This window comes from Desmodus rotundus, chromosome 1, assembly GCF_022682495.2.
Source record: "Desmodus rotundus isolate HL8 chromosome 1, HLdesRot8A.1, whole genome shotgun sequence".
Lineage (NCBI taxonomy): Eukaryota > Metazoa > Chordata > Mammalia > Chiroptera > Phyllostomidae > Desmodus > Desmodus rotundus.
Genome location: NC_071387.1, coordinates 80,822,002 through 80,966,180, shown reverse-complemented (window position 1 = coordinate 80,966,180; position 144,179 = coordinate 80,822,002). Strand labels below are relative to the sequence as shown.

The window sequence follows — 144,179 nt, the reverse complement described above, 5'->3', positions numbered from 1 at the left end:
CTCAAAGCCTCAGACTGAAAACACCTGTGGGGGTTGAGGTGGCAACGGGAGAAACTCCAGCCTCATAGGAGATTTTGTTGGAGAGACCAACAGGGTCATCGAATGTACACAAACCCACCCACCTGGGGAAGCAGCCCAGAAGCAGCCCAATTTGATTGTGGGTAGCAGGGGAAGTGACTGAAAACTGGCAGTGAGCAGAGCAAGCAGCACTGTTTCCTCTTGGACCCCTCCCCCACATATAGTGTCGCACCGAAATGACACTATATGTCACTTATAGGTTGCCCTGCCCTGGTGAACACGTAAGGCTCTGCCCCTTACTACATAACAGGCCTGCCAAGACAAAAAAAGAAATGGCCCAAATGATCTGTTCTGATGAAAGAACAGATCAGAGCTCCAGAAAAAATACAACTAAGCGACAAAGAGATAGCCAACCTATCAGATGCACAGTTCAAAACGCTGTTAATCAGGATGCTCACAGAATTGGTTGAATAGGGTTGCAAACTAGGGGGGGAAATGAAGACTATGAACAGTGAAATAAAGAAAAATGTACAGGGAACCAACAATGATGGGGAGGAAACTGGGACTCAAATCAATGGTGTGGACCAGAGGAAGAAAGAAACAGCCAACCAGAACAGAATGAAGAAACAAGAATTCAAAAAAATGAGGAGAGGCTTAGGAACCTCCAGGACAACTTTAAACATTCCAACATTCAAATCATGGGTGCCAGAAGGTGAAGAGAAAGGATAAGAAACTGAAAACGCACTTGAAAAAATAATGTAGGAAAATTTCCCCAATCTGGCAAAGAAAATAGACTTCCTGGAAGTCCAGGAAGCTCTGAGAGTCCCAAAGAAGTTGGACCCAAGGAGGCACACACCAAAGCACACTATAATTAAATTACCATAGATTAAAGAGGAGAGAATCTTAAAAGCAGCAAGAGAAAAGGAGACAGTTACGTGCAAAGGAGTTTACATAAGGGTATCAGCTGATTTCTCAAAAGAAACCTTGCAGACAAGAAGGGACTGGAAAGAAATATTCAAAGTCATGAAAGGCAAGGACATACATCCAAGATCACTCTATCCAGCAAAGCTATCTATTATTTAGAATGGGAAGGCAGACAAAGAAAGTCCTTCCCAGATAAGATTAAGTTCAAGGAGTTCATCATTACCAAGCCCTTATTATATGGAATGTTAAAGGGACTTATCTAAGAAAAAGAAGATCAAAACTATGAACAGTAAAATGACAACAGACTCACAGCTATAACAACTGAACCTAAAAAACAAAAAACAAAAACAAACTAAGCAAACAACTAGAACAGGAACAGAACAACAGAAATGGAGATCACATGGAGGGTTATCAGCGGGGCAGTGGGAGGGAGAGAGAGGTGGGAAGGTACAGAGAATAAGTAGCATAAATAGTAGGTAGAAAATATACAGGGGGAGGTTAAGAATAATATAGGAAATGGAGAAGCCAAAGAACTTACATGTATGACCCATGGACATGAACTATAGGGGGGAATGTGGGTAGAAAGGGGTATGGAGGGCAGAGGGGAATGAAGGGAGGAAAATGGGACAACTGTAATACATAATCAAAAAAATACATTTGAAAATAATAAATTTAGTAATATACAAAATTTCTACTCCACAGCTGTACCCCTCATATTTATAAGATTGATGTTAAAAAGTACATCTTTGTATATCATGTACCCATTAATATAGATTTATAACTTTTTTCTTATTTTTCTTTTAAATAATATTAAATATAAAATATGGAGTTACATCAATACTGCTGTTCTCCATATATGTACCTTAAACATACAATTTTATATTTTTTTCTGGGTTTGAGTTTCTGTTTAACATTCCTTTTTTTTTTTAATTCTTACTCAATAGCATTTTTAAAAAAGATTTTATTTATTTATGTTTAGAGAAAGGGGAAGTGAGGGAGAAAGAGAGGGCAAATAACATCAATGTGTGGTTGTCTCTTACATGCCCCTTACTGGGGACCTGGCCTACACCCCAGGCACGTGCCCTGACTGTGAATCAAATTGGTGACCCTTTGGTTTGCAGGGCGGTGCTCAATCCACTGAGCCACAGCACCCAGGGCTCAAGGCGATTTTCTCGCTGTTTTTTTAGAGAGAGAGGAAAGGAGAGAAACATTAATATGAAAGAGAAGCAGAGGCCGACTGCCTCCCCCACACACCCAGACTGGTGATCGAACTCACAACCTTTTGGTTCTGGGATGATGTTCCAACCAACTGAGCCACACTGGCCAGGGCTATTTAACATTCTTTCATTTAACTTGAAGGACTCCCTTTATGCTTTTTGTAAGAAAGGTCTAGTGATAATGTGATATTGAAGTCCCTAAGTTTTAATTATTTTAGAATGCCTTAATTACTCCCTTATTTTGAAGTGCAGTATAGAATTCTCAGTTTATGAGCTTTTTCTTGCAGCAACTTAAACATATCCTTCTAGTACCTTCTAGTCTGAAAGATTTCTACTGAGAAATCTACTAATAATTTTATTTGGGATCACTCACACATGAAGAGTAACATCTGTTGCTGCTTTCAAGATTTTTTGATTTTGACTTTTGTCAGTTTGATTATAATGTGTCTCAGTGCAGGTTTCTTTGATTTTGCCCTGCTTATAGCTTGCTTAGCTTGCATTTTTTTATATCCATGTCTTTCACAAAGTTTAGGAAGTTTTTGTCCATTATTTCTTAAAATAACCTCTCTGCCCCTCTTTCTTGCTCTTTTCCTTGCTGGACTCCCACAATGCATACAGGATGGGGCAAAAGTAGGTTTACAGTTGTTTGTATGGAGAATAATAATCAATAAATAATAAAACAAGAATAAACTCTGTTCATGTAGTCACAACTGTAAACCTATTTTTCTCTACCCTGTATATTGGTTTTGTTGGTGGATTCCCATAATTCTCTTAGGCTCTGTTCACATTTCTTGATTCTTTTTGTTTTGAGAACTGATTAATTTTAAATGACTTGTCTTCAAGTTTGCTGATGCCTTCCTTTTTCTGCCTGTTTGATTCTGTTTTTGAACTCCACTTGTGAATCCTTCAATTAGTTACATTGTTTAGCTCCAGATTTTTTGTGGTTTTTATTTTAATAAATGCTCTTTGTGATATTCTCACCTGGTTCCTAATGTCATCTTTCTGATTTCCTTTAAATCATTATTTGTGTTCCCCTATTGCTCTATGAGCATATATAAGACAGCTCTTATAAAGTATTCATCTAGGAATTCTGAAACCTGTGTTTCTTTAGGGCCAATTTGGGAGATTTATGATGTTTTCTTGAATGGGCCATGTTAACTTGTTTTTTTTCTATGTTTTCTAAACTTTTGTCAAAAATTTCATGTTTGGAAAAAAAGCTACCTGACAGTCTTGCAGACTGGGTATATGTAGAGGAAGACTTTCATTAATCAGTCCAGAGTAAAGGTTCAGCCCTGCAGAGGTTGCGGTAAAAAAAAAAAAAAAATACAAGCATAGGTTGTGTGTATCCAAGAGAGACATTCATTACTAGTATGTGCTGAAATGCAAAAATAAATTTAAAACACTGCAAATTTTCATTTCTTATATAATAAAATACATGATTTTTAGTTTTTTTAGTTACAATCTAGAAATTTTTAAACAAAGAAATATAAAAACATAATACAAATTTTTCTTTTCAAATAATGGAAACATGGATATTGCTAAAAATACAACCAAAAAATGTCTTTCTCATTAATTAGAATCTTCAGTAGTTGGCTTTGCAAAACTTTCAAAACAGCCATCACAAACAGTATTGCCATGTTCAAGGCATAAATACCTTTCACAACACTTGCAAAAATATTTTGATAAATGATATCTCTCAGATACAATTTACTATTGAATATAACACACCCTTATAAACACATGTTATAACTGAACTGATAGCTTAAACGTTATGGCTTAACATTAGTCACATACAAATGTGCACCTAGTCATGACTTTGAACCTATACACCCAATATATGTTACAATATTTCAGAAAAGAGTTTGGTTGCACTTTTATATGCCAATAACAAACTAACAGAAAGGGAAACTAACAATCCCACTCACAATTACTTCAAAAATAATAAAATATCTAGGAATAAACCTAACCAAGGATATAAAAGACCTGCTCTCAGAAAATTATAAAACACTGAAGAATTAAAGAATATACAAGTGGAAGCACATACCATGTTCATGGATAGGAACAATTAACATCAAAATGTCCGTGCTACCCAAAGCAATCTATAGATTCAATACAATTCCTGTCAGGATTCCAATGACGTATTTCATAGAACTGGAACAAATATTTCAAAAATTTAAATGGAACCACTGAAGGCCCTGCATAGCAACAGTAATCCTGAGAAAGAAGAATAAAGTTGGAGGAATCATGCTAATCAAAACAACATAAAAACATGGTACTGGCATAAAAACAGACAATGGAATGGAATAGAGAGCCCAGAAATAAACCCACACCTTTAAGGTATTTTAATATTTGACAAAGGTGGCAAGAACATACAATAGGGTAAAGAAAGTCTATTAAATAAATGATGTTGGAAAATTGGACAGGTATGTGCAGAAAAGTGAAACTAGACCACTTTCTTACACCACACTTAGACCACTTTCTTGAATTCTTTGAATTCAAGAATGAATTCAAAATGGATGAAAGACTTAAATTTTAGACCTGAAACCATAAAAATCATAGAAGAAAACATAGGCAGCAAAATCTCAGACATTGCTCTAGCAATATTTTATCAGATATATCTCCTCAGACAAGGAAAACAAAATAAAAAAATAAACAAATGGGACTACATCAAACTAAAAAGATTTGCACAACAAAGAAACATCAACAAAATAAAAAGACAACTGACAGAATAGGAGAACATGTTTGCTAATATATCTGATAAGGGTTAATACCCAAAATTTATAAAGAACTTACAGAACTTAACACCAAAAAACAAACAACCCAATTAAAAAATGGGCAAAGGACCTGAATAGACACTTCTCCAAAAAGTCCAGTAGACACATGAAAACATTCTCAATGTCATTAACCATAAAAGAAATGCAAATTAAAACACAGTGAGATACCATCTCACACCAGTCAGAATGGCTATGATGAATAAATCAACAAACAAGTGTTGGCGAGGATGTGGAGAAAGGGGAGCCCTTTTGCATTGTTGGTGGGAATGCAAATTGGTGCAGCCACTGTGGAAAGCAGTATGGAGATACCTCAAAAAATTAAAAATTAGTCTGCCTTTTGACCCAGTGATCTCACTTCTGGGAATATATCTGAAGGAACCCAAATCAGGAATTCGAAAGAATATAAGCACCCCTATGTTCATTGCAGCGTTATTTACAATCACCAAGATATGGAAGCAGCCCAAATGTCTATCAACAGATGAGTGGATAAAACAACTATTGGGACATTTACACAATGGAATACTACTTGGCTGTAATAAAGAAGAAAATTTTACTTTTTGTGACAGTATGGATAGACCTGGAGAAAATAATGCTAAGTGAAATAAGCCAGTCAAAGACAAATACCATATAATTTCACTCATACGTAGAATTTAATGAACAAACTGAACTAACAAGCAAAATTGAGACAGACTCATAGAGAGCCGGATGACAGGTAAGGGGGGGAAGTTGGCAGGGGCAGGAATTGAGCAAAAAGGTAAAAGGACTCATGGATGTGGACAACAGTGTGGTGATTGCAGGGGAGGAAGGGGGCATAAGGGGACTAAATGGTAATGGAAAAAATTCAACTAAAAAAGAGTTGTTCATATCACTCAGATTAGCCGTGACCTCCATAGGGTTAAGGTCGTGACCTCCACAGGGTTAAGGTCTTTCAAGATCTTTTCTGAGGATGCATCTTGCCTGGGCCTTTGCATGGGCTCTCACAAACACAGCTACTTTTAAATGTCTTAATTTTCCTAAGATTCTTGCCCCCAGCTTCTTGAGCCTTAAATGTTCTGTTTTATTCCTCTGCCTGTAATCTCTGACCTACAGGTACATGAAAGTCTGCAGTTGCCATAAAGTTTTCACGTTCCATAGCATCCATTATTGCCTTCACAGTCACCAATCTGATATACAAAATATCCCACCATTACAATCTCAGCTCTGAATCATGTGAGACAGAAATCAGTCTCTCAGCCCCTGTCAAGCCAGATACTGCAATTCCGTTGCATTCCTTTTTACTTTTCTCTCAGTGGAGAACCAGTAATTGGATGGCTTTCACCCTGCTACATGATAGGGAGCCAGGAATGGGTTAGGACAAGAGTGAGCAAAAATGCCATGAAAGATCCTAAAATTTTGAATGTGGCTCTTTTTTATTGGGTATTCACTTGGTTACTTCAGATCACTGTTTCTAGAACTCCCACAAAGCAAAGGTATTTTTACTCTCCATTATTTCTTGACGTTTTCAAGACCTGAAGCTTCCTACTCTAACATCTCACATCACTCCTCTCTTCCATTTTTGAAAGATGGTTTTGCTGGATATAGAATTCTTGGTTAACAGTTCTTTTCATCACTTAAATGTATAATTCACCTGTCTTCTCTCTTGGTGCTTTCAAAACTCTCTATTTGTTTTTAGCTTTGATAACTTTTAATGTCTTCACATAGCTCTCATAAAATTTATCTTGCTAGAGTTCATTGAATTGCTTGGAATATATATATTCATATATTTCATAATATTTGAGGAGTTCTGGGCAAATATTTATTTAAATCTCTCCACCAACTTTCTGTCTACCCTTTCCCTCTGGAATCCCTATTATGTGTATATAGTCACATATCACATAATGATGTTTTTGTCAATGATAGACCACATAAATGATACAGTTGAGCTGAAAAATTCGAATCATGCAATGATGTCCTACCTGTCATAACATCATAGCTGTCATGACATCGTAGCCATCATAATGTCCTAGCGCAACACATTAGTCACAAGTTTGTGGTGATGTTGGTGTAAAACCTGCACTACCATTTGTATAGAAGTATGGCACATGCAATTGCAGTACTAGGTTTTACCATTTAGGTTTGTATAAGTACATTGTGTTATGTTCACCCAATAACAAAGTCACCTGTTTATGCATTTTTCAAAACATATCCCCATCATTAAGTGACACATGACTACATTGGCATACTTGGTGGTGTCCTTTAGGTCTCTTGGATTCTACTTATTCTTTACTCTCTTCTCGTTCTGTCCCTCACAGTGGATACTCTCAATCAGTTCTTCATGTTTGCCAGTTTTTTATTCTGCATGCTCAATTCTGCTTTTTAACCCGTCTAGTGACTTTTCCATTTCAGTTAGTGTACTTTTCAATGCTAGAATACATATTAGGTTTCATTTTGTAATTTGTCTATATTAATATTCTTCATTTTGGGAGAAACCATTCTTCTGATTTCCTTTAGGTTTTTTTTCTCCTTTAGTTCATTTAGTTCCATATGAATATTTAAGAGAGTGGTTTGAAGTCTTTGTAATGCCTGGGTTATCTCATAGATGCTATCTATTAACTTTTCCCCTGGTTTATTTCCATGCCTCATAACTTTTTATTGAAGCTCGTATGTTAAATAATATAAAGTAGAAATTCTGGATATTAGATTTTCTCCTTTCACCACGGTTTGCTGTTTGGTGTTGGTGTTGCTCCTGTTTTTTGACTCCAGCTTTCATTTGGAAAGATGTAATAGTTGTTACAGGTAGACAGGAAGTTTTCTGATAAGAACTCTATACTGCTTTTGTGATTTTATTTTAAATTTAAATTTAAAAAGCCAAACAGTATGGCTTTTCTGTATGTATTCTTCTGTTCTAGGTTACTAACATTTAACATTCAAACCTTTGACAAAGTATATTAAGCATGATCACCTTTCTTTTTGTATGTATTTGATTGAGAGTATTCAGTGGAGATATGACACCATGGACTGTTATTATCTTCTTAAACCACTGAAAATAGATTCTTTAGTGCTCTTGAATGCAATCAGACTAGTGAACCAAGTACAGAAACCCCAGAATCAATTCAGATCGACTTTTTGTTAAACTAAGGTACAAAAACAAGTTTGAGTGATTTCCTCCTAATTATACTGGATAAAGTAAAGGAAATAGAATCATGACCTCAAGGCTTCAAATTCCCAGCTAGAATTACACATAAATGACCTAAAGGAATCTATATCTACCCTGAAAGAAACCTTTATCTCCTGTTGTCACATAGCTGATTTTTGGAAAACAAAACTTAGAGACTCATTTATTAATTACAATGCAAGGTGAATTTTCTTTATTTAAAAATTTTATTTAGATAAGAAACCTGAGAGTGGGGAGGAAGGAAGATGGCAGAGGAGTGAATGGAAGTCCCACTGACCTCCTCCCTGGACCAATCTGGAATTACAACTCAGTTGTGGAGAAACCACCCAGAACAAACAACTGAGCAATACCTAGAGAGAAGCATATAACTTCAGATGTACAGAACCAGCTTCGGCACAACCGGTCTGGCAAGGAGTGTGGTAGATACTCGAGAGGGCTGACTCAGCACCCACAGATGGCAGTGCCAGCAAAATAATTAAGTGGCTAGTTGGATCCCCCAAAGGAGATTGGGGTCTAAACCCTAAGCTAGGATTCCCAGCCTAGAACACCAGAGTCCAAACAGTACACAGATAACAACCAGTGGAAAAGGTAGCAGGGTTGCTCTCTGCCAGAGACAGATGGTTGGAGACACAAGGGTGTTTAAAGGGCCAACACACAAATTTTCATTTGCAGCCACTTACCTGGGGCTCGGGCAAAGGCAGAGACAGATTGGGCTGGAGATGCCTGAGGAGAGATGGGGTGGAAGTCTTGAGGAGAGAACTCAGAAAGCAGCCACTGGGATCCCGGTACTGAGTCATCCCCCAGACGGCAGCAGCCTTTGTGCTCAGATAGACCACCCCTCTGAGGGACAGTAGCCTGAGGGGAAACAATAGCCCCAACCCTAAGAGGGTCTTTGCCCTGGCCCTTTGGTTCTTAAGCCAGTATGCTGAGTCCTAGTGACCAGATAAACAACTGAAGGAGACAGCCAGAGGCAGTAGATCATTGGCAAAGATGGGGCAGAGTGGCCTAGAGAAACTTGAAGAGAGAGACTGGGGACAGAGGCTTTGGGGAGAGAACTGAGAAAGTAGCTGCCGGGATCCATGCTAAGTCAACCCCCATACGCAGTTATCATCCTGCTCAGGCAGACCACTCCCCTCCAAGCAGCAGCTACCTGAGGGGAAACAATAGCCCCCACTGCAGGAGGGATTTGTCTTTGCCCTATGGTACTTAAATATGACTGCTCAGTGGAGAGTGACCATATTAACAATTGAAAAAGACAGCCAGTGACAGCAGATCGCTGGAAGTATCAAACCGGCTGCCTAAGGTCAGACAGGGTCAAGATCTGACATCATCAGAGACAGATCCAGAAAGAAAACTGGTAAATAAAAGAGGCTACCGATATGAAAGCCACTGTAGTCTTCTTCATGATTTGTGACATTTTCTTTCCTGCATAGCTTTATAACATTCATTTTTTGTCCAGAAAATTTGTATATATAATAGGTCACTAGATTTTAAACTATACTGTATTTCAATTCACATATTTTGCCCCTCCCTTCTCTTAGCCCATCTTACATTCCTCTTTCCTTGCAATATTCTCACTTCAAATTTGGTTTTCTCTCTAGCTACAACTTGTTTCCATTCCACACTCTTACTATGTCTTCCCTGCCCAGACACTCAAAACAAATTGTCTTGTCAAGGGTCATTTCACAACCCTTTGCCCAGCTATTAAAATACCCATGTTCTCTCTACACCTGTGACAAATTTTGCTAGTTGGTTGTGGGTAGGGTAGGTGTTGTTGCATTGGTTTTTCAAGGTTATCTCTAGAGCTTCACTAATTCTGTATTTCAAATACAAATTTTACTGGACCCCTCTCCTATATATATTTTTTGACTCAAACTTTAATTATGCTGTCTTAGCCTGTTTTTTTCTTTTTCTTTTTGACTTTCTTCTCTTTCTGTTTCATCCTGCCCTTTTATTTTACTTTATTCCCCCCCTTTTTTCTTTTCCTTTACATCCCAAATGTTAATTTTTCCTCACTAGGTCTAGTTTTTGTTCCTCACTCTTAGTATTCCCTCTCCCTCCATCATTTCAAAATCACTTTCCATTTCTCCAAACATCTCCTAGGCTCTTCTTTGTTTCTTTTCCCCCCCTCTTATCCCAATACCACCTATATTAATTTTAGCTTGTTTGTTGTGGATAGTACTCTGGTGGATCTTTCTTTCCAATTTGGATCCTATATATTTTTTAATTAATATTTTTCTTTCCTTTTTCTCTCTCTTTTTTATTTTATTTTATATTATTTTAATTTCTGTTTAAACCTAATATTATTATTTCCCTTCTCATACTTCATTCTACACTCGTCTTTCCTTTTTTTTAATCATGAGATAAACTTTACCTCTATCCTTCCATTGCTCCAACTCCAAACTTATTAGTTCTCCTCCCTGTATCCTCTCAAAATAATTTCTCTTTTAGTAGGTCGACTCATATCCACTCTCTTTTCTTATAATAGTCATAATCTCACTATACACTTACACCAGTTCATTTGCTATTGATAGTGGGATTGTGGGGGAGAGTTATATTTGCAGGTGTGGGTTTGTTTCTTGAGCTCCGTGGTTTTGTTCAGGAAGCACCTGAACAACAGACACAAGATGTAGTGGGAGAAGTGACCCTCAGTCAATCAGCAGCAGGGACGGACCCATGAAAAAATAACCCAACAACAATAAAAAACCAATTACATCCAGAAAATGAGCATAAAAGGCATAAAGGACACCCCAAGAACATCAAGTTCAGGTGATCAAGGAGACTGCACCACTGTATCTCACAGGCCTCCCACCATAGAACTTCACACCACAAAGTCAGAAAGTCAAAACAGATCAATTAAAGAAAGAGAAGCAAACAAGAAGGGCCCCACAAACAACAGGAACACAAAGAAACAACTCCCAATCTAAAGGAAAGGAGGAATCCTCAGACAGAATGCTAAATGAAATAGAGGCAAGTCAACTATCAGATATTGAGTTCAAAACAATGCTTATGAGGAAGATCAATGAACTCAGTGAGAACTACCAAAAACTACAGGAAAATTATGAGGAACTTACTGCAAAATACATCAGGATAAAAAAGGACATAGAAACCATCAACAAGGGCCAAGAGGAAATGAAGAATACAATTTCTGAATTAAAGAACACAGTAGAAGGAACCAAAAGCAGGCTAGATAAAGCAGAGAATCGAATCAGTCATCTGAAAGACAAAGTAGAAAAAACCTCCCAAAAGGAGTAAGAAAAAGGAAAAAGACTTAAAAAGAGTGAAGAGGGGTTAATAGAAATGCAGGACAACATGAAATGGAATATTATCCATATAATAGGCATATGGGAAGGAGAAGAAGAGGAGTAAGGAATAGAAAACCTGTCTGAAAAAATAATGATGGAAAATTTCAATAATATGATGAGAGAACAAGCCATACAAGTCCAGGAAGCAGAGAGGGTCCCATTAAGAGCAACCCAAAGAGGCCCACTTCAAGACACATCATAATTAAAATGTAAAAATTCCAAGACAAAGAGAGAATCTTAAAGGCAGCAAGGGAGAAATAGGAAGTAACATACAAGGGAGCCCTGATAAGGCTAACAGCTGAGTTCTCAACGGAAATGCTACAAGGCAGAAGGGAATGGCAAGAAATATTCCAAGTAAGGAAAACCAAGGGCCTGCAACTGAGACTACTCCATCCAGCAAGGCTCTCAATTAAAATGGAACACCAAAAAAGGGAGCTTCCTGGACAAAAGAAGGCAAAAAGAATACACCTCCTCCAAACCAGCCCTGCATGATGTGCTGCTAAAGGGACTGCTTTAAGAAGAGGAATAAAAACAGTGGGAGAGAAAGGAACAAAGGTACAAAGGGAGTAAAATGGCAATGAATAAGTGCCTATCAATAATAAACCTAAATGTAAATGGATTAAGTGCTCCAATTAAAACACATAGGGTAGCTGAATGGATAAGAAAACATGACGCACATATGCTGCTTACAAGAGACCACCTCAGAACAAAAGAACTACACACATGAAAATGAAGGGCTGGAGAAAAATATTCCATGCAAAAGACAGGAAAAAAAAAGCTGGGGTAGCAATTCTTATACCTGAAAAAATGGACTTCAATTCAAAAGCCATAAAAACAGACACGGAAGGACACTTCATAATACTCAAGGGAAGAATCCATCAAGAACACATAAACATTATAAAAATATATACACCCAACATAGGAGCACTGAAATACATACAGAAAATTTTGGAGGCCTTCAAGAAAGATATAGACAGGAACACACTTACGCTAGGGGATTTTAATACCCGACTGTCAAAAATGGATAGATCTTCCAAACAAAATTTCAACAAAGATATTGTGGCATTGGACAATGCCATATATAAATAGACTTAACTGATATATGTAGAACATTCCTTCCCAAAGAAGCAAAATGCACATTCTTTTCAATGTACATGAAACATTTTCAGATAGACCACATGACAGGACACAAAACAGGCGTCAACAAATTCAAGAAAATTGAAATCATAGAAAGAATCTTTTGAGACCACAAGGCCCTGAAACTAAAAACCAACCCCAAGGAAAAAACTCAAAAACACTCAAACTCATGGAGATTCAATAGCAGGCTATTAAATAATGAATGGGTTAAGAATGAGATCAAGGAAAAAATCAAAAAGTGTCTGCAAAAAAATTAAAATGAACTCACAAAAATCCAAAACTTATGGGACACAGAGAAGGCAATCCTGAGAGGGAAGTTCATAGCAATACAGGTCTAACTTAAAAAAGATAGAAACATTTCAAATAAACAACCTAAGCCTACATCTACAAGAATGGGAAGAACAATAACAAAGACAGTCCAGAGCAAGAAGGAAGGAAAAAACAAAGATCAGAGCAGAATTAAATGACATAGAGACTAAAAGCACAATTCTAAGGATCAATAAATCCAGAAGACAGTTCTTTGAAAAGATAAACAAAATCAACAAGCCCTTAAGCAGACTCATCATGGAGAAAAGACAGAGGACCCAAATAAACACAATCAGAAATGAGAGATGGAAATTACAACAAACACCACAGAAATACAAAAAATTGTAAGAAATTACTATGAAGAACTATATACCAAGAAATTTGAAAACCTAGGACAAATGGACAAAGTTCTAGAAAAATATACTCTTCCAAAATTGAATTCAGCTTGAAGCTGAAAAAATTAAAGCAGTAATTAAAAAACTCCCAGCACATAAAAGCCCTGGACCAGATGGTTTCACAGGAGAATTTTAGAAAACATTTAAGGAAGAGCTAACCCATATCTTTCACATACTTTTCCAAAAAATCCAAAAGAGGGAAGAATCCCAACCTCTTTTTATGAAGCCAACATCATCCTAACCCCAAAACCAGATAAAGACATAACAAAGAAAGAAAACTACAGTCCAATATCACTGATGAACATAGAAGCTAAAATCCTCAACAAAATACTGGCAAACTGCATCCAGCAACACATTAAAAAGATCATACACCATGATCAAGTGGCATTCATCCTAGGGTTGCAAGGATGGTACAGTATTTGCAAATCAATAAATGTAATACATCACATAAACAAAAGGAAAGACAAAAATCACATGATCATATCAATAGATGTAGAAAAGCAATTAATAAGGTGCAGCACCCATTTCTGATAAAAACACTAAGCAAAGTGGGAATACAGGGAGCATTCCTCAACATAATTAAGGCCATATACGAGAGACCTACAGCCAAAATCATACTCAATGGGCAAAGACTAAAAGCTTTCCCACTAAGATCAGGAACAAAACAAGGATGTCCGTTTCACCAATTCTATTCAACATAGTATTGGAATCCTAGCCACAGCAATCGGACAAGAGGAAGAAATAAAAGGCATCCAAATTGGAAACGAGGAAGTAAAACTGTCATTGTTTGCAGATGACATGGTAGTGTATATGGAAAACTCTACAGACTCCACCAAAAAGCTACTCGATCTAATAACTGAATTTGGCAAAACAACAGAATACAAATCAATATTCAAAAATCGAAGGCATTTTTGTACACCAACAATGAAATATCAGAAAGAGAAATCATGGAAAAAATCCCATTTGCCATAGCAACAAGAAAAACAAAATACCTTAGAATAAACCTACCAAGGAGACAAAAGACCTATACTCACAAAACTACACAACACTGAAGAAAGAAGTTAAGGAAGACACAAATAAATGGAAGCATGTACCATGTTCATGGATTGGAATAACTAACATTATCAAAATGTCTATACTACCAAAAGCAATTTATAGATTCAACTCAAACCCTAGTAAAATACCAATGACATATTTCACAGATATAGAACACTTCAAAAGTTTATATGTAACCATAAACGAGCCCAAATAGCTGCAGCAATTTTGAGAAAGAAGAACAAAGCTGGTGTGATCATCATACCTCACATCAAACTATATTACAAGACCACAGTAATCAGAAGAGCCTGGTACTGGCAGAAAACAGATACATAGATGATCAATGGAACAAAATACAGAGCCCATAAATAAACACACGTCTCTATGGTCAATTAATACTCAATAAAGGAGGCAGAAACAAAAAATGGAATCAAAACATCTTCAACAAATGGTGTTGGGAGATCTGGACAGCTACATGCAAAAAAATGAACTCGACCACCAACTTACATCATACACAAAAATAAACTCAAGATGGATAAAAGACTTAAATATAAGTCGTGATACCTTAAAAGTCCTAGAGGATAAGATACACAGGAAAATCTCAGATATTCCATGCAGCAATATTTTCACCAATGTGTCCTCTAGAGCAAGAGATATAAAGGAAAGAATAAATAAATGGGACTTCATCAAAATAAAAAAAACTCCTGCATGGCTAAAGAAAACATAAGCAAAATGAAAAGGAAACCAACTGTATGGGAAAATATATTTGCCAATGATATATCGGACAAGGGTTTGATCTCCAAAATATATAAAGAACTCATATGACTCAACACCAGGAAGACAAACAATCAAATTAAAGAATGGGCAAAGGACCTGAACAGAAACTTCTCTACGGAGGACATACACAGACCAAGAGACATATGAAAGGATGCTTAGTATCACTAGCCACCAGAGAGATGCAAATTAAAACCACAATGAGATACTACTTCACACTAGTCAGAGTGGCCATCATACACAAATCAACAAACAATAAGTGCTCGCAGGGTTGCGGAGAAAAGGGAAACCTAGTGTACTGCTGGTTGGAATGCAGACTGGTGCAGCCACTGTGGAAAACAGTATGGAATTTCCACTAGAAACTAAAAATGGAATTCCCCCCCCAGCCAGTCCTATAGACCCCTCTCCCCAGTATCCCTTCCCAACTGCCCTCTGGCTATTCTTACAATGTTTCTAATTTCAATGTCTCTGGTTATATTTTGTTTCCTTTTTTCTTTTGTTGATTATGTTCCAGTTAAAGGTGAGATCATATGGTATTTGTCCCTCACCGCCTGGCTTATTTCACTTAGCATAATGCTCTCCAGTACCATCCATGCTGTTGCAAAGGGTATAAGCTCCTTCTTTCTCTCTGCTGCATAGAATTCCATTGTGTAAATGTACCATAGTTTTGCATCCACTCGTTTGCTGGTGGGCACTTAGGTTGCTTCCAGCACTTGGCTATTGTAAATTGTGCTGCTATGAACATTGGGGTGCACAGGTTCTTTTGGATTGGTGTTTCAGGATTCTTAGGGTATAATCCCAGCAGCGGAATTGCTGGGTCAAAGGGCACTTCCATTTTTAGTTTTCTGAGGAAATTCCATACTGTTTTCCACAGTGGCTTCACCAATCTGCATTCCCACCAAAAGTGCACTAGGGTCCCCTTTTCTCCGCATCCTCTCCAACATTTCTTTGTGGATCTGTTTATGCTGGCCACTCTGACTGGTGTGAGATGGTACCTCATTGTGGTTTTAATTTGCATCTCTCTAATGCCTAGTGATGCTGAGCATCTTTCCATATGTCTCTGGGCCCTCTGTATGTCTTCCTTGGAGAAGTGTCTGTTCAAGTCCTTTGCCCATTTTTTTAATTGGGTTGTTTGTCTTCCTGGAGTGGAGTCGTGTGAGTTCTTTATATATTTTGGAGATCAGGCCCTTGTCTGAGGTATCATTGGCAAATATGTTTTCCCATACTGTTGGTTCTCTTTGTAATTTGGTGCTGTTTTCTTTAGCCATGCAGAAGCTTTTTATTTTGATGAGGTCCCATTTCTTTATTCTTTCCTTTATGTCCCTTGCTTTAGGGAACATGTCTGTGAGGATGTTGCTGTGTGAAATGTCTGAGATTTTCCTGCCAATGTTTTCCTCAAGGACTTTTATGGTGTTACGACTTATATTTAAGTCTTTTCTCCATCTTGAGTTTATTTTCGTGTATGGCGTAAGTTGGTGATCAAGTTTCAGTGTTTTGCACATTGCTGTCCAGATCTCCCAACACCATCTGTTGAAGAGGCTCTTTTTGCTCCATTTTATGCTCCTGCCTCCTTTGTCAAATATCAATTGACCGTAAAGACTTGAGTTTATTTCTGGGCTCTCTGTTCTGTTCCATTGTTCTATGTGCCTGTTTTTATACCAGTACCAGGCTGTTTTGATTACAATGGCCTTGTAATACAGTTTGATATCAGGTATTGTGATCCCTCCTGCTTTGTTCTTCTTTCTCAAAATTGCTGCAGCTATTCAGGGTCGTTTATGGTCCCATATGAATTTCTGCAATGTTTGTTCTATATCTGTGAAATATGTCATGGGTACTCTAATGGGGATTGCATTGAATCTATAAATTGCTTTGGGTATTATGGACATTTAAATGATGTTAATTCTTCCAATCCATGAGCATGATACATGCTTCCATTTGTTTGTGTCTTCCTTAATTTCTTTCTTCAGTGTTGTGTAGTTTTCCGAGTACAGGTCTTTTACCTCCTTGGTTAGGTTTATTCCTAGGTACTTTATTTTTCTTGTTGCTATATCAAATGGGATTTTTTTCCTGATTTCTGCTTCTGCAGTTTCGTTGTTGGTATACCGGAATGCCTTTGATTTCTTAGTATTGACTTTGTATCCAGCTGTTTTGCCAAATTCATTTACTAGGTCGAGTAGTTTTTTGGTGGAGTCTATAGGATTTTCCATGTACACTATCATGTTGTCTGCAAACAGTGACAGTTTCATTTCCTCCTTTCCAATTTGGATGCCTTTTATTGCTTTTTCTTGTCTGAAAGTTGTGGCTAGGACTTCCAACACTGTGTTGAATAGGAGTCGTGAGGGAAGGCATCCTTGTCTTGTTCTTGATCTTAGTGGGAAAGCTCTAAGTTCTTGTCCATTGAGTGTGATGTTGGCTGTAGGTCTCTCATATATGGCCTTTATTATGTTGAGGAATGCTCCCTTTATTCCCACTTTGCTGCGTGTTTTTATCAGAAATGGGTGCTGTATCTTATCAAATGCTTATTCCACATCTATTGATAGGATAATGTGATTTTTGTCTTTGCAGTTATTGATATAATGTATTATGTTTATTGATTTGCGAATATTGTACCATCCTTGCATCCCTGGGATGAATCCCACTTGGTCATGGTGGATGATCTTTTTAATGTATTGCTGGATGCTGTTTGCTAATATTTTGTTGAGAATTTTAGCGTCTATGTTCATCAGCGATATTGGCCTGAAGTTTTCTTTCTTCATTGTCTCTTTATCTGGTTTAGGGATTAGGATGGTGCTGGCTTCATAAAATGAGTTTGGGAGTCTTCCATGAGTTTGGATTTTTTCGAATAGTCTGTGAAGGATAGGGGTTAGCTCTTCCTTAAATGCTTTGTAGAATTCTCCTGTGAAACCATCTGGTCCAGGGGTTTTGTGTGTTGGGAGTTTTTTGATGACTGCTTCAATTTTGTCTGCTGTTATTGGTCTGTTCAGGTTTTGTGCTTCTTCTTCATTCAGTTTTGGAAGATTATATTTTTCTAGAAATGTGTCCATTTCACCTCGGTTTTCAAATTTCCTGGCATACAGTTCTTCGTAGTAATTTCTTACAATCCTTTGTATTTCTGTGGTATCAGTTGTAATCTCTCCTCTTTCATTTTTAATTGTGTTTATTTGGATCCTCTCTCTTTTCTTCTTGATGAGCCTATTTAAAGGCTTGTTGAGTTTCTTTATCTTTTCAAAGAACCAGCTCCTGGATTCATTGATCCTTAGAATTGTGCTTTTAGTCTCTATGTCATTTAACTCTGCTCTGATCTTGGTTATTTCCTTCCTTCTGCTTTCTCTGGGCTGTCTTTGTTGTTGTTCCTCCAGTTCTTGTAGGTGTAGGGTTAGGTTGTTTGTTTGAAATGTTTCTATCTTTTTAAGGTAGGCCTGTATTGCTATGAACTTCCCTCTCAGGACTGCCTTTGCTGTGTCCCATAGGTTTTGGGTTGTGGTGAGTTCATTTTCATTTTTTTCCAGAAAGTTTTTTATTTCTTCCCTAATCTCGTTCTTGACCCATTCATTGTTTAATAGCATGCTATTCAGTCTCCATGATTTTGGTTGTTTTGCGTTTTTTCCTTTGGGGTTGGTTTCTAGTTTCAGTCCCTTGTGGTCGGAGAAAATGCTTGATATGATTTCAATTTTCTTGAATTTGTTGAGGCTTGCTTTGTGTCCTATCATGTGGTCTATCTTTGAAAAAGTTCCATGGACACTTGAAAAGAATGTGTATTTTGCTTCTTTGGGATGAAAAACTCTACATATATCAGTTAAGTCCATTTCATCTAGGGTATTGTTAAATGACACAATATCCTTGTTGATATTTTGTTTGGAAGACCTGTCCATTTTTGATAGTGGGGTGTTAAAATCCCCTACTATAATTGTGTTGCTGTCAATATCTTTCTTGAAATCCTCCAAGATTTTCTTCATGTATTTGGGTGCTCCTATGTTGGGTGCATATATATTGAAAATGTTTATGTCTTAGTGGATTCTTCCTTTGAGCATTATGAAGTGACCTTCTTGGTCTCTCTTTATAGCCCTTCTTTTGAAGTCTATTTTGTCTGATATGAGTATTGCTACCCCTGCTTTTTTTTCCTGTCCATTTGCTTGGAATATTTGTTTCCAGCCCTTCACTTTCAGTCTCTGTAAGTCTTCTTTCCTGAGATGGGTCTCTTGTAGGCATCATATGTGTGGGTCATGTTTTCTTATCCATTCTGCTATTCTATGTCTTTTGATTGCAGCATTTAATCCATTTACGTTTAAGGTTATTATTGATAGGTAGTTATTCATTGCCATTTTTTCCTACCTGTGTTCCTCTGTCTTTCTCTTTGCCTTCCTTTCCTTAAAGCATCTTCCTTTCCTTTAGCATCTCTTGCAGAGGTGGTTTGGTGGAGCTGTATTCTTGTAGACTTCTTTTGTCTGGGAAACTCTTTATTTGGCCTTCTATCTTGATTGAGAGCCATGCTGGGTAAAGTAGTCTTGGTTGCAGGCCTCTGGTTCTCATTACTTGGAATATTTTTTGCCATTCTCTTCTGGCTTGGAGCGTTCCCATTGAGAAGTCAGTTGCTAACCTTATTGGGGCTCCCTTGTATGTTATTTCCTGTTTCTCCCTTGCTGCCTTTAAGATTCTCTGATTGTCTTGGAAATTTGCCATTTTAATTATGATGTGTCTTGCAGTGGGCCTCTTTGGGTTCCTCTTGCTTGGGACTCTGTGTTTCCTGGATTTGGGTGACTTTTTGTCTCCTCAGATTAGGGAAATTTTCCATCATTACTTTTTCAAACAGGTTTTCTATCCCTTGCTCTTCCTCTTCTCCTTCTGGTATTCCTATTATACAGATATTGTTACGTTTCATGTTGTCCTGAATTTCCCTTATTGCCTCTTCATTCTTTCTGAGCCTCTTTTCCTTTTCTTGCTCTTTCCGGGTGTTTTTTTCTACATTGTGCTCCAGCTCGCTGATCCGATCCTCTGTTTCATCAAGTCTGCTTTTCATTCCTACTACTGTGTTCTTCAATTCAGAAATTGTATTCTTCATTTCCTCTTGGCCCTTGTTGATAGTTTCTATTTCCTTTTTCATGTCGATATAGTTTGCAGTGAGTTCACTGTAGTTTCCCTGTAGTTTTTGGTCATTCTGTGTGAGGTCATTGAGCTTCCTTATAATCAATTCTTTGAACTCATTATCTGATAGTTGACTTGCCTCTTTTTCTTTTAGCATTGTTTCTGAGACGTCCCCCTTTCCTTTAATTTGGGGATTGTTTTGTTGTCTTCCCATTGTTTGTGAGACTCTTCCTGTTAGCCTCTGCTTCTTAAGTTGCTTTGTTCTGACCCCCTGGGTTTTTAGTGCAAACTTCTGTGATAGAATACTTGTGAGATTTAGTGGTACAGTCTCCTTGATCTCATGATCTTTCTGATCTTAGGCTGTGGTTTATGTTGGCTCTGTGTATGTCTTTGATTTTTGGTTCTTTTTGGGTGTTTCTTTGGTGGGTCTTTCCTAGCAGCTGGTTATCTGAGGGTCAGTCTGTCCCCCACCTCTTGTTTTCGGTTATGTAGGTGTGGGCAGGTTGTTGGAGCTGGTTCTTCCATGTGTACAAGTTTTTGAGGCTTTTCTCTTGTTCTTGTTCAGTTGTTTGTTCTTAGTAATTTCTTCACTATTTATTTGTGTTTTCAGATAGGTCCTGGGTTGACTTCGTGTGGCTTCCCCTCCCTCCTTCACCTTCCTCTTATCTGTTGGTGTTTTCTTTGTTGGTGGGTTTCCTCTTCCAGTAGGAATCCTGGTGTTCCCAGCTTCTACCCACTCTTTTTTATGGTAGGCCTTCTCAGGGCTATGGGTGTGCGTGCAGAGCCTTCCTTGATTCGCACTCTCCCTGGTGCGTGTAGTCTCAGCTCCCTCCGAGATGAAGTGCAGGCTCTCCCTGGCTGCTGGGCACACTCCCAGTCATTGGGCACCCTCCCCCGGGTGTTGCCTGTAGTCTCAGCTCCCCCTGAGATGAGGTGCAGACACTCCCTGGTGGATGGGTACACTCCCCTGTGGCTGGGCACACTCCCTGGTCACTGTACACACTCCCAGTTGCTGGGTACCCTCCTCTGGGTGGTGCCTGTAGTCTTAGCTCCCTCCGAGATGAGGTGTGGACACTCTCTGGTGGATGGGCACAATCTCAGGTCACTGGGTACACTCCCCAGTCGCTGGGCACACTCCCAGTGGCTGGGCACCCTGCCCTGGGTGGTGCCTGTAGTCTCAGCTCCCTCCGAGATAAGGTGCGCTCAGTCCCCCAATGGGTGGCGGGGTGGAGAGGAGACTGGAGCTGTTGCTGCAGGGGAATTCCCCAAGTGCCACAGAGGGTGTTTTTCTTTTTGGGAAAAATCCTCCTGCTCAATCCTGTGGCTCCCTCCCTACAAGGAAGGGCCTGACCTCTCACACAGCCCGCCTCTCCAGCTAGGCTGGGGGCTATCCGGGTCAGGATCACACACGGCCCAACTTTCAACTCTCCTCAGCCAGCGCCAGTGGTCTCCGTGGGTTTACCACTTCGTCCTTATTCCCCTCCCAGTGACTTCAGGCAACCAGGTCTCTCACAGTATTGCTAAGGCCTTGTTTGGCAAGGGAGGGGGCCATTAACCCCGTTCTCTCCCAGGAGTCCTGCGGCAGGCCTGGCAGGGGCGGGCCTGGGGCTGCAGCTGCCCTAGTCCCAGCGCTGGTCCCAGGGACCTTTTTGTCCTGAAGCAATCCCCTTACCTTCTGTTTTCTCAGAGTCCTCTGTTCTTTTTGGTCTCCTATGTTCATAAATACTGGGCTGCTTTTGGCTGTTCGCTTTCTTCCTCAGTAGAATGGGTAGGTGTTTCACCCAGGTGCAGAGGGAAGTTAACTCTGCTCCCACCTATCTCGCTGCCATCTTCTTTCTCCTAGTTTTTGTTTTCATTGTTTTTCGTTTCTTTTAGTTTCATTTGTTGATAATTGTGAGTTTGTTGTCATGTTACTTTCATATTTTTGATCTTCTTTTTCTTAGATAAGTCCCTTTAACTTTCATATAATAAGGGCTTGGTGATGATGAACTCCTTGAACTTGACCTTATCTAGGAAGCACTTTGTCTGCCCTTCCTTTCTAAATGATAGCTTTACTGGATTGAGTCTTCTTGGATGTAGGTCCTTGCCTTTCATGACTTCAAATACTTTTTTCCAGCCCTTTCTTGCCTGCAAGGTTTCTTTTGAGAAATCAGCTGATAGCCTTATGGGAACTCCTTTGTAGGTAACTCTCTCCTTTCCTCTTGCTTCTTTTAGGATTATCTCTTTATATTTAATCTTGGGTAATTTAATGATGATGTGTCTTGGTGTGTTCCTCTTTGGGTCCAACTTCTTTGGGACCATCTGGGCATCCTGGACTTCCTGGAAGTCTATTTCCTTTGCCAGATTGGGGAAGTTTTCCTTCATTATTTGTTCAAATAAGTTTTCAATTTCTTGCTGTTATTCCCTTTTCTGGAACCCCTATAATTTGGATATTGGAACGTTTCAGGTTGTCCCAGAGGTTTGTAGGAGTCTCCTCACTTTTTTGAATTCTTGTTTCTTCATTTTGTTTCGGTTGGATGTTTATTTTTTTTCCTTTTGTTCCAAATTGTTGCTTTGATTCCTGGCTTCCTTCCTGTCACTGTTGGTTCCCTGAATATTTTGCTTTATTTCACTTTGGGAATCCATCACTTGTTTTTTCATTTTTTGACCAAACTCAATCAGTTCTGTGAATATTTTGATTATCAGGGCTTTAAATTCTCCATCAGATAGGTTGGCAATCTCCTCATCACTTAGTTCTGAGGTTTTGCTCTGTTCTTTCATTTGGGCCATATTTCTTTGTCTTGGTGCAGCTGGTAAATTGTAAGGGGGCAGGGCCAGAGAGGGAACAGTGCAGCTTGTCTGCCTGCTCTTCTCTAGCACACTTTCCAAGGGACTCTTGTGTGAGACTGGGAGTTTCTTCCACCACCACAACCACTGTAGTCCACAGCCACCTCTGAGTCTCAGTTTTCCCTTTACGTCAGCTCCTCCCACTCAGCCTGCTGAGCTCAGTAGCCACCCCAACCCCACAGTTCACTGCCTTGCTGCAGTTTTTCTGAGTCGGCCATGTGGTCTGCTGCCTTACAGGTCTGGTTGTTCCTGGTTGATTTTTTCTTTAATTCCTTGGTTGTTGGAGTTCCAGGCAGTTTGATTTTCTGGCACTTTTGGGTGTTTATTGATTTTAGATTGGTTGTTATCCTCCTTTTAGTTGTGCAAGGAAGTAAAAGGTTTCCACTTACACCTCCATCTTGGCCAGAACCCAGTATGTAACATTTTCAAATCAGTAACTGTGATACCTCAAGATTTATTCTTTTAAAGATTGTTTTGACTATTTGGGGTTCTTTGTGGGTCCATATGTACTTTAGGATTGTTTGTTTTACTTCCGTGAAAATCTTTCTTTGGTATTTTTATAGAGATTGCAATAAATCTGTAGATCAATCTTGGTAGTATGGACACTTTAACAATACTAAGACCTGAAATCCATAAAACGGCATGTCTTTCCATATATCAGTGGAAATTTCCTTCATCAATCATTTTGTACTTTTAAGGGTACAGGTCTTTCACCTATGTGGTTGTGTCTTTTCCAGTAGTGTTAATGCAATTTAGTTCTTTCTATATTGATATTCTGTCTGGATGTTCTATTCATTATTAAAGGATGTCATTCTGACACTTCAAAAGTTGTAACAGGGACTTCTTGTTGATATTCTGCTGACCCACAATGAAACTAAAAATAGTTTTCCCTCTAGGTATTCTTTTTCTTTCAGGCACAATGCAAAGGGGCAGAATGACAGATGTTTTTCCCATTAATTACTTAGAATTTGCTCCCCCTTTTGTTACTGTTCTAAATATTGGCCACCAAATAGGTCCAGTTTGACACATCAGCAGAGTTTCTGGGAAAGTACTTGTTTTCTGATCCAGGCAGGGCTGCTTCCCACTTCTGTTGTCTTTTTCAGGTCAATCACGAATACACAAAAGCAAAAAAACACTTTCCAAATATGATGGGGCAGAATGATAAAATTAGCACTGCTTGTTTATCATGTAATTGAGCTGCTTTCTCTCCAATCCTGGATTTCTTGTTAGATGAGAATTAATTCTGATATGGTTAAGCCCCTGCTATAGTTTCCTGCATTCCTGATAAAGAATGACCCTCCTAGAAATGGAATTGCAAAATGCAGATTTTTTAAAAAGTTTTTATTGTTGTTCAATTACAGTTGTCCCCATTTTCCCCCATTGCTCTCCCCTGCCCTGCCTTTCCCCCCCATGCAATTCCCCCCTCCCATTGTCCTTGTCCATGTACCTTGACTTGTTATGTGTTCCTTGACTTGACCCTACCCCTTTTTTCCCTCATAACCGCCCCTCCCCTTCCCCCTCTGGTCATTGTCAGTTGTTCTTTATTTCCATGTCTCTGGTTGTATTTTGCTTTGCTTGCTTGTTTTCTTCATTAGGTTCCTCTTTTAGGTGATATCATATGGTATTTGTCTTTCACTGCTTGTTTATTTCACTTAGCATAGTTCCATCAAGTTCTGTTGCAAAAGGTAGGAATTCCTTCTTTCTTTCTGGTGCATAGTATTCCATTGTGTAAATGTACCACAGGTTTATGATCCACTTTTTTACTGAAAGGCAGTTAGGCTGTTTCCAGCACTTGGCTATTGTAGATAATGCTGCTATGACCATTGGGGTGCACAGGTTCTTTTGAATTGGTGATTCAGGATTCTTGAGGTATAATCCCAGCAGTGGAATTGCCAGGTCAAAAGGCAGTTCCATTTTGTTTTTTGAGGACATTCCACATGGTTTTCCACAGTGGCTGCACCAGTCTGCATTCCTACAAACAATGTAGTAGGGTCCCCTTTTCTCCACAACCTCTCCAGCACCTGTTGTTTGTTGATTTGTTTATGTTGGCCATTCTGACTAGTGTGAGGTGGTATATCATTGTGGTTTTAATTTGCATTTCTCTGAGGGCTAGTGATGTTGAGCATCGTTTTATGTCTATGGGCCCTCTGTATGTCCTCCTTGGAGAGCTGTCTGTTCAGGTCCTTTGCCCATTTGTTAACTGGATTGTTTGTCTTCCTGGAGTGGAGTCATGTGAGTTCTTTATATATTTTGGAGATCAAACCCTTGTCTGAGGTATCATTGGCAAATATATTTTACCATACAGTTGGTTCCCTTTTCCAAAATGCAGATTCTAGTATTTAAAATTGGCTGAATGAGGGAAGTATGAGAAAATATCCACTTATTGCAGGCAATAAAATTAGAGATCTTTATTACAAGGTGATGAAATGTGTGATCAAAAAGATGCCTACTTATCTTGGGACACAAAATATAGGCTAAAGAGAAATGGTAGGAAAACATCTAGAATGTCATTGTGGGTTTATTATTTTGGGGCACTTTCAGTGTTGTCCTTGAAGACATGGATAATTTCAGACTTAAGTTAAATCAGTCAATATAAAGACCTGAAAGAAAGAAATACACTTTTGCTAAGAGAACATTCTCTAACTGCATTCTGTAACCTATGTTGACTCAAGAATCATGATTTGGAGTTCTGTGCATTAAAATAACAACAGCTAATATTTATATCGCACTTCCTTCATGCTGGGCACTATTCTGAGCACATGCATTTATTAACGCATTTAATCCATAGCCCTATTATGACTAGCATCACAGTCTTTGTACTGTTAAGGCCTTCAACTGATTTGGTGAAGGTCATTCATATTATGGAGGGCAATCTGCTTGCTTTACTCCAAGTCCAACATTTGAAAAGGCCTGTGCATTGGAAAACAAGAGGAACTCATTCTTTCTTTGTTTCTTTTTCTTTTCTTTTTTTCTTTTCCTTCCTCTCTCTTCCTCCCTCCCTCCCTCCCTCCCTTCCTTCCTTTCATCTCTGTATACTCCATTCTATCATGCATTCCTTCCATTTAGCAGGAATGAGATCCTACCAACCCCCAAAATGTGGAATTCAAAAAACAAAGAAGGCCTAAAATGTATCCTAAAATGCTGCTTTAACCCTGATGGAATTAGGGAAATCCAGATTAGACCAGAGTCTCTACACTGTATTTATAGCTTAAAATTTTCCTTTGTTCTTTGATCTCAGATGTTTTCTTTTTTTATTATCTTTTTACTTTGAGGTAATTGTACATCCACATAGGATTTTTAAGAAATAATACAGAGAGGTTCTTGTGTAGCTTTATGGCTTCCTGCAATGGCAATACCTTGCAAAACTATGGTACAAGAATTTATCAAGGATATTAATATCTAGACTATCAATCCATCAATCTTACTCAGGTTGCCCAGTTTTACATATGTGAATTTGTATGTGCATGTGTATTTACTTCCTGCATATATATCACATGTGTATGTTCATGTATCCACCACCAGAGTGAAGACACAGAAGTTTTATTACCACAAAGATCCCCTATGTTGCCCTTTTACAGTCATAATTCCTCTCCTGTCCCTGTAACTTTTTCTCTAACCCATGGGAAGTGATCTGTTCTTTATAATTTTTTCACTTCAAAAATGTTACATAGTTTATAATCTTTTGAGATTCGCTTTTTCAGTTGGCATAATTTTCTAGAAATTGATGAAAATGGTTGTTTTAATCAATAGTTCATTCCTTTTCACAACTGAGTTCCTGATATCCAACCAGACTTGCATGTGAAATAAATTCTACTTGGTCATGAGGTATAAGCATACCTCATTTTATTGTATCTAGCTGTTACACTTTGCTGATAATTGTGTTTCAAATTGAAGTTAACACTCTCCACAACCAAAAAAGATTATGACTCACTGAAGACTCAGATGATGGTTAGCAATTTTGTGCCAATAAAGTATTTTTAAATTAAGGCATGTACATTTTTTGAAGAGATAATGCCATTGTACACTTAATTGACTACAATTTGGTTTAAACATAACTTTTATATATAATCAGAAACCAAAAAATTGATGTGACTTGTTTTATTTTGATATTCACTTTATCGTGGTGGTCTGGATCCAAACCCACAATATCTGTGAGGTATGTCTGTAGAATTTTTTTAAAAGTCATGGTTAAATTTGCTAATTAATTTTTTGAATGTGTTTTTATCCACCTTCATTAGAGATGCTGGTCTGCACTTTTACATTTTTGCACTTTCTTTGTTTGCATTGGTATCAGGGTAGTATTGGCCTCATAAAATAAATTAAGAAATGTGTCCTCTTTTATTTTCTGGAAGAGACTGTGTAAAATCGATATTAATCTTCCCTCAAATGTTTGGAAGAATATCTTAGACCCTGTCAAAGAACATTCTACTAGCTGCTTCTAGGAGTTTCACTATTTTATAGATCTCTTATACATGCAATCATATGGTCTTTGTTTGTACTGTAATTTCCACTTGATATTTTGATGCTTATATTTTTTAATATTTTGTACTCTTTCATGTTTCAAGATAACTTAAAATTGCTTGAACCTCTGTAATGGTAGCTGCTTAATATCCCTGCCAGATAATTCTTAACTCAGTGTTGGTATCAGTTTATTGTCTTTTCCCATTGAAGTTTTGATCTCCTGCTTCTTGTTATGATGGTTAATCTTTTATCCAGAACACTAACTGTTAAGAGACTCTTGGTCCTATTTGAAACTTTGACTTTAGCAAGATGTCTTCCTGTTTTTAGGTTTAGCATCCAGATCCTGGTCTACTTTTCTTTCTCCAAACACAGTTTAAGTTTCAGAGCTCTTGTGATGCTAGTTTCGTCTGCTCATTCGGGAACACCATTGCTCCCACTTTTTTTTTTTTAATCTTAGCTTTTCAAAAAAGATTTTATTTTATTTATTTTTTGAGTTAACAACTGTGCTTTTATTTTTTAAATTATTTTATTGTTGTTCAATTACAGTTGTCTGCATTCACCGCCCACCAGTCCCACCCTACCCCAGCCAAACACACCTCCCTCCCTTGCTTCCACCCTCCACCCCATTGGTTTTGTCCATGTGTCCTTTATAGTTGTTCCTGAAAACCCTCCACCCCATTATCCCCTCCCACCTCCCCTCTGGTTACTGTCAGATTGTTCTTAACTTCAATGTCTCTGGTTATATTTTGCTTGCTTTTTCTCTCACTCCAGGAAGACAAACAATCCAATTTAAAAAAGACTTGAACAGACACTTCTCCAAGGAAGACATACAGAGGGCCCAGAGGCATACGAAAAGATGCTCAGCATCACTAGCCATCAGAGAGATGCAAATTAAAACTACAATGAGGTACCACTTCACACCAGTCAGAATAGCCATCATGAACAAAGCAACAAACAAGTGTTGGAGCTTGTGGAGAAAAGGGAACCCTAGTGCACTGTTGGTGGGATTGTAGACTGGTGCAAACACTATGGAAAACAGTATGGAATTTCCTCAGGAAACTAAAAATGGAACTGCCCTTTGACCCAGCAATTCTGCTGCTGGGATTATACCCTAAGAACCCTGAAACATCAATCCAAAAGAACCTATGCACCCCAATGTTCATAGCAGCACAATTTACATTAGCCAAGTGCTGAAAACAGCCTAAGTGCCCATCAGTAAATGAGTGGATCAAAAAACTGGTACATTTGCATAATGGAATACCATGCAGCAGAAAGAAAGAAGGAACTCAAGCCAGGTGGTGAGGGACAAATACCATGTTTCATTTATTTTTAGAGAGAAGGGAAGGAAGGAAGAGAGGGAGAGAAACATCAATGTGTGGTTGCCTCTTGAGTGTCCCCCACTGGGGACCTGGCCCGCAACCCAGGCATGTGCTCTGACTGGGAATCGAACTGGCAATCCTTTGGTTCACAGGCCAGCACTCAATCCACTGAGCCACACCAACCAGGGCACTATTGCTCACACTTTTCTCTGCTGCTGTTGGAAAGTGCATTAGGAGCTTCTCCAAAACAGGCTGCTTTGTCTCTAGATAGGGAAATGGATACTCTAGCCTCAAAGGGAGGAAAAACTTCACAATTTGAGCCACTGATGTGTCAGGATTCTACTTCCCCATGCCTCCTGGCTACTGGATGTGTCAGGGGACAGGAGTCTCCTTGGACTGGGCAGTGTATGGGGAATGTCATTCTGGTACCAACTGGCTGCCAGCTGCCCTGCATTTAGGTGGGGAGCCTCAGGTTTGTGGGGATAAAGAACACTTTCCAGGATAGGTATTTCTGTGACAGAATTCCCCTGGCTGGTGCCACCTAACTGCCTTCTGTATCAAGGTAAGAGAAATGTTGGTCCTATGAAAAAACAGAGGACTTCCCTTCACCACTGTTAGAAGGGGTTCTTAATCAGTTCCATCTGCTGGTGCTGCTGGGCTCCCCTGGTGTTATCAGCACCACTTACACCTCATCAGGGAGGAATAAACATACCTGGGATACTTTGGGAACCAAGATAGACTGGGCCACTTTCTTTTGTGGGGTGGGGGAATGTAAGGAGCACTATCACTATGTTGGTCTTTTAGTCACAAGGTCCACTCTGCGGGAGAGAGAAATTAATTTCCAGCTCTTGGAAGGTTAACACCACCAGGAATAAGTTCTGTTGGCATCATGTATCCCTGGATGAGATACAGTGAAGACATCTCACTTCTGTGTTTTTTAAGAGTCCATAATTCAAGTCTAATAATATAAAACAACACACAATCCCAAATTCAGGAGCATTCAATAAAATACCTGTCTATATCTCTTCAAGTGTCAGGGTCATGAAAGACAAAGAAAGACTGAAGAACTGCCACAGATTAGAGGAGACTAAAGACATATGATGACTAAACGCAATGTGGGGTCCTACCTGGGATTTTAGATTAGAAAAAGGACAATAGTGAAAAATTCAAACACAGTATGCAGTTCCTAATAGTGTCTCAATGTTAAATTTTAACTTCAATAAATGTACTATGATTATGTAAGATGTTTATATTTGGAGAAAAAATGAAATTACCATTAGCTCTTGGCATTGTACTATAAGCAACAGACTTCATTCATTTATATATTTGTTATTTTATAGACTCATTAGTTTCTCTTTTTTTTCCCTAACGGATTGTAACTCAGTGTACTCAAATTAGTTTTTGCTTGAACTGTCCCAGGTGTGGCTAGCGGGTGGGAATGCCTTCAAACTGGCTCCAGTGTTTTAGTGTCATGCTCTTTCATGTTTTTTTAAAGCAATTCCTTTCTGTCTGGCATTACCAGATGTTTTGGGATCCTCTCATACCTACCCTGCCTCAACCCTGGAAGCGGCCATTAATTCAAGAGGCCAGGGTTTCCAGAAAGGAAAAATGTTGTTTAAAAATAAGATATGGATGCTAGATGTGCTCACTGCTTCTGGATTGTCCTTGCTTCTTGGTCTTTTCAGCAGACAGAAGTAGAATATATATACAAGTATATACACATACACACGAATATGCATGAGCACATAAACACATACAGACACACATGTACAAATTTCTTAGGAATCTTACATTCACACCAGTACGTACAATTCCAGCCCATCCTTACAGGGTTCATTCTTGCTTCATCCCATTCTACATTTGGGTAACTTTCCTTCCACAGTAAGAACCCTGTGTCCCAGCACAGACATTTGTTCAATTCTATAATATATCCAAAATGGCTTCAGAATTCCTTCACCATACTGCCACAAAAAACAAACCTACTCAACAGTTTAGGATTTGTTTGTAGTTCTAACACAAAATATAAACTCTGCCCAAGACTGAGGTTATAGGTAAGATACTATGTCCATTTTCCCCCTTGTTCCTTAAAAAAAAGGTATAAAATTATGTATGCTTATGGCACTTGGCTCTTTTCATTTAGTAACAAACATTTCCTCCATAGTGTTTCTCTAGAATATTGTTCTCAGTGTTTTTCTTAGCTGCATTTTACTCCACTGTTTGTATGCTCCAGTTTATACAATTTATTTACTATGCTAAACATTAAAATAATATTCAACATTTTTGAACTATAAATAATGCTATGAATAATAACCATGTGCACGTGTATATTCATAACATTGGAAGTAACCCCTCACAATAGATTCTAGAAGTGTGCTTGCTGTGTCACCACATACATAGTTTAAATATTGCCAAACTGCCCTCTAGAAATGCTGTCTCTATGAAGTTGTAATTTGCATTTTTCTTATCATGAGTGAAATTAAACATCTTTTCATTTGTTTTTACCTTTTTTGGTAAACTAAGCATGTTTCTTGCCCAATTTTCTATAGAACTTCTGGTCTTTGTCCCTTGATTTTTAAAAGTTCCCATAAAGTGGGGCTATTAACCCATTATCTGTGAAATATGTTGATTTGTTATATATTTTTCTTCCAGTCACTTGTCTTTTGATACTACTATTTGTTGACATGCAAAATTTTGTTTTTGTATTAAAGTGCATTAATAATTGTTATTATTTCTGAATTTTAAGCCAGGAAAGCATCTGAACCTGGACTAAATCACCCTGTAATGACCACTCAGTGCCCAAGGCAAGGGGTCACAGCGAGCCTTGGGCTGGGCACTTGTTAGGCTCTGGGGATTGGAGAACACAAGAGGCAATGGCTACAGGGGCAGTGCCCTGCCTTGGTATGGATGTGCATGCTCTAGACCTTCCAGACTAGGGACAGTTGTGGCTCAAAGTTCTCAGTCCGTGGGCTCAATCACTGGCACATAGTCACAGCTAGTGGGATAGGGCCTTGACCTGCAAGGACTGGTATTAATAGATACTTTTCAATTTCCTATTGGGAGAGGCTGAGGATGTGGCTAAGGATTTCATATCTCTGTTGGGGGACTTAGAAAGGGTTAGAATGAAATCCATTATAATATTGTTCTCCCCTTTATAGGACCAGAGTCAAGAATACAGTGATTCTTCCATGTCTTTCAAGAGGACGAATACCTTGAGGTTCTTGACAGAATGAGGTACACAAACAGGTGTGTATCTTTTTAAAGAAGCAGTTTATTAAAGTAAACAGAAATATAATGTAGGGAAGGACTGCTGCTTAGAAAGTAAACCATAAACAAACCATCTCATGAACACAGAAAGCAAGCAACATTGTTTTTTTTTCTTCCCTCCCATTTCAGGAGACCAGAACATTTCCTAGTGGTTTCTGCCTTCTTCACATTCATAGGAAAAGAACACATTTTATGGCAGAAGTTCATGTCTGGCCACATAAATTTGGGGTACCCAGAGGGCGGCAGTGACAAATATTTAGCTGAGATTACTGAACAAGGTGTTGAGATGCAGCCTGGTTTCTTCTTGCTTCTTGTAGTAAAATTTGAGAGTAGTAGCATAAATGGAAGGAACTGTTAAAACAAAAAGGAACCAGAGCTTGAAGATTTAGAAAATCTCAGCTTGTCTGATTGCAAAAAAAAAATTAGAAAGCATGTTCTGGAAAGAACACCACAATGTGGCTAGATGATCATTTGATAAAGAAATTACCTTGGAACCAATCAGTGATCTCAGCAGGAACTCTGGCAGATTGAACTAATGGTGATACACATGGGACAGAATGAAGTCATCTATAGGTAGAATAGATCTACCCAGCTACAAGTGTGTGTTACTCATCAAGAATAGGGAAGAGTGACCCCAAAAGTGAAACGGAGATGAGAGGTCTGCTAGTTCCCAAGTGGGCCCAGAAAGTAACAGTCAGGGCCAACATATTTCTTCCATAGTGTCAGTGGGCCCAGCATCGCTGATGCCACTGGAGTGGGATTGAAGAGCAGAGGATCCAGTCAAAGATCATTCTTGAGCCTTAAATGTGACAGAATCTGCCTTGCTAGGTTTTAGGCTCATTTGGGATCATCAATCCTTTCTTCTCTCCACATTTGGAATGAGAATGTGAATTCCAGGCCTGTCCTACTATTGTATTTTGGAAGCAGATTAACTTGGCTGGTTTATAGGTTCACAGCTGAAGAGGAATTCTGTCTCTGGAGGAAACGCATCTCTAGTCTCATCCACACTTGATTTAGGTGAGATTCTGGATATACAGTTGATATTGGAATGCATTAAAACTTTGGGGGCTTTTAAGATGGGGTGAATGTAATTTATATGTGAGAAGACCATGAATTGGGGGGGACTAGAGGGCTGAGTTTTATGGGCTGTTGTTCCCCCAAATTCATATGTTGAGGCCACAACCTACAGTGTGATTTATTTGATGACAGGGTATTTTTAAGGTGAATGTTATGAGGTCCCTAACCCAATATGGCTGGTGTCCTTACAAGAGGGAGGGACACCAGGAAAGCACACAGAAAAAGGCCACCTGAGAACACTGCAAAGATAGTCACATCTGCAAGCCGAGAGAGGCTTCAGTAGAAACCAAATTGTTTACGTGTTGATATTGGATTTCTAGTCTCTAAAACTGCAAGAAAATAAGTTTCTGTTCTTTAAGGCATCAAGACTGTGGTATTTTATTATGGCAGCCATAGCAAATTAAAATACATTCCTAATGCAGGAGGTAATTATAAATCCACTATCTTACCAATGAAAGAATACAGTACTTTTTTTTCCTCTACTGCGTTTGAGGAGAGTGGAACATTTCCTAGTGATTTCTGCCATCTTCTCACTCACGATGCCAGGAAAAGAAAGGTCAGAAGAGCTCTTGTGGCAGGGGTTGATGGTCAGACTTGGTCCTCCTGTGTCTGTGGAGGTGAGACTTCTGACTAAAGCCACGACCACACTCCCTGCACATGTATGGCTTCTCTCCCGAGTGAGTTCGCTGGTGTCTGATGAGGGCTGACTTGAAGCCAAAGCTGCGCCCACATTCACCACACACACATGACTTCTCTCCCGAGTGTGTCCTCTGGTCAGATTTCTGGCTAAGTCTTTGCTCACATACTCCATACACAACAGATTCCTCCCCTAAATGTGTCCTCTGGTGTCTGTTGAGGAGTGACTTAAAACCAAAAGTGCGGCCACACTCAGAGCACAGGTAAGGCTTCTCCCCTGTGTGTGTCCTCTGATGCCTGATAAGAGTGACCTTGTGACCAAAGCCCCGCCCACAGTCAGGGCACAGATAGGGTTTCTCCCCTGTGTGCGTCCTCTGGTGTCCCACAAGGGCAACCTTCTGACGAAAGCCACGACCACACTCAGAGCATAGGTACGGCTTTTCCCCTGTGTGTGTCCTCTGGTGTCTGATGAGGGTGGCATTCTGGCGAAAGCCATGTCCACAGTCAGCACATACATAGGGCTTCTCCCCTGAGTGTGTGACCTGGTGAATGAGGAGCAGGGACTGCTGCTTGAAGCCACGCCCACACTTTAGGCACAAGAAGGGCCTCTCACCTGAATGTGAGCTCTGGTGTTGCAGGAGCGATGCCTTCTGGCAAAAGCCTCTCCCACACTCAGGACACACGAAGGGCTTCTCCTCCAAGTGTGTCCTCTGGTGCAGCACTAGGGCAATCTTCTGGTGAAAGCCTCGTCCACATTCCTGACACACAAAGGGTCTCTCCCCAGAGTGTATCCTCTTGTGGTTAGTGAGCGAGGATGTATACCTGAAATGTCGCCCACATTCCCTGCACACATATGGCTTCTCCCCTGAGTGTTTCCTCTGGTGTATGGTGAGGGAAGACTTCCGGCCAAAGCCTCGCCCACACTCCCTGCAACTATAAGGCTTCTCCCCTGTGTGCATCCTCTGGTGCTTGAGGAGGTCTGACCTCTGGCAGAAACCTCTGCCACACTCAGGACACACATGATGCTTCTGCAGGCTAAAGAGGGTTGAGTTTGTGCTATGTCCTAGCGTATATTTTTCAGATACGACTGCTCCAGATTCTGAGCAGTCTGCCCCTGTCAACATTGTGTCTGCCTTCTCAGAAGTCATCCCCTGGTCTATTCCTCTACCTCTGTTGCCTTCTACCCTGTCTACTGGCTGATCTTGAAATAGGTCAAAGAATGCTCTTGAAGTCACACTCATCTGCAGCCTCCGGAACACGGTGCCAGAGCCTTCTCTCTCTCCATCATCTGCTTTTTCATTTGAGCAGCTTGGAGATTCCAGTGGGAAGTGACTTCCTACAGAAGAGCTTGAGGAGATCTGAGGGGGATGACCACACAGCATATATTGTTGGAGGAACTGCAGGCTGGAAAAGGCCACTGGGCAGGAGAGACTAGGCTGGAATTCTGTCTTTGGTTCTGCTGAAGAGAAATTCTCTGTCAGAATCACCACAGGTACCTTGTGGACAGTTAAACTTACCCAATAGGCATTCCTCAGATTTTTACCTAAAGACTTTCTTTACAGACCTACCATCCTTGCCACAGTGATACCTTAATGTGTATCCTTTTGCAACACAGAAAACTCACAAGATGAGCCAGTTCTAAATTATCAGCCTGACTTAAATAGTTTTAAGAAAGCATCACGACAGTACCAACCCTATAAATTGCTGTCATTAGTGTTACATATTTTCACAAATACTATTATCTCACAAGCTACAGGCATTAACACTGATGTAAACATTATCCACAAATATGGGGGGGACGGCAAAAGCAGGTTTACAGTTGTCAGTTTGTGAAAAAGTTTATTCTTGTGTTATTATTTATTATTATATTATTTTCCATATGAACTGTAAATTGACTTTTGCCACATTCTTTCACTGAGAGTTAAAGTATATGACTTATCACAATTTTTTTAGTGACTTTTCCTGTATGAAATAATGAGGTATTTTAATAAAGGATCCATTCCAGGTAGAGGCCTGTTGGGGAGGCAGTATAAAGGAGAAGTCAGAAACCCACCAGGGATATGAATGAGAAGGTGTTTTCTACAGGGTATTTGCTGGGTTCTCTGTCAGAAAGCTGGCACTTGGCAGTGAAATAGACTCAGGTTAGGTCTGTAGCCCCTTAAAGGAGTCTGGCTCCTGGTGAACCCAATCAATCCAAGACCTGTTTTTCTAACTTTTCTACAAACTCTTGTAAAAGAAAATGTTTCTGTCTACAGTAGCTCTTGCCTAGGAGATAATTTGTATGCCTTGTTCAACCACTGCCTCTATCCATCTGAAGCTGATGAAAAACACCATGACCCTTAAATTCAGTATCCCAGGCCTATTCAGACCTACCTCATTCTTCACCAGTCAAAATGAGATGTATTTTGTGAACTTCTTCAACATGGGCCAGCAAACTACAGTCCACCAGATGTTTTGTAAATAAAGGTCTACTAGACCATAGCCACGCTCACTCTTAGAGTGTTTTTGACAGCTTTCACAAAATGGCAAAGTTGAGCAGTTGCAACTAAGAACATAAAGACTGCAAAGCCTAAAATATTTACTGTATGGCCCTTTAGAGGAAAATCTTTCCAAAACCTGATCTACATTATTGACTCATTCCATCTTGTCTAAAATGCCAGCTTTTGTACTAACAAGTATAATCATGATGAAACCCCTTCCTAACACTTAAAACACTCTAGATTTGCTTCTCAGCACAGTACTCTAAAAATTAGTTGTGTGTGTGTCGCTAGACCTAGAAGCTCCTGCGAAATGGCCTTGGTAATCACTCACATGTGCTGACCTCACTGGACATCCACATGTGAACATGAACATCCTTTCAGTCTTGCATATTGTCTGGCCACCAGAGGTCCACCATGTTTGGTCTCATCAACAGATGCGCTCTAGTATAGTTCATTAAACTGTCAATGAGTTTATTTTCTTAAACTAGGCCGTCCATATTTTCACAGCCTGTAGAAGGTGTATGTCTCTAGCCAGCAGCTTCCAATAAATAGTCTGTTGTAATTCTAGAGTTCTGAGAGCTGACCTTTCCATGCTGCACAATTATCTACTTGCCTGTGATTTGATGGGAAGAGATAAGTGGTCACACCTAAGGCTATTGGTAAACCACACGTCATTACAAGAGTGCCTTTCAGTGGAAAAGAAAGCACTTTTGTGAGTTACATATGGTTAATGTCACCCTCACAGGAACCAATTCTAACCACTCTTCTAATAAGAACATTAATTCACCATAATTTTTGTGCCTAGCTAGTCATGTGGCACACTTTAACTACAAGTGATTTAAAATTACAATGTCCACTTTGGAAAACCCTAAACTTTAACATGGTTTTAAACCACGGTTCTACCTACCTGAAGCTGAGGAAAAACCCAGAAGTTCTGAATAAACGGAGAAATAAAAATAAACTTTTACCAAAGTCATGCTTTTCAGTGATTCAAAACAATTTCCAGGATGTAGAAGAAAATCAGTTCATAAACTGTTGAAAAAATCTACAACTGCACTTGTGCCAACTGATTTGTGAAGTAAATAAAAGTACATCAGTAATTGTACTTGAATTCAAAGCTCTCTGATACAAAGAGAAAAAAAATCAATGTTGCCTTCTGCAGCTGCAGGGATGTAATATAGAAACACAGCTGTGAATTAAGTAAATGACCTTGGACATCAGCTCCCAAGTGGAATGCTGTGTGCATTCACTGCTTTTAAACAATTTAAAGAATTCTAAGACTTGGTCTACAAATGTAAAAGGTGGATGTTTTCAATGCTAATCAGAATTAGTCCTTAGAAATTGCACAATTTTCCCAACATGCTATCTCCTGATTTTAAGACAATATAAAAGAAATACTAGCATATGTGATAGCTAATTTTATATGTCAACTTAGCTGGCCACAAGTTGCCCTGACATTTAGTCAAACATTCTAAGTGTTTCTGTGAGGGTGTTTTGGATGACTTTAACATATAAATGGGTAGACTGAGCAAAGTAGGTTGCCCTCCCTTATGAGTGTGGACCTCATCCAATCAGTTGAGGCCTGAATAGAACAAAAGGCAGACCCTAAAATAAGAGGGAATTTTTCTAGTCTGACTGACTGTAAGCCAAATATGAGAGGGTGTTTTCGTTTTTCCTGTTTTTGCACTCAAACTGAAACATCTGTTCTTTATGAGTGTCAAGCCTGCTGTCCACTGGACTGAAACTACACTGTCAGCTCTGCTAGATCTTCCTCTTGCTGAATCCAAATCTTGGGACTTCTTAGCCTCCATAATTGTGTGAGCCAATTCCTTATAATCTCATGTGTGTGTGGGCGTGCACACAAACACCCTATTAGTTTTGTTACTCTGGATAGACTTAACACTTATTTTGGTACTGGGAACTGGGGTTCTACTATAACAAATCCCTAAAATTGTGAAAGTGGTTTTAGTTATAGGTGACAAGTGAAGGCTAGAAGAGTTTTGAGGTGCATGCTAGAAAAAGCCTAGCTTGACAAGAGATTGCTGGTAGAAATGTGGAAATTAGACTCAGGAAGAAAGGAGTGGACAGCTGGAGAGAAAGCTTCCACCTTATCAGAGGATACATAAATATGTACTGACTAGTATTCCATAGTACAGGTTTTCTACTGTTTAGCTTGGATGTGCAGAATAAATTCTACTTGGTCATGGTGTGTAATTCTTTTTGTAAAAAGGGGGGATTCAATTTGAATATTTTTATCATATATTTAGTTTCATGGATCCACCACCAACTTAATTACTTTAATAATTGTAGTACTACTATTATTTTGTTCCATCATCCTGTGTCAATAGTATTTTTCAAGGAATTCAACTATTTCTTATAAGTTGTTAAACCTGTCAGTATAAACTTGTTCCTAATATGCCTTTAGTGTTATTTTAAGTGTGTAAAATACACAGTAACTTCCCTTCATTCCTGAATTGATTATGCGTATCTTCTTTTTTTTCCGTTTGGTTAGTCTACCCTAGTGATATATGATTTTGTTGATCTTTTTTAAAGAATCAACATTTGGCTTGCAAATTTTTCTGTTGTTAATTAATGGTAATTTCATTGGCTTCTGCTCTTATTATCATTATCCCATCCTTTTACTCACTGCTTTAGCTGTATCTCACAAACTTTTATTTTACCGAGAGGAACGTAAATGATCTTGGGTTGGATCATAAAGACTTGATATTGGTAAGGTGTAATTTCTACCTCAAGTTACCTATACATACAATAAAATCCCAATTATAAACAGTACCCAGGTTTTCATTTTTTCTTTCTTTTTTTTAAATGAAAGGCTGATCCTAAAATTTAAGTGGAAATTCATAGGACCTCAACTATCCAAAGAAATTTTGAAAAAAAAAAAGGGAGAGGACTAATACTAATTGACTTCAAGACTTCCTATAATTCAACAGTAATACAGGCAATGTCATTTGGTTTAAGGATAGACATATTAATCAAAGGAACAACAGAACAGAGAATGTAAAATACACCTCTACTTAACCAGTCATTAGATTTTCAACACTTTTATTTGATGAAAGGCAAGACTTTTCATCAAATGGATCTAGAGCCACTGGACAGCTGTTAGAAAAAGAAAGAAATAAACCTTGATGACTGCCTCACACCATACATAAAAATTAACTCAAGATGGATCGTAGACCTAAATGTAAAGCTAAAACTATACAGCATTTAGAATAAAATATAGATTATAATCATGAAAAAATTTAAAAAGTAAAAAGTTAAGTTTTCTGAAAATTAAACATCTACCCATCAAAAGTTATTGTTGAGAAAATAAAGAGTGATGTAAGAGGAATGGTGGCATGAGATTCCCATTGGTCTCTCCCCTTGAAGTTTCAACAATCTGAATAGCTATAACTCAACAAAGGATTCCTGCTCAGTGCACAAATACTTCTGAGAGATCTGTGCATTGAAACATTTAAAAGTAAGCAAGTGGGAGCAAACCAGGGAGGAGAAAAGGGAGAAAAGCTGAGAGGAGCCATGGTCAAAGCCCTGCAGCCAGGAGCTCACAATAAGGCTTACCCAGAGAGGGGAGGTATCAGGTTGTGACTCCCTTCAGCCAGGATAAGCAACGAGATTTAGTGAGCATTCCTGCAGGAGTGGGAAATAGGAGCTGTGGCTGAGTCCAGTGACCAGGGCAGGGACAAAGTACATAGGTGCCATGTCAGTTGTCTTAGAGTCACCATTCCAGACAGAGGAACAAAGCCACAGAGCCTGGCTGCCTCTTCACCTCCCAGAGAGCTCCTCCCTTCACCCTTTGTGTGTGGTTGCAGTGCATATTATCTGCAAACCTGAGAACTGATACTAGAGAACCACTTTTTCCCTAGGCAAGTGCACTTCTGTGACTAATCCCAGGTTTGGCTGGAGATGCAGAGGGCACATGATGGAAGTCCACTGGTAGCCACTGCCGGAAAAGCAAACTAAAGAGGCAGCTGGATTCCTCCAGTTCATCACAGACCCTTGCACTGTGGCTACAATGCAGGTGGAATCTGGCTATGGAAGTCGGCACTGGGATTTCACGGATTTAAAGCCACAATGCTGGCAGAATCTGGCTGCAGAGGACAGCACTCCAATTTCACGGAATTGGAGCCACATAGCCCACTGCATTCCTCTGCAGGCTTGGTCCCCTGGATGACTGGGTCACAGGGGAGGCACCCACCTTCCCAGGGAACACAAGCCATTTTCCACTACCCTGCAGAGATCTGAAAAACCAGAGAAGTGCAAGAGAGCTAAAAAATAAAAAAAAATTAAAAAAAATTTTTTAAAACCTTATGATTCAGCATCACCTACTAGAAAAGAAATACTTATCAATCTAGTAGAGAAGTGTCACTTATAAATAGATGCCTAGACATAGAAAAAAAATTCATCAAATGCCATGAGTAACCAAGGTAACAAAGTAGCACAGAAAGAAGATGAAAAACCTCCAGAAAACAAAGACATGGAAATACGTGACTTAAATTACAGAGAATTCAAGGTCGCAGTTCGGAAGAAACTCAGTGAGATGCAAGAAAACATGGGTAATTTAATGAGCTCAGAAAAACAAAAAAATTGATTAAAATGGGTAATTTACAAAAGAGATTGAAAATTCAAAAAGGAACAAAACAGAAATTCTGGAGATGAAGAACTCAATAAAAGAGATTAAGAATGAACTCGCACACATAGGAAATAGAGCTGACCAGAAAGAGGAAAGAATTAGTGTTATCAAAGAATGAAATCTAGAAACGACACAGAAGAAAGACTTGAAGATTAAAAAAAATGAAATAACTCTATGAGAACGATCTGCCTCCATCAGAAAGAGCAATATAACAATAATAGGAATGCCAGAAGAAGAAGAGGGGGAGAAGGGAATAGGAAACCTATTCAAACAAATAGTTTATGAGAACTTCCCAAACCTATGGAAGGAGCTAGATCCTCAAGTCCAAGAAGCAAACAAACCACCTACTTCAATCCAAAAAGGTTTTCTCCAAGAAACTATGAATTAAAACTATCAAAAATTAATAAAGACACCCTGGAAGGTATGGCTCAGTGAGGATTGACTGCTGGCCTGAGAACCAAGGGGTCGCTGGTTTGATTTGCAGTCAGGGCACAAACTCGGGTTGTGGGCCAGGTCTCCTGTGGGTAGCATTTGAGAGGCAACCACACGTTGATGTTCCTCTCCCTCTTTCCCTTCTCTTCTCTCTAAAAATAAATAAATAAATCTGTAAAAAATAATAAAGAAAGAATCTCAAGGCAGCCAGGGAAAAGAAGTCAATCTACAAAAATAAGCCCATTAGGGAATCACTGAACTTCACAGCAGAAACTCTACAAGCCAGAAGAGACTGGAACCAAATATTCAAACTACACAATGAGAGAAATTACCAGCCAAGAATAATATATCCAGGAACATTATCCTTTAGATATGAAGGAGAAATAAGGACTTTTCTAGATATATAGAAGCTGAGGGAATATATCACCAGATGACCTCCACTGCAGAAAATACTCAATAAGGTTATTCTATCTGAAACAAAGAAGGATCACAAAACTACGAGTAAAATCAGCAACAAACTTACAGCATAAACAGGGATAATTTGTGACAAGACCTTAAAAGAAGAGAGGGAAAAGGTCTGAATTTACAAAGGAAGTTGGAGATCAGATGCATTCAAAAGAAAAAGAAATACTGTGTGTGCGTGTGTGAACAAAACCTTCTTCTTAATAAACCTAATGGTACACACACACACACGAGACACATAAAAAGGAAACAGCTCTGGCTGGGTGGCTTAGTTGGTTGGAGCATTGTCCTGTACACCAAAAGGTTGCGGGTTAAATCCCTGGTCAGGGCACACGCACATCTAGGTTATGGGTTTAACCCCCAGTCGGGGCACGTAAGGGAGGCAACTGATCTATGTTTCTCACGTCTATATTTCTCTCTCCTTCTTACTGTAAAATAAAATTTTTTTAAAATCTCAGGTGAGGATTAAAATTTAAAAAGACCAAACAGGAAAAAAGAATGAAATACCTCCAAAGAAAAACAAAACAGAAACCCAAAGGAAAAGAACCAATGGAGGCACAGAGAGCTACTAAAAGACAAAAGATAAAATGGCTATTGAAAATCCTTATGCATCAATAATGACCCTAAATGTAAATGGACCAAATTCACCAATAAAAAGGCACAGAGTAGCAGACTGAATCAAAAACAATATCCAACCATATGCTGCCTTCAAGAGACACATCTAAGCTGCAAAGACAAAGATGGACTTAAAGTGAAAGGGTGGAAAGTGATTCTTCAAAAGTATCCACAAAGAAGCAGTGTAGCCAACTTATATCTGACAAAATAGATTTCAAGATTTTAAAAAGAGGTAATGACAGAAAGATGGACATTTGCTAATGATAAAGGGAAAAAACACTATGTTAAGAAGAGAGAACACTTTTCATTATATATGCACCGAATCAGGGAACACCAAAATATATAAAACAGAACAAAAAGGAGCAACTGACAAAAACACAATCATAGTGGGGAACTTAAATATGCAATTGACAGCTCCAGATAGATCCAAACAGAAAATCAAAAAAGAAATATTGTCCTTGAATGACACATTAAGCCAAATGGACATAATTGACATTTACAGAGCCTTTCATCTGAGAACATCCAACTATACATTGTTCTTAAGTGCACATAGAACATTCTAAGGATAGCCCATATGTTGGGTCACAAAACTAGCCTCACCAAGTTTAAGAACACTGAAACCATACCAAGCATAAGAGGTCTGTCCGGAAGGTATCCAGCCAGATAATATGAAAAATAGAGACATTTTTGAAGAAGATACGAAGAAACACTGTACAACAAAGGACAATGACACCTCAGTCCTCTTCAAAGTAGGCACCTTGGGACCTCACACAGTTTTGATGTTTCGCCAAAATGAGCAAGCATGTTGTGATGAAGCTGCCAATCACCAGCTGCTTGTAGCTGTGGCCTTCTGAATCATCCCAATAGTTTTTGCAGAGGAATGTTCAAGCTTAACACAAAATTGGATGCAGGTTTGTTGCTGTACTCACTCAGTCACTTAGAATGCAACAGCCACACAGTACACATGCTCACTTAACGGCATCTACTGCCCCCACTGACTAGTACAGTGAAGTCATCACTGTTCAAGCATGAGCATTCCAGTCCACTCTCCTTGGCTGCTAGCTTACCGTAATGTCACACAAACCGTTCTCATTATATTAACAATGGCTGGAATTTTTCGGGACAGACCTTGTAGTCTCTGACCACAGTGCTTTGAAATTAGAAATCAACTGCAAAAAAGAAGTAAAGAGGAAATTGAAACAACACTCAAAAACCTCCCCCAAAAATAAAATTCCAGGACCAGATGGCTTCACTAGTGAATTCTACCAAACATTCAAAAAAAGATTTGCTATCTATCCTTCTCAAAGTCTTCAAAAAAACAGAAGAGGCAATACTTCTATACACTTTATGACAACATAACCCTAATATTAAAACCTGACAAGGATAACACACAAAAAAAGAAAACTACTGACCAATATCTCTGATGAATACAGATGTAAAAATCCTAAACAAAATATTAGCAAATCGAATACAACAATATATTAAAATACATCATCGTTAAGTGGGGTTAATTCCAGGGGCACAAGGGTGGTTCAACACAGGCAAATAGATCAATGTAATGCAGCACATTAACAAAACAAGGGGTAAAATTCATAGATCTTATCAGTAGGTGCAGAAAAAACATTTGATAAGATATAACATCCATTTATGATTAAAACTCTCAATGAAATGAGTGTAAAAGGAAAGTACTTCAACATGATAAAGGCCATATGTAAAAAATCCTCACTAATAATACTCAATGGTGAAAAACTGAAAGCTTTTTCTCTAAAATCAGGAACAAGACAAGGATGTCCACTCTCACCACTCTTACTCAACACAGTACTGGAAGTCTTAGCTAGAGCAATCAGGCAAGAAAAAAAGGGCATCCAAATTGGCAATGAAAAAGTAAAAGAGCCAATTTTTGTGGATGACATGATTCTCTATATCGAAAATCCTAAAGACTCCACCAAAAACTATTGGAAACAATAAACAAATATGCTAAAGCTGCAGGATACAAAATCAGTGTACAAAAATCCACTGTTTTTCTAATATAATAACAATAAAAGTTCAGAAAAAGAATTGAAAAATGACAATCCCTTTTACAATTGCAAGCAAAAATATATAATAACTATTAATAAACTTAACAAAGGATGAGAAGGACCTATATACTGAAAACTGCAAAGCATTATTAAGAGCGATTGAAAAACACACAATGAGGTCAGAAGGAAACCAGGTTGCAAGATGGTGGCAAGATAGGTGGGAAGAGAGTCCACTTCCCCCTGCGCACAGGTGGAACACCTGGCTGATCTTCTGAGGAACAGACTGAAGAGCCAATGGTATCCCAGCATATACAAAAGTTGGAGGCCAAAAAATTGTAGAGGACATTGAAAAATCAGACAGTAAGTAAATTGCTTTGGAATGATAAGGTCCCTGGGACCAGCGCAGGGATCAGGGCGGCTGCAGCCCCAGGCCAGGGACCTGCCAGGCCTGCTGCAGGATTCTTAGAAGAGAGCCAGGTCAATGGCTCCCTCCCCTGCCAAATAGAGAGGATAGGGTGATACCAGGATGGACCTGGATGCTTGAAGTCGCTGGGGGGAATAAAGATGAAGTGGCAAACGCACAGGGGCGGTATCCACCCGCTGAGACTGTGGATTCTGGTTGGATCAGAGAACTTGGGGAACCGCGTGATGCCTGGAGAAGGGAAGGAAGTTGGGTCATGACAGACCCTGGATAGTGTCTGGTCTGGTTGGAAAGTTGGACTGTGAAAGAGGCCAGGCACTTGTTTGGATTAGCAACTTGAACAGGAGGAATCTGTACAGAGAAAAAAAAAAGAGGGGAGGCCCTCCCTGGCTATTTAGGGAGTTTTCCCACAGCAGCCACCCCCGCCTCCCTCGGCTGTACCCCCACAGCTGCCGCAGACTTGGCCATTGGCCCACCCTTGACGCCACAGCCGGGGCTGCACCCCTGCCCTCCCGCCTGCACTGGTGGAAAGTGCAGGCCTGCAAGTCAGTGTGTTCCTGACCCTGCCACCCTAGGGCTGCGCTGCTGCTGCAGCAGCAGAGGCACGTGCCCCCACATACCTCCGCAGCCACTGCAGCTCTCCCACCCTGCCAGGCGGGACTGGCTGGCTAAGAAGGACGCTGTGCCCCGAGCAGAGGAGAGCAGCAGGGCTCAGGAAGTTAGCTGTCCCCAGAAGGATTTATGTCAGTGGGGAGCAGTACTACCCTGAAGAGATTTTGAGAGTCCCTAGCACCTCGGACAGCAGAGAGAGAGAAGCTGGTGTGTGAGTTGCTCCTAATTGGTGCACCTCAAGGACAGCACAACGAGTGAACTGAAGGCGTAGGCCTGGTGCAGGGGGACACTGGGGACCCGCAGCAAACTGACCAACGGGGCTGGAAGCTGGGCAACATGAAGAGTGGTGCCCAGACCTGGCTCCCATCCTACCAAAACCACAGGAAGGGAGAAAAGTGAAACCCAACCACCCTCGGCCTGCTGCAGCCAGGAAGACCAGCAGAACTTGCTTGGCTGGTTTAAACCAGAAGGAGAATCATTCTTTCCTTTCTTTTCTTTCTTTCCCTTCCCTCTCTCCCTTCCTTCCTCCATTCCTTCCTTCCTTCCTTTTTTTATTTTTCTCTTTTCTTCCCCCCCAACCCCTAACAAATGAGACAGTAAGACCTGGAGCTGTGAAAGGACTAGAGTCAGGCCCAAAGAGGGATCATCACACAACTGAGAAACTGAAACAAATTTCACTTTGCTATTCCAGAGAACTTGCAAGTTATTATTTGTATTATTATTATTTTTCATTATTTTTACTTCTATTATTTTATTAGTATTTTCTTTATTTCTATTCTTTTTGTTTAGTATTCTTCATCTTAATTACATTGTTTTACTAGTTTTCCTTGTTCTCTCTTACACAGTGTATTTTTAATTTTCCTTCTTTCACTTGACTTGTGTTCCAATAGCACACTACTCTAGGTCATGTACTTCCTATTCTTGTTATTCAGATCACATAGATTCTGTCATATGATTTTTGTTCCAATATTACTGTAAATAATTATTGTTCAATACAATTTCACATACTACACAGCACCTGGATCTTATCCCATTTCACTGTCTTCCAGAAATTTATTACTGTTCTGGTTAACTCTATTCTCTCACACACTACACCTATTTTCTATACTTTATTCTTACTATATCTCATAATCTGACCTGCCACAAGCTTGCTGTTTTCAAGATCCAACTCACAATCCCTCCCCCCTCTAAAATGAGTCTTATCTTTTTTCCACCGTTTCTAAAAAGTGGCTAGTTGGATGAAATATCACAGTTAACACTATACATATCCAAAGGATCTCCCAACTCTTCTCTATGGGTTGGTACTTTAAATCCCATAGAATAGACTCCAGCTGTCTTAATCCATTTTGCCTTCCGCCTCCAAATGATCACAAAAGAGAGTAGGTGGTAGCTGTGAACACTACTACACCTTCTGGAAGAGACAACCCACTAACAAAAAATCACCAACAGATAACAACGAAGAAGGTGAAGGAGAGAGTGGAAGCCACACGGACCTCCACCCAGGACCAATCTAGAATTACAACTAAATGGAGAAGAAATTACCCAGAACAAACAACTGAACAATAGCAAGACAGAAACCTCAAAACCATGGACAGACAGAAGAACCAGCTTCAACACAACCTGCCCCCAGCCACACATCAGCATACAAGATGTGGCGGGCAAAGTGAACCTCAGTCAACCAGCTGGAAGGAAGGACCCACCAAAGAAAGACCCAATAACAAAACCCAAAGAAATCCAGAGAGCCAACATAAACGACAGCTCAAGAAGAGCAAGTTTAGGAGATCAAAGAGATTGCACCACTGAATCTCATAGGTCTCCTACCACAGAATTTCACACCATAAACCCAGGGAGTCAGAATACATTAATATAAGCAGCAGAGGCTAACAAAAAGAGTCCCACAAACAATAGGAAAACAAAGAAACAAACCCCAAATGACAGGAAACGAGAATGCCTCAGAAAGAATGCTAAATGAAATACAGGTAACTCAACTATCAGATATTGAGTTCAAAGCAATGGTTATTGGGAAGCTCAAGGAGCTCACAGAGAATTACCAAAACTACAAGGAAACTACAGTGAATCCACTGCAAGCTATGTAAACATGCAAAAGGAAACAGAAACTATCAACAAGGGCCAAGAGGAAATGAAGAATACAATTTCTGAACTGAAGAACACAGTAGAAGGAATCAAAATCAGACTAGATGAAGCAGAGGATCGACTCAGTGAGCTGGAGGACAAGGCAGAAAAAAACACCCAGAAAGAGCAAGAAAAAAAAAAAACTCAGAAAGAGCAAAGAAGTGTTAAGGGGACTGCAAGACAACATGAAACGTAATAATATCCGTATGATAGAAATATCAGTAGGAGAAGAAGAGCAAGGAATAGAAAACCTGTTTGAAAAAGTAATGATGGAAACTTCTCTAATTTGATGAGAGAAAAATTTACACAAATCCAGGAAACACAGAAAGCCCCAATCAAGAGGAACTCAAAGAGGCCCACTTCAAGAAACATAATAATTAAAATGGCAAAATTCCAAGACAAGGAGAGAATGTTAAAGACAACAAGGGAAAAACAGGAAGTAACATACAAGGGAGCCCCGATAAGGCTAGCAGCTGAGTTCTCAATGGAAACACTACAAGTGAGAAAGGAATGGCAAGAAATATTCCAAGTAATGAAAAGCAAAGGCCTGCAACCAAGACTACTCAATTTAGTAAGGCTCTCAATTAAAATGGAAGGCCAAATAAAGAGTTTCCCAGACAAAAGAAGCCTCAAAGAATACACCTCCTCCAACCACCTCTGTGAAAGATGCTAAAGGGTCTGCTTTAAGGAAAGGAAAAAGAAAAGAGAGTGAGAGAGGAACACGTGTACAAAAAAAATGAGAATGAATAAGTACCTATCAATAATAACCTTAAATGTAAATGGATTAAATGCTCCAATGAAAAGACATAGAATAGCTGAATGGATAAGAAATCATGACCGACACATATGTGGCCTTCAAGAGACCCACCTCAGAACAAAAGATCTACACAGACTGAACATGAAAGGTAGGAAACAAATATTCCAAGCAAATAGACAGGAAAAAAAAAGCCGGGGTAGCAATACTCATATCAGACAAAATAGACTTGAAAACAAACGCCATAAAAAGAGACCTGGAAGGTCACTTCATAATATTCAAGGGAAAAATCCATCAAGAAGACATAAACATTGTAAATAAAAATGCACCCAACAGTGGATGGAGCACCCAAATACATAAGAAATCTTGGAGGACTTCAAGAAAGATATTGACAGCAGCACAATAATAGTAGGGATTTTAACACCACACCCTTAAAAATGGACACATCTTTCAAACAAAACATCAACAAATATATTGAAAAAGATAAGAACTATACGCCAAGAAATTTGAAAACCTAGGTAAAATGGACAAATTTCTAGAAAAATATAATCTTTCAAAACTGAATGAAGAAGGAGCAGAAAGCCTGAGCAGACCAATAACAGCTGATGAAATTGAAGCAGTAATTGAAAATCTCCCGACACACTAAAGCCCCGGACCAGATGATTTCACAGAAGAATTTTACAAAGCATTTAAGAATGAGCTAACCTGTATCATTCACAGACTATTACAAAAAATCCAAGAAGATGGAATATTCCCAAACTCTTTTTATGATGCTAGCATCATCCTAATCCCAAAATCAGATAAAGACACAACAAAGAAAACTACAGGCCAATATCACTGATAAATATAGACACTAAAATCCTCAAAAAAACTGGCAAATGACATCCAGCAATACGTTAAAAAGAACATACACCATGATCAAGTGGGATTCATCCCAAGGATGCAAGGATGATACAATATTTGCAAATCAATAAATGTATTACATAAAACAAAAGACAAAAATCACATGATCATATCAATCAATGCAGAAAAAGCATTTGATAAGGTACAGCACCAATTTATGATAAAAACACTCAGCAAAGTGGGAATAGAGGGAGCATTCCTCAACATAATAAAGACCATATATGAGAGACCTACAGCCAACATCATACTCAATGGACAAGAACTTAGAGCTTTCCCACTAAGATCAGGAACAAGACAAGGATGCACTCTCTCACCACTCCTATTCAACATAGTATTGGAAGTCCTAACCATAGCAATTACACAAGAAAAAGAAATAAAAGGCACCCAAAATGGAAAGGAGGAAGCATAACTGTCATTGTTTTTGCAAAAGACATGAGAGTAGACATAGAAAATCCTATAGACTCCACCAAAAAAGGACTGGACCTAATAAGTGAATTTGGCTAAACAGCGGGATACAAAGTCAATATTCAGAATCAAAGGCATTTTTGTACACCAACAGTGAAATATCAGAAACAGAAATCAGGAAAAAAATCCCATTCGATATAGCAACAAGAAAAGTAAAGTACCTAGTAATAAACATAACCAAGGAGGTAAAAGACCTCTACTCAGAAAACTATACAACCCTGTAGAAAGAAATTAAGGAAGACACAAACAAATGGAAGCATGTACCATGCTCATGGATTGGAAGAATTAACATCATCAAAGTGTCCATACTACCCAAAGCAATTTATAGATTCAATGCAATCCCTAGTAAAATACCAATGACATATTTCACAGATATAGAACAAACATTTCAGAAATTTATATGGAACCATAAACAACCCCGAATAGCTGCAGCAACTTTGAGAAAGAAGAACTAAGTAGGAGGGATCACAATACCTGATATCAAACTGTATTATAAGGCCACTGTAATCAAAACATCCTGGTACTGACATAAGAAGAGACATAAGCCAATAGAACAGAACAGAGAGCCCAGAAATAAACTCATGTCTCTATGGTCAAGTAATATTAGACAAAGGGGGCAGAAGCATAAAATAGAGTAAAACTAACCTCTTCAACAAATGGTGTTGGGAGACCTGAACAGCTACATGTAAAAATATGAAACTCGATCACCAACTTACTCCATACACAAAAATATTTTCAAAGTGGATAAAGGACTTAAATATAAGCCATGACACCATAAAAGTCCTAGATGAAAACATAGATAGGAAAATCTCACACATTCCACCCAGCAATATCTTCACTGGTATGTCCCCTAAAGCAAGGGACATAAAAGAAAGAATAAGCAAAGAGGGCCTGATCAAATTAAAAAGCTTCTGCATGGCTAAAGAAAACAGCACTAAAATAAAAAGAGAACCAACAGTATGGGAAAACATATTTGCCAATGATATCTCAGACAAGGGCCTGATCTCCAAAATATATAAAGAACTCACACGACTCCACTCCAGAAAAACAAACAACCCAATGGAGAAATGGGCAAAAGACTTAAACAGACATTTTTCCAAGGAAGACATACAGAGGGCCCAGAGACATATGAAAAGATGCTCAGCATCACTAGCCATCAGAGAGATGCAAATTAAAACCACAATGAGATACCACTTCACACTGGTGAGAATGGCCATCATAAACAAATCAACAATTAAGAAGAGTTGGAGAGGATGCAGAGAAAAGGGAACCCTAGTGCACTGTTGGTGGGAATGCAGACTGGTGAGGCCACTGTTTAAAACAGTGTGGAATTTCCTCAGAAAACTAAAAATGGAATTGCCTTTTGACTTGGCTATTCCACTGCTGGGATCATATCCTAAGAACCCTGAAACACCAATCCAAAAGAATCTATACACCCCAATGTTCATAGCGGCACAATTTACAATAGCCAAGTGCTGGAAGCAACCTAAGCACCCATCAGTAAATGAGTGGATCAAAAAGCTATGGTACCTTTATACAGTGGAATACTATGTAGCAAAAAGAAAGAAGGAGCTCCTACCCTTTGTAACAGCATGGATGGAACTGGAGAGCATTATGCCAAGTGAAAGAAGCCAGGTGGTGAGGGACATATGATCTCACCTTTAAGTGGAACCTAATCAACAAAACAAACAAGTAAGCAAAATATAACCGGAGACATTGAAATTAAGAACAATCTGACATTAACTAGAGGGGATGTGGGAGGGGATAATGGGGGGGAAGAGGGGAAGTGTTTTCAGGAATAACTATAAAGGATACATGGAGAAAAACTAGGGAAGATGGAAGCAGGGGAGATAGTTGGGGATGGCTGGGGTGAAGGGAAGTGGTGGTGGGTAAATGCAGACAATTGTACTTGAACAATAAAATAATTTTAAAAAAAAGAAAAAGACACAACAAACAGGAAAGGTATTCGGTATTCATGGATTAGAAGAATCAACATAGTTAAAATGGCCATATTAACACCCTAACTGTGGCTCAGTTTGTCGGATGTCATCCCACAAAATGAAGGGTCACTAGTTTGATTCTCGGTCAGGGGATATGCCTGGGTTGTGGGTTTGGTCCCAGGTTGCTGTATGTATGAGGCAACCATCAATGTTTCTCTCTCACATCAATGTTTCTCTCCATCTTTCTCCCTCATTTTCCCTCTCTCTGAAAATAAATACATGAAATCTTTTTTTTAAATGGCCATAAATCCAAAAGCAATATACCGATTTAATCCTATCCTCATTAAAATCCCAATTTCATGTTTTAAAGAAATTGAACAAAAAAAAAATCATCCGATTTCAATGAAACCGCAAAGACTCTGAATAGCCAAAACAATTCTGAGAAAAAAGAATGAAACCAAAGGTATCACATACCTGACATCATATTATACTACAGAGCAACAATAACCAAAACAGCATGGTATCGGCAGATAACAGATACACAAACCAGTAGACAGAATTGAGAGTCCAGAAATTAAACCACATGTATATGGGCACATAATTTTTGATAAAGGAGCCAATAACACACAATGGAAAAAAGAAAGCCTCTTCAATAAATAGTGCTGGGAAAATTGGAAAGCCACATGTAATACAATGAAACTAGACTACAGTTTGTCTTCATGTATGAAACTTAATTCAAAATGCATCAAGGATCTAAATATAAGACCAGAAACAATAAATTACATAGAAGAAAACTTAGGTTACTAACTCATGGACCTTGGTCTTGGAGGAGATTTTATGAATTTGACCCCAAAGGCAAGGAAAGGAAAAAATAAATGAATGTGACTATATCAAACTAAAAAGAGGGGGAAGAGTTTTCAGGAACATGTATAAAGGACACATGGACAAAACCAAAAGGGGGAAGGATCAACGGTGGGAAGTGGGGATGGCTGGGGTGAGGGGGGAGTTGTGGGGGGGAAAGGGAGACAACTGGATTTGAACAACAATTTAAAAAATGTGAAAAAACTAAAAAGCTTCTGCACAGCAACAGAAACCACCAAAAAAAAAACAAAAAGGAAACCAACCAAATGGGAGATGATATTTGCAAAAACAGCTTCAAGAATGGGTTAATGTCCAATATATATAAAGAACTCATATAACACCACCAAACAAACAATCCAATTAAAAAATGGGGAGATGACCTGAACAGACACTTCCTTCAAGACATACACTTGGCCAACAGATATATAAAAAGATGTTCAATTTCACTAGCTATTAGGGAAATACAAATCAAAACTACAATGAGATACCATCTCATACCTGTTAGAATGGCTACTGTCAATGAAACAATAATATAAGAATAAGTGTTCGAGAGGTTGTGAAGAAAAAACAACCCTCATTCACTATTGGTAGGAATGTAAACTGGTACAGCCACTAAGGAAAACAGAATGGTGGTTCCTCAGAAAATTAAGAATAGAATTACCACATGACCCAGCAATCCTTCTTCTGCATATCTGCCTGAAAAACTTGAAAACATTTATTTGCAAAGAAATATGCATCCCTGTGTTAATTGTAGCACTATTCAACACGGCCAAGACATGGAAACAACCAGTGTCCTTTGATAGATGAGTGGATAAAGAAGATGTGGTACATTATACTATGGAATACTAGTTAGCAGTAAGAAGATATGCAATACTGCCATTTGTGACATCATGGATGGACTTTAAGGATATCATGCTAACAAAAAGGGGTCAGACAGAAAAAGTTAAGAATCATATGGCTGCCCTCATGTGGGATGTAAAACTGAAACTCAAGACATAGACAACAGCATGGTGGTTACCAGAGGGAAGGGAGGTGGGAGTTTAGTAAAAGGTAAAGGGAGCTGACTATATGGTGATGGAATATGATTTAACTTTGGGTGGTGGGCACACAATGCAATATACAGATCATGCATCATAGAAAGCTACACTTGAAATCTATATAATCTTATTAAGCAATGTCACCCCAATTGATTAAAAAAATGGAAGTATCAGACAGAGAAAACATTTGCAAAATGTACATATGACAAAGGACAGATATCCAGGATTAATAAAAAGAAAAACAATGCAATAAAAAAAACAGAAAAAAAGATTTGAAGGGATACTTCATGAAGCAGGTATATGATATCTGTGAATGATCAAAAAGCACACAGAAAGTGCTCCATTTTGTTAACCACTAGGGAAATGGAGATTAAAAACTGCATGAAATACCACTAGACATCCATCACTAACACTGTTTCTCTCTATGGAAAACTATCCATAGAGATAAAATGAAAACTACCCAGAGATAACTTGAAAACTTACCAGATAAAGTGAAAACTTACCAGAGATAAAATGAAAACTATCAGGGATAATGTAAAGCAGTAAGAACTCTCATATGTTATTCATGGAAATAAAAAAAAAAAATGGCACAACCACTTTGCAAATGGGCCAGTCATTTCTTATAACTACACATACAGTTACCTATTGACCTAGTGTACTGTGTTGAATAGTACCCCACTAAAACTCATGTCTACCTGGAACACAAGCGGCCTTATTCTAAAATTAAGTCTTTGCAGGTGCAATCAATATCAGATAAGGTCTTACAGGATTAAGGTGAACCTTAAATAATTTAAAAATTGAAAAAAAAAAGGTGAACCTTAATACAATGACTGGTATTCTTACACGGAGAGGGGATTTGGATACAGAGACACATAAAAGGAAGAAGACTGTGTGATCACAGAGCAAGAGACTGGAATGATGCAGTTCCAAGCCAATGAACACTAAGAAATGCCAGCAACCACTGAAAGCTAGGAGAATGAACATATTCTCTCTCAGAACTGCCAGAAAGAGGCAACCCTACCAACTGGTTGATTTTGGACTTCTGGTTTCTGATCTGTGAGAATATATTTCTGTTGTTTTAAGCCTTTCAATTTGCAGTAATTTGTTACATCAACTCTAGGAAACCATTACATTCAGCATATACCCTAGGTATTACTCCAAAGGAAATAAAAACACATGTTTAACAAACAAACAAAAGCCTAGCATGATGATATTAATAGCAGCTTTTTCAAAATAATTGCAAGCCATCAAGGTGTCTATCAAGGAACATGTATGAACAGTTGGATGCTTCTGGGCATTAAAAATCAACAGATTACTGATATGTACATGACAACATGGATGAAACTTAAAATCTTTACATTAAGTGAAAGAAGCTGTCTACAAAGGAGTATGTATTTTATGATTCCATTTATGCAAAATTGTACAGCAGACAAAGCTAATTTACAGTGAAATAAAATCAGATCAGTGGTAACTCTGAGGGACAAGGGTGGGAGTGTACTGGAATGGGCCACTAGGAAACTACCTGATAGGATGACAGTAGTAATCTGTATTTTGATAAAGTTTGGGTTATAGAGGTACATAAGTTATTTGAAGTTGTAGACTAATATACTTGAGAATCACTTTTTCTGTAAGTAAACTCCACCTAACAAGAAAAAATAACTCTAGGCAATTATATGCATGCCCCATTACTCCTACTTTTCATGGGGCCCACCTAGCTGAGATGAACTGCCATGAATTGGCCCTCTTAAACAGCAATGTGTGGAGATGCTCAAATGGACACCCTGGACCTGAGTCATACATCCCTGCCTGCCAATCACTCCCATGAGTCAACCCAGGAGAATAATATCCCTTTCCTCTTATAACTTGTTATATCACCTTTGCCAGAAGCATTTGATGGTCAGATCAGATTTTAACACACACTCATTCCTATCAACCACTCTGAGGGGTAGAGGTTGTTTGTAAAGAATGAGCAGATGCTAAGAACATGCCATGAAGACCGCAAAATGACAGCAATAGCCGCCCATGAACAGGGCCTCACAAACTCTTTACCTACCCACAGGGAGAACACCAGTCTCTTTTCCAAGGAGAGCAAAGCCTTGATACACTGCACTTGTTCAGGTATGCTCAGTTACCCAGCTCTCCCCAAGAGGAAGTACTTGCACTAAACACCTCACTCTTACCAACCAAGGAGAATGGCCAAAATAAAAAATAGTGCTAACATCAACTGCCGGCAAGAATGCAAAGAAACTGAATCACTCAAATACTTGCCAGTAGGAATGTAAAATGGTATAGGCATTCTAGAAATGTTCATGGCACTTTTTTTTTTTTTTTTTTACAAAACTGAACATGTATTTACCATGTGACACTACAACTGCACTCTTGGACATTTATACCAGAAATAAAAACCTTATGTTCACATAAAAACCTGCACACAAATGTTTATAACTGTAAATAAGTCAAATGTCCTTCAGTGGGTGAAAGGTTTAACAAACTAGTACATTCATACCATAGAATACTACTCAGCAATTAAAGGGAGGAAATATTGATACATGCAACAATTTGGATGAATCTAAAGAGAGTTAATGCTGAATGAAGAAAGCAATCCCAAAGGTAACATAAAACATTCTTGAAATGACAATTAGAAAGACAGAGAACAAGTTAGTGGTTGCCAGAGGAAGAGAAGGGAAAAGGGAGAGCTGCCTGTGGGTATAAAAGTGTAGCACAAGGGATCCTTTTGATAAAACTCTATCTTTAAATCTATTGGCAGTTACATGAATATAGATGGAAAATTTTCACAGAACTAATCAAACACACATATGAGTGAAGGTAAAACAAAACCAAATAAGGTCAGTGCATTATATTAACAGGAACACATGGCTGGTTTAACAAGAAAAATATCAATGTAATTCACTAAATTAAAAAACTAAAAATATAAAAACACGATCATCTCAAAAGTTGCCACAAACACATTTGACAGAAGTCCAAAATCCAGTGCCAATAAAAACTCTCATCAAAAATGGTCTAGGAGAGAGTTTGTCAAGCTGATAAAGGGCAGCTATAAAACTTACACTAGGAAGAAAGCATTCCTCATAACATAAGGAACAAAGAAAGGACATCCACTCTCACCATTTAAATACATCATTGCACTAGATGTTCTCACCTGTGCAATGAGGCAAGAAAAAGAAATTATAGATATACTGAATAGAAAGAAAGAAGGAAACTATACTTATTCACAAAGAACAAGATTATCTAAGTCGAAAATCTTGTAGAATCTGTCCCCCAAAAAGCTACAAGGACTAACAAATAAGTTCTGCAAGTTCACCAGAGACAAGATCATCATACATAAACTGTATTTCTGTATACTATCAGCAAACAATTGAAAAGAGAAACTTAAAAATAGTTTCATTTAAATAGCATCAAAATATGAAAAACAGAGGGGTTAATCTGAAAAGATGTTTAAAAACTACAAAACAATACTCACAGAAATGAAGTCCCATAAAAATGAAGTGATAGTCTGTGTTCATGTATTAGATGACTCAAGTAAATTCTCCACAAATTGACACAGATTCAACTCAATCCCAATCAAAATCCCAGCAGGCTTTTTTTTTGTAAAAATTACCAAACAAATTCTGAAATCCATTTGGAAATGCAAAGAGTCTCAACCAACTTGAAATAAAAGAAAAAATGTTGGAGGATTGGCACTAAATTCTACACTTCTTATAAAGCCACAATAATTAAGAATATGTGGATACCCGGGCTTCCGGCCAAGATGGAAGTGTAGGTAGACACATTGTGCCTCCTTGCACAACCAAAAGAAGGACAACAACAATTTAAAAACAAAAAACAACCAGAACTGACAGAAAATCGAACCACAAGGAAGTCTGACAACCAAGGAGATAAAGAAGAAACATTCATCCAGACCAGTAGGAGGGGTGGAGACGGGCAGCTGGGGCAGAGAGGACTCGCAGCAAAGAGGTGCCTGGCGGATTTAGACAGGTGGCCAATTGTGGAATGAACGGGGCAGGCAATGCAACAGCTAGCAGACCCCGAGGCCCCACATTCATGCATAGATAAACTGGGAGGAACAGCAGGGGAGTGAAACAGACCACGCAACTCAGGGCTGCAACCCAGGGCTCCAGCTCGGGGAAATAGAAATAAAACCTCAAACCTCTGATTGAAAACACCCATGGGGGTTGAGGAGGCAGCAGGAGAAACTCCCAGCCTCACAGGAGAGCTCGTTGGGGAGACCTACAGGGGCCTAGAGTGTGCACAAGCCAACCCACTCAGGAATCAGCACCAGAGGGGCCCAATTTGATTGTGGGTAGCAGAGGGAGTGACTGAAATCCGGCAGAGAGTGGAGTGGGCACCATTGCTCCCTCTCGGCCCCTCCCCCACATACAGCATCACAGCGCAGCCACCACCATTACCCCGCCCTGGTGAACACCTAAGACTCCGCACCTTTACATAACAGGCATGCCAAGACAAAAAAAAAAAAAAAAATGGCCCAAATGAAAGAACAGATTAAAGCTCCAGAAATAATACAACTAAGCGAGGAAGAGATAGCCAACCTATCAGATGCACAGTTCAAAACACTGCTAATTAGGATGCTCACAGAATTGGTTGAATTTGGTCGCAAATTAGATGAAAAAATGAAGGCTATGCTAAGAGAAACAAAGGAAAATGTACAGGGAACCAACAGTGATGGGAAGGAAACTGGGACTCAAATCAACGGTGTGGACCAGAAGGAAGAAAGAAACATGCAACCAGAAAAGAATGAAGAAACAAGAATTCAGAAAAATGAAGAGAGGCTTAGGAACCCCCAGGACATCCTTAAACATTCCAACATCCGAATTATAGGGGTAGAAGAAGGAGAAGAGGAAGAACAAAAAATTGAAAACGTATTTGAACAAATCATGAAGGAGAACTTCCCTCATCTGGCAAAGGAAATAGACTTCCAGGAAATCCAGGAGGCTCAGAGAGTCCCAAAGAAGCTGGACCCAAGGATGAACACACCAAGGCACATCATAATTACATTAGCCAAGATGAAACAGAAGGAGAGAATCTTAGAAGCAGCAAGAGAAAAGGACACAGTTACCTACAAAGGAGTTCCCATGAGACTGTCAGCTGATTTCTCAAAAGAGACCTTACAGGCAAGAAGGGGCTGGGAAGAAGTATTTGAAGTCATGAAAGGCAAAGATCTACATCCAAGATTACTGTATCCAGAAAAGCCATCATTTGGAATGGAAGGGCAGATAAAGTGCTTCTCAGATAAGGTCAAGTTAAAGGAGTTCATCCTCACCAAGCCCTTATTACATGAATGTCAAAGGGATTTATTTAAGAAAAAGAAGATAAAAAATATGAACAGTAAAAATGACAGCAAACTCACAGTTATTAACAACCACACCTAAAACAAAAATAAAAGCAAACTAAGCAAACAACTAGAACAGGAACAGAACCACAGAAATGGAGATTACATGGAGGCTTATCAATAGGGGAGTGGGAGGGAGAGAGAGTGGGGAAAGGTACAGAGAATAAGTAGCATAAATGGTAGGTAGAAACTAGACAGGGGGAGGGTAAGAATAGTATAGGAAATGTAGAAGCCAAAGAACTTATAAGTATGACCCGTGGACATGAACTATAGGGGGCAATGTGGGAGGGAGGGGGTGGGCAGGATGGAGTGGAGGGAAGGGGGGGAAATGGGACAACTATAATAGCATAATCAATAAATATATTTTAAAAAAAGAATATGTGGTATTGGCATCAAGATATACAAAGAAGGGAGTGGAAAAAAATAGAATCCAGATATAGACCCATACATATAAAGTCAACTACTTTGCCACAAAGGTGCATAAGCCCATCAGTTAAGAAAGGGTTGTCTTTCCAATAAACAGTGCTGGAAAAAAAAAATGGACATTTTGATGCAAAAAAAAATGTATTTAAATTCAGATCTGGTACCAAGCATAAAAATTTAAAATTTACTCAAAATAGGTTATAGTCCTAAATGTAAAATAAAAGTTATAAAACTTTTAAAAAGAAAAATACGTGAAAATCTTTTAGACCTTATTTTAGGCAAAGATCACTTAAATATATCACCAAAAGTGAGATTCACAGAAGAAAAAGTTGCAACTTGGACTTTAAGAGTTGCTGTTTGAAAGATACTATTAAGAGAATAAAACACAAGCCATAGAGTAAATATATGTAAATCAAATGTCTGATAATGGACTTCTATACAGAATACATGAAGAACATTCAAGATTCAATAATAAAAAGAAACTAATTTATTAAATGGGTAAAAGATTTGAGAAGACATTTCACCAAAGAAGATACACAGATGGCAACTAAGCACATGAAAAGATCCTCATCATCAGTCATTAGGAAAATGTCAAGTAAAACCACTAGTTGGTAAGATGCCACTACTCAGCTATGAGAATGTCATTAACATAATACCTAGTGTTGACAAAGATCTGGAACTCTCATACACTACTGGTTGGAATGTGAAAGAGTGCAGCCACTTTGGAAAATAGTTTGTGAGGTTAGTAAAAAGTTAAACATATGATGTACTACACAAATCAACCATTCCAGTCCCAAGAATTTGTCGGAAAAAAAATAAATAAAGCATAGGTCCACACAAAGACTCGTCATGATTTATTCACACTGGCTTTATTTGTATTCGTCAGAACTGGAGACTACCCAAAGTCTTTCAACAGGAATAGTTAAATAAATTGTGATATCTATAAAATGAACTACTCAGCAATAAAAAGAAATAAACTATTGATCTCTACACAAGACTATGGATGAAATTCAAAGTAATTACATTGAGTGAAAGAATCCACTATGTATTCTGTATGATTCAATTCATATGAATTCCAGAAAATGCAAACATCTATAATGATAAAGAGCAGATCAGTGGTTGCCTGGGTGTGAGGAGGAGAGGGAGGGCAGTGAGGCACAGAGGAACTTTGGAGTGATGGGTACACTTGGTTTTTTGGATTGTGGTGACAGTTTGATGGCTGTATACGTGTCAGAACTTATCAAATTTTACACTTTCAATATATTTAGTTCATTATACTTTGATAACATACCTTATTATCCCTTAACTATTGTACCAAATAACATATTTTTCTATTATACCATGATTATAGCTCATACAAAAGTTGTTTTATAAAACAGGCAAAAGCAGTGAATTTTCTGTAAAGTTCAATTCTCAATGAATACTTGTGTTTAGAAGCAAAAAAATAATAAGAATATTGAAAATAAAAAAGGAAAAAAGATAAATCACAAAAAAATTTATCCTTACCCACCAACATTCACGTAAAATTCATTCCAATTGGACTAAAGATCTATAATGTTCCCAGAATTTATATGGAATGTCTACAAATCAATAACAGAAAGAAACATCCCAAATATAAAGGAGAGAAACACCTTGAACAGTTACATTACATAAGAAGAAACACCAATGGCAAATCAACACAGGAAAAGATACTCATGCTACCTTGGAAAGTAAACCCCTTCAGATTTCAACACAGAATGAATGAATGGGTGAAAAACTAGGTCTGACAGTACCTAGCGCTGGTGAGGATGTGGAAGACACCGAGTTCTCATCACTGCTGCTGGAGTGTAAAGTGGCATAATAGCTTCAGAACACGATGTGGCACAGCCTAATCAGTTGAGGCCGCTCATGCCTATGAACCAGCTACTGTGCTCCTGGGTACTAGGCATCTGGAGAAACTTTTGTACATGTTTCCAAGGAAGCAATAACAATATACTGCAACATTACTTAATAGCTAAAAATTAGCAATAACTGAAGCCTCCAAAAGAAGGGAGTTGATACTTAAAGTGCATTAAAATAGAAATATATAATGGAATCATATAACAGCTTTAAAAAGTATAAACTAAACCTGCACATTGTAACATGAATCTCACAGAAAGTTGACAAAAAGGCATATTCCAGAAGGATATGAACATTATGATACTATGTGCAGAGAAGTTTGCAAACATGCAAAACACTCTACATCAGCAATTTTCAACCTTTTTCATATCGTGGCACACATAAACTAATTACTAAAATTCTGTGGCATACCAAAAATATATTTTTTGCTGACCTGACACAAAAAAATAGATATAATTTTGATTCATTCACACTACACAACTGTTGTTGTGTTGGCTGTTACCATTTTTTTACTTGACAATGTGAGGGAAAAGAGGTCAGTGCTTCTGACTAAACAGTCAGGTAAGGCATGTTTTAAAAGCTCTTGCAGCACAGTGGTTGAAAACTGCTGCCATATACGGCTGAAGAACCATCAAATGCATAAAAAGGATAAAGGTAGTCATGGCAATGCTAATGCAGAAATTGGATTCTCGGGGCAGAGTGGAGGAGCAAAATACAACCTGAAAAGGTACAGGGCTGTCGCGAGGATTTACAACATTTTATACAAAGCTGGGAAGGCACATTGGCACTCACTGCAAAATTATATCTTATTCTAATTTTAAATAATCCATCATAAATAAAAAACAAAGTTATGGAAATTTATGGGTTAAAACTGATGCACAAAAATTTTACCAGGTTAAGAACAGAAACTGGACAGAGTCTAGCAGGGCAGATGACTTAGGTTCAAAGGGCAACTGCCATGTTGAACATCAAACCCCCCAAGAAAAACCCAAGAATAGGGAGGTCCTAGACGTGCTGGATGAAATTGCCAAGTGAGTGGAGTGGGGCTCTCTAGCGGAAGAGGAGAGTGTGTCAGGGACGTCCTCTCCGGGATGAGCAGGATGGCATGGAAAGCCTGGAGAAAAGCTCCCCCCACCCAGGACTTCATAGATGTTTCTCCTTCATCACCTGTTGAGGTCTCACTGGCCTGTCTCCTTGTCTGCCTGGTGCTTCCCACTCACCTGGACAAAGGTCTAGAAGACATTCGCTCTCCTCTCTGCAGGGCTCATCTCCTTGCTCCAGTTGTGTGATGAGTTTTGGTTTAGAAAAGGCAATTCCTACTCACAGGAAAAGAAACCAAAGTTACCTTGGGGTTAGTGGATTAAAAGGTTATCATAGGACTCAGAGTCAGTTGGGGAACACAATAACCCAGAAGAGGGCAAAAGTTCTCTGAAGGCTAACAAAGAATGACTAAGGAAAGGGGTAATCCTGGACTTGAAGGCAGTACACTGATTCTCCACTGTGCTTGAGTGAATACAAATATTTCCCCATTTTAAGCACAATCTCTTGAGAGAAAGGGCTGGGGCTTGGAAGAGGCCTGGGAAGACAATGATTTCATGGAATGAAATGCAGAAAGACACCACATACACACACATGAATAACTTCACTATTTTCAAATCTATAGAATCCAGACATTCTGGGAGTATAAGGAAAATATTTTTCTCTCTCAGCCAAAACCATGGTATGCCCACAGGCAGAGTCCAAGACCTGCAGAGGGCTGTTCTTACCCAGCGACACCAAGTGACTGTAGTTCTCCAACATTACATCCCGATACAGGGTCCTCTGGGAAGGACTCAGTAGTTTCCACTCCTTCCTGGTGAAGATCACAGCTACATCTCTGAAGGCCATTAATGCCTGTAATAGAAACATCCCTGCTCACCCAGGAGCCAGCCACACCCAGCAATAAGATGGTAGCAAAGAGGCTGGCGTGGGGCACCATGAGATCCATTGATCCTACTTTTAACCTGAACCCTGAAGCCATGTGTTCAACGCTGTAAATCCCTTGCCCATGTTGCTAGTAAGTCTATTTAGGAATTCATTCTTTTGCTTTGTTGATCTCTGTTATGGCACTGTCAAAAAAGTTTTGATGACTGTGGCTATGTAGTAGGCCTTGAAATTAGCTAGGCTGATTCCTCCCACTGTATCCGTCATTTTAAAAGCATTTTAGCTATTCTATGGCATGTGCTTTTCCCTATAAGTTATAGAATAATCTTGTTCATAGCAACCAAAAATTGCTGATTTGGGGAAGATTTGCATTAAACCCAAATACCAATTAGGGGGAACTGACATCTTTACTACGTTGACTCTTTAAATCCATGAACTCATTGATACGTCTCTCCATTTATTGAGATGTTTTTTTTATTTCTTTCATCAACATTTGGGTGGTTTCAGCATACAAATCCTATGTATGTTTTGTTAAGAATTTCTTCTCTCTCTCTCTTTTTAGTGATTTTAATGGTATTATATTTTTAGTTTCAGCGACCATATGTTCATGGCTATGATACAGAAATACAATTGTTTGTATGTTTTATCTTGAATTCTGCAACCTGGCTGTAATCACCTATCAGCTCTCAGAGTACTTTTTTCTCCTAGGTTCCTTGAGATTTTCTACATTGACAATCCTGGCATCTGCATATAGGGACAGGTATATTTCTTCCCTTAGAATCTATATGCACTTTATTTCCTCTCCTTGCCTTTACTGTAGCACTTCTAGCACAGTAGTGAATAAGAGTAGTAAGAGACATCTTTGCCTTGTTCTTGATATAAGGAGGAAAGCACTATGTCTCACAGCATTAAGAATACTGAAATACCACATCATACTGCCTAGGATACCTATTATCCAAGAAACAGAAAAGAACAACTGGCAGAGGATGAAACTGCAACCTTTGTGCATTGCTAGTGAGAAAAGTAAAATTGTAGTTTCTATGAAAAAGAGTTGGGCAGTTCCTCAAAGAGTTAAACACACAATTTACCATAGGACCCAGCAAAGAACTGAAAGCACAGACTCAAACAAGTAGTTGTACACCAATGTCTGCAACAGCGTCATTCACGTTAGCTCAAAGGTGGAAACAACCCAAATGTCTATCAACAGATAAAGCGAATGTAATATATACAATTGTATGTCATTCAGCCTTAAAAAAGAGATTCTGATACATGCCATATCATGCATTAGCCTTGAAAACATTTTGCTACATGAAAGAAGCCAGTCACAAAGAACAAATATTGTTTGTTGCCACTTACAGCAGGTACCTAGAATAGGTAAACTCAGAGAGACAAAGTAAAATAGAGGTTACCAGTAGCTGGGAAGAATGGAAAATGGGGAGTCACTGTTTAATGAATAGACTTCAGTTTGGGAAGATGAAAGAGTTCTGGAAATGAAGAATGGTGATGGTCACACATCACAGTGAATGTACTTAGTGCAACTGAACTGTACAGTAATTTCTCACCACTGTCCATAGGTTCTGTGAATTTAAGCAAAATGATATATAATGAAACCAATTTACCAGAGACTAATTGATACAAACAAGAGTTAAGTTCCTATAGTATCTCGCCATTATAACAAAATGATACTGAACAAAAACACATTTTTCAAGGACCTGCTATACACTAAAAAATAGTCAAAATAGTAATTTGTTAAATAAATGTTAGCAATAAACAAGAATAATGTTATACATTTTTTTGTACATGTCCCTACCTAACAGAAGAGTTGCCATCTGTTGAGATGGTTTTGTTTTTCCCCACAAATGGTTGCTGAATTTTGTCAAATGCTTTTACTGCATTAACTGATGTAATCATGTGGTTTTTCTTCTTCAGTCTATTAATATGATGGATTACACTAACTGAGTTTCAAATATGGATCCAGTCTTGTACCCCTGGAATAAATGGTACTTAGTAATGGTGTATAGTTACTTTTATATATTGCTGAATTCAATTTGTTGATAATTTAAGGATTTTTATTTCTATGTTCATGAAAGATGTTGATCTCTAGCTTATTTTTCTCTTGTCCTTGTCTGCTTTTGTTAGCTATGTAATACCCGCCCCATAAAGCGAAAAGTGTTCCCTTCTCTTTTATTTTCTGGAAGAAATCATGTAGCAGTGGTGAATTCCACAGTAAAATCACCTGGGCATACAGATTTCTTCGGTGAGTTTTTAAACTACAAACTGGTCTTTCTTAAAGTTTTAGGGCTGTTTTAATTATTTCATATTGCAAGTTAAGGTAGTTTTTGTTAGTCTAGGTTTTCAAATTTGCAAATGGGTGGCTATTCTTTTGATGGCTACAGAGTTGTAGTAACATCCCTTGTTTCATTCTTGATACTGGTAATTCATGTATATTCTCTTTTTTCTGTCATTTTGCAAGATGTTTGTCGATGTTGTTTTCAAAGAAGCAGATTTTATTTCAGTTTTTCTCCATTTTTATTTTCAATTTCATTGATTTCTGCCTTTTGCTCTTAGTTTTGTAGGTTCTCGAGGAAGAGGCTTAGATGAGGTCCTGGGCAAGGAGCTCTTCTCCAGGCCTTCCTTCCATGCCATCCTGCTCAGTCCAGAGAGGGATTCCCTGGCACACTGCCCTCCTCCCTCAGGGAGCCCCACTCTGCTTACTTTCATATATATGTATGCATATATATACATGCACACATAGACACAGACAACAATGTGGTGATAACCAGATGGAAAAGGGGATGGGGATTAGGTGGAATGGGCAAGGTGGGGAATGGAGACAGAAAAAGACTTTGCTTGGGGTGATGGGTGCATGATGCAGTGTGCAGATGGTGTTTTATTGAGTTGTACACTTGAAATCTGCATGGTTTTGTGACCCAAGGTCATCCCAATAAATTCAATTTTTTAAAAAAAGGAAAAATGTGTATTGGCATGGACTCCAGTAAGTTTATCATGTTTGTCACATACTTGCTTTTACAGACCTGTAGGTTTTTATCTCTTGCCAAATTTGGGAAGTTTGCAGCTATTGATTTTCCGAACACATTTTCAAACCTGTCCTTCTTCACTTCTGCAGAACTACAAGCACAAATGTTAGATATTTTATTATACTCCCAGTTTTTGAGACTCTGTTCATTTTTTTCCAGTATATTTTTTTCCCTGTTGTTCAGATTGGAAAATTTATATTGTTCTATCACCTAGTTCAATGATTTCTGTTACCTCTAATCTGCTAGTAAGCTCATCTACTGAGCTTTTTCTTCAGGTATGTATTCATCAGTTATGAAATTTCCATCTACTTGTTCATTATAACTTCTATTTCTTTGCTAAGGCTTTCTAATGTTCCACTTATCTTGTGGAAGAAAAGGAGCCACATACTAATGTGAGAAGCTCAGGGGAGGTCTGCATGGTGGCCTCACAAACTCAGAGACCTAACTTAACCCACAAAGGGTGGTCTGAAATTAAAACTTACTAACTAAAAGCAATTTATGGCAGGTAGTCATGCCCTAGGCTCAATCTTCCCTGATAACAGTCAGTCTTTGCCTTAATTGTGCTTGTCTATTGTCTTTTTTGCATACTTTTGGAATGTCAAAGTAATTTCTTTTTTCGGGACCCTCAAGCACAGGCATGGAACCAGAGGGAGGCCACAAATCCCCTCATTGTTATTGTTATTGTGTTAATTGTTGACTGTTAACTATCTATACCCACCTATGTGAAAGAAGCATGGGTCTATCGTTTTTACTTTTTATCTAATCACAAAGGTTCCCCTCCCCCACTTTGCTTTCTCCTACCTCCCTAAGTTATCACTGATGGATTTCATGTAAACAACTTACATCTTCTCTTTTATTGTAATGTATAAAGTGAGGTGCAAAATTGCCATTTTCCAGAGCATTTTCTCAATCTGTGGAGATTTTGCTTCCTGGCAACTGTCTTCAGTTTGGCTCAAATAAACTCACAAAAATTCTCTACAGGTTTGAATGTTTCTTATGTCTCCAATCTTAAGTGTATTCTGTTAGCTGTGGATATCCAGTTGTCCAAGCACCATTCCTATGGACTGTCCTTTTCCAACTGAATGGTTTTGGCACAAAAATCAACTGACCATGTATGTATGTGATGACTTTTCCCCCCTGAGTTCTCAATTCTATTCCATTGATCTTTATTTTTATCCTGATGGCAATACAACTGGTTTCCCACTGTCGCTTGGTACGAAGTATTGAAATAAGGTAGTGTGAATCCTTCAATTTTTCTTTTTCTTTTTCAACTGGTTTTGGCCATTCTGGGTCCAATGAGATTCCAAATAATCTTTAAATTTTTTTTACACAAACAGGGATTATACTGAATCTACAGATCACTTTCAGTTAGTACTGTCATCTTAGCAATATTAAATCTTCCAATCCATTAGCATGGGAAGTCTTTCCGTATTTAGGTCATCTTTAATTTCAGCAATATTTTATAGCTTTTAGTAAATAAGCCTTTTGCTGCTTTCCATAAATGCACTGCTGAGTATTTTATTCTTTGATGCTATTATAAATGAAATTTTTAAAAAAATTTGTTTGAACAAATTTTTTGTTTGGATAGTTCACTGAGAATATACAGAAACACAACTGACTTTGGCATGTTGATTTTGTATCCAGAGTTTCACATTCACTATGTTTAAAGGGATCTCTCTGAAACAGGTGAAGCCAAGAGGAGGGCCCCTAATAGGGATTTGTAATGGGGTCCAGAACTCAAGGTGTCCAGGAAATATTAGAAAAATATATATAGGATGTCCTCACCCCCACAGGCCTGAGCTGGGGGAAGGGACATATGGAGCAGGGCCATTCAGAGCTGTTTTGCACAGCAACAGCTTTGCATCTTGCCCCTGGCATGGTCATTTGACATATCTATAACCTTTAACTGGTTTCATAGATATGTTAAATAGCTGTGGCCATGCTTTGAGCCAGGGGGATGGGAGTGACTTCCACCTAGGATGTAACTGTGAGGCAACTCCCCCTGGTTACAGGGCCCATGTGAGAGCTTGGAGAAGATTGGCTCCACGCCATGGGGCCACACCTGCCCAGACTTACTATGGAAGCCCAGTAAAGCTGGAAGAATAAGGAATGCTGGCAGGTGTGGCTGATTGTAGGAGGAGTCGGAAATGGGGCTGCAGAGGAAGACTGGCGCTGGGATTTAAAACCTAGGCACAGCAGTCATAGAGAGAGAAGACCATGCAGTTTCAGAGAAGAAGAAGGAGGACCATGTGGCTTTGGGGAGGAGAGGACCACGTGGTTTGGGGTGCTCCTTTTTGCCATGAAGCTTAGGCAGCAGGAGAGACTTTGCCGGGAAGAAAAGGGGAGAAACGACTCTTGTTGGTGGGCCGTGAGAAGGTGCCACATGGCTTTGGATTAACTGGAGATTGCAGCAGCCACACAGCTGATGGTGCCGGGAGCCTGAATCACGGACTTCTACTCCTTTTCCTGAGATATGGTACCCTGGACTGGCCAGAGGGAGACGGAAGGACTGTCCATCTGTGGGTATTGTAGAGGACTTTAGTATTTTAATGAAGACATTAAGTCATTACTCTGAGTCTGTGTAACTTTTAAATAAATAATTTCTTTCCTTTTCACCAGTCTCTGGCATTGAGAGATGTCTTTCCTCTGGTGGCGGGCATTTCAAACTTAACAGGTGTGTGTGTGGGGGGCGGGGATCCTCCAGAGAGAGAAAGGGGGGATCCTTTCTGTCATAATATATCGGGAACTACCCCCCCGTCTGTTCTCTAACATCTCTATTCCTATGAATTTTCGCTTGTGGACTCTGATGCCTGTTGTGAATTTTGACGAAAGGTTTTCCCACACTCATGATATTTATGGGGTGCTAATGGCTTCCAAGGAAGTCAGATTAAATAAGGTCACAAAGGTGAGGCCCTACAGTAGTTGGTACCTTATAAGAAGAGGAAGACACCAGAGCTCATTTGCTCTCTGTGTCTGCCACACCAGCACACAACACAAAGATAGCCATCTGCAAGCCACAAAAAGAGCCCTCACCAGGAACCTAATCAGTTGGCACCTTAACCTTGTTACAGAACACCTGGGGGGTGGTTCCCGATATATTATTACAGGAAGGGTCCCCCCCTTTCTCTCTCTGGGAGTCCCACCCCATACCTACTAGGTTGACATAGTCCGCCACCAGAGGAAAGACGTCTCTCAATGCCAGAGACTGGTGAAAAGGAAAGAAATTATTTATTTAAAAGTTACACAGACTCAGAGTAATGACTTAATGTCTTCATTAAGATACTAAAGTCCTCCAGAATACCCACAGATGGGCACAGTCCTTCCCTCTCCCTCTGCCCAGTTGGGGGTACCTTATCTCAGGAAAAGGAAAAGTCTGTGATTCAGGCTCCCGGCACCATCAGCTGTGTGGCTGCTGCAATCTCCAGTTAATCCAAAGCCATGTGGCACCTTCTCACGGCCCACCAACAAGAGTCGTTTCTCCCCTTTTCTTCCCGGCAAAGTCTCTCCTATGCCTAAGCTTCATGGCAAAAAGGAGCACCCCAAACCACGTGGTCCTCTCCTCCCCAAAGCCACATGGTCCTCCTTCTTCTTCTCTGAAACTGCATGGTCTTCTCTCTCTATGACTGCTGTGCCTAGGTTTTAAATCCCAGCGCCAGTCTTCCTCTGCAGCCCCATTTCCGACTCCTCCTACAATCAGCCACACCTGCCAGCATTCCTTATTCTTCCAGCTTTACTGGGCTTCCATAGTAAGTCTGGGCAGGTGTGGCCCCATGGCGTGGAGCCAATCTTCTCCAAGCTCTCACATGGGCCCTGTAACCAGGGGGAGTTGCCTCACAGTTACATCCTAGGTGGAAGTCACTCCCATCCCCCTGGCTCAAAGCATGGCCACAGCTATTTAACATATCTATGAAACCAGTTAAAGGTTATAGATATGTCAAATGACCATGCCAGGGGCAAGATGCAAAGCTGTTGCTGTGCAAAACAGCTCTGAATGGCCCTGCTCCATATGTCCCTTCCCCCAGCTCAGGCTTGTGGGGGTGAGGACATCCTATATATATTTTTCTAATATTTGCTGGACACCTTGAGTTCTGGACCCCATTACAAATCCCTATTAGGGGCCCTCCTCTTGGCTGCACCCTGTTTCAACCTTATACTTCCCAGCTTTGAAAACTAAGAGAAATAAATTTCTGTTGTTTAAGCCACAAGTCTGGTATTTTGTTATGGCAGCCCTAGCAGACTAATACTAATTTTGGTTCTGAGAGTAGGACACTACTGTAAATATCTAGAAATATGGGAGTAGCTTTGGCACTGTGTGATGGGTAGAGGCTGGAGAAATTAGTAAATGTATGCTAGAAAAACCTGAAGGGACTATAGGTACAAATACAATATTACAATTTCTGCTCCAATGCAAAAGCCCTTAGCAAAAATGCCTAAGTGTCATGTTGTATGTATGGTTCAGATTATTCTGTATAATTCAAATCCAACACAAAACAAAGTATCTGGAAATGCAATTTAAATTATCTTAAAATATGTAAGTTCTATGGCTCAAATAACCAACCCTTTGTTCTTTCATTCTTTCAAAATAAGTTAATATTGTGGTCCCTTTAGGAAACAAGTATGTTGAATGCCTGACACTCTTCCAGGTATGGAAACTTCATCTTAAAAAACTAAGACATTCAGATGCTCATGTTCTGGCATGAATTTTTCACAAGGAAGTGAATCAAAGGAAAAAATGTGTATGGAGAGATGTTGGTCATAGACAGTAGTAAGTTCAGGGTATGCTGAGGATCCTACAGGAAGTGGCAGAATAGTGACAGAAAAAGTGAGCTGGTACAGAATTCCATTTTGGCCAACAATACTTCTCCAGTAACACCATAAATGGTAAAGGGAAACATACAAAAGGAAAGCTTTCCCTGTTACGTTAGCGAACATTATGATTTGTATGTACTACATACACATTTTTCTCAAAGATATAAAAGGTTTGACAATTGAGGGACACAGCTCTCAATGACATCTAATAATATCAAAAACAATCATTTTTAACTTATACAGTAACAAACAAATATCTACCATATGAGCCCACTATTAAGATTGAGTTTAGTACTGCTACTCAAGATGGAGGCCTAGGTAATCATGGCTTGCCTCCTCACACAACCATAGCAAAAATTAGAACTAAAATATAAAAATAACTATCACCTAGAATCATCAGAAAATCAAGCTATATGAAGTCCAACAACCAAGGAATTAAAGAAGTCACATTCATCCAGATGGACAGGAGGGGCAGAGACACGGAACGGGTGGCCCCACACCTATGTGTGGTGAATAAAAACTGGGAGGGATATCTCGGGAGTGAGAGGGATCCCAGTCCCACAGCAAACCACCCAGCCCAGGGTTTCAGTGTCAGGAAGTTAAGTCCACATTAACTTCTGGCTGTAAAAACCAGTGGGGATTGGGGCAGAAGAAGAAACTGAGGGATTCTCAGGAGTCTCCACTTAAAGGGTTGGAAAGGGACTTATGACTCACTCCCTCGGGGCTCCAGCATTGGGGCAGCAGCTGGAGAGGCTCAGTGGTATACAGTGAGAAACTGAAGTGTCTGGCATCAGGGCAAGTGCTGGGGAACAGCTTCCTCCTGGACAAAACCCCAGAGGCCAGGCAGTGGCCATAGTCACTTTTCTGAGCCTTCCCCAACACAGAGTCACAGAGCAGCAATACTATATCAGAAAATCCATTAACCTGGGTGCCCCACCCTGGCGATTACCTTAGGCCCTGTCCATACAACTTACAGGTGTACTTTTCTACATTAGGCCACGCTACTAAGACAGGGAGTCAAAGCATCTCTGCCTAATACATAGAAACAAACACAGGGAGGCTGCCAAAATGAGGAGACAAAGAAATATGGCCCAAATGAAAGAACACAACAGGACAAAAAAAGAACTAAATAAAATGCAGATAAGCAATCTATCAGAAGCAGAGTTCAAAACACAGGTTCTTAGGATGCTCAAGGAATTCACTGACATAAACATAAAAAAAGACCCAGGCAGAAATGAATGTTACACTAAGTGAAATAAAGAAAAAATTACAGGGAATAAACAATGGAGTGGATGAAGCCAAGAATCTGATCAATGATTTGGAATATAAGGAAGAAAAAACACTCAATCAGAACAGCAAGAAATAAAAAGAATTCAAAAAAATGAGGATAAGCTAGGGAGCCTCTGGGACAACTTCAAACATGCCAACATTTGAATCATAGGGGTGGCAGAAGGAGAAGAAAAAGAGCAAGAAATTAAAAACTCATTTGAAGAAATAATGAAAGAAAACTTTCCTGATTTGGTGAAGTAAAATACATACAAATCCAGGAAGCACAGAAAATCCCAAACACGATAGACACAAAGAGGACCATACCAGGACACATCACAATAAAAATGCCAAAGGTTAAAGATAAAGAGAGAAAAAAGCAGATGTTAACCTACAAAGGAGTACCACTATGACTGTCAGCTGATTTCTCAAAAGAGACCTTATAGGCAAGAAGGCACTGACAAGAAGTATTCAAAGTCATGAAAGGCAAGGACCTATATCCAAGATTAGTATATCCAGCAAAGCTATCATTTAGAATGGAAGGACAGATGAAGTGCTTCCTAGACAAGGTAAAGCTAAAGGAGTTCATCATCACCAAGCAATTTTTACATGAAATGTTAAAGGAACTTATTTAAGGAAAAGAAGATCAAACTATGAACATTAAAATGGCAATAAATTCATAACTATCAATTGAATCTGAAACTAAGCAAACAAGCAGAACAGAAACAGAATCATAGCTATGGAGATCATTTGAAGGGTTATTAGCTGGGAGGGGAAAGGGGGAGAATGGGTGACAGGTGCAGGGTTTAAGACGTACAAATTGATAGGTTCAGAATAGACCAGAGAACGTCTAAGAACAGTATAGGAAATGGAGAAGCCAAAGAACTTATATGCATGACCCATGAACAAGAACTAGGGGTGGGGAATTTGCCTGAGGTTTGGTGGGTACCAGTTGGTGGGGGACAAAGGGGAAAAACTGGGACAACTGTAATAGCATACTTGATATATATAGATCAAGTTCAGATCTTCTTACGGAAAAAATCTACATTTGATATATTTATAGAACAGGCAATACAAATCTGAATTAGCATAGTTGATACTATTTTGTGCAACTGATATAATCAGCACAGACATGCCCTACCGGGCATCTGTTAGGTTGGTCAGTAAATGTTAACTGCACTCAATAATGCAGGAAGTTCCCATCCTTCCTAGTCTTAGAGATTAGAAAATCTTTCTATTAAGATATATACTCATTTCATTAGTATTTATTTCCAAATCCTTGATTTCAACATAACAAACTCCTTTTCAAAATCCGTCAAAGCCCAGTTTACTTCAAGTTCAAGTCCATACTTCTCAACGTGGCTTTCAGGGGTCTGCCTCAAGTGTATCCATCCAGGTTCACAGGGGATGAAAGCAAAATGGTCCAGGTGAGTAATGAGTGAAGCAGGCACCTTGGCCTTGGGGCCAAAGAGTACAACAGTGTGACTACACTGTGGAGACACTGTTTGGCTCCAGCCACTTGTCATCTGCCAAGAGCATGGATGTACAACAGTGGGAAATAATCTATCCTCAGAAAAGTTGGCAATCCAGACCTTTAGTTATCATCTTCCAGTTTTTAAGTGGAAAACTCATTTCAACATAAAGCACAGGGCCAGTCACACTAAATCTATCCATGAGCATCAAGTGACAGCAGTTCAGCACCCTTCCTCTACACAGAGAAAACTGATGTGACCAAAGGCCACTAGCAGCTCCAAACTTCCCATAGGGTGAGGGATAGCTTGCCAGTCACCCAGACTCAGACACACTATGCTTCCTGCCCCATTTCAACAAGAATGCCTTCCCTTAGCTCTTCAACTTGCCATCTCCATCATGGCAGTAGCAGGGTGTACATTCATTTCTTCCCTCAAAGACTTTCCTCAACTTTATCAGGCCCTGGAAATTGCTAGGCATGTAAACACAAATGTTCTGTGTTTGTAATTTAACTGCAATCACAGTGTTCTACTTGGTGAATGCATGAGCATTAGTGAAAAAGAATAGTCTAAGAAAAGGCTCCAGGTAAGATGGGCCACATCTCCAAGGTCAGTGCTAGGTACGGCCTAATACCAGCAAGGTATTAGGACAAAAAAAAAAAAGGAAATGGGTCCATCCTGCAAGAGCTAAAAAGAAATCTCAGGACTCACCTCATCCCTGGTTGTCAGGAGCCCTGGAGCCATATTCTGGGTCTGCTGTTGCTCTTCCTAGAGAAGAGTCAAGTTGCACAAAAAGAACTGGGAAAAAGAGAGAGAAATAAGGGGGTGCTTAGGAGGAGTACCCTTCCACCTAGCATCCCAGTTCAGCAGCAGTCAGGGGAGGTGTGCAAGGCGGGTTGCAGAGCATCAGAGTAGCTCACTCTTAACCAGTGTCCTGTAAATAAGGGCCCTATAGCTGGGCCAGGGGAGGGCTCAACCCCAATGTCTGGATGGGAAATGAAGCCCCCAGCAGCTGGTCAGACATTGTCACTGCATGGACTCTATTAAAAGTGGCCACAGGTGACCACTCATACTGAGAAATAAAGTGACCTATCATAGTGAAAACAGAAGTTCCCTATATAAATCTGTCCTGAGGCCAAAGGACAAGGCCCAGGAATCTCAAAACAGAAAGAGCACCTATAGGCTGTGCAGAATGTAGATTTGGGGGAAACTTCAAGCAGGGCATAAGCCATAACCTGGTTTCAACCTTCCCTCCACTTAGTTACCCGAGGTTAGGTTCCCAAGAATTGAAATGTATCTTGTAATTTAAGAATGGGCAGTCAGCAAATGGCCCAGGTCTTCAACAAGTTAATTTCATAAAGAAGTTTTTAAGAGGGGAGATTTTTCTTAATGCAAAGCTACTTACGAGATAAACCATTCTTCAGTTGTCATCTATAAGCCTTGTTTGCACAAATGAACATGTTGAGGACTACGAAGGATAGTACAATATGAAATAGGTATTAAATAATGTTAGAGAATTATTGTGAATATTGTTCTGTGTGATTATGATAATCTAAATATAGAGAAAATGAGTCAAAAATGAAGTTGAATACTGAGGGGTAATTTTCTTAAAATGTAAAGCCTTCAACGAGTTAACTGGAGAGAGAGAACGAGTTCCAGCAGAGAGAACTGGAAGGGAGAAAAAAAAGTGTAAACTACACCATGCAAGCACTCTTATTGAATCAAAGGAGACTTAAGAGACATATCAATCACATGTATGTGTGAACCTTTGTTTAGACATTTTTGAGGCAATCATGGAAATATAAACACTGACTAGATATTAAATCACATTAAATAATCAATATTAATTTTATTAGGCTTAGGGTAAGAATGAGCTGTGCTGATACCCTCTGCAAATAATTGTGGCTCTGCTTAAATAAAGAGTGCAAAGTCTACAGCTAACACCATATTTAATAATGAGAAATTCGATGCTGTTCTGCTAACATCAGAAACAAGGCAAGGGGGAGATAAAATATGACAGAAGAGTACATGGAAGGCACACTAACCTACTCCCAGGACCAATCTGGAATTACAACTAAATTGTGGAAAAATCACCCACAACAAACAACTGAACAATAGCAAGAGAGAAGCTTTATAACCTCAGAGAGAAGGAAGAATCAGCTTCAGCACATCCTGACTGGTAGGGAGTGCGGTAGAGATGCAAAAGGGTTGGGTGGGTGGCTAAAGATGGCAAGTGAAGCACTGGCTGAATGTATCCAGAGAAGTGTGAGGTCTAAACCTTAAACTTGGAAACCCAGCATAGAACACCAGAGCCCAAAGAGTACACAGATAACATCCAGTGGCAAAAAGCAGCAGGGTTTCTCTCTGCCAGACATGGACAGCTTGAGATGCAAAGAGCTGTTTAAAGGGTCAACACATAAATTTTCATTTGCAGCCGCTTACCCTTGGCTCTGGGAAAGGGGGGTGCACAGTGAACTAGAGATGCCTGAGGAGATACTGGGGATAGAAGCTCTTGGGAGAGAACTGAGAGCAGACACTGGAATCCTGGTGCTGAGTCATCCCCCATATGGCAGCAGCCATCTTGCTCAGGCACACCACTCTTTCCCATCCACCCAGCCACAGCAGTTTGAGGGGAAACAATAGCCCCACACAAGTAGGGATTCTGCCCCACCCTGTGGTGCTTAAGCCTGACTTCTGAGTGCAGAGTGACTACAAAAACAATGGAAGGAGTCAGCCGCAGACAGTAGATTCCTGGAAGTCTCCAGCAGGCTGCCTAAGGTAAGATAGGGTCACCATCTGACATCACCAGAGGCAGATCCAGAGAGAAAGAAGTGGTAAATACTAGATGCTACTGAGACAAAATCCATGTGGTCTTCTCCATGATTTGCAATATTTTATTTCCTGTATAGCTTTTTAACATTCATTTCTTCTCCATCAAGTTTGTGAATATTAAGTCATTGTATTTTATACTATAGTTTATTTCAATTCACATATTTTGCCCCTCCTTCTCTTACCACATTTTACCTTCTTTCCTCTTATTATTTTCATTTTAAATTTTGTTTTCTCTCTTGCTACAACTTGTTTCCTTCTGTACTCTTACTGTTTCTCCCCAGTCCAGCGGCTCAAAACCAATTTTCTTGTTAAAATAAATGGTCATCTCACATTCATTTTCCCATTATAAACATATCCATGATCTCTCTCCAGCTTCAGCAATCTATGCTTGTTAATTGTGGATAGGGTAGATGTTGTTGCACTTTATTCCATTTTATCTCTACATCTTCACTAATTTTGTATTTCTTTTTTTCTCTCTCTTTTTTTTAAATTTATTTTTTATTGTTATTCAATTACAGTTGTATGCCTTTTCTCCCCTTCCCTCCCCCCACCCTGGCTGAACCCACCTCCCTCCCCCACCCCCACCATCCCCCCTGATTTTGTCCATGCGTCCTTTATAAGTTCCTGCAATCCTAATTTTGTATTTCAAACCTTAAATTTTACCATTCTCCTCTCCCACTCTTTTTTTGGTCTCAAACCTTAATTTTGCCCTGTCTTAGCCTGTTTTATCTCTTTCTTTTCTTTCTCTCTTTCATTGTGCCCTATTTTTCTTTTTCTTTACATCTCAAATTTTAACTTTTCCCTGTCTTAGCCTCGTTTTCATTCCTCACTCTTAGTATTCCTTCTCCCTTTATCATCTCAAAATTACTCCCTTTCCTCTAGACACCTCTTAAGCTTTTCTTTCTTTCCTTTCCCCCCCCCATATTCCCATCCCATCTACATTAATTTTAGCTTATTTGTTGTTGATAGTATTGTGGTGGATTTTTCTCTCCAATTTGATTCCTATTTTATTATTTATTTACTTTCCCCCCCTTGGTCTTTCTCTCTCTGTCTTTATTTTATTTTAACTTCTGTTTAAACCTAACATTATATGCTTCCCTTCTCTTACTCCATTACACCTTCTTCATTCCCTTATTTATCTATGATGTAAATTTTATTTTCTCTCTTCGCATTGCTCTGATGCTGAACTTGTTAGTGCTCCTCCCTCTACCCTCTCCAAATTACTTCTCTTTCAGTAGGTCATCCCATATTCACTCTCATTTCTTATAATAGTCTTAATCTCTTTTACCCTTATTTAATACTACTCTATTTGCTCTTGATAGTAGGATTGTGGGGGGTAGTTAATTTTGGGGGTGTGGGTTTGTTTCCTGGGCTTTGTAGTTTAGTTCTGGCAGCACTTGCACAACAGCACACAAGATATGGTGGGAACAGTGACCCTCAGTCAACCAGCTAGAGGAAGGGACCCAACAAAGAATGACACAACAAGAAGCAAAGCCCAATTACATCCAGAGAGCCAACATAAACAGCATAAAGGACATCCCAAGAGAATCAAGTTCAGGAGATCAAGGAGACTGCACCACTGAATCTCAGAGATCTGCTACCATAGAAATTCAAACTACAAAGACAGGGAGTCAAAACAGATCAATTTAAGAAGCAGAAGCAAATAAGAAGAATCTCTCAAAAATGGGAGGACAAAGAAATAACCCCTAATTGAAAGGAAAGGAGGGATCCTCAGAAAGGGTACTAAAAGTAATAGAAGCAAGTAAACTATTGGATATTGAGTTCAAGACAGTAGGTATAAGGAAGTTCAAAGAGCTCACTGAAAATTAGAAAGATCTACAGAAAGGAGATAAGGAACTTACTGCAAACTACACCAGCATGAAAAAGGACATAGAAACTATCAATAAGAGCCAAGAGGAAATGAAGAATACAATTTCTGAATTGAACAACACAGTAGAAGGAATTGAAGCAGGCTAGATGAAGCAGAGGACTGAATCAGTGAGCTGGAGGGCAAGGTAGAAAAAAGCTCCCAGAAAGAGCAAGAAAAGGAAAAAAGGCTCAAAAAAGAATGAAGAGGGTTAAGGGAACTGCAGGACAACATGAAAAGTAATATCTGTATAATAGGGATACAAGAAAGAGAAAAAGAGAAAGGGATAGAAAACCTGTTTTAAAAAGTAATGATGGAAAATTTCCCTAATTTGATGACAGAAAAAGTCATACATGTCCAGGAAGCACAGAGGGTCCCAATCAAGAAGAACCCAAGAAGGTCCACTCAAAGGCACATTATACATAAAATGGCAAAATTTAAAGACAAAGAATCTTAAAGGCAGAAAGAAACAGGAAGTAATATACAAGGGAGCGCTGATAAGACTAGCAGCTGAGTTCTCAACAGAAACATTACAAGCCAGAAGGGAATGGCAAGAAATATTCCAAGCAATGAAAACCAAAGGCCTGCAACCAAGACTATTCTACCCAGCAAGGCTCTCAATTAAAGTGGAAGGCAAAATAAGGAGTTTCCCAGACAAAAGAAGGCTAAAAGAATACACCTCCACCAAACCAACACTGCAAGATATGCTAAAGGGACTGCTTTAAGAAGATGAAGAAAAAGAGTGAGAGAGAGAGGAACACAGTTACAAAGGTGAAAACTGAATAAGTACCTATCAATAATAACCTTAAATTTAAATGGATTAAGTGCTCTAATCAAAAGACTTAGGGTAGCTGAAGAGATAAGAAAATACGACCCACACATAGCTGCCTACAGGAGACCCACCTCAGAACAAAAGATCTACACAGACTGAAAGTAAAGGGTTTGAAAAAAAAAAAATATTCCAAGCAAATGGTCAGGAAAAAAAAAGCCAGGGTAGTAATACGAATATCGGTCAAAACATACTTCAAAACAAAGGCCATAGAAAGAGACACAGAAAGGCCCTTCATAATACTTAGGGGAAGAATTCCTCAAGAAGACATAAATATTGTAATCATATATGCACCCAACATATTGTGGAACTGAACGACATACTAGATCAAATGGATTTAACTGATATATACACCTTTCATTCCAAAGAGGCAAAATATACATTCTTTTCAAATGCACATGGAAAATTTTCAAAGATAGACCACATGATAGGACACAAAACAAGCCTCAACAAATTCAAGAAAATTGAAATCATATCAAGTATTTTTCAGACCTCAAGGGCTTGAAACTAGAAACCAACTGACGGGTTAGAGAAATATTAAGAATCCTCCCTGTTTACGCCTGAGCCGTGACCTTTTATTGTAAGAAAGAAATATAGGTGTGCGGTCTCCCGGGGAAAACTAGCCTTTCTCCATGGAAGACTAAGCACCATTTTTAACTCAGTACCTGTAAACACTGATCATTTCCTTGGGGAAGAACTATTCTCCCAGAGGGAATGGTTAGTCAATTGGATCACCAAAGGTCCTTGGCCCATAGCCACTTTTGTCTAAAACATATTTAAACAAAACCCCCAAAGTGAAACTTTGGAATCCCACCCAAGGGAAGGACACTTCACTCAGAACTGTTCCTAGATGAACCCTGAATACGGCTGCCTCTGGGATTCCCCAGTGTCTGTGTTTGGATATTGGTGTTTTTCCCATCTAGTGATGTATGCTCTTAATTCTTGCTTTCTTTTTGCTCTGGCTTAATAAATTGCTTAACTATTCATCTTTGACTTGTGGTTTTTATTGTCTGCGAATCTGAACCTCCAAATCAAGTGGCCACAATCTCATACATGCCCCTTAATGGCACATAAATCTCAAGAAAAAAAACTCAAAAAATTCAAACTCATGGAGACTGAATAGCATTCTATGAAACAAAGAATGGGTTAATAATGAGATCAAGGAAGAAATCAAAAACTTTCTGGAAACAAATGAAAAGGAACACACACAGCTCAAAAGCTATGGGACACAGTGAAGGCAGTCCTGAGAGGGAAGTTCATAGGGATACAGGCCTACCTAAAAAAGACAGAAACATTTCAAATAAACAACCTAACCCTACACCTACAAGAACTGGAGGAACAACAACAAACGAAGCCCAGAGTGAGTAGAAGGAAGGAGATAACCAAGACCAGAGTAGAATTAAGTGACATAGACATGAAAAGAACAAATCAAAGGATTAATAAATCCAGGATCTGATGCATTGAAAAAATAAACAAAACTGACAAGCCTTTATCCAGACACATCAAGAAAAAGAGGGACAGGTCCCCCAAAAATAAAATCAGAAATGAAAGAGGAGAAATTACAACTGATACCACAGAAATACAAAGGATTGTAAGAAATTACTATGAACAGCTATATGTCAAGAAATTTGAAAACCTGGATGAAATAGACGCATTTCTAGAAACATACAATCTTCCAAACTAAATCAAGAAGAAGCAGAAGGCCTAAACAAACCGATAATAAGCTAGGGTAATTGAAGCAGTAAACAAAAAAACTCCCGACACACAAAAGCCCTGGGCTGGACAGCTTCACCTGGTCAGGAGAATTTTAAAAAACATTCAGGAAAGAGCTAACCCCAATCCTTCTCAAACTATTCCAAAAAATTCAAGAAGAGGGAAAACTCCCAAACTTTTTATGAGGCCTGCATCATCCTATTCCCCAAAACAGATAAAGACACAACAAAGAAAGAAAACTTCAGGCCAATATCACTGATAAACATAGACAGTAAAATCCTCAACAAAATATTGGCAAATAAGATCTAGCAATACATATAAATATCATACACCATAATTAAGTGGGATTCATCCCAGGGGTGCAAGGATGGTAGAATATTCGCAAATCAGTAAACGTAATACATCACATAAACAAAAGAAAAGACAAAAGTCACATGATTATATCAATAGGTGCAGAAAAAGCATATGATAAGGTACAGCACCCATTTATGACAAAAACACTCAGCAAAGTGGGAGTAGAGGGAGCATTCCGCAACATAATAAAGGCCATATATGAGAGACGTACAGCCAACATCATACTCAATGGGCAAAAACTAAAACCTTTCCCACTAAGATCAGGAGCAAGACAAGGGTGTCCACTTTCCCCACTACTATGCAACATAGTACTGGAAGTTATTGACAGCGATCAGTCAAGAAAAAGAAATAAAAGGCATACAGATTGGAAAGGAGGAAATAAAACTGTCATTGTTTGCAGATGGCATGATAGTGTACATAGAAAACCCTATAGACTCCAACAAAAAAACTACTCGACTTATAAGTGAATTTGGCAGAACAGCAGGATGCAAAGTCAATATTCAGAAATTGAAGGCATTTTTGTACAGCAACAATGAAATATCAGAGACAGAAATCAGGAAAATAAATCCCATTTGGTATAGCAACAAGAAAAATAAAGTACCAAGGATAAACTTAGCGAAGGAGGTAAAAAACCTGTACTCGGAAAACTACACAACACTGAAGAAAGAAATTAAGGAAGACACAAACAAATGGAAGCATGTACCATGTTCATGGATTGGAAGAATTAACATCATCAAAATGGCCATACTACCCAAAGCAATTTATAGATTCAATGCAATCCCTATTAGAGTACCCATGACATATTTCACAGATATAGAACAAACACTTCAAAAATTTATATGGAACCATAAATGACCCCAAATAGCCACAGCAATTTTGAGAAAGAAGAACAAAGCAGGAAGGATCACAATACCTGATATCAAACTGTATTACAAAGCCACTCTAATCAAAACAGCCTGGTACTGGCATTAGAACAGACACATAGACTGATGAAACAGAATAGAGAGCCCAGAGACAAACTCATGTCTCTATGGTCAATTAATATTCGACAAAGGGAGAAGAAGCATAAAATGGAGTAAAAATAGCCTCTTCAACAAATGGTGTTGGGAGATCTGGAAAGCCACATGCAAAAAAATGAAACTCAATCACCAACTTACACCATACATAGAAATAAATTCAAGGTGGATAGGAGACTTAAATATAAGTTGTGACACCATAAAAGTCCTAGAGGAAAAGACAGGCAGGAAATTCCAGCTATTCCACGCAGCAGTATCTTCATCAGTATGTTCCCTAGAGCAAGGAATACAAAGGAAAGAAGAAACAAATGGGACTACATCGAATTAAAAAATTTCTGCACAACTATAAGAAAACATCACCAAATGAAAAGGGAAACAACCATATGGGAAAATATATTTGCCAGTGACACCTCGGACAAGGGTTTGATCTCCAAAATATATAAAGAAATCTTACAACTCAACACCAGGAAGACAATCCAATTAAAAAATGGGCAAAGGACCTGAACAGAAACTTCTCCAAGGACAGAGGGCCCAGAGACATATGCAAAAATGCTCAATATCAGAGAGATACAAATTTAAAACACAATTAGATACCACCTCACACTGGTCAGAATGGCTATCATTAATAAATCAACAAACAATAAGTTCTGGCAAGGATGTGGCGGAAAGGGAACCCTAGTACACTGTTGGTGGGAAAGCAGACTGGTGCATCCACTGTGGGAAACAGCATGGAATTTCCTCAAAAAACTAAAAATATAACTGCCTTTTGACCCAGCATTTTCACTACTGGGTATATACCCTAAGAATCCTGAAACACCAATTCAAAAGAACTTATGCACCCCAATGTTCATAGCAGTGCTATTTACAATAGCCGAGAGTTGGAAACAGCCTAAGTGTTCATCAGTAGATGAGTAGACAATAAAAGTATGCTACGTTTACACAATGGAATACTATGTAGCAGAAAGAAAGAACTCCTACCTTTTGTGACAGCATGGATGGAACTGGAAACTATCATGCTAAGTGAAATAAGCCAGGAGGTGAAAGACAAATATCATATGATCTAACTTATAAGAGGAATCTAATGAACAAAATAAGCTAATCATGAAAATAGAATCAGAGGCATAGAATCACAGAACAGACTGACAGTGGCAGAGGGTGGAAGGAAAGGCAGAGTGTTTGAAAGAAGGTAAAGGGATTAGTCAAGGAATATACACATAAAGGACCCAGGGACATGGACAATGGGGTGAGGAATGACTATGGAAATGTGGGGTGAGGTGAGACTAGGAGGTAAAGAGGGAAATAACTGGAACAACTATAAAACATAAAAATAAGAAAATAATATATAAACCAATCAACATAATTATTTTCATTAACAGAATAAAGGAGAAAAATCACCTCGATAGATGCAGAAAAAAACATGACAAAATTCAATGGTCATGCATGATTAAAAATGCACAGCAAACTGTAGTAATAGAAGGAACTGTCCCTACTAAATAAATAAGCATTTTAAAAATACAGAGAGCTAATACCATACTTAATGATAAAATGCTGAATGAATTCCCCCAAATCAGGAAGGCAAGGATGTCTGATCTCACCAGCTCTATGGAAGTTTTGAATAGGAGATGTAAATAATGTCAAAAGTGAAAGAAAATAATTAAAATAAATAAAGATTGGAAAATAATATAAAAACAGGTCAACTTAATAAACTCTGTATCAACTAAATTGGATTAAAGAAAATACAATGTCTTTACAATGCTTGCAGAAGTGTAAAATTGCACAGTGATGTTTGGAAACTGTAAAGCAGTTTCCTATAATGCCTAACAATCCTATGACCCCGCAGTTTCCAAATTACCCCAGAGTAATGAGAGAACCAAGAGAATTTATTGCCAGCAGACTTGTCCTACAGGGAGTGGTCTGTTTCCTCAAGCTAAAGAAAAATGATGCTCAATAGAAACCTTGAAATAAGGACTGCAAGATTCCTCATTTTACATGAACTGCTATAATGTTGACTCTAAGTAGGCTGTGAAATGTTATGGATGTACTGTATTTTGCTGTGTATAATGTGCATTTCTTTGCACAAATTCCTTAGGGAAAAATAAGGAAGCGCATTATACATGGGTAGTACTAATTTTGTATCTATATAAATGTTTTTAATTCTTTTATTTATGCTTATGTGTTAAAAGTGTAACTCTAAAAGCAATAACGATATCTGTATGCAAAATAATACCCTGGAATACAATAATCAGTTTTGTTTCTAAATATAAATAAATAAATAACTGAATTTAAAAATTAAAATGAAAGATTCTTTTCCTGAAAGTTTGAGACAAAAACATGCTCATTACACATGGGAGTGCATTATACATAGCAAAATACAGTATACTGTCATATCTAGAGCAGCCAGTAAAAATAAAAAGTAAAAATGCAAAGCACTATGGCTAAGTAGCAATTAAATTAAATGGAATTCCAAAAAGTAATACATTGACCCAAAGAAGGCAGGAGTAGTAACAGAGGAACAAAAAACAGAGGAGGCAAATAAAATACAAACAATAAAAGTAGAGACATAATCTAGCCATACTGATAATTACATGAAATAAACCCACCAATTAATTGAAAAGGCACGGATTGTCAGACTGGATAAAAAAAAGCAAGCCACAAGCAGCACAGTTGAGCCCTGGCTGGTGTGGCTCAGTGGACTGAGTGCCAGCCTGAAAACCAAGGGGTCGCCAGTTAGATTCCCAGTCAGGGCATATGCCTGGGTTGCAGGCCAGGTCCCCCAGTTGGGGGTGTGTAAGAGGCAGCCACACATTGATGTTTCTCTCCCTCTCTTTCTCCCTCCCTTCCCCTCTCTCTAAAAATAAATAAATAAAATCTTTTTTAAAAAAGCACACTCTAAATATAGACACAGGTCAGCTCAAGGAAAACGGATAGAAAAAGACATACATACACACAGTAAGCATAAGAAGATTGGAGTGGCAATATATCAGACAAAGTACATTTCAAAACAAAAATAATACTAGAGGCACAAAGAGATGTTTCTCCATAAAAGGGTTGATTCAGATTGCGCCTCCTCGCACAACCAGAACTGACAGAGAATCGAACAGCAAGGGGGACCAACACCAAGGAAACAGAAAATAATCATTCATCCAGACTGGTAGGAGGGGCGGAGACGGCACTGGGGTGGAGAGGACTCGCGTGGCTGTGGCGGGACTGAGACGGGCGGAGTATGGGACAAATGGCGCAGGCAGTCCGAGCACTAGCAGACCCTGCGGTCCCACATTTGCACAGATAAACCCAGAGAGCCGGACTCAGAGTGGCGGAGAGTGGGGCAGGCAGAGTGGCGGATAGCACATTGCGGCACCACATTCGCCCACAGATAAACCGGACGAACGGCGGGCAGAGAAGCAGACCGCTGCGCAACCCAGGGCTCCAGCTCGGGGAAATAAAGCCTCAAACCTCTGATTGAAAGCGCCCCTGGGGGTTGGGGCAGCAGGAGAGACTCCCAGCCTCACAGGAGAGGTTGTTGGAGAGACCCACAGGGGCCTAGAGTGTGCACAGGCCCACTTACTCGGGAACCAGCACCAGAGGGGCCCAGTTTGATTGTGGGTAGCGGAGTGAAAGACTGAAATCCGGAGGAGAGTGAAGCGGGCGCCATTGCTCCCTCTCGGCCCCGCCCCCATGTACAGCATCACAGCCCAGCGACCAGCATTACCCCACCCCGGTGAACACCTAAGGCTCCGCCCCTTAAAGTAACAGACGCGCCAAGACAAACAAACAAAAAAAATGGCCCAAATGACAGAACACTTCAAAGCTCCAGAAAAAATACAACTAAGCGACGAAGAGATAGCCAACCTATCGGATGCACAGTTCAAAGCACTGGTTATCAATATGCTCACAGACTTGGTTGAATCTATTCGAAAAACAGATGAAAAAATGAAGCCTATGCTAAGAGAAACAAAGGAAAATGTACAGGGAACCAATAGTGATGAGAAGGAAACTGGGACTCAAATCAATGGTATGGACCAGAAGGAAGAAACAAACATTCAACCAGAAAAGAATGAAGAAACAAGAACTTGGAAAAATGAGGAGAGGCTTAGGAACCTCCAGGACACCTTGAAACATTCCAACATCCGAATTATAGGGGTGCCAGAAGGAGAAGAGGAAGAACAAAAAATTGAAAACTTATTTGAACAAATAATGGAGAACTTCCCCGATCTGGCAAAGGAAATAGACTTCCGGGAAGTCCAGGAAGCTCAGAGAGTCCCAAAGAAGCTGGACCCAAGGAGGAACACAACAAGACACATCATAATTACATTACCCAAGATTAAACGCAAGGACCTACGTCCAAGATTACTGTATCCAGCAAAGCTATCATTTAGATTGGAAGGGAGGATAAAGTGCTTCTCAGATAAGGTCAAGTTGAAGAGGCTCATCATCACCAAGCCCTTATTATATGAAATGTTAAAGGGAGTTACCTAAGAAAAAGATCAAAAATAGGAACAGTAAAAATGACAGCAAACTCACAGTTATTAACGACCACACCTAAAACAAAAGCTAGAGCAAACTAGGCAAACAACTAGAACATGAGGGTTGTCAATAAGGGAGTGGGAGGGGGAGAGGGGGGTAAAGGTACAGAGAATAAGTAGCATAGATGATAGCTGGAAAATAGACAGGGGGAGGGTAAAAATAGTGTAGGAAATGTAGAAGCCAAAGAACTTATAAGTATGACCCATGGACATGAACTATGGGGGGGGAATGTGGGAGGGAGGGGGGTGGGCAGGATGGAGTGGAGTGGGGGGGGAAATGGGACAACTGTAATAGCATAATCAATAAATATATTAAAAAAAAAAAGAAAAAAAAAAAAAAAAAAGGGTTGATTCATCAAAAAATATACCAAAGGGAAACGTATGTGCATCTTATAACAGTGCTTGAAAACACATGAAGAACATAATACCAGATTTAATGGAAAAACAGAAAATTCCACAATCCTAATTGAAGAATTAAACACCATCACAGTAATTGATAAAGTGATGAAACTATTGCTAAATAAATTGATAAAAATAAATCATAAGGAAATAAAACATCTGAATGTAACAATCAAGCAACTTGATCTAACATAGTACTAGAACAACACCCAACAACTGCAGAATGTATTCTATTCTGGGGCTCAAGGCACATTCACCAAGACACTGTATATATTGGGTCATGAAATAACTTCTAACTTACATGGACTGATCTTGTACATTCTTTGTTCTAAGTGGAATTAAATAAGAAATTAGTAACAATAAGTCTTCTGAAAAACAATCCCAAAATATGTGGAAATTATTTAAATAGAGATTCAGTGGAGGAAAACTATTTATCAAGTGTAAACAACTCTCCTGATGACTTTCATTATAAAGGGGAGCAGAGATGAGGTTAAAAAGGGAAGAAATCATCATCCCCCTCTGAACAAAACTTGCAGTGGGTCTCAATGACCACAGAACAAAATCCACACCTATTATCTGCCACCCATGGCCGTCTCTAGTAACAGCCCTAACGCCTTCCCACCTGAGATCTCACCATTCCCCCCACAAATGTCGCTTTCCAGGCAGAAAGGACAACCCCTAATATCCTCACATCTGGGTGCTAAGCAGTGACCCAGAAGGAGCTGGGAGCCAGACAAGGTACCTGTTCCTCAAAAAACCATCTCAACACCAGTGAGATAATCATGGTCAGAATGCACCATGCTAGCCTTGACGTCCTTATGTACAAGTGCTCTGGGACTTATGCTGCTAAAGAGCACTCAGAAATCTTTGCACAAGAGGAACATCTAAGCTAGTTAACAAGGGTGAATGTGTGAAACATAAAGGTCTGAGGGGAAAAAAACTGCACGGATTGGAATAGATTCCCACGTGGCTGTAAACCAGAGACCAGTTGGAATGAAGGATGAAAATGATTCCGGAAAGGCTGTATAGGGAGCAGTTGAGAATGGATAATCATTATCAACACAAAGTACTCTCCCTGAGCATTCACTGTGTGCCAGGCACCCTCACCACTTCCGAAGATCACATTTCTACATCACAACCCTGACATTGCTATTAGCTCTATTTTACAGATGAGAAGGGACATAGAATGCAGGCAAATGCCCAGGGTCACAGAGTCAGTACTAGTGTAGTGGAGCCTCACCATCTGACTTCAGAGTCCACAAGACAGGAGGACCTTTTTGGAAGAGGAAGATGAACTAGAACATGGGGAAGGACAATGTGCTGAGCTAACATAAAGGGGAGGAGAAAGGAGGGGAGGAGCAAGAATTGACAAGACTTAACAGCTCATCAGATTAGTGGGAAATCTGGAAAACTTCAAGGAGGCAAGACCCCTGAGGTCACGCAGTATGTGCCAAGAGGGACAATCCTGCCATTAAGATCAGCAGGGCCAGAATGGGTGAGAAGAGCCAAGGGGGGATTCAGATGGCAGAATTCCCCTTATTGTCCTGTACATGCCTCAACCTGGGCTGTTGAGAGCAGACTTTGAACTGTAGCAAGGCAGTCTGTGACAACTAGGGAAATTGAACACAGCCTGAATTAGATAACACTAATGAATTTGAGTTAGTTTCATTGGATATATATACATATATGTGATATAAAGGTTGTTTTCTTTAAAGTCATTATTCAAAAGAGATGCATACTGAAGTATATTTACATGTAAGATGTTTTCTGAGATTTGCTGCAAGATACCTCGGTAGAGAAAACTAAAAGGAAGAACAGAATGTTGATGCTTGCTGAAGCTGAACAAGGGGCACACGGGTGCTCTTACAGTATTCTCACTACTTTTTGTTGTATTTGTTAAATTTTCATAATTTTAAATTTGATAAGCCATCTCCCTTCATACCTCTAAAAGTAGGGGGAAAAACCCTAAAGGGAGAGGGGATAAACTACAAACACTGGATGGTCTGTTGGTGTCATTAGTCATCAACAGAAGTTAAAAACATTAGGGGCTGGGACAAAGAATCAGGAAAAAGTGAACAAATGTTTTATCTTCACCAGCATTAGATGCATGAGACAAACTTGAAATATAGAACTCGTTTTTAAATTTTCTCTAAAACTTTTGAAGTTAAAAAAGTTAGCTCCAAAGTAAAAGTTCCTGTACCATTCCCCTCTCTATAATGTGAGAATTCTACTACAAAAGGTACAAGGATGGCTGAGGAAATAAACTATGGCAGTGCACAGGAAGCACACCACCAACACAGGACTACTGACCGTAAACATTACTTCTCTTGCCCTGACCAGTGTGGCTTACTTGATTGGAGTCTCCTGTAAACTGGAAAATTGCACGTTTGATTCCCAATCAGGACACATACCTAGGTTTTGGGTTCGTTTGCCACTCAGGGAGCTTAGAAGAGACAACGAATCAATGTTTCTTTCCCTCTCTCTCCTTCCCCTGTCCTCACTCTAAAACTCAATAAGCATGCCCTCAGGTGAGGATAAATATATATACATGAGGTCTGTCCAGAAAGCATCCATCTATGTAATAGGAAAAAGAGACATTTATTGAAGAAGATAGAAGATGCAAGAAACACTGTATAAAGGACAATGATACCTCAGTCCCTTTCAAAGTAGGTACCTTGGGACCTCAAACAGTTCTCCCAATCGACATCAGCTGCCCCGCCATTTTTCCTGAATCTCATCAATGGTCTGAAATCTCTTTCCTTTCAAAGGTGATTTTAGTTTTGGGAAAAGCCGTAAGTCACAGGGTGCCAAATCTGGGCTGTAGAAACAGTGAGTCACCTGGGTGATTTGATGTTTCGCCAAAAAACTCTACACAAGATGTATGAGCAGGTGGATGAAACTGTCAATCACCGGTTGCTTATAGCTGCGGCTTTCTGAATCATCCAAAGTTTCCACAGAGGAATGTTCAAGCTTAACTCAAAATTTGATGCAGATTCATTGCTCTACTCACTTAGTCCTATTGAATGTGACGGCCACACAGTTCACACGCTCACTCAATGGCATCTACAGCCCCCATTGACTAGTCCAGTGAAGTCATCATTGTTTACACATGCGCATTCCAGTCCACTCTCCTCAGCTGCTTGACATTGCAGGTTATATCGATGTCGCACAAACTATTCTCATTATATTAATAGTGGCTGGACTTTTTCCGGACAGACTTTGTATATACATACACATACACACTACTTCTCATCACCTTTGTGTTGCCAGGGCTCAGAGGCTCTGAGAATACAGCTGGGAGTTCCCTGGAGATGTTGGGAAACCCCAGGGAAACCACCTGCAGCTCTGAACCCAGAGGGGGATACTACACTCCAGATACCAATGACAAGCAAAGCAATGCACTCTCCACCTCCATTATGAGCAAAGACACCATAGGAACATATGGGAGTGTTGCCCACCTAAGAAGGGGCTGCCAGGCCCTTAGGAGTTCTCCCCACCCTAACAGGTAATCCCTCTGGGGAGAGGGGCGCATGGGGTGCTCCAGAGCAGACTTGAGCAGACAGAAGCAGCTCCGGCTCAGGATTCTTTGCCTGTCCAGAAGACAGACTGGAAACCCCCAAGCCTGCAGCTGGGGTCCTCTTCACTGAAGTATCAGAAGTGAGAAGGTTCTATGACCCTATAGAGTCAGGGTATGGGTTTTAGAATAAGCCTACAAGCTAACACCCAGCATGCCATCTTCTATTTGCCTGTGAAGTTTAATAAAAACACAAAGTAAGTTACTAAGCACTTAGCATGTTCTAGACACAAGTTTACCTCTTTCCACACCGATGACGGCTTCAGTGAGAAAGAGGCACACCTGGATTTCAACCCTCCCTACAGAGAGAGGGATTCTGATGCAGGCCTGGCATAGGCCCCTGGCTAGAGATAGTGCCCAAAGAGATACACATATTCATTTGGGGGGAAAGTACAGGTTCTCATTGAATAAGTGATAAATTGGAGTGATGAATCCATGGAACCTCACGGTTACTTCTATGTTTTCATAACCTAGAAGTAATGAAAATGTTTTCAGAATGAAAAGTTAGTAAGACCTTAAGTTTATACATCTTACCCTGACCCTCACTCCCAAAAATTCAGGGGGTCAGCCAGGAGCCCCGCGGGGTTTGGGAAAAGTTCCCTGCCTGTGGGCTCCATTCCACTTACTCTACCTGGGGCTTTTGGAAAGGCCCCACACCAGATCGAGCCAGTATTGACGCAGGGACGCCCCACGCACCTGGAATACTGACCCCATCAGGCCTTCCAACTTCCCCAATGCTCTGATACTCGTTGCTTGTCCTCAGCCGTCTTCACCCCACAACCACCCCAATAAGTTCTCAAGCCAATGCTTTGCCCCAAAACCAGTATCCTCAGGGGCAAGCAGCTCCTCCACCACCATGGCGGGCACCACGGACCACCAGCTGACCATCCCCATGAATACCCAGGAAGGAAAACCCAGCCACACATGCACAGCTGTGTGTACGCCTGCTCCGAGCCAGGGGTGTTCGTGTTCCCCAAATCACCCGAGTTATGCCCAGCCTCAACACGACAGGACCTAGGCCCTCTGCCCCCGCCCAGAAAAATCACACCTCAAGGAACCTGGGGCCTGAGCGGCACTTCCCGGCCCTCCCTTCCCTGGTTTTCCCTAGTGTCCTTCCCAGATGCCGGCCACCATTCCAACCTCGCTCACAACCTGCACGGGAAGACAGTCACCACGCCAAGCGACGCCTGTTGGACTTCTGGGTGTTCTACCCACAGTGCTTCAGGGCGGGACTACAATACCCACAGTGCCCCGGGACACGGAACTACACTATTCCCAGTGTTCCAAGAAGCAGAACTAAAATACCCATGATGCCCCGGAGCGAACGTCCACACTACTCTGAGTCCCTTGTTGTAACTACGATCCCCTGCGCCCTACAAACCAAACCCCCGGACGAGGTCCCACAAACCGCAGACCGCTGCAGGGGCGCGGGCCTACACTATGCCTTACGTCCCCAGAGAAGGGGATTACACTACTTATAATGCTGAGGGTAGGACTAAGCTACACTCGATGCTTCCAGAGCCACTCACCACTGTGTGCCAGAGAGCGTTCCCACGCTTCTCAGACTTCCCGGCACGGAATGCACTCCCACAGAGCCCCAGGGCGCGGGTCCGTTTGTCCACCCAGCCCAACTGGACGTGGACCTTCAGCCAAAGGCTCTGGTACTTACCTCTTCAGCTCTATTGAGACCGCCCTCACTCTGGGAAAGTACAGCCACTTGGGCTGTGGAAGAAATTGTGAAAATCAGACAAGTAAAATCAAACTGACTGTGGGGTACATGAGAAGGGTGGTTCAAGAGAGCACTAAAATCCCGTCTTTTTTTACTCTAGGGTTTTTGTAGTTTTTGTTTAAGTTATTTTAAAAAAAAAAAAAAAACGAAAATATTTACCTGGATGCTCTCCATCCTTCAGGTTCACCCTTGTGTTTTTACATTTAAATAACAGCACATAATGAATGAACTTTTAACAAATGACAAAGGTACTGGCATTTTTCTTTTTTAATCAGATTATGAAGTTTGATATTTTTATATAAAACAAGAGGGAAAAATCTAAACGTGAGGACATTTAATGCTACAATAATTAAAGTTATTTTATTAATACAAAAGTCGTTTATTAGATACAACAGAATAAAAAGCTCAGAAACAAAGTTATTATAAAGGGACACACACTCTTTTTCTAGAAATTTCACAAAAGTGTTTTAAATCACTTCCTATTTGATTCTGCTCAAAAGGAAGTAACAGGAACCAGATTTAGCTTCTTGTCTAAAACAACTTTAAAAGGACAAAATATATAAATAACAGGTTTGAAGATATGGGGCATAAGACAGTGAAGAACAGTGAATACAAAGAAATGGGGAAGGAACCAGGTGAGCCCTTGAACTGCCCCATGGAGAGAAATTTCTGGTCACAGGACAGAGAAGGGAAACCCAAGAGGAGGGTGCTTGAGTACCAATCAACACATGTATGTGCAAACCCCAGGACAGAACCACCAGAAAGGGTTAGAAGGAAACTCCATGAGCTCACATAGAGCCAGAAATAGTGCCAGTCCCCATCAGTCAGAGTGATAGTCTTCATATTACACGTGGCATGGAGTAAAATACAGCAGGTCCTCAAAAATGTTTCAGTTAGCATCACTTCATTATAATAGTGAGGGAAAAAATTGATTCTCTGTAACAGGCTCTCTCTTTGTGGAGTTTTCATGTTCTCTTTCTGGGTTTTCTCCAGGTACTCCAGTTTCTTCCCACAATCAAAAATGTGCACATTAAGTTAATTGGTGTGTCAAAATTGGCCCACTCTGAGTGAGGGTGTGTGTATATGTGTTTGTATGTGTGAGCGCACCCTACAATGGAATGACACCCTGTCAAGGGTTGGTTCCTGCTTTGTACCCTGAGCTGCCAGGATAGGCTCCAGCCTCCCTCAGTCCTGAACTGGAATAAGTGGGCTGGGAAATATCGTACTTGTTTTTATTCATCTTTCTTAAATATGTGCATAGCTCACATTTATTTCAATGTTTAATGTTAGAAGTGTTTTGGGTCTTTATCTAAAAGTTTGGTAATGTTTTCGTGACCATAAATGTAAGAATTTAATTCTGGTTTATATCAATTAATGTATGGTAAAACTGGTTTCATTATATGTCATTTTGTTTAAAGTTGCAGTTTTCAAGAACCTATGCATGACATTAAGTGAGGACTTATTGTACTCCCAAGGGTTTGCCTCAGCTGTGGAACAAAATTTGTCCTAAGTTTTGATTGAGATTATTTTTATATTAAATTGGGTGAGAAGTATGTTGAATATGTTTAAGAAATCTTAAAAGTTACTTTTATTTTTGTGTGACTTACATGTGTAAGATTATACATGTTGTATGTAAATATAATTTTAAAGAAACCTTAATTCTGATGAAGTCCCATTTGTTTATTTTTTCCTTTATGTCCCTTAAGTAGGGGACATATTGGTGAAAATATTGCTGCGTGGAATATCTGAGATTTTCCTGTCTACGTTCTCCTCCAGGACTTCTGTGGTGTCACAACTTATATTTAAGTCTTTTATCTATCTTGAGGGGATTTTTGTGTGTAAGTTGGAGGTCAAGGTTCATTTTTGTACATGTTGCTGTCCAGATAGATCTCCCAAACCAGCAATAAAATAAATTAAAAATTAAAAAAAGAATTTAAGTTCATGTCAATAAAAATTAGATATATATGATTTTAGCATGTTAAATGTAATCCCCCATGGTAACACAGAAATATCTGAGGAATATATGCAAAAGGAAATTATAAGGTTGTAAAAACATTTTGCTACAAAAATCAACTGAACATAGAAAAGGCAGTAATAGAGGAACAAGAGACAAGAAAATCTGTAAGGCTTATAGAAAACAAGCAGCAAAATGGCAGAATTAAATAACTATCAGTAATTTCCTTAAATTTAAGATTAAACTCTTCAACTAAATACAGAAATTGGCAGAATGGATTAAAAGAAAGCATGATCCAATTATATATTTTCTACAAAAGACTCACTTTAGACCCAAAAGCACAGGTAGGTAGAAAGGGAAAGGATGTTTAAAAAATATTCCATGCAAATTTTAAGTAAAAGAGAGTTGGAGTTATTACGTTAATAGCAGACAAAAATAGTCTTAAAATCAAAAAGGTACAAAAGATAAAGAAGGAATCTCATATTAAAAGTTTCAATAGAACAAGAAGATAAAAATTATAAACATTTACATACCTAGAAGACCACCTAATATACCCTCAAAATATATGAAGCAAAATTGGCAGTTTAACCATTATTGTTGGAGATTTTAATACCTTGCTCTCAATAATATGACAATGAGACAGAAGATAAATAATGAAATACAAGACTTGAACAACACAATAAACCAAGCAGTGCTAACACACATACACAACACTCCTCCCAACAATAGGATACAAATTCTTGTGAAGTACACCTGGGACACTTCAGGGTAAATCATATGTGAGGCTCCATTACAAGTCTTAATAGCTTTTGAAAGTAAAGGTCACACAAAATATATACTCTGATCACAACAGGATGAAGTTAGAAATCAATATCACAAGTAAAAATTGAAAATTTACAAATGTGTGGAAATTAAACATCACACTCTTAATCAACCAATGGGTAAAAGAATAAATCAAAGGGAAATTAGAAAATCTAGAGATGCATGTAAACAAAAATGCAGATGCAGAAGCAAAGTCATGCTGTAAATGCATGCATTAAATAGAAGAAAGATTTCAAATCAGTAACCTTACTTTACACTTTAAGGAACTTACCTATACCTACTTCTTACTTACACCTAAAGAAGAACTTACTAAACCAAAAGCTTTCAGAAGGAAGGAACAAACTAAACCCAAAATAGCAGAAAGAAAGAGATAAAGAGACAAACAAAATAGAGAAAAGGAAAATAATAATCAATGAAATCAAAAGATGGTACTTTGAAAAAATAACAAAACTGACAACCCTTAAATAGATGAAAATGAGGATTCTGATAACTAAAATTAAATATGAAAGTGGGGACATTTTACTAACCTTTCAAAGATAAGAAAGATTTGAAATATATGCTATGAACAATGATATAAGAATAAATTATATTATCTAGAAGTAATGAACAAATTCCTTGAAACAATTTACATGAACTGACTAAAGAAGAAATAGAAACTTTGAAAAGACTAAGAAGGAGATTGAAACAGTAATAAAAAACTTCCAACATAGAAAAAGTTCTGAATACAATGACTTCACTGGACAATTCCACAAAACATTTAAAGAATTGGCACAAACCCTTCTCAAATTCTTCCCCCAAATCAGAGGGAAAATCCCCTATCTCATTCCATAAAGCCAGCATTATTATAATCTTAAAGCCAGATAAAATCATCAAAAGAAAGAAAATTACAGGCTAGTATTTCTTATGAATATAGATCCAAAATTCTCAACAAAATATTAACAAATTAAATCCAACAGTATATTAAAAGTTATTCACCATAATCAAGGGGGATTTATCCCAGGAATGCAAGGATGGCTCAACATAAGAAAATCAATGTAATACATCATGTTAATTAATTAAGGGGATGAAAAGATGATCATCACAACTGATGCAGAAAAGGCATTTTACAAAATTCAACTTTTTTTCATGAAAACTCAGACAACTGTAATCAAGGAAAAAATTTTCAACATGATAATAGTTTTTTATCAGAAGTCCATAGCTAATATCATACTCAATGGTAAAAGACTGTAAGTTTTTCCCTTGAGATCAGGAAGAAGGCAAGAATGGCCATTTTACTGCTGCTATTCAACATTGTACTAGAAGTTCTAGCCAGAGCTACTGGACAAGAAAAAAATAAAAGCATTCAAATTGGGTGGGGGGGAGAGCAGAAATAATACTATCTCTGTGTACAGTTGGCATGATTCTATATACAGAATATATTAAGGAATTTCTGTATATGCTATGGCTGATAAATCATTAAAGTTTCAGTTGAAAGATGAAAACTAAAAATAAGTTGTATTTTGATGTACCAGCAATGAAAAATCCAAAGAAAATTAAGAAAGCAATTCAAATTAAAATTGCATCTAAAAGAAATATTTAGTAAAAACCTAACAAAACACTTAAAAAAACTTGCAAACTAAAACTTCACAATATTGCTGAAAGAAATTAAAGAAGACTTAAATATGTGGAAAGACATACTGTGTTCGTGGATAGGAAGACTTAACATTATGAAGATAATGTTAAGTGATCCCAAAGTGATCTATGGGTTCAATGTAATTACTATCAAAATTTCAATTGCTCCCTGGCTGGGTAGCTCAGTGGATTGAGTGTGGGCCTGTGAACCAAAAGGTTGCCAGTTGGATTCCCAGTCAGGGCACATGTCTGGGTTGCAGGCCAGGTCCCCAGTAGGGGGCACATGAGAGGCAACCACACATTGATGTTTCTCTCCCTCTCTTTCTCCTTCCCTTCCCCTGTAAATAAATAAGTAAATAAATAAATAAAATCTTCAAAAATTTTTTCAATTGCCTTTTTTACAGAAATAGACAAACTCATTCTAAAATTCATGTATAATTGCAAGGGGCCTCAAATAACCGAAACAATTTTGTAAAACAGAATATACTTGGAGGACTCATGCTTCCCAACTTTGACACTTACTACAAAGCTATGGTAATTAAACATTATTGTACTGGCATAAGGACAGACATATAGAATACTGGAATGGGACAGTATAGAGCCCAGAGATAAATCTTCAGTACATGGTCAAATGATTTTTGACAAGGTGCTAAGACTATTCAATGGGGAAAAGACAATATTTTCTCCAAATAGCACTGGAAGAACTGAATATCCACCTGAAAAGCATAAAGTTATACCCTTACCTTACACCATACTAAAAATTAATTCAAAATAGATCAGAGATCTAAACATATGTTATCTACACAGGGAGTCAGAGTGCAGGCAGCCAGTGACAGGGTGGTCAATAAACCCAACTGGCCACTCCAGAGAGGTGGGCTATGCAGGGAGCTTCACAGAGGACATGGGCATGCCAGGATTCAGGGGCACCACGTGGACTACAACTGGCTCCCCTACATGTGCAGATGCTGTGTCCAGCATTGGGAGGTGGGCGGAGGGCTGCAGCATCTCCAGGCTTCCTGACAGTGGGTCCTGCAGCCCTCACCACTGCTGACCCTGATACTATAGACAGGGAGGGGAGCACCAGGGAGTCTCCCCTACTGGCCAAGGGGGAGGTTCTTACACTGAACACCCACCAAAAACTAGAAAGATAAACCGATAGGGCCTGAGCACACCAAAAGTTAGAAAGATTAATGGACAGGGCTCGAGTGTATCAAAAAGTTAGCAAGATAATTGGATAGAAGAAGCCCTCACCTCCCTATTTCTAAAGAGCTTTAGGCTTGAGCAGAAAGGGGGAATGGCATTTGACAAGGGAGTACACAATTATGCCAAGTCAGGGCACCTCAATAAACCTCTTTCCTTTTGCACCAGCACCTGTCTCAAGAGTTCAGCTTTTGTGGAGGCAGGCAGCCAAATCAGCATTTTTAGTTATAGTTTTTGGTGACCACAGCAGGACAGTGTGAATCTCAGTAAGTCCCAGAGGGCTCAGGCTGGGATCCCAGCTGCCTGTGGCAGGCTGATCCCAGGATTGGGACTGTGGAGACTTCCCAGAAGCTGCCAAAAGCTTTGCTCAGGGAATCTCCTTACATCGGTCAAGGCTCAACCATCTGAAATGCTTGGCTGATTAAAAGAAATGAACTTCTGGGGAGCAAACGGACTCTAAGACTGGGTAAGTCAAACCAGCAGCACACTGGTGGTCCTTTATCCATGGCTCTTGGGCCTCATGACACTTTGGCTTTGTGCCACTTCGGTCTAGTTAGGACCATTGGCAGTACCAGTTGGCAGGCTGTCCCTTAAACTTGAGCTTCATGCCAATTGGGCTTTGTGCCACTTGGGCTTTGTGCTATTTGTGTTTGGTCAGGACCACTTGAATTATTGGTTGGCAAGAGATAGATGCTATCACTTGCTTGTGAGTGCTTGTTTAGGCTAATGGAATTATGGATCTAAGTTTTGTTCATATATTCCCACTTATCTGCGGCCTTTCTATGATTATCGTTTTGGGTTTGTACTTCCATGAAATCAGGTGTGGCTATGGTTTTGACTCCTGAAGGGAGTCTACTAGGCCAAATTTTAGCAGATTGGCCCAGGTACAGCTATGATTGAATGACCAAGAAAAAGTTGGTTTTCTATTGTAACACTGCCTGGCACATGTATATGCGGAATATGGGGAAAATGGCCCCTAAATAATTCCCTAAATTACTACACCATTATATAGTTGGAATTGTTTGCCAATGGTCAGGGAAGTGGGACAAAATCCCTTATGTCCAGACATTTATGTCTTTACACAATAAGGATTTGGCAAAGAAAGGGAAAAATCTAATGATGTGGAGAAGATAATTGGCTTCAAAATGCCTCCCTGATAGTAAGACACAGGAAAAAAATGGAAAATGAAGATATGAGTCTTCTTAATGCCCCAAACCCAGGAAACCCAGATTAATGGCAGGAAGATTTCCCTTGCCCCCACCTCCTCGTCTAGATTACCCTGAAATAGCCCCACCTCTGTATGATAAAGGAATGGTCTCCCCTCAAAGTTACCTGACATGCCCCCAATTTGTCCATGGAGAGTCTCTATCCAGAGCAGGACAATTCCCTTTGAGACAATTCCCTTTGAAGCAATACCCTACAGATGGAATAAACAAGGAAGGCTAGCCCTCTTGCTACTATTCGGGCCATACTCCATTTTCACCTTCAGATGTACTGAATTGAAAGAACTTCAACCCGTCATGTAGGGAGAATCCTCAGAAATGGCAGGTTTTATCTCCTCCATTTTTGCCACTCACCATCAAAACTGGGCAGATGTACAGGCTGTCCTTAACATCCTGCTAGTGGCAGGTGACAGGCAGCTAGATATAGACAAGGCTGATGAAGAGGCTCATTTCCTCCATCAAAAGAACCCCAGAGGGAATCCCCAACCCAGGTGTGGTGATTCCCTTGATAGAGACCAACTGGGACTCAAATAGCAGGGACCTAACCTTCCTAGAACATTAGAAAAGGTGCATATTGGAAGGGCTTAAGAAAGGGGTACCTACACAGAAGAGCCCTAATATGATACAGAAACTAAATGAAGATCTTTCTGAATTTTTAGAAAGAGTCTATCAGGCCTACCAAAAGCACACTGATGCTGACCTACAGGCACCAGAAAATGTCTCTATGGTAAACATGACTTCTATTGGGCAAAGTACCCCCAAATATCAGAAGGAAGCTCCAATGTTACTGACGGGGCATTGGGAATGAATCCCTCCCAGCAGGTGGATATAACCTTTAAAGTTTATCATGCCCAGGAGAAAAGGAAATTAAAGCAGGTCACCATTTTCTTAGAAACAATATGGGAAATCAGAAGGAGAGGCAGGACCCAAAAGGAAAAAGAAAGACCCTCTAGGTACCAATCAATGTGCCAATTGCAGAGAGGAAGGCCATTGTAGAAAGGACTGCCAGGAACTCAAAGAGAAAAATAAAAAGGACAGAAACACTTGCTGAGAAATGTTAGAAAGGAATGGCAAATCTGATAAATAATGAGGAGGCTGAGGGGCTTCCTAGACACTTCCTGACACATTCCTATTTTCCAAAGGGCCCCAGGTACAATTGACAGTGGGGAAAAAGCTATAATTGACTTCCTCATAGGTATGGGAGCAGCATACTCAGTGCCAAATACAAAACTAAGCATGAAAAGTTCAGCTGCAATGTCAGTTATTGGAGTGACCAGACAGTTAAAAAAAAACAGGCATTCCTTCATAAAAACTTATGCATAGTTTTCTAAACCATTGTATAATTCTTTGAAAGAACCAGACTCTGAACTCCTTGAATGGATGAAAGACTGTTGGGCAGCAGTTGACATCCTGAAGGAAAAACTAGTTTCATCTCCCACACTAGAATTGCCCAATTTATAGAAACCTTTCAAATTATGCATTCATGAAAGGCAAAGAATTGGACTTGGGGTACTAACCCAAACCATGGGAAATACCCCCAGCTCATAGCTCATAGCCTCTCTCTCAAAGAAACTAGATCACACAACAAAAGGATGGCCACTGTGCCTCTGGGCAATAGCAGCTACCTGTGACATCTTACAGGAAGCAGAGAAGTTCACTCTGGGGCAACCTTCTACAGTATTTGTACCACACCAGGTCCTAGCCCTATTAGAACAGAAAGGAGGGTATTGGCTGACAGCAGGGTGCATGGGGAAATATCAAGCCATTTTTTTAGACAATTCAAATGTCACCTGACAAACCACCACTACCTTAAACTCATCTACTCTACTTTGTGGACTCAGAAGGAAACTCAGACCTTCAACGTGACTGCCTAGAAATTATTGACAAAGTATTATTTCAGCAGACCAGATCTATTGGACCAGCCACTGACAGAACCTGACTGGGAATTATATACAGATGGGGTTAGCTTCATGGAAAATGGTCATCGACAAGTCACCTATGTGGTAGTCACCATAGACGAGGTAATAGAAGCCCTAGCCCTTGCTATAAGAACCTCAGCACAAAAGGCTGAACTGATAGCCCTCACCAGAGCCTTAGAATTATCCCAGGGAAAGAATGTTAAAATCTACACTGACTCTACAGACACCTTCATGCCCTGGATGGGTGGCTCAATTGGTTGGACTGTCGTCCCATACACCACAATGTTGTGGGGTCAATTCCTGGTCAAGGCACATACTTAGATTGTGGGTTTGATCCCTAGTCGGAACACATACAGGAGGCAACTGATTGATGTTTCTTTCTCACATTTTTGTTTCCCTTCCCCCTGCCCCCCCACTTCCTCTCTCTAAAATCAGTGAACATATTCTCAGGTGAAGATTAAAGATAAATAAATAAATGAGAGATGCCTTCATGGTAGTCCATGCCCATAGGGCAATATGGAAAGAAAGAGTGCTCTTAATCTCAAGGAATAAATGCATTAAACATGCAAATGAAAAATTTCAATTTCTAGAGGTAGTGAATCTACTGAACCAGATTGCCATAATGCACTGCCCAGGACATCAGAGGAATGGTTCCCAGAAAAGCCAGGGAAAATGAATTGCCAACAAAGCAGCAAGACAAGCTGCCCAAGGGCTGCCATGTCTTGGGACTTTGATTCCCCACCTGGACTTATCAGAATTTAAACCCCATTACACAGAATGAGATGAGCAATGGGCCCATAAACAGGGATTCTCTAACACTGAACCTAATTCTATATGGAAGATCAACACTCATGTTATAATCTTCCTCCATTAAACTCTAGTGTATCCCATCCTCAAACACCTACATGAAGGGACCCAGTATGTAAGGGATGCTTTACTGGACCTCATTAGACCACATTTGAAGGGCCTTCATTTACAAAGGGCCATTCAGAAAATTATCCAAGTCTGTCAGATATGTGCCAAAAACAATTCTAAGATACAACATGCCCCAACAGGAAAGGGAATACGATATAAAAGACTATGTTCTTTTGAGGACTGGCAAGTTGACTTAACACAGATGCCTAAAACTACAGGAAACTTTAATTTTTTATTAGTTTTTATAAATACCTTTTTCAGATGGGTAGAACCATATCCCACTAGAACTGAGAAGGTAACTGAGGTAGGAAAACTTCTACTCAAAGAAATAATTCCTAGGTTTGGACTTCCTCACAGCATTCAAAAAGACAATGGACTGTCATTCACTTTAGAAATCTCCCAGAAGATAGGAAAGGCACTACAGATACCAAGGAAACTATATGCAACTTGGAGACCCCAATCTATGGGGAAGACTTAGAAAATGAACCACACAATAAAGAATGGCAAAAATACGTCTGGAAACACACTTGAAATGGGACCTGCACACCCTATTGCCTTCCTCTGGATTAGAGTAGCACCTTGAGGCAGGTTTAAATTAAGCCATTTTGAAATAGTTTACAGAAGACCCTTCCAAATTTCTGTTTTAGGAGCATGACCTTTAGATTTAGAACATGAACCAAAAATCAAACAATATGTACATTTAAGGCAAACGCTAACAACTTTGCACAAGTTTTCTCATTGCAGGTCTATCTACCTCTCTCACAAACCCTTATGCCTGTTCCAACTGGAACAGCGAGTCTTACTAAAGATCTGGAAGGTTCAAGGTCCTGAACAGTAGTTGGCCAAGCAATAGACCAGTCCCTATGCCATTTTGCTGACAATATACTCTTCCCTAAAGTTCATGGGAATCAAGGCTTGGACCAACCACACACAGATAAACCAGGTGCCACCTAAGGAGGACTCAGATCTTGTTGCTGCTGTTGATACTGCAAGGGAGAGCTGGACCTACACTCCTAAAGGAGATGTAAAATTCCTCTTCTGGAAAGGGACAGCACCTCCCAAAGCTAAGTGACAATTATACTTTTTATTTTATTCTGCATTTCCCAGACTGGCTTCCTCGGTACCCAAATCCCCATTCAGGATTAAATCATGGGTATCCTTTAGTCTCTCCAGTTTTTGATTCCACTACAATTCCCCTTCCACTACTAGGCATGACCCTCACTAAATGCTTGATGGTTTATCTGCACCATAAGTCTCACTGTGGAAGCCCATCTGCAACACTGCCTCTTGAACTATAAAGCAGTCTCCCAGCTTCACTGCTTCATACTACCATCCTCTGCTGGCATCTGTGCTGCTTTTCAAAGACAGCAATCCTTCTCCCTCCCATAAAGGCTTCCCTACATTCTTTTTGTTTTTAATTTTTTATTTATTAATTTTAGAAAGAGAGGAAAGGAGGGAGAGAGAGAAGTATTGATTTCTTGTTCCACTTATTTATGCTTTTATTGATTGATCCTTGTATGTGCCCTAACAGAGGAGTGAACCCACAACTTAGGTATATTGGGATAATGCTTTCACCAACTGAGCTATTGGGCCAGGGTCACAAGGCTTCCCTCCATTCTTGTTTTAAAATACATTTTATTGATAATGCTATTTCAGTTGTCCTATTTCCCCCCATTTACTACCCTCTGCCCTGCACACCCCCTTCCACCTGCATTACCCCCCTCCTTCATCTCCATGGGTCGTACAAATAAGTTCTTTGGCTTCTACATTTCCTATTCTTAACCTCCCCCTGTCCATTTTCTACATACCATTTATGCTACTTATTCCCTGTACCTTATCCTCCATACCCCCTTCCCCTTCCCCACTGATAACCCTCCATGTGATCTCCATTTCTGTGATTCTGTTCCTGTTCTAGTTATTTGCTTAGTTCGTCTTTGTTTTTGTTCTTGTTTTAGGTTTGGTTGTTGAGTGTTGTGAGTTTGTTCTCATTTTACTATTCATATTTTTTGTCTTCTTTTTCTTAGGTAAGTCCCTTTAACATTTCATATAATAAGGGTTTGGTAATGATGAATTCCTTGAACTTTGCCTTATCTGGGAAGCACTTTCTCTGCCCTTCCATTCTAAATGATAGGTTTGCTGGATAGAGTAATCTTGGATGTAGGTCCTTCCTTTCATGACTTGGAATACTTCTTTCCAGCCCCTTCTTGCCTGCAAGGTTTCTTTTGAGAAATCAGCTGAGAGTCTTATGGGAACTCCTTTGTAGGTAACTGTCTCCTTTTCTCTTGCTGCTTTTAAGATTCTCTCCTTATCTGGAATCTTGGGTCATGCCATTATGATGTGCCTTGGTGTGTGCTTCCTTGGGTCCAACTTCTTGGGACTCTCTGAGCTTCCTGGATTTCCTGGAAGTCTATTTCCTTTGCCACATTGAGGAAGTTCTCCTTCATTATTTCTTCAAATAAGTTTTCAATATCTTGCTGTTCCTCTTCTCCTTCACATGCCCTGATGATTTGGATGTTGGAACATTTAATTTGTCCTGGAGGTTCCTAAGCCTCTCCTCATTGTTTTGAATTCTTGTGTTTTCATTCTGTTCTGGTTGAATGTTTATTTCTTCCTTCTGCTCTAATCCATTGACTTGAGTCCTGGTTTCCTTCCAATCACTGTTGGTTCCCTGCACATTTTCCTTTATTTCACTTTGCATAGCCCTCACTTTTTCCTCTATTTTGAGACCATACTCAACTATATCTCTGAGCATCCTGGTTACCAGTGTTTTGAACTATGCATCTGATAGGTTAGCTATCTCTTCATCGCTTAGTTGTATTTTTCTGGAGCTTTGATCTGTTCTTTCATTTGGGCCATTTTTTTTTTGTCTTGGTGCACCTGTTACATAGTAATGGACAGAGCCTTAGGTATTCACCAGGTTAGGCAACTCACGTCGCTGTGGTGGCACTGTATATGGGGGAGGGGTCCGAGAGGGAACAATGCCACTTGTTCAGCTCTCTACTGGCTTTCAGTCACTTCCCCCACTACCCACAAGTAAATTGGGCCCTTCTGGTGCTGATTCCTGGGTGGGCGGGTTTTGTGTACATTCTAAGACCCTGTGGGTCTCTCCAGTGAACTCTCCTGTGAGGCTGGGAGTTTCTCCCACCACCTCAACCCCCACAGGTTTTTTTCAGTCAGAGGTTTTGAGGCTTTATTTTCCCACACTGGAACCCTAGGTTGCACGGTCTGTCTTGCTCCCCAGTTGTTCTTCCTGGTTTATCTTCTTGCAAATGTGGGGATGCCTGCTCTGCTGGCCGCCACCTTGTCGTGAGTCCTCTCTGCCCCACTGCCCTTCTCTGCCCCTCCTACTGGTCTAAACGAATATTTCTTCTTTAACTCCTTGGTTGTCAGACTTCCATACAGTTCGATTTTCTGTCAGTGCTGGTTGTTTTTTGTTTTTAAATTTGTTGTTGTCCTTCTTTGGTTGTGTGAGGAGGCACAGTGTATCTACCCACGCCTCCATCTTGGCTGGAAGTCGGCTTCCCTCTATTTTTAACCACCTCCTTTAAAAGATAGTAAGAATATCTGGACCTGGGAATAGGTAAGACTACATCTCTTGATAGTAGGAAGAAACTATTTGTTATTAGAATATTAAGATGAATATTAAGAATATTAGACCTCCATCCATTTACCATTGTAAGATTACAAGGGCCCAGAGTGTGAAAGGGGGATCTGCAGACAGTCAGTCAGAGCATAAGCAGCTAGCAGCAGCTGAGTATGGGCCTACCTGGCCACTTCGGAGGGGCAGACCTCATAGGGGGCTATGCAGAGAACAGAATCCAGCAGTGCCCTGAAAACTCCAATAGGCTCCCAGAGATGTGTGGGCACTGTGTTCAGCATCGGGAGGCACACTGAGGGCTGCAGTATCTCCAGGCTTCCTGACAGTGGGTCCTGCAGCCCTCCCCTGTCCAGTGACCCTGATATCATGGACAGTCAAGGAGCACTGGAGAGTCTCCCCCAGTGGCCAAGAGAGTGGAGCAGGAGGTTCTTACACTGAACACCCACCAAAAGCTAGAAATATAAATGGATAGGGCCCGAGTGCACCAAAAGCTAGCAAGATAATTAGATAGAAAAAAGCCCTCCCCTCCCTATTTCTATAAAAACTGAGGGCTTGGCCAGAAAGAGGGGATGGTCTTGGACATAGGAGTCCATCATTCTCCCAGATCACAGCACCTGAATAAACCTTTCTCCTTTTGCACCAGCACTTATCTCAGAGTTTGGCTTTGTTGCAGCAGGCAGCCGAATCTGCATTTTTTTGTTACACTAAGACTATGTAACTCTCAGGGGAAATGTTGGGGAAAATCTTCATGACATTAGAATTGACAATAAATTTATGGATGTAATATCAAAGCACCCACAAGAGAAAAAATAGATAAATCAGACTTTATCAAAATGTAAGACATTTTGCATCAAAGGACAGCATCAAGAGAATGAAAAGACATGGGAGAAAATATCTGCAAATACTATATCCGATAAGGGATTCGTATCCAGACTATATGAAGAACCCCTACAACTCATTGACAAGAAAGCCACCCATTTCAAAATATAGGCAAAGGATGTGAAAAGACATTTTGCCAAAGAAGATACATGTATCATCGTGTGCACATGAAAAGATACTCGATATCATTAGCCATTAGGAAAATATGGATCAAAACCACAATAACATCCCACTTCACACCTACTAGGATGGTTTTAATTTTTAAAAGATAAAAAATAAGAAGTGTTGACAAATATGTGAAGTTGGAACCTTGTGCATTGCTGGCAGTAATGTAACATACCACAACTGCTGTGGAAAACAGTTTAATGGCTCCTCAAAAAGTTAAACAGAACTACCATGTGACCCAGCAATTCTACTCTTAGGTATATATCCAGAAGTGTTGAAAGCAGGAACTTGAACAGATATCCATACACCAATGGGCTTAGAAATTAATTCACAATAACCAAAAGGTGGGAAAAAACTCAAGTCCATCAGCAAGCAAATGGATAAACAAAATATGCTATGTAGCCATGGCTAGGTGGCTCAGTTGGTTGGAGCATCATACTGTACACAAAAAGGTTGTGGGTTAAATTTCCAGTCAGGGCATGCACCTAGGTTGCAAGTTCAATCCCTACTCAGGGTGTGGATAGGAAGCAACTGATCGATGCCTCTCTCTCTCTTTCTCTCTGTCTCTTCCTCTCTCTAATATCAATAAAAAATATCCTCAGTTTAGGACTAAAAAGTAAAATGTGCTATGTACATGCAGTGGAGTATTGTTCAACCATAAAAAGGAATGACGTTTTGATACATGCTACAGCATGCTTAGGCCATGAAAACATTGTAAATATATTTAATGTCACTAAAGTGTGCACTTAACAAGTGTTTAAAATGATAAATATTATGTTATGTATATTTTATTACAATAAAAAAACTGTTTTAAAAAATCAATGTATCCATATTCTTGGCCAAAGAGTGAAAAGATCTCTAATATTAACTGTGTCTACAAAACTATCTCAGGAGTATATGCTGCTGTTGGTTTCACTTGTTTCTTTACAGAACTGTTTAATAATGTTACAATGAATGTTCTTGAGCACACCTCATTTTATACATTAGCAAATGTTCTTTAAAGTACATTTCAAGAAGTGAAAATTCCTGAGTCATTTAGTATCATAGATAATTTTGTCCTTTTTTTAAATCCTTACACAGGGATATGTTTATTGATTTTAGAGAGAGAGGAAGGGAGAGAGAGAAACAACAATGTGAAAGTGAAACATCAATCAGTTGCCTCCCATACACACCCCAACTAGAAATCAAACCCACAACCTTTTGGTGAATGGGATGACACTCCAACCAACTGAGCTACCTGGCAGGGTCATACAGTGTTAGATGTAATTTTTAAAATGATCTTCAAGCCCGTTTTCCAAAATGACTATACCTATTTACGTTACTACACATGTTACAATTTACAGTCCCAACACGTGCTAGCTATTGGGGAATTTCTCAGGGCTGAGAGATCAAAGAAGAGATTGACAGCTCTATCATTACGTTAAGAGTTTATTACAGGAACTTATATAAAAGCCATGCTGAGGTGAAGGCAATTCACAATGGGTATCCTCCTCGGGGCAGGCACTAAGGGGTTATATGAAAGGGCAGATGGACAGGCATACTGGGGCATAATCTACCTGAGCAAATGAGAAATTGCCAATCATGCTTTCCTGAGGAGTGGCAAGAGTGTATTTCAGAAACCAGCACAAACCAGCATACTGTAGAGCATTGCGGGGAGGTCAAACACTGTAATGGGATTTTGTGAATTAATTTCTGTTCTGTCCCAGATCTAGCTAGCAGGTCCAGCAGCAGTCATGTCACAGGATAGTCTTTCCTCTACACTAGCCAACATAGATATTATTCAGCTTCTTTTAAACTTTTGCTAATGTGCCCTGGCCGGTGTGGCTCAGTTAGTTAGGTGTTGTGTCACAGACCACAGACCAAAAGGTTGTTGGTTTGATTCCCAGTGGGGGCACATGCCTGGATTGTGGGTTTAGTACCCTCTTGGGGCACATGGAGAAGGCAACCAATGGATGTTTCTCTTCTTCTCTTTCTCCCTCCCTTCCCTTCTCTAAAAAATAAAATAAAAAAGTAAAATTTATAAACTTTTGCCAATGTGATCAACAAAAACTTCTATCTTATTGCACCCTAAGTTTTCATTTCCCTAATTGTATTTCATCACTGGTGGTGTTGAACATCTTTCCATCTTTATCCTTCATGAATTGCCGATTTATAAATTTTCCTGTTTTTCTTTTAAGCTGTGTGTCTGTTGGGTCCTCCAGGAAGCAGATGCTGAGGTAGAGTTAGGAGTGTAAAGAGTGTCTTAGGAAGTACTTTTCCTGGGAAAGGAAAAGGTGGGAAGCAGGTTTAGGCAAGGAAGCCATCAGTACAAGGTGCAGATTGCCAGTCAGAGAATCCCATGTTGGGCAGAGAGTGATAGGTCCTCGTACCAAACTGTTGCTCAGCCATTGTTAGGGCCACCCCGAGAACAGTGTGATCTCAGCTCCAAAGTTTAGATGCACATGAAAGAATCAGCAGCTGTAGGCCATTAGCTAAGCACACTGCACAAGCTGTCTTTTTCTTCCTGGATTGGGTATGTGTGTGTATCTATATCTATCTATATCTATATCTATAGCTATAGCTATCTATATCTCAATTATTAGTCTGTAGACTATATATATAAATATTTGTTTAAAAACCTTTTCTTACCTATTGAAATTACAGATACATATATTCTTGGGCCCAATAGTTATATCTTACATAATTACACATGTAGAAAAACTGTGTCAAGGTTATCATGGCATTGCTTGATTTAATGATACTTCCTTCATTAAAGGAAAGTATTTAGGAAGTTGGGATGGGAGGGAGACTTTTTGCTTTTGTACTTTTTTGATTTTGAATCACTGAATGTATCTATTAGTAAAAAACAAACAAAAAATCCTATTATTTTTTAAAGCGATTTTCATGGTGCAGGCGAGAGATTCTGGTAACCTGGACAGAGGTCTCCTCACCTTTAGGCAGCTGCTTATTTGTCTCATGACCCTAAGCAGGTCATTGCCCTCTCCATTTCCACATCTGTGAAATGCTCCCTAGTTCCTAGAGCTTTCTCTTGTTCCTAGAGCTCTGGTATCATCTCAGATGTTTTCAAATCTCAGGGCATTGTAAGAGCCTTTTCTTCTGGGAATTCACATCCTCTACAGGTTGGTTCTTTGTGTCTGCTTTTTCCCTCTTACTAGGTGAAGGGAACCCCAGGGGAGGAAACAACTTCAGAGCTTTTTGTGCCTGCACAGGTCCTGGCCCAAGGTGGGTGCTTGGAGTGCTATTTGACGATGTAACCACCAGGTGGCAGCATGTTTCCTGGAGGCTGAGTCTAAGATACTAGATCTGTTCCGTAGGGTAGCCACTAGCCACATAATAACTATGGAGTACTTGGAATATGGCTATTCCCAATTAAGATTATTTTACTTGTAAAATACACATAGGATTTGAAGGCTTAAAATGAAAAAAGAACATAAAGTATCTTAATAATGATTTTTATATCAGTTACACCTTGAAAGAATAATTACATACTGGGTTAAATAAAATATATTAAAATTTTCACCTGTTTTCATTCTTTTCAATGAGACTACCAGAAAGTTTAGTCACAAATGTGGTTCACATTATATTTCTGCTGGGCAGTGCTGTGCTAGACCCACTGTAACACCTCCCAGCAGAATCAGTATAGAGTTAAGAGGCTGGTGTCCCAGCCCCTGCCCACAATGAAAGCCACTTGCACATGGATTTCACAGAACTCCTTTACCATCACAACAGAGCAGTCCCAGAGGTCTAGGTCATAGCAAGGCCCTGACAGCAACAAAGAGCCCCTTACCATCTTAACTGCCCTTTCCCTCAGGTCAAGCTGCATGGGGAATCCATGTAGGGGAAGGCAGCCCCAACAGGGCACCAGTAATGCTGGCCAATATGCAGCACTTATATCTATTCTCTCACATCAACCCAATTTGAACAAAGAAATAGGATCAGAAAAGTGGACAGACCTACCCAAGTTCCAGAATAGGTGACTCGTAGAGCTGTATAACCAGACATCAATAGATACAGACTGTTTTCCTCTGTCTTCATGACTGCTGTCTTCATGGGCTCACCAAGGCCTCCAGGAAGGCAAGGAACTATACTTTCTACCTGCTTCCTACTATAGTGAAAATTTGGACTGCAGTCATGTCTCTTCTTTTCTGTTCATGGAATGCCTATCCTCTCTCGAAGGCACAAACTGAGCAGCTTACCTCCCAGGCAATGTCCACACAGTGGACAGAGGGGAGCAGCTGTTTTGTGTTGTCAGGCCACACTGTGAATGGAATGTGCTTAGGGAAGACTGTTTCAGGGTAAGGCCAGGGAAGAAAGCTTTACTGGGGGCTGGCTTCATGCTCATCCTGAGCTGTATACTCTTTTTTATATTACCTCATTTAATCTACATAGTAACCCTTTAAAATAGGTTGTTACTCCCAATTTACGGTGGAGGAAATAGAGGCATAGAGAGATTTCTTTGTAGACAACCAGGAGAAATTGAGGTCATGCAGTCATTTTCTGTATCTTTCTCAGATCTTCAGGCTGTGTTGCTTCAGCAGTGTGAGGCTGCCGACAGTACCTTTCTGATGGTGGGTGAGGCTGCACCTCCCAGAGGCCATGAAGGGAATGAAGTGGGAGGGCAACCCTGAGAATGTACTCCAGACTGAGGGACTGCGGAGACAGAGTGAAATTGGAGTGAAGAAGCCCTGCAGGGAGTGCAGATGGCCACATCTTTACCTCTCAACCAATTTCTGGATTCCCTGTCAACTATTGAACAAGAACCAGGCATCTTAGACCTGAGCTCATGGTCTGAGTCATCCAGCAGCAGCTGATATTCCAGCCTCACCTTTCACAACATGCATCTTTCATGCACCTAACAGCATGTTCACTGCTTCCCATTCATGCCACCTTGCTTACCTGTTCCTAGGTCTTTACTTCCAGCATCCCCCCCACCCTGGAAATGCCCTCTCCCACACAACCTGCACTAGCCCTCTCCATCATTGCCTGTTCTCAGCTTACACATCGTTCAAGGCACAGCCAGGGTGCACAGGGACTAAACAGAACAATGAGATGTGTTTCAGAGACAGGTAACTTTTGTCAAGGATTGTCAGGAGCCTTGAATGCTAACTGGAGATGTGGAAAGAGTTCCTGGCATTAAGAAATAAATAGCCCTGACCAGGTGGCTCAGTTGGTTGGAGTGTCATCTCTTACACCAAAAGTTGGCAGGTTTGATTCCCTGGTCAGGACACATAAGGTAGGTTGCAGGTTTGATCCCCAGTTGAGATGCATATGGGAAGCAACCGATCAATTTTTCTCTCTCTCTCCTCGCCCTCCTTTTCCCTCCCTCCCTCTCTAAAAATCAGTAAGCATATCCTTGGGTGAGTATCTGAAAATAAATAAGTAAATAAACAAAATTTGGAGGCAAGGGAAAGAGCTTAAAAGCATGTTTTTTTGCAATAAGTAACAAAGATGAGGAGCAAAGCCCAGGGAAGCTATTTAGAGACCACAGAACTCAGTGATTCCAAATAATGCCTTTGGCATGACAGACAACAGGCTCTAGAATAGCCCTGTTGCAAACTGACCACATGGCCTTGGCAAGTCACTTTCAGCATGCTAGCCACATGTCACAACATGGTATTTAATTCTTATAACAACTTTATATGCTATATGGGATTATATGCCATTTTATCCTCAGTTTACATACAAAGAAACTGAGGCTTTGGGATACCATACTATTTCTCTAACATCACACAGTTAGTAAGAGCTGTAGTCAGGAATCCATAGATCATACCTGCAATAAGGATAGCACAGATACCTACGGTACTCAGGCTTGGGTATCTATCACATAGTAAGCTTCTGCTGGAACATCATGGGCCCAAACCAGGAAGTGGAAGTACCAGTGGAGAAGAGACCTGGATTCCGTGGATACTGAGGCAGTGGGGGGAGGGTGTGGAGAGGAAGAAACTTTATCATTAGTAATAACATATGATGTCAATTGTAACTTTCACAGAGCTCATTCACATCCATTATTCCAGAGGAATCTCTCAAGAGACATGTGAGCAGACAGGGCAGGGAATTTTATCCCCATTTTGCAGGTAAAGAAATGAATGTATTACTAGTAGAGTACAGTGCCCCTTCCGGCATAGCATTTTCACATTGCTTTTCCCACTGCTGCATTAGGACACTTGTGGTTGCAATGAGGTGAACCAGACTCTACTTAGCTTAAGCAAAAGAAGGACTTCAGTGGAAGGATGATGGGGCAAAGTGCCATTGGACATAAGTTACAACTGGGGCCGGGACTCAAGAGACATTAGGAATTTCCACTCCTGCTTAGGACATAGAAAGTCACAGGGAAATGTCTCTTCTTCCTTAAGAAAAACAACACTTTTTGAGGAAGGTGGTTGCAACTGCAGCTAAGCACTGTCCTGGCCAATCCTGCTCCTGACTCACTGCTGTTCCCTTTCCCAGAGGAAGCCACACCCACAGCCATGGCTTTCAAAGATACTGGAGAGACACACATGGAACCAGAGGTGGTGATTCACCAAATTAGAATTATTCTAACAAGCCACAGGTAAAGTGTTCGTAGAAGTTGTGTGCTGTTTTGATCAGAGATACAAAGAAAAAGAATTTCAAAGTGAAAGGACCAGTTCAGGTGCCTACCAAGACTCACTAGAAGAAAAACTCCCTCAGGGAGGGTTCTAAGACTTAGGATCAGTTTTAGATGAGCATTCAAAAGGGACTCATTGACTTGCACAGCTCTTCTGAGATTGTTAAGCAGATTACTTCCACTGAGCCAGGAGACAAAGTTGAAGTTACCATTGCAGACGCTCATATCAACCTTTTTAATACATTGACTATCAGTTGTTTAAAAAAAAAAACAAAACAGAAGACGGTCTGTTAGGGTACAAACCTGCTGTCTTCTCAGATTGCCGGCCCTCTGAATAAAAGCACCCATAAAGATTCAATCCTTGTCTCTGCTTATTGGGTCTGGTAGGTGAGAGGATTTTCCACTTACATACTCTGGCAACTCCACAGGGACAGACTTTGGGGCTCTCCAGTAAGTCTGGGTATTTGATGGGGAGTCCCATTGGCTGCCTGGACTAGGGGGCCCTGGAGTGTGGATTTGGAGACTCCCTAAGCAGCTGCCAAGTGATCTCACTTGGGGACTCTCCTTATCTGACTCTCAGCACTTCCCATCGCCATTATTTTTGATTGGATAATTGCATTTTCTGGTTCAGGTTAAAATCCTGGGTCATAATTTAGATAGTCAGGAATTAAGGTACCATCTGGTTTACAGGGCTCTCTCTGGTGAAAATGTGTCTTCTGGTTTGGGAAACAGCTCTTTGTGGCAAGTTTTGGCTGATTGGTCGACCTATGCTGATAAATGTATGACTAAAAAGAAAGTTGTTTTATTGTATTATTGTTTGGTTAATATATTGTATAATCTAGACTCAGAAGAGTGCTGGCCACTGAATGGGCCTTTAAATTATTGTATTATACTGTAACTAGAGTTGTTTTGTTAAAGATCGGGGAAGTGGGACAAAATGCCTTAACTAGAAATTTTCATAAGTTTACATAAACAGGATGCAAGATTAAAAAGAAATAGATTAATGGTCCAGAGAAAAGGGAATTTGCCTGTGAAAGACAGCAGAAGCTCAAAGGAGAGGGCCCAGGGAGATCCATATATTATGGCTACTGTAAGCATGGTCAGGGTTCCTACGGCCCCTCCAGCCCTGGGGGATCTTCCTCCTTACTGGACTGAGGGACCTGAAGAAAGTGAGCCTGAACTGATCTCACTGTCTCAAACTTGTCAGGGAACCAAATTCAGTGGAGAAAAAGCCCCTACCAGGGCAGGGCAACACACTTTACAAAAGGGTACTCCCAGTGAGAGCAGGGCTAGAGGGCCAGCCCACTGGATATTGTGGGCACATGCTCCATTTTCTACATCAGATCTGTTAAACCAGAAAAACTCTGAAAGGACCAGAGTATATCCCTTTAGAATGGATGAGGAGTGCACTCGGGTTTTTGAGTCCCTGAAGTTGTTCCTGGCTTCTGCACCAGCCTTGGGACTTCCAAACCTATTAAAGCCCTTTCAATTATACATTCACGAAAGGCAGGGCATTGCCCCAGGTGTCCTCATCCAAATGCTTACTGACATTTTGGAACCCATTGCATACTTGTCAAGGAAACTATATCACACTGCCCAGAGGTGTCCAGCCTGCTTGGGAGCTATGATAGCCACCTATGAGCTCTTACAGGAAGCTGAAAATTTTCCTTGGGACAGCCTATCACCATTTATGTACCCCACCAAGTGTTGAGCCCGCTGCAGCAAATGGAAATTTGTGATTCACTGCTGAAAGAATGGGCAGGTACCAAGCTATTCTTGACAATCCCAACATCTCCCTCAAAACTGTAAGTTAAATCCTGCCTCTCTTCTCCCAGAGTCTGACTCTGCTGTGCTAATACATGACTGTGCTGAGATAATTGATGAAGTTTAGTCTAGCAGAATTTATTTACAGGACCATCCTCTAGAAGAGACAGACTGGACTCTCTATGCAGATGGAAGCAGTTATGTGGACAAAAGAAACAGAAAGCCTGGGTATGCAGTGTGATTCTTGAAGGAATAGTAGAAGTTAAGGTCTTGCCACTGAGAACCTCTGCTCAGAAAGCTGAACTGATTGCATTGATGAGGGCAGTGGAATTGTCACATGAAAAGAGAATGCATGTGTATAATGATTCAAGGTAAGCTTTCCTAATTTTGCAATCACATGGTTCCATCTGGAAGGAAAAAAGAACTGTTAACCTCCAATAAAAAGGAGATTAAGCATGGAGTAGAAATTTTAAAATTATTAGAGGCTGTTCAGGTACCTTTACAGGTGGCAGTTATGCACTGCCCAGAGCATCAGAAAGAAGACACTGAAATGGCTGGAGGAAGCAATCTGGCTGAACGGGCAGCAAAAGAGGCTGCTAAAGGAATGTATATAATGCCTTTGGTACCTGTTCTAGACTTGTCACAATTTGACCCTGAATATTTGACTGCAGTCTTAAAGAAAGCTGAGAGCTGGGCTTTTGATGAAGAAGGAACCGATGGTGGATGGAGAGAGAATAAGAAAGGAGTTGTACTGCTTCCTGAACATTTAGTAGAGCCAATCGCAAAGCACTTGTATGAGGCCACTCACTATGGAAGGGACTCATTAACCATGTATATTAAACTATAGCTCAGAGGTCCTGGAATTTCTAAAACCATATGAAAAATAATTGTTAGATGTGTTGTGTGCCTGAACAACAACCCCAAGACAGATCCCAATCAAAAGAATGAAGGGAAACAAAACCAAGGACAGAGGCGGTTTGAGTACTGACACATAGACTTTACCCAGATGACAAAGTCCAAGAGTGGAAATATTTGCTAGTCTTCATTGACACCTTTTCAGGATGGGTAGAAACCTATTCTACTAGAAGGGAGAAATCCTCAAGGTAGTGAAAGACTTACTGAAGGAAATAAATCCTTGCTTTGGTCTATCCAGCAGCATCCAGAGTGATAATGGACCTGCTTTTGTTTCAGAAATTACACAGAAGTTTAGTAAACTTTAGGAATCAGGTGGAGACTTCACATGGCATGGAGACCTCAGGCTTCTGGGAAAGTAGACATGAATCACACCTTGAAGAAAAATATAGCCAAGCTATGTCAAGAAACTCATCTCCATTGGCATCAAGCTTTACCTATTGCCCTGCTCAGGGTAAGGGTGGTTCCTTTAAGTGGTATTCAAGTGAGTCCTTATGAAATTGTGTATAGGTGACCATTTCAGGTTATGATTGGACTGGGAGATATGTATATAGATCAAGAAGTGGAGGTAAAGAAAATGTACAAACTTAAGTCAGACCTTAGCTGTGATTAATGACCTTGCTTGTATTATAGACCTCTTCCCTACAGGTTCACTACTTTCCTTTGAGCCTGGAGATCATGTGCTACTCAAGACTTGGACTCCAGCATCTCCAGAAACCCAACTAGAACAAAAGTGGCCTGGGCCTTGAGATATAATCCTCACCAACCCCTCACTGTGGTGAAGTTGGCAGAAATAAAACCTTGGATTCATCACACCAGAGTAAAGAAAACACCAGAGGAACAATAGACCACCAAACCTCAAGAAAACCTGAAAGTTATCTTTCAAAAACAATGACTTATAATCTTTTCATTACTTTTTGTTTAACCCTATGTTATAGAGAACTTGTTCCTTTCAAGTAAGATAAAAATATTTGGGCATATTTAGCAAAAATGTTCTAAACATCCCTGAATTTTGTCTTGCAGGAGGAACTTAGGTTGGACAAACTTTCACTACATGGTTTATAGGTGTTTATACTCCCCTGAGTACATACTTCATTGAAATTGTACTTTGTTTCAGCATATCCATAAGAAAATAATTTACCCCCATATTTATAATTGGGAACTTGTGCTGATTCTAAAGGACAGGGAAATGTTTTCCTTGAAAGTTACTAATGTAGCCTTAGCTGGAGAGTGTGCAACTGTTGTCAGTGGTGCTGAAAACTGTTTTGTGCTTTATAATAGCTTGTTGTTGCACACAATGTGCTCCCTTACGTGGATCTGCAATTAAATGTATTTCTAAGGCCCCTAACAGATGGTCTAATGCTAAGATATGTGCTTAACAAAATGAGTACTTCCATATGAAACTGATCTCATAGAGATAAGATAGTTTAAACTAACAATGGGGGAATAAAAGGGGAATCAAAAGTTGGAAAATTTTAGTTTAAGTGGTAGCTAATAAGCTTAGTAATCAATGCATGTAAAAGCTATTGTTCCAGGAACTAAAGGTATGACCCACCCTGACTCCAGCAGACCATTAACAGTTCTACCTTTATGCCTCAGGAGGACTGCAAGCAATTCAAGATGGCCCTGAGCCATTGTACTCCAGAGTGAGATGACCACCACCCAGGACACAGCTAAAGACCACTGCCCAGGGCGAGAATGCTGCAGTTTTTTTAATCCAATTATTTTTTCCTTGAATTCAAAACCCCTTACCTACACTTTGTTCTCTTTATAAAAAGGGCCATTTAAAAATGGAATTCAAGATGGTCTGTTAGGGTACAAACCCACTGTCTTCTCAGATTGCCAGCCATCTGGATAAAGAACCCATAAAGATTATAAATAAATAAATAAATAAATAAATAAATTTAAAAACAACAACAAAGCCAGATAACCTACAAAATTATAGTTTTTAAAAAATGGTGGTTTAGCCCATCAGAAAGTTGAGGTCACCAAGAAACCTACAAAGCTAAAACACAATAAATGACAGACCCCTCTTGAAAGAAAAGGCACTCCAGGTATTTTACCATAGAAAGAGCAGTGGGAAGAAGAAGAGGATGACACAGACATGAATAGCCAGAGGGGAGTGGGATAGTGGGGAGAGGGGTCTACAAGAGCTACTATAAAGGACACAGGACAAAATCAAGGGGGAGGGTAAAGGTGGGGGAGGGAGGTGGGATTGGCTGGGGTGGGGTGGAGGGATGGGGAGAAAATGCAGACAATTGTAACTGAGTAACAATAAAAAATAAATAAATAAAATTTTTAAAAGAATTTTTTAAGGCCAAATGTGGGCTGGTTTAAGAGTTTACAATCTTCAGTAGCCCTCAATATAAGGGCATGCTAAACACAGAGAGATTGCTGGGAAAAAAATAAGGACTGAAAAGGAAAATGGAGAGAGACTTGGCAGGAATTCTAAGCCTTATATTGAGTATGAGGCAGTCGCAATCCACAGCTGAAGGAAAGGTAGAGTTGCTGAGAAAGAACAGGCTACGGTGTAGGAGGGCGGTGTCTGCTGAACTCTAGGGGCAGAGTGAGAGAATTGAGGGAACTCTAAGCACTCTGGATCTTACAAGTAGCACAAGGCTATGGCAATCTATGGCATCACCATAGACTTCAAAACATTACTGAGAGGTATTTTTAAAAGACCTTTAAAAAAGACCTTATTTGTACATAGGAAGACTCAAATGTTGTTAAGATGTCAATTCTCCCCTAACTGAACTACAGATTCAATGAAAGTCCAATCAAAATACTAAAAGACATTTTTGTAAAACTTGACAAGCTGACTCAGCAACTCTATCTTTACTCCATAAAATTCACATGGAAATTCAGAAATGTAGAAGAGTCTAAACAACTTTTTAAAATCAGGACAAAGTTGTAAGTCTAAGACAATCTGATTTCAACACTTATGGTAAGGCTACAAGAAAGACACTGTGGTGTGGACATTAAGGTAGACAATTAGACAATGAAATAAAATTGAAAGTCTAGAAATATATACACATACATAGAGAAAACTTAATTTTGACAAGATGCCAAGGCAATTCAGTGGATAAAGGATAATCTTTTCAACTAATAGCGCTGGAATAATTATAGACCCACATGCAAAAAAAGAACTTTAGTCCATACCTCACATCATATTAAAAATTTACTCAAGGTATATTACAGACCTAATAGGAAAACCTACAACCAGAAAAATTATAACACAAATTCAGTAGAGTCATAGTATTCAAAATCAAACATAAAATCAATTACCTTTCTATATATTAACAAAAATAATTTAAAATTAAAAACACAACCTTTGCAATTCTTCCAAAGAAAATGAAATAATTAGATACTCAGGATTTGTATGATAAAAATTATAAAATGCTGATAGAAAGAATCAAGGAATATCCACATAAATGAACAGACATGATGTGGGAGGAACTCTGGCCAGCAGAGCTCCTCCTGCCACAGTGGATGAGAAATAAATCGTCCTGGATACAATCTTCTTGTTCTTGCGGGAAAGGGGGCGGTGATTCTCTCTAGTGGGGAACACTCTGAGCCCTTCTCCCAAATGGCTTTTATTGGGGATGGTATGTGTAGGTGTATACAGCATACATGCATAGCTCATCAATCAGAGTGAAAAGGCTATAGTCATACAAAAACAGGTATTATCTACAGATAACAATTGAAGGAACACAGAGATTTGTCATAGGTCAGGGTCAGTTAGTTATGCTGACACCAGAGGGTCTTTGACACATGTTTCATGAGATAAGGAGTTTACCACTTATGCCTTGAACTTAAACATCCGGTTTATATTGACAAGCTATGCCAAGCAAACCAAGCTACAAAGGATACAATGTATTTATCAGGCCTGATTCCCACAGGAAGCCTTAGTGTTAAAGCCAGGTCATTTCTGCCACCTGCATTACCAGGTTTTCCAGGGAGACTTAATAGCCCCTTTCAGAGCCTGCTCTTGTGGGGCTGCAATCTCTGAAACCATACAGACTGTTCCTCAACAACATACCATGACCAAAGATTGGAAAACTCAATATAGTAAAGATGTCAGAAACACTGAAATTGAACTATAGATTTGACCCAACTCCAACAATTCTTATAAAAATCCCAGCAAGGTATGACTACATTTTTATTTCTATTTATTTATTTATTTGTTTGTTTGTTTATTTATTTATTAAATTACTTTATATTGTTGTTCAATTACAGTTCTCTGCATTTCCTCCCCCCCCCCCCCCCGCCACAACTGCCCCCACCAGGCCAAACTCACCTCCCTCCCTTGTTTCCACCCTCCACCTAGGTTTTCTCCATGTGTCCTTTATACTAGTTCCTGCAAACCCTAATACCTCTGTCCCCTTCAACCTCCCGTCTGGCTATTGTTAGATTCCTCTTACTTTCAATGTCTCTGGTTATGTTTTGTTTGCTTTTTTCTTTTGTTGATTATGTTCCAGTTACAGGTGAGATCATATGGTATTTGTCCCTCACCATCTGGCTTATTTCACTTAGCATAATGCTCTCCAGTTCCATCCATGCTGTTGCAAAGGGTATAAGCTCCCTTTTCCCTCTGCTGTGTAGTATTCCATTCTGTAAAGGTACCATAGTTTTTTGATCCACTCATTTGCTGATGGGCATTTAGGTTGCTTCCAGTACTGGGCTATTGTAAATTGTGCTGCTATGAATATTGGTGGGCATAGGTTCTATTGGATTGGTGTTTCAGGGTTCTTAAGGTACAATCCCAGCAGTGAAATTGCTGGGTCAGAAGGCAGTTCCATTTTTACTTTTCTGAGGAAATTCCACACTGTTTTAAACAGTGGCCTCACCAGTCTGCATTCCCACCAACAGTGTATCAGGGTTCCCTTTTCTCCGCATCCTCTCTAACACTTGTTGATTTGTTTATGTTGGCCACTCTGACCACTGTGATGTGGTAGCCCATTGTCATTTTAATTTGCATCTTTCTGATGGCTAGTGATGCTGAGCATCTTTTCATATGTCTCTGGGCCGTCTGTGTGTCTTCCTTGGAGAAATGTCTGTTCAAGTCTTTTGCCCATTTTTTAATTGGGTTGTTTGTTTGCCTGGAGTGGAGTTATGTGAGTTCTTTATATATTTTGGAGATCAGGCCCTTGTCTGAGGTATCATTGGCAAATATGTTTTCCCATACTTTTGGTTCTTTTCATTTTAATGCTGCTTTCTTCAGCCATGCAGAAACCTTTTAATTTGATGAGGTCCCATTTGTTTATTCTTTCCTTTATGTCCCTTGCTTTAGGGGACGTGTCTGTGAGGATGTTGCTGCACAGAATGTCTGAGATTTTCCTGCCAATAATTTCACTATGACTTTCATGGCATCATGACTTATATTTAAGTCTTTTATCCATCTTGAATTTATTTTTGTGTACGGTGTAAGTTGGTGATCAAGTTTCATTTTTTTGCATGTAGCTGTCCCGATCTCCCAACACCATTTGTTCAAGAGGCTATTTTTGCTCCATTTTATGCTCCTGCCTCCTTTGTCACATATTAATTGACCATAGAGACTTGAGTTTATTTCTGGGCTCTCTGTTCTATGTGCCTGTTTTTATGCCAGTACCAGGCTGTTTTGATTACAGTGGCCTTGTAATACAGTTTGATATCAGGTATTGTGATCCCTCCTGCTTTGTTCTTCTTTCTCAAAATTTTCTGCAGCTATTCGGGTCGTTTATGGTTGCATATAAATTTCTGAAATGTCTGTTCTATATCTGTGAAATATGTCATAGGTACTTTAATAGGGATTGCATTGAATCTATAAATTGCTTTGGGTAGTATGGCCATTTTGATAATGTTAATTCTTCCAATCCATGAGCATGGCACATGCTTCCATTTGTTTGTGTCTTCCTTAATTTCTTTCTTCAGTGTTGTATACTTTTCTAAGTACAGGTCTTCTACCTCCTTGGTTAGGTTTATTCCTAGGTACTTTATTTTTCTTGTTTATTTTTCTAGATCAAATGTGATTTTTTTTCCTGATTTCTGTTTCTGATGTTTCATTGTTGGTGTACAAGAATGCCTTTGATTTCTGAGTATTGACTTTGTCTCTGGCTGTTTTGCCAAACTCATTTATTAGGTCAAGTAGGTTTTGGGTGGAATCTATAGGATTTTCCATGTACACTATCATGTCATCTGCAAACAGTGACAGTTTCATTTCCTCCTTTCCAATTTGGATGCCTTTTATTGCTTTTTCTTGTCTGATCCCTGTGTCTAGGACTTCCAATACTATGTTGAATAGGAGTGGTGAGAGAGGGCATTCTTGTCTTGTCCTGATCTTAGGTGGAAAGCTCTACGTTTTTGTCCATTGAGTATGATGTAGGCTGTAGGTCTCTCATATATGGCCTTTATTATGTTGAGGAATGCTACCTCTATTCCCACTTTACTGAGTGTTTTTATCATAAATGGCTGCTGTACCCTATCAAATGCTCTTTCCACATCTATTGATATGATCATGTGGTTTTTGTCTTCGCTTTTATGTGGTGTATTATGTTTATTGATTTGCAAATATTGCACCATCCTTGCATCCCTGGGATGAATGCTACTTGATCACGGTGTATGATCTTTTTAACACATTGCTGCATGTGGTTTGCAATATCTTGTTGAGGATTTTAGCATCTATGTTCATCAGTGATATTGGCCTGAAGTTTTCTTTCTTTGTTGTGTCTTTATCGGGTTTTGGGATTAGGGTGATGCTGGCTTAATAAAAAGAGTTTGGGAGTCTTCCATCTTCTTGAATTTTTTTGAATAATCTGTGGAGGATGGGAGTTACCTCCCCCTTAAATACTCTGTAGAATTCTCCTGTGAAACTGTCTGGTCCAGGGCTTTTGTGTGTCAGAAGCTTTTTGATTACTGTTTCAATTTCATCAGGGGTTATTGGTCTGTTCAGGCTTTCTGCTTCTTCTTCATTCAGTTTTGGATGATTATATTTTTCTAGAAATTTCTCCATTTCATCTAGGTTTTCAAATTTCTTGGCATATAGTTCTTTGTAGTAATTTCTTAGAATCCCTTGTATTTCGGTGGTAACAGTTATAATCTCTCCTCTTTCATTTCTGATTGTATTTATTTGGATCCTCTCTCTTTTTTTCTTGATGAGCCTGCTGAAAGTCTTGTCAGTTTTGTTTATGTTTTCAAAGAACCAGCTCCTGGACTTATTGATTCTTAGAATTGTGCTTTTAGTCTCTATGTTATTTAATTTTTCTCTGATCTTGGTTATTTCCTTCCTTCTACTTGCTCTAGGCTGTCTTTGTTGTTGTTTCTTGAGCTCTTGTAGGCATAGGGTTAGGATGTTTATTTGAAATGTTTCTATTCTTTTTTAGGTAGGCCTGTATCGCTATGAACTTCCCTCTCAGATTTGCCTTTGTTATGTCCCATAAGTTTTGGATTGTTGTGAGTTCATTTTTGTTTCCAGGAATTTTTGATTTCTTCCCTAATCTCTTTCTTGACCCATTCATTGTTTAATAGCCTGCTATTCAATCTCCATGTTTTTGAGTTTGTTTGGGGTTTTTTTTCCTTGAGGTTGGTTTCTAGCTTCAGTCCCTTGTGGTCAGAGAAAATGATTGATATGATTTCATTTTTCTTGAATTTGTGGAGTGTTGTTTTGTGTGTTATCTTGTGGTCTCTCTTTGAAAATGTTCTATGTGCATTTAAAAAGAATGTGGATTTTGCTTCTTTAGGATGAAAGGAGATATATATATCAGTTAAGTCCATTTCATCTAGGGCATTGTTCAATGCCACTATATCTTTGTTGATATTTTGTTTGGATGATCTGTCCATCTTTTACAGTGGGGTGTTAAAATCCCCTACTATAATTGTGTTGCTGTCAATATCTTTCTTGAAGTCCTCCAAGATTTTCTTTATGTATTTGGGAGTTCCTATGTTGGGTGCATATATATTTACAATATTTGTGTCCTCTTGATGGATTCTTCCCTTGAGTATTATGAAGTGACCTTCTGGGTCTCTTTTTATGGCCCTTTTTTTGAAGTCTGTTTTGTTCAATATGCATATTGCTAGCCCTGCTTTATTCTTTTGAGTTTGCTTGGAATGTTTGTTTTCAGCCCTTCACTTTCAGTCTGTGTAGGTCTTCTGTCCTGAGGTGGGTCTCTTGTAGGCAGCATATGTGTGGGTCATGCTTTCTTATCCATTCCACTATTCTGTGTCTTTTGATTGGGGCATTTAATGCATTTACATTTAAGGTTACTATCGATAGGTACTTACTCATTGCCATTTTCTCATACTTGTGTTCCTATCTCTTTCACTGCTTTTCTTCCCGTTCTTAAAGCAAAACCTTTTGCATCTCTTGCAGAGCTGATTTGGAGGAGGCATATTATTTGAGGCTTTTTTTGTCCTGGAAGCTCCTTATTTGGCCTTCCAGTTTAATTGAGAAACTTGTTGGATAAAGTATTCTTGGTTGCAGGCCTCTGGTTCTTATGACTTGGAATATTTCTTTCCATTCCTGTCTGGCTTGGAGCATTTCCATTGAGAAGTCAGCTGCTAACCTTATTGGGGCTCCCTTGTATGTTACTTCCTGTTTGTCCCTTGTTGCCTTTAAGATCCTCTCTTTGTCTTGGAATTTTGCCATTCTAATTATGATGTTTATTGCAGGGGGCCTCTTTGGGTTCCTCTAGCTTGGGACTCTCTGTGTTTCCTGTATTTGTATGACTTTTTATCTCACCAAATTAGGGACATTATTCATCATTACTTTTTCAAACAGATTTTCCATCCCTTGCTCTTCTTCTTTTCCTTCTGGTATCCCTATTATATGGATATTATTATGTTTCATATTGTCCTGCATTTCCCTTACCGCCTCTTCATTCTTTCTGAGTCTCTTTTCCTTTTCTTGCTCTTCTGGGTGTTTTTTTCTACCTTGTCCTCCAGTTCACTGGCCCAATCCTTTGCTTCATCGAGCCTGCTTTTGATTCCTTCTACTGCATTCTTCAGTTCAGAAATTGTATTCTTCATTTCCTCTTGGCCCTTGTTGACAGTTTGTATTTCCTTTTTCATGTTGATATAGTTTGCAGTGAGTTCATTGTAGTTTCCCTGTAGTTTTTGCTAATTCTCTGTGAGCTCATTAAGCTTCCTTATAACTACTGCTTTGAACTCAATATCTGATAGTTGACTTGCCTCTTTTTCATTTAGCATTCTTTCTGAGGCTTCCTCCTTTCCTTTCATTTAGGGATTGTTTCTTTGTCTTCCCATTGTTTGTGAGACTCTTCTTGTTAGCCTCTGCTTCTTAAGTTGCTCTGTTCTGATCCCCTGTATTTATGGTATAAACTTCTGTTGTAAAATACCTGTGAGATTCAGTGGTACAGTGTCCTTGATTTCCCGATCTTACTGATCTTAGGCTGTGGTTTATGTTGGCTCTGTGTATGTCTTTGGTTTTTGGTTGTTGTTGGGTCTTTCTTTGGTGGGTCCTTCCCACCAGCTGGTTAACTGAGGGTCCATCTGTCCACTACCTCTTGTTTTCTGTTGTGCATGTGTGGGCAGGTTGTGTTGAAGCTGGTTCTTCTGTGTGTACATGTTTTTGAGAGTTTTCTCTTGCTCTTGTTCAGTTGTTTGTTCTGAGTAATTTCCCCACTATTTAGTTGTATTTCCAGATAGGTCCTGAGTTGAGTTTATGTGGCTTCCACTCCATCCTGTACCTTCTTCTGTTCTTAGCTGTTGGTGGTTCATTTGTTGGTGGGTTTCCTGTTTCAGGAGGTATCCTGGTGTTCACAGCTTCTACCTACTCTTTTTTATGATAGGTTGTAGGGGGAAGGCAAAATGGTTTCAGACAGCAGGAGTGTATTCTATGATATTTAAAGTACAAGCCCTTAGAAAAGAGATAGGAGATCTTTTGCATAGGTATAGTGTTAACCGTGATAATTCACTCACCTAGCCACTTTTTAGAAAGGGTGGGAAGAAGGTAAGACTCTTGTTAGGAGTGGGGAAAATTGTGAGCTCAATCTAGAAAGCTCTGAGCTTATGGGCAGTCAGATTATGAGGTAAAGTGAGAGTAAATGGTAGAAAATAGGTGTAATGTGTGAGAGAATAGAGTTAACCACACCAGTAATAAAGTTCAGGAAACAGTGAAGTGGGCTGAGATCTGGGAGGGATTCTGTGTAGTATTTACAAATGTATGGAACAGCTATTATTTACAATAGTAACGGAGCAACAATCATATGACTGAAACTATGTGATCTGGATAACTAGGATAGGGAGTATAGGTCCTAGAGTAGTGTGCTAGTGGAACACAAGTGAAGTGAAAGACAGTTAATTAACAATACACTATGAAAGAGAGAACAATGGGAAACCAGTCAAACAATGCAAATTAATCAGTCAAGCGAAGAAGACTAAACAGAAAGAAGTAGAAAAATACTAATAAAATGAGTGATGTTAAGAATAATGAAAAAAATAATAATACAAATATACAATATTTTGCAAGTTCTCTGGAGTAGCAAAGTGACATTTGTTTCACTGTCTCAGCTGTTGGGATGCCCTCTCTTTGGGCCCAACTTTGGTCTTTTCACAGTTCCAGATTTTATTGTTTCACTTGTGGGAATTAAAAAAGAAGAAAAAAAAAAGAAGAAGGAAGAAGAGATATAAAGGGAAAGAAAGAAGGAATAGAACAAGAAAGAAGGAAAGAGAGGAAGGCGGTGTTAAAAGAAAAAAAATAATAAAAATAATAATAAAGAATTACTTAAAAAAAAAAAAAAGCCTCCTGCTGGCTTCAAACTGTCCAAGCCAGTTTTGCTGGTCTTTTGGCTGCAGCAGGCTCCGGGGCTGCTTAGTTTAACTCTTCTCTATGCGACCAGCAGTAGGCCAGCCTCCAGCCCAGTTCTATAGCAGCCCTGGTCCCGCAGGTTCATGCACACACCCTCCTCAGTACTATGGGTGCACTCGTGTGGCCTTCCTTGGTGTGTACTCTCCCCGGTGCCTTGGGTGTGGTCTCATATCCCTCCTAAGTGTGCACTCTCCCTTGTGCCTCGATGTGGGCTCAGTGCCCCCCCTCACCCCCGCAGGAGTGCTGGGCAGCCAGGTGGAGAGGAGGCTGGAGTTGGTGCTGCAGAATTCCTCAAACTGCCCCCGAGTGTCTCTTTTTTTCCCACTTTTTCTTCTTGAGAAAATCCTCCTGCTCAAATCTGCTACTCCATACAAGGAAGGGCCTGTCCTCTCACACAGCCCATCTCTCCAGCTAGACCCAGTACTGTCCGGGTCAGAGCCCCACACAGCCCAACTCTCAACTCACCCCAGCCGGCATACACAGTCTCCATGGGTTTACCACTTCATCCTTATTTCCCTCCCTGTGACTTCAAGCAACCAGGTCTCTCTTGCTGCTGCTCAAACCTTGTTTGGCAGGGGAGGGAGCGGTTAACTCGGCTCTCTTCCAGGAGTCCTGCGATAGGCCCAGTGGGTGCCGGGCCTGGGGCTACAGTCGCCCTGGTCCCCATACTGGTCCCAGGGACCTTATTGTCCTGAAGTAATCCCCTTACCATCTGTTTTTTTCAGTGTCCTCTATGCCTTTCGGTCTCCTATCTTCATAAATGCTGGGGTACTGTTGGCTGTTCACTTCCTTCCTCAGTAGATCGGCAAGGTGTTTCACCCATATGCAGGGGGAAGTGGACTCTGCTCCCACCTATATCACTGCCATCCCACCCCATCTATTTTGGGTATCTTTCATTTGTTCTTTCATTTTTTGACCAAGTTCAATCAGTTCTGTGAGCATTTTGATTTCTAGAGCTTTAAATTCTCCATCAAATAGGTTGGGAATCTCAGTTGCTTAGTTCTCAGGTTTTGCTGTGTTCTTTCATTTTGGGCCATATTGCATTGTCTTGGCACAGCTGGTAAGTTGTAAGGGGGCGGGGCCTTGAGTATTCACCTGGGCAGGGCAACCGTCTTTGCTGCGCTTCAGCACTGACTGTGGGGTAGGAGCCAGAGAAGGAAGTACAGCTTGCCTGCTGGTCTCTAGCACACTTTTCTACAAACTGTCCTGTCAGACTGGGAGAAATTCCCATCGCGGCAACCCCAGCTGTAGCCCACATTCAGTTCTGAGTCTCAGTTTTTCCTGTAAGTAAGCCATTCCCTGCACAGCCCATCGAGCTCAGCAGCCAGCCCCACCCCTAAGCCACCTCACCACAGTGTTTCTGAGTCCGCCCGTGCCATCCGACTTACTGGTCTCCTTGTTCTGGTTGTTTTTCTCTTTAATTCCTTGGTTGTTGGAATTCCATGAAGTTTGATTTTCTGGCGCTTTTGGTTGTTTATTGATATTAGATTGGTTGTTATCCTCCTTTTGGTTGTGCGAGGAAGTGAAGGGTTTCTACCTATGCCTCCATCTTGGCCAGAACTCAAAATATACATTCTTTTCAAATGCACATGGAACGTTTTCAAAGACAGACTACATGGCAGGATACAAAACAAGCCTCAACAAAATCAAGAAAATTCAAATCATTTTGTACTTGTACTTCTAGTCAAACTTGTACTCAGAAAACTAGAGAACATTAGTGAAAGAAATGAAAGAAGACACAAATAAATGGAAGCATAAACTGTGTTCATGTATTGGAAGGATTACATCATTAAAATCTCCATACTGCCTAAAGTAATCTATAGATTCAATGCTATCCCTTTCAAAACACCAATGACATATTTCATGGATCAGGAACTAATTTTTCACAAATTTATATGGAACCAAAAATGACCTCAAATAACCTCAGCAATCTTGAGAAAGAAGAACAAAGTAGGAGGGATCACCATACGTGATATCAAACTATACTCTAATCAAAACAGTCTGGTACTGGCATAAGAACAGACACGTAGAACAATAGAACAGCATAGAGAGCCCAGAAATAAACCCATTTTTCTATGGTCAATTAATATTTGACAAAGGGGGCATTAGCACACAAAGGAGTAAAAGTAGCCTCCTCAGCAAATGGTGTTGGGAAAACTAGATTGGTACATGAAAAACAATGAAACTAAACCATGAACTTACACCATACACCAGAAAAAAACTCAAGATGGATAAAAGACTTAAATGTAAGTCATGACACCTTGAAAGTCCTAGAGGAAAACATAAGCAGTAAAATTTCAGATATCCCACACTGAGGGGAACTTCAGCCTGCGAGGTTCCCTGGGCCGCTGCAGATGAAAATCAAGAGTCATCCTGGATGCAATCTTGTTGCTCCAGTGGGAAAAGGGGTGGCAAGTCCCTCTAGTGGAGAATGCCACAAGCCCTTCACCAACACAGCTTTTATTAGGGTTGGGAAGTATAGGGGCATACAGCACACATGCATAGCTTATCAATCAATGTCCAACAAGGCTATAGTCATAAAAAACTAACACTATCTATAGATACCAATTGAAGAAATCTTTTCAGGTTGGGGTCTGTGAGACATGCTGACGCCAAATGGCTGTAAAGGCATATATCGTGAAGTAAGGAGTTTTACTCCCTATGCCTTGAACTCAAACATCTGGGTTATACTGACAGGCTTATTGCTGAGCAGAGCCAGCTTCAAGGGACAAAAACGTACATTTCAGGCCTGATTCCCACGGAACCCTCAGGGTTCTAATCGAGTCATGCCTGCCACCTGCTTTTCCAGGGAGACTTACCAGCCCCTTTCAGAGCTTGCTTGTGTGGTGCTACAATCTCCAAAACCACACAGCAATATTTTTACAGATATATCTCCTAGACCAAGGGAAATAAAGGAAAAAATAACAAATGGGAGTATGTCATATTAAAAAGCTTCTGTAAGGCTAAAGAAAACATAATCGAAATGAAAAGGGAACCAACCGTATGGGAAAACATATTTGCCAACAATACCTTGGACAAGGGTTTGATCTCCAAAACATATAAACAACACATACAACTCAATCCAGGAAGTCAAAAAGTTCAATTTAAAAATGGGCAAAGGACCTGAACAGACACTTCTCCAAGGAGGACATACACAGGGCCAGAGACATATGAAAGGGTGCTCAGCATCACTACATCAGAGTAATGCAAATTAAAGCCACAATGAGATAACACCTCAAGCCACTCAGAATGGCCATCATTAACAAATCAAACAACAAGTGCTGGTGAGGATGTGGAGAAAAGGGAACCCTAGTGCACTGTTGGTGGGAATGCAGACTGGGGCAACCACTGTGGCATATAGTAAGGAATTTCCTCAGAAAGCTAAAAATGGAACTTTTCGCCCCTCGCCTCCCCACTGATAACCCTCCATGTGATCTCTATTTCTGTGACTCTGTTCCTGCTCTAGTTGTTTCCTTTGTTCATTTTTGTATGTTTGTTTTTTAGGTTCAATTGTTGATAGTTGTGTTTTGTCATTTTACTGTTCCTAGTTTTGATCATCTTCTTTTTCTTAGATAACTCCTTTTAAAATTTCATATAATAAGGGCTTGGTGATGATGAAATCCATTGACTTGACCTTATCTGGGAAGCACTTTATCTACCCTTCCATTCTAAATGATAGCTTTGCTGGGTAGAGTAATCTTGGATGTAGGTCTTTGCCTATCATTCCTTTGAATACTTCTTTCCAGCCCCTTCATGCCTGTAAGGATTCTTTTGAGATATCAGCTGAGAGTCTTATGGGAACTCCTTTGTAGGTAACTCCTTTTCTCTTGCTGTTTTTAAGATTCTCTCCTTATCTGGAATCTTGGGTATGCCATTATGATGTGCTTTGGTGTGTGCTTCCTTAGGTCCAACCTCTTTAGGACTGTCTGAGCTTCCTGGACTTCCTGGAAGTCTATTTCCTTTGCCAGATTAGAGAAGTTCTCCATTATTTTTTCAAATAAGTTTTCAATATCTTTCTGTTCCTCTTCTCCTTCTAGCACCCCTATGATTCAGATGTTGGAATATTTAAAGTTGTCCTGGAGGTTCCTAAGACTCTCCTCATTGTTTTGAATTGTTTCTTCATTCCATTCTGGTTGAATGTTTATTTCTTCCCTTCATTCCAAATCGTTGATTTGAGTCCTGGTTTCCTTCCTGTGACTGTCGGTTCCCTGTACATTTTCCTTTATTTCACTTTTCATAGCCTTCACTTCTTCCTCTATTTTGAGACCATTCTCAACCATCTCTGTTAGCATCCTGATTAGCAGTGTTTTGAACTCTGCATCTGATATGTTGGCTATCTCTTCGCTACTTAGTTGTATTTTTTCTGGAGCTTTGATCTGTTCTTTCATTTGGGCCATATTTTTTTGTCTTGGTGTGCCTGTTATGTAGTAAGGGGTGGAGTCTTAGGTATTTCCCAGGGCAGGGCAACCCACTTTTCTGTGTATGTGGAGCAGGGGTCCAATACAGAACAATGCTGCTTACTCAGGTCTCTGCGGCTTTCAGTCACTTCCTTCACTACCCATAAGCAAATTGAACCCTCTTGGTGCTATTTCCAGGGTGGGTGGTTTGGGGTACATTCTAGGACCCTGTGGGTCCCTCCAACAAACTCTCCTGTGAGGCTGTTAGTTCATCCCGCCACCACAACCTGCACAGTTTTTTTCAGTTAGAGATTTTGAGGCTTATTTCCCCTTGCTAGAACCCTGGGTTGAGTGGTCTTGCTCCCCCATTGTTCCTCCTGGTTTATCTGCATGCAAATGTGGGACTGCTCACTCCACCAGCCACTGCCTTGCCTGCCATGGTCCTCCAGCCACTGCAGCCTTGCCATCTCCACCCCTCCTACCGGTCTGGATGAATGTTCCTTCTTTAACTCCTTGGTTGTCAGACTTCCATACATATTGAATTTCTGGCAGTTCTGGTTGTTTTTTGGTTTTAAATTTGTTGTTGTCCTTTTGATTGTGCAAGGAGGAAAACTGTATCTCCCTATGTGTCCATCTTGGCCAGAAGCCAGTGAAATATATTTTTAAAAAATTACCCTGGGTGGTGTGGCCCAGTGGTAGTGGTTCAATTCCCAGTCAGGGTACATGCCTGGGTTAGGGACCAGATCCCCAGTTGGGGACACATGAGAGGCAACCACACATTGATGTTTCTCTCCCTCTCTTTCTCCCTCCATTCCCCTCTCTCTAAAAATAAATAAATAAAATCTTTAAAAAAATAAATTAAGAAAAAAAGAATTTGCCAGTTGGAAGATGTCTACACTCCCCTTACATCTTCATTCCTTAAAAGGGGGCTAAGTGACAGCCAGTTAACAGCAGTCATGGTGAGACAAAGAATGATCTTTAGAATGGAAACTATGTGTTTGACATGGAAGAAAAGCTACCAAGAATCCAGGATATTGGTCATACTTCCATTGGGTAGCCTCCATATTTATTTGAAACACTAATTTGCCTAACCTATTGTTCTAGTATCAGTACTCCACCCCCACACTTTCTCACTTAGGGGAAAATAACTTTTAAGCTAGCTAGACTAAAGTTTTTAAAACTGAACTTATTAGGGTGATGTTGGTTAATAAAATTATATAGTTTTCTGGTCATCAATTCTACAATACATAATCTGTATATTGTTTTGCATCTTCACCACTCCAAGTCGAGTATCCTTCCAACACCATTATCCCACTTTATCCTCCTTTACATCCCCCAGCCCCTTTTCCTTTACTAATCACCATACTGTTATCTGTGTATATGAATGTATTTTTTTTCTTTGCTTAATCCTTTTACCTTTTTTTCCGAGCTCCAATCCCTTCCCATCTGACAGCTGTCAGTTGATTCTCTTATCTATGAGTTTGTTTTTGTTTTGTTAGTTAATTTTGTTCTCTAGATTCCACATATAAGTGAAATCATATGGTACTTGCTTTTTTTCTGACTGGCTTATTTCACTTAGCATAATACTTTCCAGGTCCATCCATGCTGTTGCAAAGGATAAGATTTCCTTCACTTTATGGCTGAGTATTATCCCATTCTGTGAATGTACCACTGCTTTATTACCCATTCATCTACTAATGGGTACTCGGGCTGCTTCCAAATCTTGGCTATTTAAATAACGCAATAATGACCATAGTGGTGCATATATTCTTTTGAACTAGAGTTTCAGCTTTCTTTGGTTATATTCCCAGAAGTGGAATTGCTGGGTCATTTGATAGCTCCATTTTTAATTTTTTTGATGTAACTCTATACTGCTTTCCACAGTGGCTGCACCAGTCTGCATTCCCAACAATGCACAAGGATTTCCTATTCTCCACAACCTCTCCGACACTTGATGTCTGTTGATTTATTGATGATAGCCATTCTGACAAATATGAAGTGGTATAACATCATGGTATTAATTTGCATTTCTCTGTTGATTATTGATGTTGACATCTTTTGTATGTCTATTGGTCATTTGTATATCCTCCTTGGAGAAGTATAAATTCAGGTCCTTTGCCAATTTTGTAATTAGATTGTTTGGTTTTTGGTGTTGAGTTTTATAAATTCTTTATAAATTTTGGAGATTAACCCCTTCTTGGACGTATCATTGATGAATGTGCTATAGTAGGTTTTCTTTTCATGTTGTTGATGGTTTCCTTTGCTGAATGCAAACACTTTTTAGTTTGATGTAGTCCAATTTGTTTATTTTTTCTTTTGTTTCCCTTGCCCAACATGATATATCAGAAGAAAATATTGCTATGAGAAACATCTGAGATTCTACTGCCTGTTATCTTCTGAAATTTTTATGGATTCCAGTCTAACCTTTAAGTTTTTAATCTATTTTGAGTTTATTGTGTATGGTATAAGAAGGTAGTCTGGTTTTATTATTACTTTTTGCATATTTCTGTCCATTTTTTCAACATAATTTATTAAATAGACTATCTATAGACTATCCTGAACATTTCATTGGGCAGATCTGGTCACAATCTACCCCTCCTTTGTAAACTATTAATTGACTATATAATAATAGCTCTGGGTTTATTTCTGGGCTCTCTGTTCTATTCAATTGATCTATATGTCTGTTTTTATGCAGTACCATATTGTTTTATTACTATTGCCTTAGTCTGATATCAAATAGCATGATTCCTCCAACTTCGTCCTTCTTTCTCAAGATTGCTGTGGTTAATCAGGTCTTACATGGTTCCATATAATTTTTGTAATATTTATTCTAGTTCTGTGAAATACACCGCTGGTATCTTGATAGGAATTGCATTAAATCTATAGATTACTTTGGGTAGTATGGACATTTTAATTATGTTAATTCTTCCTATCCATAAATATGGTGGAATAAGCATCCACTTATTTGTATCTTCTTCAATTTCTTTATATAGTGTCTTATAATTTTCCAAGTTTAGGTCTTTCACACCCTTGGTTAAATTTATTCCTAGGTACTTTATTTTTTTGAAGCCATTGTGAATGGGTTTGTTTTCTTAGTCTCCCTAATAGTTCATTATTGGTGTATAAAAATGCCACTAATTTCTGGATATTCATTTTGTAACCCACTACCTTAATGAATTCATTGATCAGTTCTAGTAGTTTTTTGATTGAATATTTAGGGTCCTCTATATACAGTATCATGTCATCTGCAAATGATGACATTTCCACTTCCAATTTGAATGCCTTTTATTTCTTCTTGTCTGATTGTTTTGTCTAGGATTTCCAGCACTGTCTTAAATAAGAGTGGTGAAAGCAGATATCCCTTGTCCCCCATCTGAAAAGAAATGCTTGTAATTTTTGCTCATTATGATGTTGGTTGTGGGTTTGTCATATATGGCTTTTATTGTGTTGATATATGTTCCCTTTATTGCCACTTTGCTAAGAACTTTTGTCATAAAATGGGTGCTGGATTATATCAAATGTTTTTTTCTGCATCTATTAATGTGATGATATGGTTTTTATCCATCATTTTGTTTATGTGGTGTATCATGCTTATTGATTTGCAAATATTGTACCAACCCTGCATTCCTGGAATAAATCCCACTTGATCATGGTGTATGACCTTTTAAAGGTATTGCTGGATCTGGTTTGCTAAGATTTTGTTGAGGATTTTGGCATCTAAATTCATCAGAGATATTTGCCTATAATTTCCATTCTTTCCTATGTCTTTATCTCATTTTGGAATTAGGATAGTGCTGGTCTCATAAAATTAGTTTGGGACTCTTCCTTCCTCTTAAATGTTTTGGAACTCTTTGAGGACAGGTGTTAATTCTTCTTTCAATGTTTGGTAAAATTCATCTGTGAAACCATCCAGTCCAGGATTTTTTTTTGTTGGAAGATTTTGATTACTGCTTCAGTTTGACTAGTTGTAATCTGTCTATTTATATTCTCTGATTCTTCCTGATTTAGTTTTGGAAGATTTTATGTTTCTAGGACTTTATCCATTTTGTCCAGGTCATCCAATTTCTTGGCATATAGTTGTTCATAATATTTTCTCACAATCCGTTGCATTTCTTTGATGTCAGTTGTTACTTCTCTTTCATTTCAGACTTTACGTATTTGGGTTCTCTCTCACTCTTTTTGATGAGTCTGATTTAAAGTTTGTCTATATTCTTTACCTTTTCCAAGAACTAGCTGTTGGTTATATTGATGTTTTGTATTGTTTTTTAAGACTCTATTTCACTTATTTCTGTGCTGATCTTTATTATTTCCTTCCTTGTACTCACTTTGGACTTTTATGGTTATTAAGTTCTTTTAAGTGTAGATTGTTTATTTGAGCTTTTTCTTGTTTCTTGAGTTAGGACTATAATGCTATGTATTTCCTCTTAGGACTGCTTTTGCTGTGCCCCAAAGATTCTGGGTTGTTCTGTTCTCATTTTCATTTGTTTCAGGTATCTTCCATTTTTCTTCTTTGATCTCATTGTTAACCCATTTGTTGCTGAGTAACCTGTTATTTAGCCTCCACGTCTTTGCCTTTTTTCCTTTCTTTTCTTATGATTGATTTCTAGTTTCATACCATTATGGCCAGAGATGTTTGCTATGATTTCAATTTTAAATTAATTGAGAACTTGTTTTGTGTCTTAATATATGATCTATCCTAGAAAATATTCAATGTATGCTTGAAAAGAATGTACATTCTTCTGCTTTGGGGTGAGATGCCCTGAAGATATCAATTACATCCATTTGATGACCTAGTGTGTCATTTAAGGCAACTGTTTCCTTGTTGATTTTCTTCCTGGAAGATATATCCATTGATATCAATGGGGTGTTAAAATTGCCTACTATGACTATATTACTGTCATCCTCTTTTTATGTCCATTCAAAATTTGCTTTACATATTTAGGTGCTCCTACAGTGGGTACATAAATGTTTACAGGGTTATATCCTCTTGTTGGATTGTTCCCTTTATTATGTAGTGTCTTTCTTTGCCCTTTACTATAGCCTTTTTTTTAGTCTGTTTTGTCAGATATAAGAATTGCTACTCAAGCTTTTTTTTTTTCCTTTCCATTTGCATGATATATGCTTTCCATCCCTTTACTTTTAGTCTTTGTGTATCTATTGTTCTTAGGTGGGTCTCTTGTAGACAGCATATATATGGGTCTTGTTGTTTGTTTTTTTTTTAATCTATTTAGCTAGCTTGTCTTTTGATTGGAGCATTTAAGCCATTTACATTTAAGGTGATTAATAATAGGCACGTATTTGTTGCATTTTATTCTTTTTAACTACGAGTATGTTCCTGTTTCTTTTTCTTCTACTACTTTTGGTTGCCTCTTTGTGTGTTCTATGTATCAGCTCTGCTATGACTCCCAGTCTTTGTGGGGTGGTCTTATGTAGTAGACGTCTAGGGGGACCCAATGGCTCATTCTCCTTGATGCCCTGAGCTGAGTGCTGCAGGAATGTCCATTGTGTGGATTATGTGGGCCCTTATTGAGTCTTGATTGCTATTGGCCTATTGATGCATGGGATTAACCCTCAGGCTGGCTGACTGTGAGGCTCAACCCTGACAATGGTGTGCAAGCTGCTGTGCAGGCGCTGACCACATGATGCAAAATTTACTTCAGCAGGGCTAACCCTAACCTTTTGGACATGTTTATTGCTTATTGGACCTGCTCTGGTGTTGCCTGAAGACAGACACTGGGTGTATTGGGTCTGGGCCTCTTGGGAGGGACTCTAGTGCAGACCAGCGCCAGACACTGTCTGTACCTGGCCTTTGGCAACGTGTTTGTAGTTATAAGCAATCCAGTTAGTGGCTGCCTCTGCTGGGCTCAGTCGCGTGGGAGGAGGACCAAGCTGTGCACCAAGGCTGGCTTTTACCAGCACTGTGCCTAGGGGGATGTCAGCTAAAGTCCCAAAGAACTCCCAAGATCTGCCTCTGGATGCTCGTTAAGCTCAGTCACTTTAAGAGCCTTTGGCTGAGTCAGGAGGATGGGGCTAGTGGATCTCTTCCAGGGGAGGTGCCAGTCAGGCTCCAGGAAAGGTGGTGAGAGTGGGCCTCACTCCAAAGCCACATGACTCAATCCACCTTGTAGTCTGCCCCATCCCAGAAGGGTGGAGACAATAGGAGTTGGGTGGGTGGGGCCTCTGAGTTCAGGACGGTGATTTTTTGTGATCTCTTGTGAAGTAGCATGTTCAAAGGAAACTGGGGAAAATGTCCTTACCCCAAAGCCAGAGGCCGCGTCTGCCCAGACCTCTACATTCTGGCCAAGGCAGCGGACTCCTCAGCAGGGCCCAAGTCCCACAGGGTGGGGCTGGAGTCAAAAAGGTTAGAGCGATAGTTTTTCCCCAGGCTGATGCCACAAGGTGAGTGCTCCACCAAAAACAGATGCCATCTGTGGTATGGGAGCATGATTCAGCACAGGTATCCAGGCAGTTGTCCCCCTCAGCTCTCCTAAGTCACAAACCCAACTCCTCACACGACTCTAGTCTGCTCCACCTTCCCTCTGCTGGTGCCTGCTGACAATATTTTGTGCTTTGGCATTTTGAGTGCCTGTTTTCAGTGGGCTGTCTCCTCGTGGACAGAAACCTCACTGCTTTTTGCAGCCAGATGTTACATGGGAGCTTCTTGACTTTGATGGTCTGGGCTGGAGAGCCCAGCTTTGGGTTTAGGCCCCACACTACTTGGGGGTAAAATACCCCCTGGACAATCCCCACAGCTGACACATTCCTCTGAACCTCAGCTGCCACCCATGGCAGTGAAGCCAGCCCTTTTCGTCTGTCCACACAATCCAGCCCGCCCTTCCTACCAGACTTAATGTGGCTTCTTCTGTAAATCCTTGGTTGTTCAGCTAGGCTTCACTTGGTTATTTGGAATTACTCTTTAATTGGAATTTGTTTGGTCCTGGGAGGTGAGTGTAGTTTCCACCTCCTCACCATCTTCAATAATGATCTAAATTTTGAACTTTTTAAAGAACTTCAGGCATGGCCACTGGAGGGGACTGTACAGTGCTATTCCCCCACCCTCACTGCCCATTTATTCAAGGGTTACAGATGCTGCACCAGGGTACTGGAGCTCCTCAGAGAGAGGGAGCACCACAAACCACAAACCCTCTCAAGGCTCATGGGCCACAAAATCAAACTAGTTTTAAGTTATGGGTTTGAGCAATAATTTCAGAATCCCAAGGAGTTAAAATACAAATGCTTCCTTCTGGTGGCCATTCAGCCACCAAACACTGCTGAAGGAATTACGTCCAGTCCCCAGAGGATCCTTCAGCTCCCTGTCAAGAGCCCAAGTGTGAGGCAAATTAGAAAATACAAAATGGGAGGAGCAAGGAACAACTTGACTAGTTCAACAGAACAGGGTAAAAATGAAGGCAGACTGGTAAGGTCCAAATATTTTAATAAAGCAATGGTTAAAGATAATTTAAAATACTTCTGTAAGGAATTAAGAGAAAAATCTGATTAAAATACCCCTAATTCTAGTATAGCCAGTTTTTTCTTGCATTTTCAGTGTACATGAAATTGGTGCAATTTTGCTACTCATCGAAATCTTTATTTTAAAATCTTTGATTTTAAAGGCCTGCACAATATACAAACTGCCTGAAAAGCCACACCCAACTATCTCAATTTTTCAGAAGGAACTTAAAGCCTCAACTGGTAAGAGGTGGAGAACTTGCCTAGGACTTCCTGACCTTCCTTCCATTAGAGCCCTCTCTGAGAACAGGGGACAGGACAGAACACTTCACTGAATTCCCTTATTAACCTTTCTACCATGAAGCCTTTAAAGTAATATTGTTCAAAATAGTTTGAAATAAATTAAATCTACCCATAGCATGCACATACATCCCAGGTCGAGGAAATGTTTGAGGCAGACGGGGGAATTAAGGAACATTTCAGTTTTTGCAAGGTAGTCTGCTTGAGCAGATTCAAGGAATGAAAATTAAAGTAGGGTGTCCACAGCACATGTAAGTGTGTGCACAAAGACATACAAGTGTTTACAAAAATGGTATGGCTTGAATTAGCTTTATTAATATACATCTGAAAGTGATAGTACAATCAGCAAATCACTGCAAATAAAAGAAGAAATTAAGTACTTTAATAGATCACAAGTCTAAATACTTACAAATAAAAAAAACTGCATTTTTTTGAAGTGAAACTGATTTTAAAAACACAAGTTTTAGCCCTGGCTGGTGTGGTTCAGCAGATTGAGCGCCAGCCTGTTTACTACAGGTCACCAGTTAGATTCCCAGTCAGGCCACATGCCTGGGTTGCAGGCCAGGTCCCCAGTGGGGGACACACGATAAGCAACCACACACTGATGTTTCTCTCCCTTTCTTTCTCCCTCCCCTCCCCTCTAAAATTAAATAAATATAATCTTTAGATTGAGCGCCAGCCTGTTTACTACAGGTCACCAGTTAGATTCCCAGTCAGGCCACATGCCTGGGTTGCAGGCCAGGTCCCCAGTGGGGGACACACGATAAGCAACCACACACTGATGTTTCTCTCCCTTTCTTTCTCCCTCCCCTCCCCTCTAAAATTAAATAAATATAATCTTTAGAAAAAATAAAAACAAGTTTTAAAGTAAAATTAGTTTTTTATGGAAAAGATAGCAAATTATAGTAACCCCGCTGTCCAGCCCTTACACACCTTTAACACATTCAATCACACGGTTACATACCATAATATGTGCTCAATGCAATGACCCATTTCCACAATGTGCAATATACCACCTGAAGAACTGCACTGAATAGAAAACCCAGCAATTTAGCAAGATAAATATTTATACAGTGTAAGGAACGGCAAATATTAAGTTTTATTAAATATCTTCTTTTAGGTGTAATACAGTTTAGAGGGGAAACATCTGGCACACTCTAGGTCAGATGGGAATCTGATCAGAAATAAAACACCTAATATTTTCCAAAACTTTCCAGCTACCCCAAAGCGAGACATATACGCAACTAGGTATACTTCAGACACTTAAATTCTTGTTAGTTAACTTTCACTAATTGATACTGATACGGCGCTATGTTTATAAATCACTAAGGCAGGTTTTGCTCCCTTTGATATTCTTGCAGTGTTTTCACTTGTAATGAAACATGCAGAAAGAACTCTGCTTACCCTAAAGCAAGGATACAGGTTACCGTGGAATAATAAGGCCCTAAGAAAGGCAGTAGGTTGTATAGTTACCTCCTCCTGGGCAAAATCCCTGCCCTAAAAACTATGCAACCTACTACCTCTTCCTAGGAGCCCTTTTATTTTTCTTGCCAGTCTTCTACTTGGCAGAGGCATTTCAAATTAACCTGTTAAATTAGGCTCTGGTTTTTCTTTTTTCCCGGAGTCAAACCAATTAGAATTTCACTGATGCTTTACAGAAGTTACTCACCATATGACCCTGGTGAAAACCAGAAATATATTTCCTTAAACTCAAACCTCTTGTTATAAAGAAACAAAAATTCAATTACATACACCAGATGATGCAAACCAGAAACCTAATATCTACACTTCTCCTTTTATTGTTGGAGCCACAGGTAAATACTGAATTTCATAAAAGCCTCAACCTCTTAATAAGCTGGAAAATTAGGCAACACTGTGGATAAATCCTGCCTGTAGCCAACTGGAACAATTTAACTAATTTCTAGTCCCCTTAAGATGTCACATGTTTCCTAGGTTATAACCCTCCCCTCCTGAGTCCAGGTATTTTGAGTTTTTGATCCTTCAATTATAATAAGTGGAAGCAAATTCTGATCACCTTTGTATTGATACCAAAAACAAGCTTTTAGAGACTGTCACACTTAGTAACTTTTAAGTGCTTTTAGAAAATGTAGCAGTTCTCCATAACTTGATTAATGTATTGGACTTTGATAGTTAAGAGTATGAAATGGGTCCTTAAGTAATTAATAAGAGACAGAAATTCATTTTTCTACAGACCTTAGTTATTAGATAAGTCTCCAACTGCAGACTGGTGATGATATCCACAGCGGAGGCAACACATGTCAGAAAACCACAGAACTCCATGACTACAATCGCCACACGAGCAGGTGTTAAAAATTAAGTCAAAGAGAACTTCTTGATTCTTGAACCTTCCCACTTTTCTTTGGTTCACTGAAAGTCAGTGAATGTAAAATACCTCCCTCCCCCCTCATTTTTGTATGTTCAGTTTATAACAAAGACCAATTCTGGACCATGCAGGTGTCCATATGTATGTCAGGGATGAAACAAAAAAGCACTATTTTAGCCAAGAAAAATCATCTGGGTTGGATCCACTAAGGAGAGAATTTGATGTTTTCTCTCATGTGAAGTTCCTGCTGCCAATGGCACTGCACTGTGATTATCTTAAATTAGCAGCTGTCAACTTTTTTCGTCTCATTAATACACATAAACTCTAATTTCTAAAACTCTTCAGCACAACGAAAATATATTTTTGCTGATAAGACAAAAAAAATAGGTAGAATTTTGATTCATCCACACCAGACAGCTATTGTTATTTTCTTGACACTCTAAGGGAAAAGAGGTCAGCAGCCCTCACTAAAGTCAGGTGTTACAGGTTTTAAAAATTCTTGCAGCACACCAGTTTAAAATTGCTGTCTTAGATATTAAAATTCAGGATAAATGTAAATATCTGGGAAGAGGTGACCTCTTGCTCACCTCCACATTTTGCCTCTTGTCCAAAAACAAAATGAACAGCAAGCACTTAAAACAGGGAACTTTTAGGCTTGCTTGATTACAAAAGCCCAAGGCAACATGGCTTGGCCACTGGATAAAAGCTGAAACATGGGCCTCCATGGGTATTAGAAATCAATTAGCCCTATCCAGCATTACCCTCACATTTTCTTTAAAACAACAGACTATGAGCTCCCCATGTAACAGCTTTAGGGGATCCACCCCCCACCCTGTGAATAAAAGGACTACTTCAGATTTGGGGGACAAAGCTGAGGTCTTTGTACTTAACCAAGGAACAAGGGTGGAATCCAGAACCCAATTCTCCTTTTCCAGGCTGAAGAGATGAAGCTATCCTAATTATCACACCAGTGAAGCAGTGGTTAACAACAACGCCCAAGGCCACCCCAAAACCCAAAGTGTACAGAATGAATTATAATCAACTCGTCTTCATTTTAGCTCAAACAGTGACTTTTGATTCTGTATTTACCTCTATCACCCAGGACCTCCCCCAAACATATGAAGCAAGATGTAGCGTGACAAGCTTATTCACAATTCCAAAAGGGCCTGCTCTCCTATTGAGATTGCCTGAAAATTACTTTATCTACTCTTTGAGATTTTTAATTTAAATTTCTGAAATGTACCACACGTGAAAAATGTTAAGTCACTGTCTACTGAACAGAGAAAATTAGCAACTGACATAGAAAAAGAATACTGTAAATACAAAACAATGTCAAAATTCTTCTGAGTCTTAGTATCATCTACATAAAAACAAAATGCAGCAAGTCTACTCCTCAGGGAAGGCAATAGATTGTATAGTTATCTCCTGCACAGGGTAAAATAACTACCCCACAACTATACAATCTACTACCTCACTCTGATAGAGCAATCTTTTCACCTGGAATGGAGAGCACAATCTTTTTCAAAAGCAAATGCTAAAATTATCAGCATCAATCAAAATAAAACATGCCATTATTCTGATATACAGAAATGAGAAGCAAAAAGTATCTCCTCCCCATCCAGTCTACTTGCTAAAGTTTGTAATGTCTAAAAGAATAAGCAACTTGTACATCATAAAGAAATGGTACACTATTAGCATTTTTACACAAGTTAATCTTAAACAGACACTGTGCAATTAGTTATCAACTTCCTATGACGCCACCAGAATGCAGATTTTTCTATCACGTTAGGAAAGACAGTAGATTGTATAGTTATCTCCCAGTGGTGGGTGTGACCCTAAAACTATACAACCTACTACCTCATCCCACAGTGAAGAGAACATCCAGGGTGAATGCTGAAAAGGGACGGCAGTGGAGCACCACAGGAAGGCTTTCTACTCAGGTAATCCTGGTTCTCCTGTGTGATTAAAGGAGGGGGGAGAAAGTATTAGACCACTTTCTTTCACTTAATTTGCATAAGTTTACCCAAAAAACCTTCCAGAAACTAGCAATTTAAATTACAGCTATGTATGACTTATGTATTACTTTTATTTCCTGTATTTGGTTAATGTATTATTTTAAATGCTTGTTTATCTAAATCTACTCCAAATACCTTATATTTACGAGGCCCAGAAATCAGCTTTTTACATCACTTACCTGATTATCAACTTTTAATTATTTTATAGTTGCTAGAAATAAAAACTCATAAAATCACTTACCCTTCCTAAAGAAACACATATATGCATACACACACACACACACACATACATTATAAAGGAATTTAAGAACACCTCTAACAAAATCTAAAGACTTCAAAACCCCGAAGTCCTATACTTCATGCATACTCTATGATTAAATATATAACAGATACAAAACCATATATACAGAAATTCTCATTTTGTTTTTCTTTAAAAAAAATTATTTCTAGAGAGGGGGGAAGAGAAGAAGAGAGGGAGAGAAACATCAATGTATGGTCGGTCACCTCTCCTGTGCCCCCTACTGGGGGCCCAACTTGGCTCATAACCCAGGCATGTGCCCTGACTGGGAATGGAACCAGCAACCCTTTGGTTTGAGGGTCGGTGGCTCAATCCACTGAGCCAAACCAGCCAGGGAAGGAGATTCTAATTTTTAGATTAACCTAAGTCTTGTTTTTTATGCCACCAAAGGTGCTCTGAGGATCAAAAGCAGGGACCAACATATTTAATACCCTGGTACAATAATCTCTGAACTAAGTAATATGAATAAGATCAGTCTGTTTTTGTAATCAAAATTGTAATACTCAAATTAATCTAAACCATATTAAATATT

The 144,179-nt window shown here is 39.6% G+C and overlaps 1 protein-coding gene and 1 pseudogene across 10 annotated transcripts; one reads left to right on the top strand and one right to left on the bottom strand.

Moving 5' to 3' along the window:
- Positions 1-31,990: 31,990 nt before the first annotated feature.
- Positions 31,991-91,971, bottom strand: ZNF169 (zinc finger protein 169). Of its 10 annotated transcripts, none has more exons than XM_045193674.3 (5): positions 91,815-91,969; positions 74,371-74,457; positions 62,921-63,047; positions 62,375-62,470; positions 31,991-35,163 (listed from the first exon to the last, which is right to left on the bottom strand). In XM_045193674.3, exons 2-5 carry the CDS (start codon positions 74,401-74,403, stop codon positions 33,626-33,628), a joined length of 1,794 nt encoding a protein of 597 aa, XP_045049609.2. In that variant the 5' UTR covers positions 74,404-74,457; positions 91,815-91,969; the 3' UTR covers positions 31,991-33,625. The 10 variants fall into 10 exon arrangements, with proteins under 10 accessions (XP_045049609.2, XP_024414044.3, XP_045049610.2 ...); XM_024558276.4 differs by having other exon boundaries at positions 31,991-35,160; XM_045193675.3 differs by having other exon boundaries at positions 91,907-91,957.
- Positions 91,972-113,248: 21,277 nt separating this feature from the next.
- On the top strand, positions 113,249-113,661 carry LOC128779295 (small ribosomal subunit protein uS10-like; annotated as a pseudogene).
- Positions 113,662-144,179: the final 30,518 nt, after the last annotated feature.

What these genes read in the sequence shown, in the direction of transcription:
- ZNF169 (XM_045193674.3), bottom strand. Translation starts at nt 74,403, where the DNA reads ATGGCTCCAGGGCTCCTGACAACCAGGGATGAG. An exon ending in TCCTGACAACCAGGGATGAG is followed by an intron (nt 63,048 to 74,370) that starts GTGAGTCCTGAG and finishes TTTCTATTACAG; the next exon opens with GCATTAATGGCCTTCAGAGA. An exon ending in CAGTCACTTGGTGTCGCTGG is followed by an intron (nt 62,471 to 62,920) that starts GTAAGAACAGCC and finishes TCCTGTGAGTAG; the next exon opens with GAATTGCCTTTTCTAAACCA.